At 41.4% G+C, this 114,230-nt stretch overlaps 1 protein-coding gene across 1 annotated transcript; it reads left to right on the top strand.

Annotated features, from left to right (window-relative positions):
* The first annotated feature begins 2,397 nt into the window (after positions 1–2,397).
* On the top strand, positions 2,398–111,534 carry hs3st1l2 (heparan sulfate (glucosamine) 3-O-sulfotransferase 1-like 2). Its single transcript, XM_034170824.1, has 3 exons — positions 2,398–2,512; positions 101,872–102,323; positions 110,396–111,534. The coding sequence occupies exons 2-3, from the start codon at positions 102,069–102,071 to the stop codon at positions 111,059–111,061; spliced, it is 921 nt and encodes a 306-aa protein (XP_034026715.1). The 5' UTR covers positions 2,398–2,512; positions 101,872–102,068; the 3' UTR covers positions 111,062–111,534.
* Positions 111,535–114,230: the final 2,696 nt, after the last annotated feature.

Genomic DNA, 114,230 nt, shown 5'->3' with positions numbered 1-114,230 from the left:
ACCGTATAACCAGCATGTTCCCTAATTGATCTGACAGCGGGGAAAATCACTTGTTGCAGCAGCAACAGTCTTACGATAATAAAAATATTTACTTTAAAGAAAGGTGACTAAAATAAATTGCAATGTTTACTGGTGAGTGCATAAAAATTGGTGTGAACAGATTATGTGAAAAAACAATATAAGGGAGGATGTGTATAAGTATGTATAGATATGGTAAAATTATTGCACAGTATAAATTGCAATGATGTGCATGTAATAAAGCAGAAAAGATGCAGTATATGTAGTTAATAGTGCAAAAACAGCAGGTGGTTATGGTGTTAAAAACATTTTGAGTCTGACTGCAGTTGGAATAAATGTCTTGCGGAGGTGTTCTGTTTTGCACTGAGGGTGCAAAGAGAAATTCAAGTAAACAGACGGCCATGAACTACATTTGGTAGCGACATCAAAGATCACATGGGGGCTTCCCCCATCTTGCCAAAGAGGTGCTAGGAAGCGTGAGCCAACAGCCAATCAGAGTAGAGAAAGGCAGTGTGACATCAGCCGGGTTGCTCGCTCAAATAAAACAAATCAAGATGGCAAAAAAATGCTCTAAAACAGCTAATTTCTGTGTAAATCTAAGATGTTTCTCATATATTTTGTAAAGGTCAGCGAGAAATAAATGCTTATAGATCTAAAAATGCTGTTTTTGAAAGGAGATAACACTTCTGCAGTGATTTACAAGACATCTTACAGATGTTTGCGTGCATGCGCATCAAACAAGATCAAAGGTAATTTCTAAACCTCATGCATGCACACATGCATATCTGGAAAATAAAATTTAAATAAAATCTAAAATATTCAAGTATCATATGTTCTCTTCATTAAAATGAGCTGTAATTTTACAACACATTTAAAAAAAGAGTGGCTATACGCCCAACCGTTGGGTCAATAAAATAAATACACGAGCATATACGCCCAACCACAACAGACCAATGATCACGCTTGTAAGCTCACTTCCGGTTTCAACGCGGGAGGGAAAAAAGGCAGATATTTCTCACCGGGTGCGGGAGTTCGCAGCCCGTTGAGGAGCTGTGATCTAAAGTGGTTCTGTTTGGCTCATCACACCCAGGGAACTGTGTCAAACTAACACCATCTTACAGCCAACAAGCAGCATTTTGTTCAGAAACTGTTTCGTCGTTGTTAACAGGCTTCCGTTCAAAATGCTTATGAAGTTTGTCTGTTTTCATCCATTGCGGTGTTTTCACAGTAATCAAAGATGGCACCATTAAATGTGTCAAACATATGCCGCAATAGAGCCTTAAAAAGTGGTGTAAAAAACGTAGTTTAGATGCACAAAACGTGTCAAATACACGATCATGGTTGGGCGAATAAGATAAGACATTATATTTATTTGCCCAACGGTTGGGCGTATAGCCTTTGCCTTAAAAAATTAACCGACACTGTAATACTTGGATATAAGTAGAAACAAAATTTTGTCAGTTTTGTGAAATTTGAAAGAAAAAATTATTTGTCCCTGAAATTATATGTAAAGTTCTGGGTCTTTTAGTGAAGCTTAGGGCTAGTGGTTGGCGATCACCTTTGTATTTCTTCTGTTTTTCTGTGTTGCTTAATGCCGACAAATTACACTGTATTTGTCTTTCTGATGCTTGATTCTGCTTTTTTCTTTTCTCTCTGTTAGAGGTGTGGCTCCATCCAGACATGGGTGTCGTATCTGTTCCAGAAACCATCCTGTTCACTAGCAACATTTGATGTATGTTCGTTTTGTGAATTGTTTTGTAATTTATGTCTGTAGCATGGGCCAAGCAGAGGGTCACTCCTTTGAGTCTGGTCTGCTTGAGGTTTCTTCCTCAGAGGGAGTTTTTCCTTACCACTGTTGCTCTGGGGGTTGGTAAGGTTAGACCTTACTTGTGTGGAGTGCCTTGAGGCAACCTTGTTGTGATTTGACGCTATATAAATGAAAAGAAATTGAAATTGAACATCTGAATTTCTGTCCCGCACTCTTTGTCAAACAAATAAACCCTGTAATACAAACATTAAAATGTGTTACTGATGCATCATAACGGTTGGTTGAGTCTTTGTTAATTTTTGTGCCAGCGATAATATGTAACTTATTTGTGATTCAAATGGCTCACATCAGCAAACAGCACGGGGATGATGATAACAGAGTAGTTTAGGAGAGACTAAAACACTTTGCACGGTATTCCTTCAAGTTGTTCACATGAAAGAAATTGAGCAAATGTGAGAGAAATTAAAAGGTCAGGAAGGAGAAAAGGCAGCGAGAAAGGAAGGCAGGGAGTGGTGTTTCCCTCAGGCAGCGAGGTGTGTGTGTGTATGTGTGTGTGTGCGTGAACTAATCTCTCTCCCTCTCTCACACACATTCTCTCTGTTTCTCCTCTTGTCACACACTTGCAGTAGCTCGCTCACTGAGATCGCAGCACAAAGCTGACGAGAGCGAAGACGAAAGGGAGGAAAGACCAAAAAAAGAAGAAAACATCTAGACAGCATCAGTCAGGTAAGAGCATTTCTCTTTTCTCCGCTCTGATCACTTTTCTTCATCAGCCTGATAGTAAATCACTGCACACATCTTCTTGCCGTGTCAGGGGTTTTATTGCAAGTTGATAATTAGTGGTGACCACACCGGAGACTCCACGTGTCCGGAGACTCTTCAGTGTTTTACACAGCATCCTTAGAGTTTCTTTGTCGGATCCGTTATATCAGGAGTGATGCTTCAATGTGAGCGACGCTACCCGAACCTGTGTGAAAAAGAGGGGCTTTTTGTTCTTTTTCTGTGCGTGTTTGTGCAAGAATGTCATAGAAGTGATAACTTTTATCTGAACAGGTGTTGTCCTGCAGGGTATCATCATCCAGCTGCAGCACAAGCTCATCGGGACATGTAAATACATGATCACTCATCCATGGAGGCAGCGGGGACCATTTTATATTTTACTGGCTCCGTCTCTTGTGTGTGCACTAAGTTTTGTTTTTTTTTAAAAATTAAATACTAGAACTCCTTATTTTGCACTTTGAAAACTTAAACATTTGTGGCTCTTGTACACTTCAGACAACAGGTAAGAGATTTTCAAATCTCTCGCTTCAAAAAGGGATCTGCCAGATTTGCACCAGTAACAATTCATTAAAAAAACAAACAGTTGCACGAACAAGTAGCTTGCCTTTTTGTATCCTGATTTTTTCGTCTTTCCATGACTACAGGCTGTTGAGTCATTCCTCCGAGTATAGTGCATCAAAAATTGTATACACATAAATCTGTGTCTGACCTGAACAGATAAGTCATCAATCAATCAATCAATTTTATTATATAGCGCCAAATCACAACAAACAGTTGCCCCAAGGCGCTTTATATTGTAAGGCAAGGCCATACAATAATTATGTAAAACCCCAACGGTCAAAACGACCCCCTGTGAGCAAGCACTTGGCTACAGTGGGAAGGAAAAACTCCCTTTTAACAGGAAGAAACCTCCAGCAGAACCAGGCTCAGGGAGGGGCAGTCTTCTGCTGGGACTGGTTGGGGCTGAGGGAGAGAACCAGGAAAAAGACATGCTGTGGAGGGGAGCAGAGATCGATCACTAATGATTAAATGCAGAGTGGTGCATACAGAGCAAAAAGAGAAAAAAAGTGCATCATGGGAACCCCCCAGCAGTCTACGTCTATAGCAGCATAACTAAGGGATGGTTCAGGGTCACCTGATCCAGCCCTAACTATAAGCTTTAGCAAAAAGGAAAGTTTTAAGCCTAATCTTAAAAGTAGAGAGGGTGTCTGTCTCCCTGATCTGAATTGGGAGCTGGTTCCACAGGAGAGGAGCCTGAAAGCTGAAGGCTCTGCCTCCCATTCTACTCTTACAAACCCTAGGAACTACAAGTAAGCCTGCAGTCTGAGAGCGAAGCGCTCTATTGGGGTGATATGGTACTACGAGGTCCCTAAGATAAGATGGGACCTGATTATTCAAAACCTTATAAGTAAGAAGAATTTTAAAAGTCATGCAACCACTACCAAGTATGCCAAGGCCTTTTAGTAGAAATACCTTAAAACTCTTACAAAAGTTCTGCACTTGAGTTATTAAAAAACAAACAAAAAACACTTGTTCTGCTGGCTTTTTGTTTCACTTTTCTTTATTATTTCTACACTCCATTTTGGGGTTGCAAGTCAGCCTGTTAACTGCTACTTCTTGGAGAAACACATGGGTCATCTTATTTCACTCACTTTCACTTCATTCTGTTAATTTTTTTTTATTGTGACTTCATCTATTCATTGCAACTTCCTAGTCCTCAAAGCAATTTAGTTAATTATTCATTTTGATGAATAGTGATGGTTCCATTAATTCTTTTTTAAATGCATTTTTCTGATCCTTGAAGCAGCACATTTTGTGCAGCATTCATTGCAATTTCCTGCTCATCAAATAATTTTATTTGAATTTATTGCAAATTCCTGCTCTTTGAATCAGTGCATTCTTTGTTCAATGCAACGTCCTGCTCCTTCAAGCAGTGCATTTGTGCAGCGTTCACTGCAATTTCCTGCTCCTCAAAGGAATTTATTTAATTATTCATTGTGACTTATTGCTCTTCATGATGGCTTTTTAAATTCTTTGTTAAATCCAATTTCCTGCCCCTTGAAGCAGTGCATTTTGTGCAGCCTTCATTGCAATTTCCTGTTCAAAGAAATTTATTTAAATTCATTGCACATCCCTGCTGTTTGAATCAGTGCTTTTAGTTCATTATTCATGGAAATGTCCTAGTACTTGGAACAGTATATTTAACTCGTTCTTAATTATGACTTCCTGTTTCTCAAAGGAATTTGTTTTGGTTATCACTGATTGCAACGTCTTGCTCTCCAAAGCACTTAATTTGCAATAGATCATTATTCAGTTTGTCATCTTGGTGTTTCAAGTGTTTTATTTAGTTCATAGTTAAGTGCAACTTCCTGCTTCACACAAGAGTTAATTTAGTTTGATGCTTATTGCAACTTCCTCATCTTGGTTCTGTTTTTCAGCCTTTCTATTTCCATAAAGAGCTTCCACAACTCTGTTGTGTTGTTGCTGTATCAGAGTGTAATTCAGACCTTTTAAACCAATTTATGGAATATTTCAAAACAACTCTAAAATGTAGCTTGTTTCCTGGCTCCATCCTTGTCTGTGATGTCATCTTAAAATTTTAATGTTTACTGTAGAGTATGTAGCTGAGTGGGATAATAAGTTGGCCATCCAATAACAAGACCTGGGTTCGATTCCCAGTCCAGTCACCTGTCTGTGTGTTTTGTCTGAGACAGATTCATCTGCTTCACGCTACAGAATCTGAGGATAAGCACCAACCTGCTTCAGAGCCGATATAGAATGTAGTCCTACTTCTGTTCCAGATCAGAAACAACCTTGATTAGATTTTGAGTTATGTTGCCAACAAACTGCATCACTACTCATGACATTTTCAGTGTATACAGTGAAAAAGAAAAGCTTTAGAGCATGTGAAGACGTGACTGGTGAAGGCTGTTAAAATGTTTGAAAAAGACACAACAAATCCAGGAGCAGGTCCAGACCAGGGACATGTTCCAAAGTAACTGACATGTTTTGTGTCTTTGACCTTCACTGTTTCAGCAGAGGAGGAGAGAAACAGAGACAGAGAGCAACGTAATGAATGGAGTCATTGTCTGCTCCGTGTTTGTGGGTGTGTTGAATTCAGGGAGGCTTGGGTGGGGGGCATTTTTCCTGCTATCCAAAGCACACAGTGTTCACACGTAATCACGCCAGAGGTTAATGCTACACCAAGATGTTGTTAACCTCATAAATGAGGAGATTATGTCAGTATCACTTTGAGACTCTGATCTGTTCTTGTTAATGAATGTTGCTCTGAAATCGTTACAGTGAGGTCCATAAGGGTTTTTTAATGCTGCCTCTGTACACCACCACAATGGGATTGAAATTAAACACTTTAGATGTGCTTGTTGTGTAGACATTCAGCTTTAATTGAAGAAAATAACAAAAATATCACATAAACCATTTAGGACTTGGAGCCAACTGTATACAGCGTATCCAAAAAGTATTCACAGCACTTCACTTTTTCCACATTTTGTTATGTTATACCCTTATTCAAAAATGGGTGAAATTTATTTTTTCCCTTAACATTCTACACACAATACCCCATAATGATAATGTGAAAGACGTTTTTTGAGATCTTTGCAAATTTATTAAAAAAAACTAAGAATTCACGTGTAAGTAAGTATTCACAGCCTTTGCCATGAAGCTCAAAATTGCTTCATTTTATGTGCATCCTGTTTCCACTGATCATCATTGCGATGTTTCTACAGCTTAATTGGAGTCCACTTGCGGTAAATCCAGTCGATTGGACATGATTTTAAAAGGCACACATCTGTCTACATATAAGGTCACACAGTTGATGTGTGCATGTCAGAGTACAAACCAAGCATGAAGTCAAAGGAACTGTCGACCTCTGAGACAGGATTGTCTCGAGGCACAAATCTGGGGAAGGGTACAGAAACATTTCTGCTGCTTTGAAGGTCCCAATGAGCAAAGAGTCTTCCATCATCCATAAATGAAAGAAGTTCAGATCCACCAGGACTGTTCCTAGAGCTGACCACCTGTCCAAACTGAGTGATCGAGGGAGTAGGACATTAGTGAGGAAGGTGATCAAGAACCGGATGGTCACTCTGTCAGAGCTCCAGCATTCCTCTGTGGACAGAAGAGAACCTTCCAGAAGGACAACCATCTCTGCAGCAATCCATCAATCAGGCCTGTATGGTAGAGTGACCAGATGGCAGCCACTCCTTAGTAAAAGGCACCTGGAGTTTGCCAAAAGGCACCTGAAGGACTCTTTGGCGTGAATGCTAGGCATCATGTTTGGAGGAAACCAGGCACCATCCCTACAGTGAAGCATGGTGGTAGCAGCTTCATGCTGTGAGGATGTTTTTGAGTGGCAGGAACTGGGAGACTAGTCAGGACTAAGGGAAAGATTAATGCAGCAATGTACAGAGACATCCTGGATACAAAGAGGAACGGGCAAAACTGCCCAAAGATAGGTGCGCCAAGCTTGTGTTATCATATTCAAGAAGACTTGAGGCTGTAATTGTTGCCAAAGGTGCATCAACAAATATATAAATATGCAAAAAAAAATCTAAAATACTAATTTCATGTTGTCATTATGGGGTGTTGTGAGTAGAATTTTGTGGGAAAAAATGAATTTCATCCATTGTGGAATAAGGCTGTAACATAAATGTGGAAAATGAAGTGCTGTGAATACTTTCCGGATGCTCTGTACGTCGTCCATTCATTTTCAGAGCCTATAAGTAATTGGACAACATAAATATAACAGTTATTCTGAATACAAATCATCACTCTTACAACCAAATGGCTACATGAACATTTCTTAGTTACAGAATACGTCATCTCCTCTCATCTCATCTCCTCAACAGCTTATCCGGGATTGGGTCGTGGGGGACACAGAATATGCCATTTTTTAAATTTATGGTAAATGGACTGCATTTACAGTGAGGCAAATATTTGATACACTGTTGATTTTGCAAGTTTTCCCACCTACAAAGAATGTTGAGGTCTGTAATTTTTATCGTAGGTACACTTCAACTGTGAGAGACGAATCTAAAAAAAAAAGAAAATTCAGAAAATCACATTGTATAATTTTTAAATAATTAATTTGCATTTTATTGCATGAAATAAGTATTTAATCACCTACCAGCCAGCAAGAATTATGGCTCTCACAGAGCTGTTAGTTTTTCTTTAAGAAGCCCTCGTTTTCTGCACTCTTTACCTGTATTAATTGCACCTGTTTGAACTCGTTACCTGTATAAAAGACACCTGTTCACACAAACAACTAATCACACTCCATCCTATCCAACATGGCCAAGACCAAAGAGCTGTCTAAGGATATCAGGGGCAAAAATGTAGACCTGCACAAGGCTGCGATGGGCTACAGGACAACAGGCAAGCAGCTTGGTGAGAAGACAACTGTTGTTGTAATTATTACAAAGTGTAAAAGAGACAAGATGACTAGTCTGTCAGTCTTCCTCGTCTGGGGCCACATGCAAGATTTTGCCTTGCGATAATGTGAGACTCTTATCGGGCGATATAAAAAATATCGCCGTTAATCTATCCTCAAAGTTGGGCTGGGAGCTGGGTCAATAGGTAAGCAAACTATGATGACTTTCACATTGATATTTTAGCATGGATGTATACCTAACCGAATTGCGAAGTAGGGGGCGTGAATGAGTTTTCAAACCTGTGAATTACCCAGACTACCACATCAAACGCACACGTGCTAACATGGATGCAGCCATGAAGCCGCCGGGTTTGCTTCAGGGAAAATTCATTTTTACGAAGCTTCCCAGTGGAGACATGGACAAGACTAAAGTTGTTTGCACCTTATGCAACGCGGAATTAGTTTACTGTAGGAGTTCTACCAGTCTCACGTACCACCTAAACGCAAAGCACCCCTTTGCTAATGCTGACGATGCTGGGTCAAGCACTGATGTAGCGCCGGGGAAGAGTCGCCGCCAAACTACTTTGTTTGAGTGCAACCGAGGCAAGCCCGTCAGCGCAGCTCTATCAGACAAGCTAACCAATCTTCTCGCTCAGTGGATTGCCACTAGCTGCCGGCCCATTAGCATGGTTGAGGATGATGGGCTTGAGCTTGTTCTTCAGGTGGCCACGGGTGACCCATCTTACAAACTACCTGCGAGGCGAACTATTGTTAGGAGAATACATGACCAGTACGCCGCAGAGAAAGCCGCATAGGACGAGAAGATGGTAGTGGCGAGGTGTGTAGCATTGACCGGGGACCATTGGACATCTGTCAACAACGATAACTACCTCGGCGTTACTGTGCACCTCATCGATGCTAGCTGGGAACTTCACTCCTTCGCTTTAGGTACGCTACTTTGTCATTTTTAATTACATAATTAAAAATTACTAGGGGCTTTCACAGTGGCGTATTCGTAGAGCTGCTCATTGCAGTGTTGTTTCATTTAAATACGGCCGAAATACAGGCGTACTCAGCCTTTAACAGTGTTCGTTCATACTTGTAGCTGCGTGTGTTCGCGTTTTAATATGTGCACACAGTCGCGTGTGCCATGCTGCACCAGTTTCAGTGCTATTTTTTGCCTCTGTGGAAGTGCGCTCTGTTCTCTACTGCATGGTGTGGTGCAGCTCAAAAACAGAGTCATTTAACATTATTATTATTATTTTATGCAGCGAGTGCACGTTTATGTTAGAGTCACAGCTCTTTTCAGCTTTGATCAAACTGATCGATCAGGGCGTTTGAGTGCACTGACATGCAGCGAGTGCGCGTGTATTTTAAAGAGCCACACCTCTGAGAGAGAGAGAGAGAGAGAGAGAGACTTTATGAAACGATGCAACACAGTGAAACAGTCCTCATATATAATGAGTCCAGTATGATAAAGTGAAGCAACGATCTTGCAGTATTTATAGCTCCAGAAGAACAACAGGGAGATGTGAAATGATGTACAGTACCGTGTTGAAGCGTGGGCGGGCTCACAATAACGGACAGTAGCACTGCGCTGCATGGACTCGCGTGAAGGCTCCATGCTGTGCTGTACACCGAAGAAAATTAAACAGGTTTAATTTCTTCCATCCTACGCGCGTAGCCCTCAACATACTGCTACGTATTGAGAAAAAACTCCTCGTGAAGTGGGCTGAGAGCTGCTCATTATAGCGTAGACGATACGCTGTAATGAGCAGCTCTACGAATACGCCACTGTGAAAACCCCTTAAGCCTATAATTGCCACGACATCACGAATTATGAACACGTTATGTTCGCTTCTTGATGATTGCTATTTGTTTACTACTAGTAATTAACTTATTCTGATCTACTTTGTCTGTCCGTTAGGTGTGATGAAAACAGAGGAACGTCACTTTGCAGAAGCGTGTGCTAGGCAGTTTCTCGAGGTCGCTAATCAGTGGGGAATAGCTGAAAAAAATCTACACTATTGGAACAGACAGCGCTCCTAATATGGTGGCCGCGGGGAGGATACTGCCATTCGAGCATCTGCCGTGTGTTGCCCATGTTGTACAGAGAGCGGTTGTAATGTCACTTCGAGAAGGGGGTTTTGATGGTGCACCTTCCAAGTGTCGTAAAATGGTGGGACATTTCAAACACAGTCCGGCCAACGCAGACGAGCTGAAAGTCCACCAAGCCTCCCTTGGGCACGTTCAGGAGCCACTCGTGCAAGATGTTCCAACACGGTGGAATTCCACCCTCGAGATGATCAGGCGCGTGAGGCGCAACAGAGACGCACTGCACACAACGCTATCTCAACAGCAGCACCATCTGGCCTCCCAAACAAGTGCTGAATATGAGAAGTTGGCGAAGCTAGAGAAACTGCTGGAGCCGTGCAGGTATGGTCTACAAAGATAGCATGTTCATGAATTGTCATAAAAGTTTTTTTTTTAATTTTTTTATGTCACTTTGTATTTAAGAAACACATGCCCTTAAATATCATCTGATTAAAAGAACTTTAAAATGGTCTAATTTGTGTTAAATGAACCAGTCATTCATTATTTATTGCTCTCTATCTCTCTGTGTGTGTGTTTGTCTGTGTGTAGGTACATCACTGAGCTCCTTGGTGGGGATAAGTATGTATCCTGCTCTGTGGTTCTACCCGCCCTGTGCCACCTTCAGCACGAGATGAAGATCTCAGATGATGATCCAGCCTATATTGTGCGATTCAAGGCTGACTTCACCAAGGACCTCAGTCAGCGGAGGGAGAATTTAAACCTGGAGTGGCTTAAGGTATGGCAGACTGACCAGAAGATAACTGCATTGTTTGACCATTAGACTGTTAAGCCAGTAGATCAATCAATGAATAGATGAATAACTCATGAAGAAATATGGAGGTTGGATTTGGAAAGTGAAATTTTCATCAATCAATAATTTTTATTTTTTATTTTTATTTTTTATTCATCAAAGGTGGCGACTGCTCTCGATACACGGTTTAAGGACCTCAAGTGCTTGGCCAAAGCAGACAGGGAGGCAGTGTGGGCAAAGCTACGCGAGTTGGTGACGGGAGAAGAATCTGCTGTGCAGCCACTCAGGGAGGAGAACCCTGCGCCACCTAAAAAGAAACCAGCCCTGCTAGTGATGGACTCAGACTCCGAATCAGATGAAGAAACACCAGCAGACAATACTATGGAGAGGTACAAGGTAGAGCCCAGTGCCAGTCTAGATCAGTGTCCACTGAAGTGGTGGTCGGAGCACACTGCTGTCTATGGTAAGATGGCCCACATTGCCCGTAAATACTTGGGGACTCCTGCCACAACTGTCCCATGCGAGAGCCTTTTTTCTTTAGCAGGCCATATTGTGCAGAAGAGGAGATCTAGTTTGTCACCAGAAAATGTGAACAAGCTGGTCTGCCTAAGTGACTGGTGGAAGAAGGAAAAGTAGCTCTTGGACTGATTAACACAAAGCTACTGATGTAAACAGTTCATCAAGCCCTCTTACTAAATGTAGGCTTACAGTTCAAATTTCATGGTTAGCTAAATAAACAGGTTATCAAGCCCTCTTACTAAATGTAGGCTTACAGTTCAAATTTCATGGTTAGCTAAATAAACAGGTTATCAACCCCTCTTAATGTATGTAAGCTTACAATTATAAATTCATGTTAAACTGAATATGCAGGGTATCACGCCCACTTAATGTATGTCGGCTTACAGTTCAAATTTTCATGTTTAACTGAATAAACCATTTAACACAAGTACATTTATTTAACATGTTTTTTTCTTTACCAAGTATCAAAGTAGAACAGCTTTCTCAAGCAGTCAGTGATGCATTTTGGAAACAGGAGATGAGCCCCTGGTCTAATGCGCCCTCTGTATTAAGAAACCCGATCTCAAAGACTTACTTTTAGTCATTACTTAGGTAGCACGCATATTCTGAATGAGCCATTTTAATCTAGATTAATTTCAAGATTTCAGTGAGATTAATCTAGATTAAAAAAATTAATCTATGCCCACCACTAATATATATATATTCAAGTCCCTACTTCACCAGACTGTGAATTCCTCAAATTATATTGGCTACTGGTTCTATTGGACTATTATTGGATTAACCATGGAATTGATCAGCTGGTCTCTGAACGCTATTGACACCATCTTTTCTACAAGAAGGTCAGGACCGGGGGATCCTACCTGCCCAGATGGAACGTATCCGGCGGACTATCTTCTCGACTCCTGGGGTTCTTGGTGTATTGCATGCTTGGTGCCTTTCTCCATTGAGGACATTGAGGATTTATTCATATTTGGTCTTATGATAGCAGGGCTGGTACTTTCTGGCTTATGTGCTGCCCTGATCTATCGGAAAATTGACAAGACGGCGGCATCAAGAACCACGGCCCCTCACTTGTCCATCATGATTAACGAGGTGGGCAAGGCATTGCATTCTCAGACTGCGATGACTCTTGAACTCAGATGCAAATTGGATGACATCTCGGAGCAGAGGCGTGCCTTGCAGATGAAGTTGAAGATTTCGGAGGCCGGGGAATATTCTTAATTCATAATTAGGAATATTCTTAATTCATAATTGGGATTTCGTTTGTTCAAGTGTAACTGTAAAATGTGTTTTTCACTGCTCAAACCACAACACGGCAGGCTTATCAAGCCTGAAGGACAAATTGCCTGACTGTTTGCCTCCAGAATGTCTTCTGGCCTTGGTGATTATTTGGCTCCTTTCTTTCTTATCTCAACCCACAAAGACAATAAACTGTTTTTCATAGGACTGAAGCATGCTCCATTCCCTCTCCGCACCCCCCTCCTACCCCCCCATCACACACACCCCACTCCGGCTTCAGCTCACGTCACCTCCCTTCCCTTCTGCGGGGGCGGCGCCATTTTAGCTGCTGCTTGTCCCTGTTCTCCCCCCAAGCTGATGGCGGTGCAACTCAGGGTTGCTGCACGACCTTCACCCACTTGCCTCAATTTGGATAACGGACTTCTTCAAATTTAGTGCACATAAACAATGTCAAATGTGTATGTGCTGTTCTTAATTCTGATGTGTGCCATTATTACGGTAAACAAGTAATAATTGTGGACTAATTGCTGTCTGAGGTAACTGGAGTGTAAACATAATTTCTCCACTGTGGGATCAATAAAGACTACTTCCTGTGGCAGGATCAGACAGAGAAGACACAGACCCATGTGACCTTCTCCATGCTCTAAGATTGGCTGTGAAAGAAAGATCATCTACAACAGGGGTGGAAGCAAGAGGTGACACTCTGTAGTTTCAGGAAGTGGTTGAAGGAAGTCTCTGACATTCCATCACTGACCTGTAAATAGAAACATCAAACATCATACTCTCACTCGCGCCACTTTCTTATGGCAAACCAACAGTGGATGCTCTCATTTTGGCCGAACAGTGATGTACAGTTTCTGTATATTCTGTGTTACGCGCCCACGGCCGATGTGCTTGATGAATTCCTGTGCGATGACATCAGGAGTATATTTGGTACAAGAACTTGTGTATCTTGTGTTTTTACGCCTAAATGATTGTAAGTCAATACTCTCACTCATCCAGCAGCATCTTCTCAAGTCGGCAAATTCAGCACTGGGTCAGGGGAAAGTAGTCCGGTGAGCTATCCCACAATGTCAAAATAGCAGAGATATCACTCCAATGAGAGTGCCACGCTGAGCAGGGTGTAGAAACATGGCAAAAGGTAGTCTTGGACACCCAGGTGTGTCCATCAACCTCAGGGGGTAAATAGATGAGAAACCCGGGGCCTCATTTCTAACCATTGAGCATGCACAAAATGAGACCTACACGAGGCGCATGATGCTTTAAACACACATTGTGATTCCCATATATATATATATATATATATATATATATATATATATATATATATATATATATATATATATATATATATATATATATATATATACACACACACACACACACACAGAGTGAGGAAAATAAGTATTTGAACACCCTGCGATTTTGCAAGTTCTCCCACATAGAAATCATGAAGGAGTCTGAAATTTTCATCTTAGGTGCATATCCACTGTGAGAGATACAATCTAAAAAAAAAAAAAATCTGTCAATCACAATGTATGATTTTTAAATAATTTATTTGTATGTTACTGCTGCAAATAAGTATTTGAACACCTACCAACCAGCAAGAATTCTGGCTCACACAGACCTGTTAATTTTTCTTTAAGAAGCCCTCTTATTCTGCACTCTTTACCTGTATTAATTGCACCTGTTTGAACTTGTTACCTGTATAAAAGACACCTGTTCACACAAACAATTAATCACACTCCAACCTGTCCACCATGGCCAAGACCAAAGAGCTGTCTAAGGACACCAGGGACAAAACTGTAGACCTGCACAAGGCTGGGATGGACTACAGGACAACAGGCAAGCAGCTTGGTAGAAAAGAACTGTTATAATTATTTATTAGAAAGTGGAAGAAACACAAGATGACTGTCAATCTCCCTCGGTCTGGGATTCCATGCAAGGTCTCACTTTGTGGGGTAAGCATGATTTGAGAAAGCTCAGAACTACACAGGAGGACCTGGTCAGTGACCTGAAGGGAGCTGGGACCACAGTCACAAAGATTACATTAGTAACACATGATGTCATGATTTAAAATCCTGCAGGGCAGCAAGGTCCCCCTGCTCAAGCCAGCACATGCCAGGCCCATTTGAAATTCACCAGTGACCATCTGGATGATCCAGAGGAGGCATGGGAGAAGGTCATGTGGTCAGATGAGACCAGAATAGAGCTTTTTGGAATCAACTCCACTTACCATGTTTAGAGGATGAGAACAACCCCAAGAAAACCATCCCAACTGTGAAGCATAGGGGTGGAAACATCATACTCTGGGGGTGCTCTTCTGCAAAGGGAACAGGACGACTGCACCGTATTGAAGGGAGGATGGATGGGGTCATGTATTGCGAGATTTTGGCAAACAGCCTCCTTCCCTCAGTAAGAGCATTGAAGATAGGTCATGGCTGGGTCTTCCAGCATGACAATGACCCCAAAGACACAGCCAGGGCAACTAAGGAGGGGCTCTGTAAGAAGCATGTCAAGGTCCTGGAGTGGCCTGGCCAGTCTCCAGACCTGAACTCAATAGAAAATCTTTGGAGGGAGCTGAAACTCCAAACCTGAAAGATTTGGAGAAGATCTGTATGGAGGAGTGGACCAAAATCACTGCTGCAGTGTGTGCAAACCTGGTGAAAAACTACAGGAAACGTTTGTCCTCTGTAATTGCAAACAAAGGCTACTGTACCAAATATTAACATTGATTTTCCAAAGGTGTTCAAATACTTATTTGCAGCAGTAACATACAAATAAATTATTAAAAAAAATCATATATTGTGATTTCCGAAATTTTTTTTTAGATTATGTCTCTCACAGTGGACATGCACCTAAGATGAAAATTTCAGACCCCTCCATGATTTCTAAGTGGGAGAACTTGCAAAATTGCAGGGTGTTCAAATACTTATTTTCCTCACTGTTGTCAGGTTCCTGGTTTTATGGGTTGGGTTTGTGTTCTCTGTCTCTTGTTCTGTCTCTGTTCTATCCTTCTGCTTGGGTTTTCTCTGTCCTGTTGTTTCTTGCCTTTCTCTCCTGGCTCTTGGTGGTGGGTGTCTCCCTCTGTCTGGCCACACCCCGGTTCTGGGAGTTTCTCCACACACCTGTTCTGAGTTTGCAGTTAATCACCTGGGTGCTTTATAAGACTCACAGTTTGTCTCTGTCCTTCGCCAGATCAATGTGCCTTGTGCCTCTTTCTAGCTCAGTTCCTTGTGTTTTTTGCCTTGATTGCTTCATCGTGTTTTTTGACTACCTGCCTGTGTACCTCGAACACGCCTAAGCCTGATGATTTTGTTACTGTTGCTTCTTTTGGACTGCTTATCTGTGTACCGACCCCTGCTACCGAACCAAGTAAATGCTTTTACTCCACTGAGCTGTGTACTCGCGTCCTGCATTTGTGTCCAGCCTGCTTCACCAGCCAACTCTGATAACTATATATATATATATATATATATATATATATATATATATGTATAGTCAGCTATCGGAGCTGCGTCAGTCACAGTCAGTCAGAGCTGCGTGTCATCAGAGCGAGCTGCAAAAAGTTTGTACCTGAGTTTTCAGAGGTGGTGTTTGTAGTTGCCATCTGCCACACCGGTGTTTGCCAACCCGGACAGTGGGAATACCACCTCAACCGGCAACTTAGCCCCGCGACTGGACAGCAACAACGTCCGAGGCCCGCCCAACGTGGTGAATTCACTGAGGCCGCGCGCTGCGTCATTAAAGCCGCGCGTCACGAGTGCCGCTTCCCCGAGGCCTCGTGCAGCCACCGCGGATCCATCAGCGCGGAAACACCGAGCGGAGGGGAGCCCAGTGAACAGGAGGTCAGCTCTGTGGAAAAACAGGTTGCTGATTTCCTCCTATCTAAAGGTATAGAAATGGATTTAAATAACATTGAAGCGTGCCACCCTCTGCCCCGGAGAAATGACGGTGATAAACGAACCGTCATCATGAGATTCATCAACAGAAAACACAAAACAGCACTGTTAAAACAAGGAAGAAAACTGAAAGGGACAAACATATTCATCAATGAACATCTCACCAAACGGAATGCCGACATCGCCAGGAAAGCACGCTTCCTAAAGAAACAGGGAAAAATCCAGCACACATGGACTTCAAACTGTAAAATATTCATCAAACTGAACGGATCACCAGAACAAGCAAAAGTCATGGCAATAAGGAACATCGAGGAGCTGGACAAATATGAACAATAGGTATGAGGACTCAAACACATCACAGCACCATGATGCAGACTGGAGCAACCCACTCATCCACATCATCTACACCCGGAGACAAGAGAGACATAATGACTAAGGATAATGATCCGTTTATTTCTGCCCAGGAGCTCTGTCTAGATACATTTAATTATAATAACTCTGCTAACCACCCCTTCGAATCTGAAAATGATCCTGATACCTTTTTCAGTGAGAATATTGTGAGACAGTGCAAATGTTTTACAGAAGAACAATTCAACAATTATAAAATCAATGATGAAAATTTTTCAATTATACATTTCAACAGCAGAAGTCTTTCTCGTAATCTGTCCACTATTAATGATTGTTTGAAAACATCCAAAAAACGTTTTTCAGTTATTGCAATTTCAGAAACATGGTTAAATGAGGATAATAAAGATCTGGTATATCTTGATGGTTATGAATTGTTCCTGGTTAATAGGCAGATGAGAAGGGGCGGAGGCGTTGCATTGTTTGTAAGGTCAGATTATAACTGTAAACTCATTAACAACATGTCATTTACAGTGGACAACATCATGGAATGTGTTATCATAGAAATGACATCTATAAACTCCAAAAACATAGTTGTTAGTTGCATTTACAGAGCTCCTGGGACAAATATTGACACCTTTGAAGACATTATCTTAGGAATGTACAACAAAATCAACAGAAATAAGCATTTATTTGTCTGGAGATTTCAATATAGATTTTTTAAACCCTCACAATCATCCACAAATTACCTCATTTATAAACACCTTGTACTGTTTAGGACTGTTTCCAACCATCATTCATCCTAGCAGAATAACTATGGACTCAACAACTCTCATTGACAATATTTTAACTAACGTTATATCCGGTAATCTTAGTGGGGGACTACTGGTCAGTGATATCAGTGATCACTTGCCAGTTTTCTCAGTCTTTGAATTGGAGGGTTGTTGTAAGTATCGAAGCAATATCAAATTCATGAGTAGGAAAGTAACACCTGAAACAATTGATAATTTAAGGGAGGATTTATCAAGTCAGAATTGGTCAGATGTTTTTGTTGATGATGTTGACAGGTCATATGATGCTTTCATTTCCATTTTTTCCAGTTTGTATAATAAACACTGTCCATTTGTTGACAAAATATATAGAAATCAATATAGCAACAAACCATGGATAACTAAGGGACTTCAGAGGGCATGTAAAAAGAAAAACGTACTATATAAACAATTCATAAAACTACGAACTAAGGAAGCTGAAAGTAAGTATAAAACATATAAGAATAAGTTAATCAATATCATGAGACTCAGTAAAAAAACATATTATAATGAGTTACTTGTCAAAAATAGAAATAACATCAAAAACACATGGAACATATTAAATGAAATAGTAAAAAAGAATAGAGTAACTAGAGATTATCCTTCATTTTTTCAGAGTAACAACTACATCACGATTGATAACGACGAGTCTATTGCTGAACACTTTAATGAATACTTCGTTAATGTGGGTAAAAATCTTGCCAGTAAGATTGACTCATCAACTAATAACTTCTGGGTAAATAATTCAACGTTTAACAAATCTGTTTCAATGTTCATTGGTGGTACTCATGAAAGGGAAATACTTGATCTGGTTCATGGTTCAAAAAGTAAGAAATCGACTGATTTTAATAATGTGGATATGGCTTTATTAAAAAAAGTTATTGATTGTATAGTAAAACCGTTCAATTATATTTGCAATATGTCACTAAGTACTGGTAAATTTCCTTCTCAAATGAAAATAGCCAAAGTAATTCCTCTGTTTAAAACTGGTGACAAACACACATTTTCTAATTATAGACCTATATCACTCCTGCCACAATTTTCCAAAATTTTGGAAAAAATATTTGCTAAAAGATTAAATGATTATTTACTGAAGCATAACATCATTTGTGAAGAACAATATGGATTCAGAAGGTCTCGAACTACATCACATGCTTTGATGGACTTTGTGGAAAGTATAGCAACTGCAATTGATAATAAACAATACACAATAGGTGTTTTTTTTGATTTACAGAAAGCGTTTGACACAATTAACCATGGAATACTATTAAGTAAACTGCAGAAATATGGAATCAGAGGTCTGGCATATGAATGGATAGCTAGTTATTTACAAGGCATATTTCAGTATGTTCAATTCAATAATACAAATTCTGAACTCAGGGATGTCACATGTGGGGTGCCGCAGGGCTCAGTGCTGGGTCCTTTGTTGTTTATAATCTATATAAATGATATAAGTTGGGTGTCGAGTTCACTGAGATGTGTCCTTTTTGCGGATGATACAACTGTGTTCTGTAGCGGTGAAAATCTTGAACAGCTTCTGGACATAGTGGAGAAAGAACTGGAAAAATTTAAAGTTTGGTTTGACGCTAATAAGTTGTCACTCAACCTTGGGAAAACTAAATGTATTTTATTTGGAAATAAACAGGCACCCAAATGTAAAAATATAACTATAAACAATAAGGAAATTGAGTTAGTAATGTTATGTGTCGGACGCAGCTCGGAGAACCGACCAGCGTTTGAAGGACCCAGTATGAAATAAGCAGAGCACGGTACAAAGGCTAACTGAATTTAATACATAACAGTGATGTGATACAAAACAACAAAAGAATGTGCGGTCTGGCGTGGTGGTGATACGGTGCGCTCCCAGCAGCGCTAACGGTCCGGAGCCAGAAGCCGTTCGGACCCAAGGACCCTGCCGACACCCCCCAGGTGGCCGCAACAAACCGAGTCTGTGAAAGAAGGAACCATTATGTGAGTCCACACTCTACACACAGAGAGACCACTCAAAGGTGTACATAAACAGCAAACACTTCCTGGCTTAATTACTAATCAACTTCCCAACCTGCAGGCATGGAACATCCAGTTCACAAAACTCCACTGCAGTGGAAGCCGATACATGACTAACGTACAGCTCAATATAATAAGGTGTGAGGGACACCACATTTACTGACTGTATAAACATTAGTCACAAAATCTAACGTACCTCAGGAAGTGTGCTGACGAGCATGAGACCTCACCCCCTCCTCTTTCACAGACCGTGCATCAAACCCTGGGCGTTCTCTGCATCCACTGATGATGAGATGGCTCCCGAGACGACGATCTCACCCGTCTGGTCACAAGGTCGAGTCTCTGGCAAATACACACTGTATACTCCAGTCTTAAATGCCACCATGTTCCAATCCATATAGATGCACCACAGCTGTGAGTCCTGACGAGCCGCAGGTGATCAGGGTGAGGTCCTGATAACCTCAGCAACACAGCCACTCAGTCCCAAATGCAAGCCACCTGGAAGGAAAAACAAAAGACAGAAACAAAAAGGCAGCCAGGCCCCCCAGCCATACAACAAGTAACAGAGAATAAATTTTTAGGTGTTATAATTGATAATAAACTTAGCTGGAAACCACATATAAATTATGTGAAATCAAAATTGTCAAAAACTATAGCCATTTTGTATAAAGCCAAAGACCTACTGCCGCAAGAAGGGTTACTTACTTTATATCATTCTCTGATGGTACCATATATGACATATTGTGTTGAGTCATGGGGAAACACTTACAAATCAAATACCAATCCAATATTCCTTTTGCAAAAACGAGCCATACGAATCATCTGCAATAAACAATATCGTGAACCAACTCATTCTCTATTTGTGTCTTTAAATTTATTAAAATTCATTGATTTGGTCGATTACATTACAATTCAAACTTTATTTCGAGCGAAAAACCAAGCCTTACCGAGACATGTCCAGAGTCTGTTCCGATTGAGGGAATCCAGATATAGTTTAAGAGGTTGTGCAATTTTTATGAAACCACCAGTAAGAACAAATGTAAAGGGTTTTTGTGTGTCTGTGGTTGGGGTGAGGAAATGGAACAAATGTTCAACAGAGGTTAGAATGAGTAGTACCTTAGTGAGATTTAAGAAACTACTCAAAAAGAACATTATGTCTAAGTATCATAAAGAAGCAAATATAATTTGATTTATATGGAATGTTCAATTTATAAGTGGGACTTATTGTATATTTGAATGTGTGTGTATGTATATGCGTATGTAGATATATAGATATGGGTAGGTGTATATGTATATGTATATAAGTGACTGTGTATATGTATGTATATATTTATGTTTGTAAAGTATATACGTATGTATATAGGTATATGTGGCACAGCCCAAGCAGAGGGTCACCCCCAAGAGCCTGGTCTGCTTGAGGTTTCTTCCCTATAGGGAGTTTTTCCTCACCACAGTTGCCTAGTGCTTGCTCTGGGGGTTGGTAAGGTTAGTCCTTACTGGCGTAAAGTGCCTTGATTCGACTTTCTTATGATCTGGTACTATATAAATATAATTATAAGTGAATAGTATATTGATGTGTATGTCTGTGTGTCGACATGTAGTAGTGAATTTATATTTATGTAAATATGACTGATTAGAATTGTTGGACTTGTACTAGCAGGGGTGGGCGCTAATAAGCTTTGCTTCAGCCCACACCCTTTCGGACTCACTAGTTTTGTCTGTGTTTGTTTGTGGAATTGTTCATTTTTTTCTATTTGAATATTTTGTGTGCCGAATTAAAAAAAACTTTGTCAATATATATATATATACACACACAGTTGGGACGTTGTGTAAAGTGTAAATAAAAACAGAATACAATGATTTGCAAATCCTCTTCAACCTATATTCAATTGAATACACCACAAAGACATATTTAATGTTCAAACTGATAGACTTTGTTGGTTTTGTGCAAATATTTGCTCATTTTGAAATGGATGCCTGCAACACATTTCAAAAAAGCTGGGACAGGGCAACAAAAGACTGGAAAAGTTGATGAATGCTCAAAGAACACCTAATTGGAAACAGGTGAGTGTCATGATTCAGTATAAAAGGAGCATCCCCAAAAAGCTCAGCCGTTCACAAGCAAAGATGGGGTGAGGATCACCACTTTGTGAACAACTGCGTGAAAAAATAGTCCACCAGTTTAAGAACAATGTTTCTCAAGGTTCAGTCACAAGGAATTTAGGGATTCCATCATCTACAGTCCATAATAAGAAGATTCAAAGAATCTGGAGAACTTTCTACACACAAGCGTCAAGCCCGAAAACCAACATTGAATGCCCATGACCTTCGACCCCTCAGGCGGCGCTGCATTAAAAACCAACATCGTTGTGTAAAGGATCTTACCGCGTGGGCTCAGGAACACCTCAGAAAACCATTGTCAGCGAACACAGTTCGTCACTACATCTACAAGTGCAAGTTAAAACTCTACCATGCAAAGCGAAAACCATACATCAACAGCGTCCAGAAACGCCGCCACCTTCTCTGGGCCTGAGCTCATTTGAAATGGACAGACGCAAAGTGGAAAAGTGTGCTGTGGTCTGATGAGTCCACCATCAATGCTGAAAGGTACATCCAGGTTTTGGCACAACACATGCTGCCATCCAAGCAATGTCTTTTTCAGGGACGTCCCTGCTTATTTCAGCAAGACAATGCCAAGCCAGATTCTGCACGTGTTACAACAGCGTGGCTTCATAGTAAAAGAGTGCGGGTACTAACTACACTGGCCTGCCTGCAGTCCAGACCTGTCACCCATTGTAAATGTGTGGCGTATTATGAAGTGCGAAATATGACAACAGAGATCCCGGACTGTTGAACAACTGAAGTCGTACATCAAGCAAAAATGGGAAAGAATTCCACCTACAAAGCTCCAACAATTAATGTCCTCAGTTTCCAAACGCTTATTGAGTGTTGTTAGAAGGAAAGGTGATGTAACACAGTGGTAAACATACCACTGTCCCAACTTTTTTGAAATGTGTTGCAGGTATCCATTTCAAAATGAGCAAATTTGCACAAAAACACAATAAAGTTTATTAGTTTGAACATTAAATGTCTTGTCATTGTGGTGTATTGAAATGAATATGTTGAGGATTTGCAAAGCATTGTATTGTTTTTATTTGCGTTTTACCCAACATCCCAACTTCATTGGAATTGGGGTTTTATATATATATATATATATATATATCCAGGACGTCGTGAGAGAACAGAGAAGTTTCAGAAGAAGTCGGTTTCAGCATTTTATCCGGATATTCCACTGTTAAAGGAGATTTTTTTAATGAAAGACGTGCGGGCGGATTACAGCGTCGGCTCGCAGCCGCCGCGACGCTCCGTCACAGGAAAAACACCTCTGTTGGAAGCCTTGAGGACAAGTTGGAACATCTCCAGCTGATAAACAATTTCTCATATACTCACTCCATTGAAAGCCATCAAAAGCCAACTGGATTTTAACAAATGGTTATCAACACGGAGGTGTTTTTCCTGTGCCGCCGCGCCTCGTCGGCTGCGTCCCGACGCGCGGACCCGTCCGCACGTCTTTCATTAAAAAAATCTCCTTTAACAGTGGAATATCCGGATAAAATGCTGAAACCGACTTCTTCTGAAACGTCTCTGTTCTCTCACGACGTCCTGGATCAATAGAGCCTGAAATGTGGAGGTTTTAAGCTTGAAACAGGCTGATGACGCTGCCTGAGAGCGCTGCACGACGTCTCGCACCGTGAAAAGTCCTTAAAGCGACAGAATCACCTCAAAATCTCTCATCAGCTGTTAAAATTTTCACTGAAAACCAGCTTAATTTTTCGAACCATGTCCACTTCGATGTGTCTCACAGGTTTAGAAAAAATTTTGATCAAACAAAGCGCCAGTCTCTCAGCAACTTCTCAGACAAAGGAATTCCGACGAGGGGCTGGACGACTCCTCCCACAAGGAGTGCTCACAGGCGAATGACGTCACCGACAGGCGTGGGAAAACTCACGCATGCGCACGAGGGTTCAAGCATGTCTGATGTAAAAACATATGAATGAAATCCATATAGTTTTTGAAAAAAATAAAAAGGACCTATACTTTACGGACAGCCCTCGTATATCAAGAACCTAGCTGGCAAACTGTGCATATCTGTACACGAACTGTGACCCATGCAGGTGAATATTTTAGTAATGGTGAAGTGAAGCCGCATAGAAAAATGTGAGTGGCAGCACTGCACAGTTGTCCTCAAAAGTTTACATACCCTGGCAGAATTGTTTTTTTTGTTGGCCATTTTTCAGAGATAATTGTCACTTGCTGCAATTATTGTTTTTTTTTGCTCTACCATTGCTGTAATCATGCTTAAGTACTTTGATTTATGTTGTTTGTTTTCCTGCTCTTCCTCTCTGTTGCCATAAATACATTTCAGGCTTCATGTGTGCTTGAATATTCATGAGGTGTTTTTGCATTGATCATTTGTGATTGAATGTGGGCATGTTGAGGGTGCGGTATGAAGCAGATCCATGTGTACACAGTTCCAGCTTTATTTTTTCTGCAGCTTTAAACACACAGCCACTTTGACACTGTGATCCAACTTTTAACTTTGTGTTTGTCCATTATTGACTGCAAAATCACTCCTTTGCGAGCTGGCGTTTTGCGTAAATGCTTGTCTTGGGTGCCAGTCAGCGTACACTGATCCATTAACAAGATTAACAAGATGTTATATCTATCATAAATATACTTTTACCAAGCTATTAAAACATTACAAATAGTTACCTTTAAAGCTGTTTCAAAATACGTTCCTCATGGAGCAGGAGAGACAGAAAAAAGTCCAGATGAAACAGTCTTCTTTAATTCCAGAACTAATTTGACGTGTTTTTAAGATCCAAACTGACAGAAAATTATTAATCCGCTACAAAATTATTATTTTATATACAGCGTCCGGCACACAAAGCAGGTGGAATTATGTGCGCAAGAGGGCTGAGCCTCTCCAAAAATAGCCTCTCGGGTCCTCGTAGCTGCCAGGCGCTCGAATAATGGGCTTTTAGCAGCTTCGTCCTCACCACACACATGCCTCTATAATCCTCATTAGTAGTCGTAGTACCTCGTACACAAACTGCCCCTCGCTGTTGTTGCTAAATTTTGAACATTTTGAAATTAGCACCACGCTCAGAGATGAGCCTTGTTAACCGAAGATAATGCCTTTAAGAGCCTCTCAGAGCCACCATTCTCCCACGATATTTGAAGAAACCCTCTCGTAGCAAAGAAAACATGCTGCATGGCTCATTATTCATCCTTCATTATTTGGTGGGACCAGGGCTTTACTGACTTTAACAGATGGGAAACACTTGGATCGCCTGGAGATTCCATATCGCAGATCCCTTATTCATTAAGGAGTGGATTACTTGGAACAATGAGGAATTAAATGGGGGGGAAACCACCAGTCCTTCTGCCTGCAGCAAAGACCAGACTCATCGGCCATATCCTAAAGGCACCTTGCACTTGCACAAATTTGATCCCCACACTGGTATTTTGCGTCGCAGACTCATTATAAACTGTTGTAAACTGCACGTGAACTGTGTGCGGATTCGTGCCAGTGCGCAAAGAAAATTTTGAAAGGTTCAAAACTTCTGGCACACATTAATTTCGTGAACTAGTTTTGAACATTGCGCAACCTATTCGAAAACACTGGGTGTCAATGCATGTCATCTATAATAATCTATTAACATAATTTTACCGATACATGATGTAACTCATTAGATGGAATGAAAATGCAACTGTTTCACCAGTCCTTTACAGTATATAATTATAAATAATTGACATTATAATATAACATATAACATTATAACATTACAATATAACATTATAACATTCTAATAATTACCTTTGAGACAATATTCTAAATGCATTCCCACCGCACGAGGCAACCTGCAGCTGTAGATAATTTCTCTGTTTCTGGGAGCGATGAGAGAATGGTTTCATCATCCAAGTTCTGAGAACATATGCATCATCGCCTACAAAATGATTTTTTTTTATATAGCGTGATGTCAAGCAGGACAAAGCGTGGCGTCAGGCATGACAAAGCGTGGCGTCAGGCGGGACAAAGGGAGACGCATTGGCATAACAAATTGTGTGGCAGTGCAGGGATCAAATTTGTGCAAGTGTCAAGGTGCCTTAACACCCCTGTCGCACCTTGACGATTTAGCCAGTGTATGTCGAGCATATTAAAAATGTTGGCATACGCTGGTGTACGTCTAATAAGTTATGGGTATGTTTTGTATAAGTTAAGAGCATGTTGAAAGACACTGATATACGTCATAATACGGCGAGTATGTCGAAAAATTTTGGTCATGCACAATATTTTTGACGCATGCCAGCGTATGTTGCATACAACCCACATACACGGACCATAAGTTGCAGGTAAGTTATGCAATTTGTGACAAACATTTCTTGTAAGTTACTCATAAGTCGAAATACATCCATTAATGATGTTCATTGATTGAAATTGACTGAAATCTGCAGTCCTCATGCAAACAATTCAGACTGTTTCAGATATTAAAACCATTCACACAAGGAGTAAATATAAAGTCTTAATCTGACCTGTTCATTTCAGTCGACTTATAAAGCGTCCTAATTTTGGAAAAAGACATCTGAAAATACTTTAGTTCCTTGTTGTGGCTGAAGAAATGTAGAGTTTTTAAAGAAGCCCCTCTGTGTTTTGTGCGTTTCTCAGCCTGAACCAGAGAATGCCGGCACTTTGTACCACAACAGCCCAGTCTCACGTTTTTTTCATCCTCCCATCACGAAATGAGTCAAATTTTTGTGACAGGGTTTTTTTAATTCACTATTACTAACCCTATTCCTACCCCCAACCTTAACCTTAACCATAACGTAATCCTACTTCTTCCCCCCACCCTATCCATAGCCACCCCGACCCCCCCCCCCCCCCCCGCGCTTCACTTTTAATTTCGTGCAGCCATCACCAAATGAATTAGAATGAATTCGTGCTGCTGTGACGAAAATGAGGCACTTTTCGTTACAATATCACAAACCAATAGATTAATGTATATTTCGTGCTGCTGAATCACGACTTGCCGTGAGACCAGGTTGGCCACAACAAGAAAATTAACTTATTTTAAAAGTTGAAAAAGTCACAGTGCGTCATTCAGTCACGTTAGCATTTACCACAAACATCAGGCTGATCAATGCACTGTTGAATTGTCTGTTACTCATGCACATTCTGCTGTGCTCGAGCAATTTGAGCCCATTTCTTTTGCATCCCTTGGTGAAGTTGTGAAACACATAAAACCTACAAGTTGTCCTTTAGATGTTGTTCCAGCTAAGGTGCTGAAGGAAGTTTTTAATACTGTTAATACTGTTATTAATGCTTAGATTAGGGTCTGTTCCAGCTGCTTTTAAACATGCTGTGGTTCAACCCCTTCTTAAAATCCTCACCTGGACTCGTCAGTTTTATCCAATTTTAGACCTGTGTCTCATCTGCCATTTTTGTCTAAGGTTTTAGAAAAGGTTGTCTTTATACAGTTACAGTCATTTTTAGAAAACAATCACATTTTTGAAAAATTCCAATCTGGATTTAGATCACGACACAGCACTGAGTCGGCACTTTTAAGTGCACAATGACATCACTTTATAGTGGATGCAGGGAATCCTGCTGTGCTGGTTCTGTTGGACCTCACAACAGCTTTTAATACTGTGGATCACACAGTACTTGTTTCCCAGTTAGAACATTTTATTGGCATTCAGAATGCTGCGCTTAAGTGGTTTAGAACATACATATTTGGCTGAAAGGTGTTTTTCTGTTATGATTGATGACCTCTCCTCATCAACTGCTCCTCTGTGTTGTGGAGTGCCACAGGGTTCTATTCTCGAGCCTATTCTGTTTTCTTTCTATACATTCTGCCATTGGGGTCAATTATAGCTCAGCACAACATGTCCTTTCATTGCTATGTGGATGATCTGCAAATCTATCTGCCTATGAGGACTAATGGGAATGATGCATTGTCATCATTATTTAATTGTATTCATGATGTGAAGCAGTGGCTGTCCCAAAACCTCCTCTACCTGAATGATGGTAAAACTGAGACCATTGTGGTTTATCATTCTGGCATACTGAATGCAGTTACACCAAACTTTGGTGTTCTGGCTAATTATGTAAAACCAACTGTCAAGAATTTGGAAGTGATACTGGACGGCTGTTTGAGGTTTGATCAACTGATAAACTCTGTTGTCAAAGCAAGTTTTTTCCAGCTTCATCTTTTGGCTAAAGTAAAGCAGTTCCTCAGTAGACGTGATCATGAGATGGCCATTCATGCTTTCATCAGCTCTAGACTTGATTATTGTAATGAACTTTATTCTGGCATTAATCAGTCTTCTCTTGCATGTCTCCAATTGGTGTAGAATTCTGCTGCTTGTTTTCTAGCAAACACTTTTAGACGTGAGCATATATATATATATATATATATATATATATATATATATACGAGGTCTATTAGAAAAGTATCCGACCTTATTATTTTTTTCAAAAACTATATGGATTTGAATCACGTGTGATTGCGTCAGACAAGCTTGAACCCTCGTGCGCATGTGTGAGTTTTTCCATGCCTGTCGGTTGCGTCATTCGCCTGTGAGCAGGCTTTCAGTGAGGAGTGGTCCACCCCCTCGGCGGATTTTCATTGTCAGGAAATGGCGGAATGATTTGGGCTTTTTTTCCATCAGAACTTTTTCAGAAACTGTTAGAGACTGGCAGCTGGAAACCATTAGAAAAATTTATCTGGCTTTCGGTGAAAATGTTACAGGCTTGGTAGAGAATAAGGAGTGTTAGTGTCGCTTTAAGGACGCCCCCAGCGGCTGTGGGGTGCCCCGTGCTCCGAAGCCGCCATCGACAGGCTGAACGACCATTTAATTTCTAAACGGATGGCTGTCTGGATCCGTGACCATCGTGTGCCATTTCTCTGGTTATCACAAGAGCTGGACATCAACCATTTTCCGGCAGATTTCACTTTTAACAAGAGATTTTGTCATGGAAAACCGAGCGGAGGTTTCGCGCGTCACGATGGATTCGCTACTGGAGCGAGACAAAACCACCTCTGTTTTGGTCTCACAGGACGGCTTTGAGATGGCGTTCAGACAGCTGTCGGTGGTTTTTCCATCGAGTGATTATCTGAGAAAATGTGGATGTGCCTGGACATGCCAGAACATGTCCCGTGAGGCTTGATCACGGCATTGCTTTGCGCCATGTCTCAATGTGCTGAAAAAGTGCTGATGTCCATGTCTTTTCACAATTCCTGTGCTAGTCAGACGACGTCCCGGATAAAACACAGCATCCAGTTTGGAAATGAATGGCACATTCCACTGTTACAGGACTTTGTGGCATGGAAAGAGGCTTCGCGCGTCACGACAGGCGTGGAAAAACTCACGCATGCGCACGAGGGTTCAAGCTTGTCTGACGCAATCACACGTGATTCAAATCCATATGGTTTTTGAAAAAAATAATAAGGTCGGATACTTTTCTAATAGACCTCGTATATTTATATATATATATATACACACGAGGGTAGGCTGAAAAGTTCTAAGGCTGACTATGATACAGTTGTCGAATTGAACAAATTCAAGGTTATTTTTCTACATAGTCTCCCTGTAACTCCACACACTTCTTCCAGCGGTGCTTGAGTGCTTCGATTCCCTTGGCATAGAAGCTTTCATCTTGAGAGTCAAAGTAGTCCTCAACGGCAGCCATCACCTCATCATTGCTCCGATAGTGCTTCCCAGCCAAGTTTTTTTTTCAGGTTTGGGAACAGGTGAAAGTCCGACGGTGCCAAGTCAGGGGAGTATGGTGGGTGATCTACCAGTTCGAATCCACACTCATGGATAGTGGCCATGGCCACTGTTGACTTGTGAGCTGGGGCATTTTCTTGATGGAACAGCACCCCTTTCATCAGCTTTCCTGGTCGCTTCTTTTTGATAGCCTCACGTAACTATCTCAGTAGGTTAGAATAGTACTGTCCATTTATGGTTTGTCCCTTTTCAAGATAGTCCACAAACACAATGCCCTTGGCATCCCAGAAAACTGAAACCATGACCTTCCCCGCAGATGAAACGACCTTGGCTTTCTTTGGAGGTGGTGACCTTGGGTGTTTCCACGACATTGATTGTTTTTTTTGTCTCTGGTTCAAAGTGGTGAACCCAACACTCATCCTGGGTAAGAAAACGTTCCATGTAATTGGCTGGATCCTCTTCAAATTGCGCCAAGTTTGCCTTCGACATGACTAGCCTGGTGCGTTTCTGATCAGGCATCAGAAGATGTGGCACCCACCGAGCTGACACCTTTGACATTCCAAGTTCTTCATGCAGAATGTGTTCAATTCTCTCACGGGATATTCCCACAGCATCTGCTAGCTGATTAATCGTCGATCATCTGTCGTCCATCACCATTTCATGAACAAGGTCAATGTTTTTCTGGGTTGTGGCTGTTGCAGGCCGCCCAGACCTTGGGTCATCTTCAAGGCTCTCTCTGCCCCTCTTAAATTCAGTTGCCCACTTCTGCACTGTAGATATGGAGGGAGCTTCATCCCCTAATGTAGCAACCATATCCACATGAATGTCCTTGGGCTTTAACCCCTTCTTATGCAGGTACTTAATCACATCGCGATGCCAGATTTTGTCTATTTTTGCCGTTTCCCTCTACCACGAACTTTCAAACTTGGCTATGAACCACAAACTACCTCACAACCTGGAAGAAAAAAATCCAGTTAGTCATCAGAAGAGTTGAACTTAATGCATGCCAAGTTTTATTGAAATGGCATTTCTCCTTCTTGGTGAGCCTTAGAACTTTTCAGCCTACAAATTCACATGATTCGCAACATTTGCAACAGATTCGTGACATAATTCGCAATGGCGAACAGCATAGTGTCCAAATTACTAACATAGTGTAGGACAATATTCGTGACTGTGCGTACTGGTTCATGATGATTTGCCAGCAATTCGTGCCATTAATTGTAATGCATGGTAACAGGTCGCAACAGTTCGTGACATCGTGCGATGCCTCTGCCACGAATCATCAACTTCAATTCAAATTTGTGATCCTCGGTCATGAATTCGGATTTGTGGCATTCATGACTTGTTGTCTTTGTGTAAACTCAGCATAAACATGAAGTGTAAATGGTTACTATGTTACTTCAGGCACTGTACCAAATCTGTGTGTGGATCTTGTGCTTGATTTTAGATAATTTACTTCTTCACTTTAAAGCAAATTAATCCCATTGTAGAGAAGCAGTTATTTCTTTTTTGCCAAAGTATCTGGACCACAGCCTTAGAGGTCATAACATCATTCCAAATGCTTCTCACTCATCTCAGAGTATGTTCAAGGTCATATTATGAAAGAACACTGTTACAAACTTCTGAACGTCGACTGAAATGGCTTCTGTGAAAAAGGTGTAGATGCTGGATATGCGGGAAACCTTTGGCTATCTCTCTCTCTGCCACAAGTCAGTACTGAAAACCTGCTTGGAGGTGATGCACTAGGGGTTAATAAGGGTCATCCTTGGATGCTGAAGGATCTGGATATTGTCACATTTACTGGTATGCCTCCTCAGTAGTTATTGTGGCAATAGCTATACTGCTCCAAACCTGATAATGTTAGATCTCAGAAGTGAAGCAATCTAGGTCCTAATTAGGGATTTATCAGGAGCTACGAACATGAATTTCCATGTAGAGCACTTACGATGAGAAAGGCATTGCCGGTAAAACTTCTGTCAAATTGTGATGCAGATCCATAGCAGATCCACTGTGGTGATGCTGAGTGATTGGGGTTAGTTTGGGGGCAGCTAACATGCCTTCTTAATATTACATGAAGTACAGAAATGGGTTAGGCATGCAAACATGTGCTGCTGCTTCACAGTACTGCATCCACAATATTACACAATGCTGGCAGACTGAGTGCAACCCTTCCTGATTTTGTGAAAGAAACCCTCTATCTAATACAGTCATGGGTTTTTTGGGCATCCCTTTGGTCTGGGTCCTCAGTGATGAGGTGTCGGTGTAGGAGATCATGTGTGACAAAGTGTGCGAGATAGCTGCAGTGTTATATGTCTCCTCTGGTAGTCATTGTATCAGTACTGAAGAGCTCTCTAGAGAGACCTCATACCAAAGACATCCAGTCATCATAGAGTAAGATTAGAAACAGTTCCTATGAAATCTGAGATTGTGCTGTCTTTGGCTTCAAGTTTTTTAAAGGTGAATTGGAGAGTTTGTTTCAGCTATCAAGATACACTGCTAGACATCTTTGGGAAAGTTTGTGTTTGACTGGAGACCTTGACCAACTGTCAGTTTAGACCAAGAATCACTGGACTAGTTTGTTCTTGTTGCATGGATATTGAGTCAGTGGTTCTAGAAAGGGCCAATATTGTCCAAGTTTTTATTGTAATGTTAGACTCCAACAGGTGATTTCATGATTAATGAAATCACCTTCCCACTGTAGCCAAGTGCTTGCTCACAGGGGGTCGTTTTGACCGTTGGGGTTTTACATAATTATTGTATGGCCTTGCCTTACAATATAAAGCGCCTTGGGGCAACTGTTTGTTGTGATTTGGCGCTATATAAAAAAATTGATTGATTGATTGATTGATTGATTGATTAATGCAACTTCAAGTACAGGGGAGGAGTTCATCACATCACCTGCTGATGTGTTGGAAAAAAAATGTAAGTCTGCATCCTCAAAACTGTTTCATTACGTCATATCTGGGAGCATGCCCTGGGGCCGTGCATCCCCCCATATGCACCACACTACAGAACTGCCTTTTATCCTGGATGTCAATGTAACCATCTACCACTTCCAAGTAAAATGTGGGCATCCCTTTGGCTTTCTCCAGCTGCTGGGGTTCTCATCGCAGGGGAACCTGTGAGCTGGATCATGCCCAGAGAAATGTGGGATTGCTGCAGAGATGGTTGTCCTTCTGAAAGGTTCTCCTCTCTCCACAGAGGAATGCTGGAGGTCTGACAGAGTGACCATCCGGTTCATGGTCACCTCTCTGACTCAGGCCCTTTGCCCCTGATCGCTCAGTTTAGACATGCAGCCAGCTCCAGGAAGAGTCCTGGTGAATCTGAACTTCTTTCATTTACAGATGATGGAGTCCACTGCGTTCTTTGGGACCTTCAAAGCAGCATAAATATTTCTGTACTCTTCCCCAGATTTGTGCCTTGAGACAATCCTGTCTCAGAGTTCTACAGATAATTTGTTTGACATCATGCTTGGTTTGTGCTCTGACATGTGCTGTCAACTGTGGGACCTTATATGTAGGCAGGTGTGTGCCTTTAAAAATCAAGTCCAATCAACTGAATTTACCCCAGGTGGACTTGAATTAAGCTATAAAAACATCTCAAGGATAATCAGGGGAAACAGGATGCATCTGAGCTCCATGTTGAGCTTCATCTCAAAGACTGTGAATACTTATGTACATGTGAATACTTAGTTTGTTTGTTTTTTAATAATTTTGCAAAAATCTGAAAAAAAAACTTGGGCAGCACGGTGGCTTAGTGGTTAACACTGTTGCCTCACAGCATGGGATTGATTCTCACCTGTGACTTTTCTGTGTGAAGTTCGCATGTTCTCCCCATATTTGCGTAGGTTTTTTCCGGGTGCTCCAGCTTTCTCCCACATCCAAAAACATGCAGGTTAGGTGGATTGGAAACTTTAAATTGTCCGTAGGTTTGCATGCGGGTGTGAATGTGTTTGTCTGTCTCTATGTGGGTCTGCGGCAGATTGGTGTCCTGCCCAGGGTATACCCCGCCTCACACCCTATGACTGCTGGGATAGGCTCCAGCCCCATGTGATGCTTAATTGGAGTAAGCAGTTGAAGATGAGTGAGTGAGTGAAAAAAAAAACTTTTTTCATGTTGTCATTATGGGGTATTGCGTGTAGAATTTTGAGGAGAAAAAAATTAATTTCATCCATTTGGGAATAAGGCTGTAACATTGCCTTAAACTGGTCTTGCATGTGTATGTACAAAGGATTATAATTATTAGTTCATTTATACTTTTAGCATAAGGCTGTAACATAACAAAATGTGGAAAAACTGAAGTGTTGTGGATACTTTCCAGGTGCACTGTAAATCTAACTAGTTATGAACTAAATTAATATATGCAGCATAGTTTAATCTATTTGACAAATCCTTGTTCTCATGAATCTAAAGAGCAAACACACTGAGGCCATACACCGAGGACAGCCAGCAGACTTTTCAAATTTGCTCGGAGGTGAATTTGTCTGTTAAACACAAAAAGGAAGTGAGACAGACTGAGTCACAGTCAGGAACAGGGCAGGACAAATTGATGAATAGTTGATAGAAATTTAGTGAGGCACTGTACAAGAGTAATTTGGACAAAGGCCATTTTTATTTAGTTATTGACTGAGTGATTGATTATTGTCTTAGGAAATTAGGAGTTAAATAGATGGGTTAAATAGAGAATAACATGGGAGCATGAGGGTGACACTGATAAAGACGCCAAATTTAAGATCAGGCACTTGATGAGCATGCATATACAGCAATTTTTCAGTGCGCGTCAGAGGACGTATGCACTCCGCTCATAAAAAAAGACCATACATTATTCAGAGCTGCTCCTCCAGCTAATGCCCCTTAATGTACCCAAACATCCGTAATGTACTTTGCTGCCGAGGTGGCACAAACCCCCACAGATTCACTTTTGTACTTTGTTTGAGACCAGTCGGTGACATTATGTATTTCTTCACCGTGAACCATCAAAACTGCAGTGTGTGTCAGTATGATGCCAATTCACACTTTAAATTTACACGTAAATGATTGTTTTGTGATGGTGTTTTTTTTCTTTTTTCATTTAATTTCTGTTAGACCTCAGTGCTGCTTTTGATACTGTTGACCATAAAATTTTATTACAGAGATTAGAGCATGCCATAGGTATTAAAGGCACTGCGCTGCGGTGGTTTGAATCATATTTGTCTAATAGATTACAATTTGTTCATGTAAATGGGGAATCTTCTTCACAGACTAAAGTTAATTATGGAGTTCCACAAGGTTCTGTGCTAGGACCAATTTTATTCACTTTATACATGCTTCCCTTAGGCAGTATTATTAGACGGTATTGCTTAAATTTTCATTGTTACGCAGATGATACCCAGCTTTATCTATCCATGAAGCCAGAGGACACACACTAATTAGCTAAACTGCAGGATTGTCTTACAGACATAAAGACATGGATGACCTCTAATTTCCTGCTTTTAAACTCAGATAAAACTGAAGTTATTGTACTTGGCCCCACAAATCTTAGAAACATGGTGTCTAACCAGATCCTTACTCTGGATGGCATTACCCTGACCTCTAGTAATACTGTGAGAAATCTTGGAGTCATTTTTGATCAGGATATGTCATTCAAAGCGCATATTAAACAAATATGTAGGACTGCTTTTTTGCATTTACGCAATATCTCTAAAATCAGAAAGGTCTTGTCTCAGAGTGATGCTGAAAAACTAATTCATGCATTTATTTCCTCTAGGCTGGACTATTGTAATTCATTATTATCAGGTTGTCCTAAAAGTTCCCTAAAAAGCCTTCAGTTAATTCAAAATGCTGCAGCTAGAGTACTGACGGGGACTAGAAGGAGAGAGCATATCTCACCCATATTGGCCTCTCTTCATTGGCTTCCTGTTAATTCTAGAATAGAATTTAAAATTCTTCTTCTTACTTATAAGGTTTTGAATAATCAGGTCCCATCTTATCTTAGGGACCTCGTAGTACCATATCACCCCAATAGAGCGCTTCGCTCTCAGACTGCAGGCTTACTTGTAGTTCCTAGGGTTTGTAAGAGTAGAATGGAAGGCAGAGCCTTCAGCTTTCAGGCTCCTCTCCTGTGGAACCAGCTCCCAATTCAGATCAGGGAGACAGACACCCTCTCTACTTTTAAGATTAGGCTTAAAACTTTCCTTTTTGCTAAAGCTTATAGTTAGGGCTGGATCAGGTGACCCTGAACCATCCCTTAGTTATGCTGCTATAGACGTAGACTGCTGGGGGGTTCCCATGATGCACTGTTTCTTTCTCTTTTTGCTCTGTATGCACCACTCTGTATTTAATCATTAGTGATCGATCTCTGCTCCCCTCCACAGCATGTCTTTTTCCTGGTTCTCTCCCTCAGGCCCAACCAGTCCCAGCAGAAGACTGCCCCTCCCTGAGCCTGGTTCTGCTGGAGGTTTCTTCCTGTTAAAAGGGAGTTTTTCCTTCCCACTGTAGCCAAGTGCTTGCTCACAGGGGGTCGTTTTGACCGTTGGGGTTTTACATAATTATTGTATGGCCTTGCCTTACAATATAAAGCGCCTTGGGGCAACTGTTTGTTGTGATTTGGCGTTATATAAAAAAAATTGATTGATTGATTGATTGATTTCATTCACAGCATAACATTAAACAGACTTTATAAAGAACTTCAAGTTAGCACGGATTTGACAGTTTCAGTGCAGCTCTGTAGCAAGATCTGAGTCCAACTGAAAATGGAGGGGCTACAGTGCATCAAGAAAGTATTCACAGCGCTCCACTTTTTCCACATTTTGTTACGTTACAGCCTTATTCCAAAATGGAGTGAATTCATTTTTTGCCTCAAAACTCTACTCACAACACCCCATAATGACAACATGAAAATGTTTTTTTTTTAATTTTTGCAAATTTATAAAAAAAAAAAAAAAAAAACTAAGAAATCACTCGTACCTAAGTATTCACACCCTTTGCTCAATACTTGGTTGATGCACCTTTGGCAGCAATTACAGTCTTAAGTCTTCTTGAATATGATGCCACAAACTTGGTGCACCTATTTTTGGGCAGTTTTGTCCATTCCTCTTTGCAGCACCTCTCAAACTCCATCAGGTTGGATGTTGAGTGCCGGTGCATAGACATTTTCAGATCTCTCCAGAGATGTTCAATGGGATTCAAGTCTGGACTCTAGCTGAGCCACTCAAGGACATTCACACAGTTGCCACTGAACTCTCCACAGAGGAATGCTGGAGCTCTGACAGAATGACCATCGGGTTTTTGGTCACCCTGACTGAGGTCCTTCTCCCTCGATCACTCAGTTTAGATGGGCAGCCAGCTCGAGGAAGAGTCCTGGTGGATTTGAACATCTTCCATTTATGGATTATCAAGGCCACTGTGCACATTGGGACGTTCATAGCAGCAGAAATGTTTCTGCACCATTTCCTAGATTTGTGCCTCCAGACAATCCTGACTCAGAGGTCTACAGACAATTCCTTTGACTTCATGCTTGGTTTGTGCTCTGACATGCACTGTCAACTATGGGACCTTACATGTAGACAGGTGTGTGGGAAAAGTGAAGCACTGTGAATACTTTCTGGATGCACCGTATATGTGGCCCTGTAATAGACTGGCATCCTGCCCAGGGTGTATCCCGCCTCTTGCCCTGTGACTGCTGGGATAGACCCCTGTGACCCTTAATTGGATTAAGTGGTTATAGAAAATGAATGAATGAAAGAACTAATAGTAAGCATATAAGCAAGTGTATATTAGAAAACAAAATAGGACTCCTATTTTGTTAATACAATATTTTTGTTAAACTCCTTGAATTAAAGCCAGATGTGTACAGTGTAAACTCATCTTGACTCTCATTTCAACTCCATTGCAGTGATGTATAGAGAGAAAATTTGTCACTATCCAACTATTTATGTACCTGACTGTACACCAGTGAGGATCAATTAAATCAGTCTCCCATGTATCGACCTCATGTGTATGGTTAAAAAAAAGCCACTAAAGCCACTGCATCCTGATGTTGACCCCATCCTAAAATTAATAAATAGATAAATGATTAAATAACCTCCAGACAGAGGTATGGTGCTGTGGGTGTGTTGTGTGACCTTGATGGATTTCAGACAACAAGCTGGGTGCTGGCTGGTGGTATGTGAGTTCAGGAATGGCTTTCATTAATTAGCCATTACAGATGAGGCCTTTTTTCTTCAGAACAAGTGATACTGTACTGAGGCCCCATTATACATTGCTTATGATGTCTTCCTTTTAATTATAGCTGTAAAAAGATCAGATAGTTTAACCAAATACAAGGACATTTTGTGCATCAGCCATTTTGAAAAGCAGTTAGGTTAAGATCAGATAGTTACAAGGACATTTTGGATGTGCGTTATCCATTTTGTGTTATGCATCATGGAACACTCTTACACTATCATGTGTTTTGTTGGATTTTTATTGGGATTCCATCACCATAAAAAGGTGGGCTTGGTCTTAGTTCATTCAGGAGGTTACAATTGCCATCTTGTTGAGAACAAGCTGTTATATAAACGTTGTGAACATGATATCCGGGATGCTGTACCCGTCCCTGGGCTACTCCAGTGTTAAGGGGTTGAAAAACTGCAGCATCCAAATCATGAAGTGACTTGTTTTACTGTGAAGATGCTTGTAGCATGATTGTGAGGGCAGTTCAACCGTTTATTGAACCGTAATACAGACTCAAACCTCCAACAATGAAGTCCAAATTATGAGAGAATGTTCACATGCAAACATTACCTCTCCTCATTCTTTGTTCAAATGATTTTCATGCAAATGTTCAAAGAACATTCAAAGAATGTTCAGTTTCCGGGTGGTTTTGGACTTCCATAAAAAAAAGACTTTGTGTAGTTCCTCAGTCCAGCCAAAATCACATCATCTTTTCATCTGAAGAGTTCTTCATGCATCCAGATGGCTTACAGTGGAGTGGATTTTGTGTGTGTGTATGTGTGTTACAAGAATTAGCAGCGCCAGTTAGCTCAAACAAATCATTGGGTCGGCGCTTGTCGTGCGTGTGCTACCAAAAAAGACTCATCTTCAGTGCAGCGAAAAAAAAAATCACATCACAAATTAGTCCAGCTTTTCATTCCAACTTCCTGCAAACAGCATCCAGACAGTGCAGTGGATTTGTTTTGTGTGTGAGTGTGTGTGCACACGTGCAGAGTGCAATGGTATCAAACGTATGGAACCAAATTTACACTCTAAATGGAACCAAGCTACACTCTAAATGCAATGCAACACAAATGGGATGAATTAATCCATGTCATGTGACATACAAAGCACCAATCAAATGACAAGGAGCCACTCAGTCGTTATATACAGTAGTGTTCAGAATAATAGTAGTGCTATGTGACTAAAAAGATTAATCCAGGTTTTGAGTATATTTCTTATTGTTACATGGGAACAAGATACCAGTAGATTCAGTAGATTCTCACAAATCCAACAAGACCAAGCATTCATGATATGCACAATCTTAAGGCTATGAAATTGGGCTAATAGTAAAAAAGTAGAAAAGGGGGTGTTCACAATAATAGTAGTGTGGCATTCAGTCAGTGAGTTCGTCAATTTTGTGGAACAAACAGGTGTGAATCAGGTGTTCCCTATTTAAGGATGAAGCCAGCATCTGTTGAACATACTTTTCTCTTTGAAGGCCTGAGGAAAATGGGACGTTCAAGACATTGTTCAGAAGAACAGCGTAATTTGATTAAAAAGTTGATTGGAGAGGGGAAAACTTATATGCAGGTGCAAAAAATTATAGGCTGTTCATCTACAATGATCTCCAATGCTTTAAAATGGACAAAAAAAAAAAAAAAAAACAGACGCGTGGAAGAAAATGGAAAACAACCATCAAAATAGATAGAAGAATAACCAGAATGGCAAAGGCTCACCCACTGATCAGCTCCAGGATGATCAAAGACAGTCTGGAGTTACCTGTAAGTGCTGTGACAGTTAGAAGACGCCTGTGTGAAGCTAATTTATTTGCAAGAATCCCCCGCAAAGTCCCTCTGTTAAATAAAGGACATGTGCAGAAGAGGTTACAATTTGCCAAAGAACCCATCAACTGGCCTAAAGAGAAATGGAGGAATATTTTGTGGACTGATGAGAGTAAAATTGTTATTTTTGAGTCCAAGGGCCGCACAGTTTGTGAGACGACCCCCAAACTCTGAATTCAAGCCACATTTCACAGTGAAGACAGTGAAGCATGGTGGTGCAAGCATCATGATATGGGCATGTTTCTCCTACTGTGGTGTTGGGCCTATATATCGCATACCAGGTATCATGGATCAGTTTGGATATGTCAAAATACTTGAAGAGGTCATGTTGCCTTATGCTGAAGAGGACATGCCCTTGAAATGGGTGTTTCAGCAAGACAATGACCCCAAGCACACTACTAGTAAACAAGCAAAATCTTGGTTCCAAACCAACAAAAGTAATGCCTTGCAGATATGAAGAAATCATGAAAAACCGTGGTTATACAACGAAATACTAGTTTAGTGATTCACAGGATTGCTAAAAAAGCAGGTTGAACATAATAGTTTTGAGTTTGTAGCGTCAACAGCAGATGGTACTATTATTGTGAACACACCCTTTTCTACTTTTTTTACTAATAGCCCAATTTCATAGCCTTAAGAGTGTGCATATCATGAATGCTTGGTCTTGTTGGATTTGTGAGAATCTATTGAATCTACTGGTACCTTGTTTCCCATGTAACAATAAGAAATATACTCAAAACCTGGATTAATCTTTTTAGTCACATAGCACTACTATTATTCTGAACACTACTGTAACAGCGAATATAGCTTCTTCTCCCCTCCCCATAATGTTTACACTAGAATTGACTACTTTCTTATATCAGATGCATTAGTGAATAACTCTGTTGACTCAAGTATAGGTAACATAGTAATCTCAGATCATGCTCCAGTTTTTCTTTACCTTAAGAATATTTCACAGACCCCTAAAAGTCGCAGATGGCACTTGAATGTGTCCTTACTTTGGGACACAGCATTCATGAAAATAATTAAGGACGAAATACAATTTTTTTTTAAACAGTCAAATAATCCAGACGACACTTTATTGGCTGTCTGGTGGGATACAATGAAAGCATATTTGGATAATTTCCTATGCTTCTTTTAAGAAGAAAAAAGCAAATGAAAATATTATAGCACTGGAGACTGAATTAGGAATTCTTGAGGCCTTGCACTCACACACTAAAGATAAGTCTATGTTAATTAAAATTATTACGGGTAAAATACAAGTCAAACAAACTGTATAACAAACCAGATCTATTAGGAAATGGGTGAAAAATCAGGCTGACTTTTAGCATACTGTCTCAAACAGTTAAACAGCATGAACAATATCCCAGGTATCCTACAATCAGAGGACAATTTTAACCTAATCTAGGCAGATAAATGATGGATTCAGAGCTTTCTATAATAACCTTTATTCTTCGCAGGGTAACCTTGATGAACAAAAATTTGAGACATTTTTTACTCATTTGAATTTGCTACAACTTTCAGTTGATCGAGAGGTTTTGGAGGCTCCAATAAAAGTAGAGATGGACTACCGGTAGACTGTGTTGAGCTCCCTATTGCTTGAAGTTTATAATGACACCTTAAATGTGGACTCACCACCTCAATCTATGCACTCCGCACATAACATTTATTCATAAAACAGGAAAAGATGTTTTGGATGCTCGTGGTTATCGACCTCTCTCTCTGCTCAACTGTGATCAAAAAAATTCTGTCAAAGGTCAAAGCGGGTCGATTGAGAACAGTAACAGCAAAAATAATTAATGTGGATCAGTCTGGTTTTATCCCAAATTGTTATGGATCTGATAATATTAGATGGTTGGTTATCCTACAACACCATGTATATGATTCTATACATCCCACAATTGCTTTATCACTGGATGCTGCTAAAGCCTTTGATTATGTTGAATGGGGATATCTGTTTAAAACATTAGAAAAATTTGGCTTTGGTGGTAATTTTATTAGTTGGATAAGGACCTTATATAATACACCCTCTACCTGCAGATTGACAAATGGTGTTACAGTGAGGAAAATAAGCATTTGAACACCATGTGATTTTGCAAGTTCTTCCACTTAGAAATCATGGAGGGGTCTGAAATTTTCATCTTAGGTGCATGTCCACTGTGAGAGACATAATCTAAAAAAAAATAAAAAAATAAAAAATCCAGAAATCACAATGTATGATTTTTTTTTAAATAATTTATTTGTATGTTACTGCTGCATATAAGTATTTGAACACCTGTGAAAATCAATGTTAATATTTGGTACAGTAGCCTTTGGTTGCAATGACAGAGGTCAAATGTTGCCTGTAGTTTTTCCACCAGGTTTGCACACACTGCAGCAGGGATTTTGGTCCACTCATCCATACAGATCTTCTCCAAATCTTTCAGGTTTGGAGTTTGAGCTCCCTCCTAAGATTTTCTATTGAGTTCAGGTCTGGAGACTGGCCAGGCCACTCCAGGACCTTGAAATGCTTCTTATGGAGCCCCTCCTTAGTTGCCCTGGCTGTCTGTTTGGGGTCATTGTCATGCTGGAAGACCCAGCCATGACCCATCTTCAATGCTTTTACTGAGGGAAGGAGGTTGTTTGCCAAAATCTCGCAATGCATGACCCCATCCATCCTCCCTTCAATACGGTGCAGTCGTCCTGTCTCCTTTGCAGAAGAGCACCCCCAGAGTATGATGTTTCCACCCCCATGTTTCACGGTTGGGATGGTTTTCTTGGGGTTGTTCTCATCCTCTAAATATGGTAAGTGGAGTTGATTCCAAAAAGCTCTATTCTGGTATCATCTGACCACATGACCTTCTCCCATGCCTCCTCTGGATCATCCAGATGGTCACTGGTGAACTTCAAACGGGCATGGACATGTGCTGGCTTGAGCAGGAGGACATTGCTGCCCTGCAGGATTTTAAACCATGACAGCATTATGTGTTACTAATGTAATCTTTGTGACTGTGGTCCCAGCTCCCTTCAGGTCATTGACCAGGTCCTCCTGTGTAGTTCTGAGCTTTCTCAGAATCATCCTTACCCCACAAAGTGAGATCTTGCATGGAATCCCAGACCGAGGGAGATTGACAGTCAGCTTGTGTTTCTTCCACTTTCTAATAAATAATCATAACAGTTGTTGTCTTCTACCAAGCTGCTTGCCTGTTGTCCTGTAGTCCATCCCAGCCTTGTGCAGGTCTACAGTTTTGTCCCTGGTGTCCTTAAACAGCTCTTTGGTCTTGGCTGTGGTGGACAGGTTGGAGTGTGATTGATTGAGTGTGTGAACAGGTGTCTTTTATACAGGTAACAAGTTCAAACAGGTGCAATTAATACAGGTAAAGAGTGCAGAATAAGAGGGCTTCTTAAAGAAAAATTAACAGGTCTGTGTGAGCCAGAATTCTTGGTGGTTGGTAGGGGTTCAAATACTTATTTGCAGCAGTAACATACAAATAAATTATTTAAAAAATCATACATTGTGATTTCCGTTTTTTTTTTTTTTTTTTAAGATTATGTCTCACAGTGGACATGCACCTAAGATGAAAATTTCAGACCCCTCCATGATTTCTAAGTGGGAGAACTTGCAAAACCACAGGGTGTTCAAATACTTATTTTCCTCACTGTATATCAGACCTGTTTCAGTTGCAGAGATCTGCAAGACAAGGTTGCCTAAAAAGCCCTGGATTGTTTGTGATTGCCATAAAACCTTTAGCACAAAAATTGAGAAACAATACCGAAATTCGTGGGCTCACTGTTGGCAGTAGCCATCATAAGCTTCTATTATATGCAGATGATATGTTAGTACTTCTAACACAGTCTGAAAAGTCTATTCCAGCCTTATTAGATTGCATAGATGAGTTTACATTGTAGTCAGGATATTGTGTTAATTGGGATAAATCTGGGGCACTGCCCATCTCAGGACATTACCCGTCTACTTTGTTTAACCAGTGGAAATTCCGTTGGTCCTCGAATGGGCTCAAATACTTAGGTATACAAATCACCTCTGATTATACCAATATGATTAAAGTGAACATCAGGCCAGCACTGGAAAAAATAAAAATAGACTTTGGTAGATGGTCCAGAATATACCGTATTTTCCGGACTATAAGTCGCACCGGAGTATAAGTCGCACCAGCCACTTTATCCATTATAAAGAAAAATAAACCATAGATAAGTCGCACTGGAGTATAAGTCGCATGGACATACAGGTATGTTAACTTAACATGAAAGTTCAGATGATAATATTATGATATTATGATGATAATATCTGCACATTGTTCGAGCACCCATGTGCGGACTCGCTCCTCTAGGTTTTAGCCCGCGATTAGCTTTTTTTGTTTTTTTCATGGTGGTTAGAGTAACCTCCGCTTTCCTCCAGTCCCTCACAAGTTTCTCACTCACTCCAAACTCTCTCTCTGCTGCTCGATTACTGTTTTCGGATGCATATTTCACCAGTCGCAACTTGTAATATGCAGAGTATGCTTTTCTTTTTGGTGGCATTTTTTTCTGGCCTTCTCCATTGTCTTATCAGTAATGTTGAAATTTTAATTTTTCTATGGTAGTCAGAAGTCGCAGGAACAGTCACACAAGCCTTGAGCGCCCTCTCGTGAGCTGCATTTTACCTATGGATATGTTTGCATTTTGCGGACCACATTGCGAGCCGAACCATGCAGCACCTACCTGCGCAGCTCATGACCTCTCTGTGGTGTTGAAGCCAGCTCCTTCCAAATGCAGATGCTAATCCTCCGCCGTTGCTCACCCAGTGCTCCCACACAGCTCTGAGCATCAACTCTGCTCACACTGATATTCAAGGGTTGAAGCTGTTTTGTTAGCCCTCCCGGAATAAGCACCGTGTTCGTCTGCTTCACACGCTGTTTCACAATCATTGTCTGGGTGAAGTGAGGAATACGCGTCCAATGTTCTGTTCTCTGATTGGTTATCGCGACCAGCGTGAACTATAGGACGGCTGCCATACTACAGTGCCCATGATGCATTGCATTTCCGGCCATTTTAAAACATAGAGCGACTCTGTCACGTAAAATTGTTTTATTACGGTAAATTAATTGAGAATCTACCGGTATATTTTTCATTTATAAGTCGCTCTGGAGTATAGGTCGCACCCCCTGCCAAAACATGTAAAAAAAAGTGCGACTTATAGTCCGGAAAATACGGTACTATGGGGCAAAGTTAACTGTATTAAGATGATGACTGCACCTGTGCTTTATTATTTAATGTTTAATATCCCTTTACATATTCAAGATTCTTATTTCAAAGAACTGGATGTTTTAATTCGAAACTTTCTGTGGGGCAGTTTACCACTTCACTTGAGTCTTATGAAACTTCAAACAAGTACGGTGGTTCTCTGCCTAACTTTAAATGGTATTACTGGGCAATGAATGTGAAACAGCTGGGATCATGGTTACCTAACACACCAGACAAACCCATTTGGCTTCAAATAGAGACAGAGGCAAACAAGCAGTATCTCTCTTTGGCTGAAGTTGTTTGGTCTCAATCATAAACTTAACGAACCCATAATTGCGACTGGAAAATCAATATGGTGCAAATTACACAGGGCAGGCCGCTGGGACTTTATTAAGTCCCCTTTGGCACCTGTGTGAAATAATAAAAGAATTTTAATTGGAGGGTCAACAGTGTACTGGTCACAGTGGTGTAATGCTGGCATCTCCCATGTATGTCACTTATTTGATAACACCAAGCAATTTCTAAGCTTTGATCAGATTATTGATAAATACACTGTAAGTCCACCATACTGTCAGGGCAAACCCACCATTTTCAAGTTAAATAGTCAGATGTCCACTTCTGTTCACTTTCCACCCATTTCAATACTGTTCACTCCCTTTTCATGCTTTTGTTTTCTTCTTCATTATGTAACCCAGAAAAAAAAAACACAGCTGCAGACCCAAATGATATTTGGGCTCACTGGCCCATGATGATATTGACCAGACACAGCTAGCTGCCCCCATCTGTCAGCTCGCCCTCATTCCAGACGCCCAATGAACAACTCATCGCAAAACAGGTCGATGATGTCTGTTACCCTGGAGAACCAAAATCTCACCATTGCCCAAATGTCCTTTCCATAAAACAATCCTCTGCCCAACAAGTGCCCCTCACTGACAGTCAGATTAAATCAGACAGACCAGACTCCTCTCACTGTCACACCAAGCTGTCAAGGTGATGCTTTTTGTGAAGTACCTCACACGTGGTGTTTGTGTGCATGAGGTCACATAAACATGGATGCTGACAGCAGTTTGCAAGAATGTCAGTTTAATTGGTGTTGTTATTGGTATTATTATTATTATTATTATGTGTGTTGAAAGTTGTAAGCTAATCCACATATCACATTAATAAGGACCGATACTAATGCCTCAGAGAGCAAGGCAGAGACCAGGTACTAGCCTGGTACATCTACTTTGACTTCTATTTAATTTCAGACAACATGAACCCAAGATAATTCATGTTTTGTGTGGTCAACATAATTGCATTTGTGAAAATACCCGCATTCCTGCATTTCCGGCAGGAAGTTGAGACGAGAGCAATTTAAGGACTAGTAATGAGGTAATGAAATTAAATAATGATAATATTTCAAATGATGTCAATAGGTGATTGTAATCATGAGTTGGTACAAAAAACAGTGTCCATTAAAGGCTGAGTCTTTGAGTAGCAAAGATGGGCAGAGGATAACCAGGTTGTTAACAAATACATAAGGAAAGTTATTGAATGGTTTGAAAACAATGTTTCTCAAAGAAAGACTGGAAGGGATTTGCCTATTTCTCCATCTACAGTGCATAATATTCAAGTAATCAAGGAATTTCAGTGCGTAAAGGGAAAGGTTTAACAGTTAAACCAGAAAACATGGTTTGGACCCAAAATGCAGGGAGTCAGGGTGAAGAAGCAAAATAACAGTTTTATTGTGTGAACAAAAATGAATTGATGAATGTACAAATCTGTGGAAGAAGACACTGTAGTAGAGAGACACTGACTTGACCAGAATGATAATTGGAGTGAGTTCCCGAACCAGATGGTGTCGACAACAGAACCAGGACCAGGCAGCCGCGGTGGAGCTGACATGTGGTAGGAACGCTGAGGACACAAGGGAAAAAGCCGCCAAAACAACAGAGCACATGGAGTCAGAATTGAGCATGAACAGAGTGATAGAGAGAGAATCACTGAGGCCAGGTCTGCAGGCAGAACTGAGTTTCTGGCAGTTGTGGAGAGGCAGGACCAGGGTTTATATAGCACAGGGGTGGGCAGCGAGGGCTGAGACACTGCAGGTTTTCCTTGCAACCAGTCACCTCAACAGGTGGGTTGCTGATGAGCTTCTCCCCTGAGCATAAACACCTGATTGTCAATGAAATCACCTGCTGAGATGATTGGTAGTAAGGAAAACCTGCAGTGTTTCAGCCCTTCATGGCACATGATTGCCCATCCCTGATATAGCAGGTGACGTTGATTGCAAACAGGTGAGAAAAATCAACTCTGTGAGGGAGCCGCCTGGAAACACAGAAGGGGAGGGGGAGCAGAGCAGTCACCAAGGCACAAGGCACAACACAGGGACATGACCCTAAGCCAAACACCAGAGGTGGACACCCCAGCTTCAGTGAGTAAAAATCTTACCATGTATTGCTTCTACCTATGCACCAAAAACAGGTGATTTACATGCCTGAACAGCTGATCTAAACAGAATCAGTTGGTTTATTGGGTGGATAGAACAAATATGTGATAAGGCTTTTATTCACTGAAGCTGAGGTTTTCCACTTCTGGTAAATACCTGTGATCTCTGACCTCTACAGCGGCACTGTATCAAGAACTGCCATTCATCAGTAGCTGATATAACCATATGGGAAAGGGATTGCTTTGAAAAACCTTTGACAAGCACTACAGTGGCATTACATTCATAAATCTCACTTAAAACTTTGCTGTGCAAAAAAAGAAGCTTTATGTTGACATTGTCCAGAAATGGTGTTGACTGCTCTGGGCTTGGAAACATCTAGGTTGGACCATCACACAGAGAAACTGTGTTTTGTGGCCAGATGAATCAGTATTCCAGGTCTGCTTTTGGGAGAAATGGGTGCCATGTGCTCTAGACTGTTATCAGTAACAAGTCCAGGAGTCAGGGTCTGTTATAGTATGGGATTGGCAAAGGTAATTTATAGTTCTGTCACGGCAGCATTAATGCACAAAAGTAGTCTGAGATTTTAGAACAACATATGCTGCCTTCAAGATGACATAGTTTCCAGGGACATTCATGCAAGACAATGCAAAACCACATTCTGCACGTGGAAAAGGCCTAGCTGCAAAAGTAGAGGGGAGCTCCTGGACTGGCCCGTCTGCAGTCCTGACCTCTCCCCAAGAGAGAATGTGTGGAGAATTTTGAAATGAAAAATGCAGCAACGAATACCCAGTACTATTGCACACCTTAAGCCGTGTTTGCAGGAGAAATGGGATAAAATAACACCTGAAATGCTTCGTTGTTTTGTATCCTCAATGCCGAAATGTATTTTAAGTGTTGTGAAAAGGAGCAGCATCATTAAAGTGATAAATGCTTTAGCATCACAACTTTTTTGGAATATGTTGCAGGCCTGAAAAGCAGGAATGGATAAATGTTAGCAAATGAAATGAATTTGATCAGTGAAAACATGAAATATCTTGGGTTCATACGATCTGCAATGAGTCAAAGTAAAAGTAAAAATAACAGCATTGTGCATGTTCCATAAAGTCCCAAGTTTTTCTAATTTGGGGTTTGCAGGAACTTTCTTATAGTTGACCCAAATATTCAGATGTACCGGGCTAAAGAGGGGCAGGAACTGAGGACAGGCCTGTTATTAGAGGAAGGGTTGTGTGTGACAATGAGAAATCAAGGTTTGAGTGAGCTGCTGGGCTGCACGGAGTTTCTTTTTTCTTTCGCTCTCTCTTTTTTTTTTTTAAAGAAATTCGAAATGAAAAATCAGCAGGGGTTTGATGGATGAAAGATCTCTGGACCCAAGAGATGAGTAAGTAAGTAAGTGAGCAGACGCAAAAAACAAGAGTCAAAGAGAAAGAGAGCGAGAGGCAAAGAGAAAACGACAAAACTGGATGAGCAGCAGATTTCGTCAAGTGTTAAAGAACTATACTGCCCATGTCTGTAAAATGAATCTCTTTTGTCAGTTCTTTAAACCAGTACATGAATAGATAATCTGGAAATAAATTGAGACAAGATGCTCAGCTCTTTTAAGTGCACTTAGAACCAAAGGGTTGTCATGGTGGCACTTCTGATGAACCCTGTGCCCCCCCCCCCCCCCCCCCCCCCCACACACACACACAGTGCACTAAGACTGATATAAGTTAATTTCAAAGCTTCAGAAATGTAGGAAATGTCACCCCACTAAACTACTGCAAAAGTAAATCCAAAATATTTTAAATGTTTGAAGTTAATTGTCAGTTCAGTTTAATTATACTGTGTCAAATCCAACCCAATCTCACAGATTGTTGTGATTCAGCAGCACAAAATATACATTAATCCACTGGTTTGTCATATTGTCATGAAAGTGCAAAATTTTCAGGAGGATGAAAAAAACGTGAGACTGGGCTGGTCAAATCACAACACAAGTCAACCCAAGAGGCTTAATGTGAGTAAGGTCAACCCTTGACCAACCACTGCATTAGCACACTGGCAACAGAGGAAGAAAACTCCTTCAGGTGTTTCTGATTATAGGAAGAAACTTCAAGCAGACCAGGCTCAATGGGGTTGAGGGTTAGGGTGTTTTGTTGATCATTGTTTAGTTGTGTGCACTTTGTTTTTCTATCTTGTAAATATGTAGTATAAAATCACACGCATTGCATATGTATGTAGGTATGTGTGTATGTAGGTATGTGTATATATGTATGTATCTACACTAGAGATGTTTATGATGACGGGACTTGAGTTTGTGTTGTGTTAAATGTGTTTGTAGCATGGCCCAAGCAGAGGTCACCCCTTAGAGTCTGGTTTGCTTGAGGTTTCTTCCTCAATACATTGGAGGGACTTTTTCCTTACCACTGTTGCCTGTGTGCTTGCTCATGGAGGTTGGTAATGAAATACCAACATACAAACAATGTATATGTATGTTTGTATGTATATAAGGGGTGGGCCTTTATAAGCCTTGCTTCTGCCCACCCCCTTTTGGTCACACATGTCACTGTGGAAGTGTCTTGTGTATCACTTTTTTGTTACTGTTGAGTTTGTGTGCCAAATAAATTCATTCATTCATTCATTCAATCATTCATTCACCATCTGTTTTGGCCATACAAATAACAAATAAAGGACAAGAACAAATTGTCACACATCAAACACAGCTAAGTTATGATCAATACCAGAATAGTCATAGAAACATTTTCCAGAATTCACCCATATGATGCTTCCATAAGTCCTCAACATGCTCCAGATGTCCAGAGTTCTTCTGTTGATCTCACATTTTCCAGTCCTGGGGCCTGTACTACGAAGCGGGGTTACTGGCTTATCAAGGTAACTTCGGAAGTAAGTTGATGACGTGTGGAGTAACTTCCCGGTTAACCCGTACTACGAAAGGTGGATAGGTTTTGATTGAGGTATGCTGCCATGGCAATTTATGCTGTGTGCCAAACCTGCTCCGAGCAGGTTATGTTCTCAGTTAGCTTGAGGTTTTCGCTTATAAGTACCGTCCATCCACCTTCAATCACTCCGAAGACAATGCCGGCCTACCTGGATGATCCGTTTGATATTGGGGCACAAATTGTGAGGGGCTCTCTTCATAGGGCAAAATTGTAAAGACCGCCAGAATCCGCTGACATACCCGGACAGTATTCTCTCTGAAAGATATAGATTCTCAGCCGAGGGAATTTGTTATCTTTGTCAGCTGATCAGGCCAGAAGTCTGTAACATTCATCGTACACTGTAAAAAAGACTGTTGTTTTTACAGGAAAACACTGGCAGCTGTGGTTACCAGGGAATTTCTGTAAAAAATACAGCAGTTAAATGTACAAAAAAGAGAGAGCTCTTGTTTGTAGATTTAACAGTTCTTTTAATGTGAGTCAGCCGTGGTTCATTCACTGTAAATCCATATACATATTATGTCTGTAATGTTATCTACTGTGCTGCTGTATGTTTTACAAGAATTCCCTGGTAACCACAGCTGCCAGCGTTTTCCTGTACAAAAAAGTCATTTTTTACAGTGTAGCAATGCCCCGACGATCGAGCAGATAATGTGCCTTGTGCCTATTTTGCCAGTGGACAATTTATGTATTCCATCGGTGAGCTGAACATCTGAACAAGAATACTGTATGTCGTATGATTCGCAAGGTAGTACTTGCTCTATCTAAACTGTTGGTTGTATTTGTCGTTTTCCCTGGCCATTTATCCGCAATGCAAATCAAAGAAGGGTTTTATGCAACTGCGGGTAATTACTAATATCAAAATAGGTCTAATGCATGTCCATTATTAAGGCGAAGTGGGGCTTATCAAGCTATGAATATAAACCTACCGTTCTGAAGGATGTTTTTATATTTAATCTTCACCTGCTGCCAGGTGCGTTTGTCACTGCTATTGCATCTGAAATATTGACAAGGTTAGGAATACCAATCATACAGTCAAGGTAGCCTATTTAGGAAACATTAAATTAACCTAACATTTATTTGCCATAACCATATGGGAAAGGGATTGCTTTGAAAAACCTTTGACAAGCACTACAGTGGCATTACATTCATAAATCTCACTTAAAACTTTGCTGTGCAAAAAAAGAAGCTTTATGTTGACATTGTCCAGAAATGGTGTTGACTGCTCTGGGCTTGGAAACATCTAGGTTGGACCATCACACATTTATGTATTCCATCGGTGATGCTGAACATCTGAGCAAGAATACTGTATGTCGTATGATTCACAAGGTAGTACTTGCTCTATCTAAACTGTTGGATGTATTTGTCATTTTCCCTGGCCATTTATCCGCAGTGCAAATCAAAGAAGGGTTTTATGCAACTGCGGGTAATTACTAATATGAAAATAGGTCTAATGCATGTCCATTATTAAGGTGAAGTGGGGCTTATCAAGCTATGAATATAAACCTACCGTTCTGAAGGATGTTTTTATATTTAATCATTTATTAATAGGCCTATGCCCACTTCGGAATCGTGTTGCATCTGGGCGTAATTAATGAAAGGAGGTCATTTTTTTACACATATTAGACATTCCACAGGTTAATCATCTGTAACAGATTTGGAGAACAATTGAATTGTACGTACGCATTTACCCGATCAGCAATACGTTGCCAAGAAGCCTGTCTTGCTTTATTGGCAGACGATGTGTTCGATTTCCCCCTTAACATTAATTTAAATTCCTCGTAGCTCCGCATAATAATCGTGCATCCTTCTTCGGTAAAGTAAGGTGACCGTGCCATTATTGAAAAATGGTGACGTGTGCTGTAACCTGCCCCTTTTATGTGAATGCGCACAAATTCCAATTAGGTTAACACAGGTTCAACAAATCAACATCTTATTCAGCGTCGTAGTACCGATTAACACCACTTCAGGAAACCAGGTTTTGTCAACCCCGGTTTAGGAGGTTGACCCTGGGTTACATCTGAGTAAGTTAACCCCGCTTCGTAGTACAGGCCCCTGGATGGATCTCACAGGATCAGATGGATTGACAGGATTCATGAAGCTCCAAAATGTACGCTTACAGAATAAGAAAATTCAAGTTGGTTGACCTTTTAAATATAAACATCCTCTGCTGTTTACCCAAGAAACCATGTTTGGGTATTAGTAGGACCACTACCAATCCAGAGAGAGCATAACTTTGTGTTCCAAAACAATGAAATTTAAACTGAAGAAACCAATAGAAGGAGTTGTGAAAATCATGAACAACATGAAAAAGATTTAATGATGGTACTCCTTTGTTGTTTGTTTTTGTTTTTTACTGAGCCAGTGTTGGATAATTGTTTTCCTTCTGTGAAAGTATTCACAGCGCTTCACTTTTTCCACATTTTGTTATGTTACAGCATTATTCTAAAATGGAGTAAATTCATTTTTCCCCTTAGAATTCTGACAACATGAAAAAGTTTTCTTTTTCTTTATTTTTGTTTTTATTTTATTATTTTTGCAAGTTTATTAAAAATAAAAAAACTAAAAAATCACGTGTGTATATATATATGTATATATTCACACCCTTTGCTAAATACTTTGTTGATGCACTTTTGGCAGCAATTACAGTCTCACGTCTTCTTGAATATGATGCCACAAACTTGGTGCACCTACCTTTGGGCAGTTTTGCTCATTCCTCTTTGCAGCACCTCTCAAGCTCCATCAGGTTGGATGTGGAGCGTCGGTGCACAGACATTTTCAGATCTCTCCAGATTCAGGTCTGGGCTCTGGCTGGGCCACTCAAGGACATTCACAGAGTTCAGAACAGAGATCAATCACTAATGATTAAATGCAGAGTGGTGCATACAGAGCGAAAAGAGAAAGAAACATTCAGTGCATCATGGGAACCCCCCAGCAGTCTAAGTCTATAGCAGCATAACTAAGGGATGTTTCAGGGTCACCTGTTCCAACCCTAACTATAAGCTTTAGCAAAAAGGAAAGTTTTAAGCCTAATCTTAAAAGTAGAGAGGGTGTCTGTCTCCCTGATCCGAATTGGGAGCTGGTTCCACAGGAGAGGAGCCTGAAAGCTGAAGGCTCTGCCTCCCATTCTACTCTTACAAACCTTAGGAACTACAAGTATGTTGTGAAAGTGTAGGTACACGGACCCACAACAGGGGGCGCAATGAACGGACAATGGAGAAAGGTGAATAACAAATTTTACTGTTGTGAAACGAGCACAACCAATACAACAATCAGTAATGTGGGGTTTAGCCAAAATCTGCTGGTGGCGTGTGGGCAGGCTCGAAGGTAGGAGACGTCCGTCCTAGTCGAACCGGAACCACCCAGATCTCCTCTGCCACCGAACCCCAGAAGTACTGGAACCGCCAAGTCCCGAATTCCCAGGTGGCCACTGCCTCCGCTCGTCGGATCCGGTACTGCTGGCGGGAGAGAGCACAAACACACAGGTGTGGATGCGACAGCACCCAGTAAACGGAGAGGGGAGAAGCCGCCTCCACCTCTTGTCACAATTAAGCAGGAAGGTGAGTACTTATCCAAGCGATTGGCTTTCGGTAGTCAGCTGTCCTGGAAGGTTTAACAAGTTTTATCAGATTATACAGTATATGCTTGCAGAGAAGGTTACCTCGATCTCAAGGCGATATCTCGGCACTGAGGTGGAGACGCCGTCCTGCTGATATACCTCCGTGCTGAGTGGAACAGCTGTGTCCATTAATGGGGGACAGCTGTCACCCTGGCTGCTCCCGTAAGGCGGCAGCGCCCTCTGGTGCCTGGAGCCCGCACTCCAGGCAGGGCGCCCTCTTGTGGTGGTGGGCCAGCAGTACCTCCTCTTCAGTGGCCCACACAACAAAGTAAGCCTGTAGTCTGAGAGCGAAGCGCTCTATTGGGGTAATATGGTACTATGAGGTCCGTAAGATAAGATGGGACCTGATTATTCAAAACCTTACAAGTAAGAAGAAGAATTTTAAATTCTATTCTAGAATTAACAGAAAGCCAATGAAGACAGGCCAATATGGGTGAGATATGCTCTCTCCTTCTTGTCCCTGTCAGTACTCTAGCTGCAGCATTTTGAATTAACTGAAGACTTTTCAGGGAACTTTTAGGACAACCTGATAATGAATTACAATAGTCCAGCCTAGAGGAAATAAATGCATGAATTGGTTTTTCAGCATCACTCTGAGAGAAGACCTTTCTAATTTTAGAGATATTGCGCAAATGCAAAAAAGCAGTCCTACATATTTGTTTAATATGCGCATTGAATGACATATCCTGATCAAAAATGACTCCAAGATTTCTCACAGTATTACTAGAGGTCAGGGTAATGCCATCCAGAGTAAGGATCTGGTTAGACACCATGTTTCTAACATTTGTGGGTCCAAGTACAATAACTTCAGTTTTATCTGAGTTTAAAAAGAGGAAATTAGAGGTCATCCATGTCTTCATGTCTGTAAGACAATCCTGCAGTTTAGCTAATTCGTGTGTGTCCTCTGGCTTCATGGATAGATAAAGCTGGGTATCATCTGCGTAACAATGAAAATTTAAGCAATGCTGTCTAATAATACTGCCTAAGGGAAGCATGTATAAAGTGAATAAAATTGGTCCTAGCACAGAACCTTGTGGAACTCCATAATTAACCTTAGTCTGTGAATAAGATTCCCCATTTACATGAACAAATTGTAATCTATTAGATAAATACGATTCAAACCACCGCAGCGCAGTGCCTTTAATACCTATGGTATGCGCTAATCTCTGTAATAAAATTTTATGGTCAACAGTATCAAAAGCAGCACTGAGGTCTAACAGAACAAGCACAGAGATGAGTCCACTGTCTGAGGCCATAAGAAGATCATTTGTAACCTTCACTAATGCTGTTTCTGTACTATGATGAATTCTGAAACTCTTCAAATAGACCATTCCTCTGCAGATGATCAGTTAGCTGTTTTACAACTACCCTTTCAAGAATGTTTGAGAGAAAAGGAAGGTTGGAGATTGGCCTATAATTAGCTAAGATAGCTGGGTCAAGTGATGGCTTTTTAAGTAATGGTTTAATTACTGCCACCTTAAAAGCCTGTGGTACATAGCCAACTAATAAAGATAGATTGATCATATTTAAGATCGTAGCATTAATTAAGGATAGGGCTTCCTTGAGCAGCCTGTAGGAATGGTGTCTAATAGACATGTTGATGGTTTGGAGGAAGTAACTAATGAAAATAACTCAGACAGAACAATCGGAGAGAAAGAGTCTAACCAAATACCGGCATCACTGAAAGCAGCCAAAGATAACGATATGTCTTTGGGATGGTTATGAGTAATTTTTTCTCTAATAGTTAAAATTTTATTAGCAAAGAAAGTCATGAAGTCATTACTAGTTAAAGTTAAATAGTTAAAAAGTTAAAAGTTTAATAGACCACATTTAACTGTTTTAGTCTGTGGTGCAGTTGAAGGTGCTATATTATTTTTTCTTTTTGAATTTTTATGCTTAAATAGATTTTTGCTGGTTATTGGTGGTCTGGGAGCAGGCACCGTCTCTACGGGGATGGGGTGATGAGGGGATGGCGGTGGGAGAGAAGCTGCAGAGAGGTGTGTAAGACTACAATTCTGCTTCCTGGTCCCAACCCTGGATAGTCACGGTTTGGAGGATTTAAGAAAATTGGCCAGATTTCTAGAAATGAGAGCTGCTCCATCCAAAGTGGGATGGATGCCGTCTCTCCTAACAAGACCAGGTTTTCCCCAGAAGCTTTGCCAATTATCTATGAAGCCCACCTCATTTTTTGGACACCACTCAGACAGCCAGCAATTCAAGGAGAACATGCGGGATTGCGGCTAAACATGTCACTCCCGGTCCGATTGGGGAGGGGCCCAGAGAAAACTACAGAGTCTGACATTGTTTTTGCAAAGTTACACACCGATTAATTAATTTTAGTTAATTTTAGTGACCTCCGATTGGTGTAACCGAGTGTCATTACTGCCGACGTGAATTACAATCTTACCGAATTTACGCTTAGCCTTAGCCAGCAGTTTCAAATTTCCTTCAATGTCGCCTGCTCTGGCCCCCGGAAGATGATAGACTATGGTTGCTGGTGTCGCTAACTTCACATTTCTCAAAACAGAGTTGCCAATAACCAGAGTTTGTTCCTCGGCGGGTGTGTCGCCAAGTGGGGAAAAACGGTTAGAGATGTGAACGGGTTGGCGGTGTACACGGGCTTCTGTTTAGGACTACGCTTCCTCCTCACAGTCACCCAGTCGGCCTGCTTTCCCGGCTGCTCAGGATCTGCTGGAGGGGAACTAACGGCGGCTAAGCTACCTTGGTCCGCACCGACTACAGGGGCCTTATTACAAGTACCATTACTGCTAAAGGAGGCCGAGGAATAACTAAACATTTCACACTCAGAGCAGAAAAGTGCGGGAGAGACAGGAGAAGCCGCCATGCTAAACCGGCTAAGAGCTAGTAGCTGCACTAAGCTAGCGGATTCCTAAAAACACACAAAGTGAATAATGTGTAAATAATTTAGAGGTGATTCAGCAGAGGGAGTGCTTTAGTTAAGGCACGTGAAGATTACACTGTGAAACAAATCGTTATCTAGTTAATTAGATCAATCTAACTGCACAGATTAAACAGCTAACAGATACAGAAAAACACCGCTGTGCTCCGGAACAGGAAGTGATACTGCAGTGAGAGCCAGCCACCAGTAGAGGCAGAGACAAGGTCTCAGCCAACTGATGACAGTAGTAAATCATTCACCACTTTAGTGATAGCTGTTTCAGTTGAATGACTTGCTCCAAAAGCAGACTGAAGTGGCTTAAAAAGTTTGTTAGTTGACAACTAATTCTCAAGTTGATTTAAGACCACTTTCTCAAACACCTCTGACAAGATAGCAAGGTTTGATACTGATCTATAGCTTGTCAAGGAGTCAGCATCCAAACTTGACTTCTTTAACAAGGAATTAACCACTGCAGTTTTAAAAGAGGCTGAGAAACTCCTGAAGAAGGTGATGAGTGTAGATTGTTCAATATATAAGGCCCTAATGTTGACCATAATGTTGACTCTCATAGTCTGAGAGTCCTTCATGTGCCTTTTGTCCAACTCCAGGTGGGCTGCAGAGATGATTGTCCTTCTGGAACATTCTCCTCCCTCTACAAAGGAATGCTGGAGCTCTGACAGAGTGACCATTGGGTTCGTGGTCACCTCCAGGACTAAGGCCCTTCTCCCCTGATCACTCAGTTTAGATGGGCAGCCAGCTGTAGGAAGAGACCTGGTGGATCTGAACTTCTTCCATTTACAGATGATGGAGGCCACTGTGCTCATTGGGACCTTCAAAGCAGCAGAAATGTTTCTGTACCCTTCCCCAGATTTGTGCCTTGAGACAATCCTGTCTCAGAGGACTACAGACAATCCCTTTGACTTCATGCTTAGTTTGTCCTCTGACATGCACTGTCAACTATGAGAACTTATATGTAGACGTGTGTGTCTTTCCAAATCATGTCCAATCAACTGAATTTACCCCAGGTGGACTCCAGTTAAATCAAATCAAATCAATTTTATTTATATAGCGCCAAATCACAACAAACAGTTGCCCCAAGGCGCTTTATATTGTAAGGCAAGGCCATATAATAATTACGGAAAAACCCCAACGGTCAAAATGACCCCCAGTGAACAAGCACTTGGCGACAGTGGGAAGGAAAAACTCCCTTTTAACAGGAAGAAACCTCCAGCAGAACCAGGCTCAGGGAGGGGCAGTCCTCTGCTGGGACTGGTTGGGGCTGAGGGAGAGAACCAGGAAAAATACATGCTGTGGAGGGGAGCAGAGATCAATCAGAGTGGTGCATACAGAGCAAAAAGAGAAAGAAACCCACCAGCAGTCTAAGTCTATAGCAGCATAACTAAGGGATGGTTCAGGGTCACCTGATCCAGCCCTAACTATAAGCTTTAGCAAAAAGGAAAGTTTTAAGCCTAATCTTAAAAGTAGAGAGGGTGTCTGTCTCCCTGATCCGAATTGGGAGCTGGTTCCAGAGGAGAGGAGCCTGAAAGCTGAAGGCTCTGCCTCCCATTCTACTCTTACAAACCCTAGGAACTACAAGTAAGCCTGCAGTCTGAGAGCGAAGCGCTCTATTGGGGTGATATGGTACTATGAGGTCCATAAGATAAGATGGGACCTGATTATTCAAAACCTTATAAGTAAGAAGAAGAATTTTAAATTCTATTCTAGAATTAACAGGAGGCCAATGAAGAGAGGCCAATATGGGTGAGATATGCTCTCCTTATCCCTGTCAGTATTCTACCTGCAGCATTTTGAATTAACTGAAGGCTTTTCAGGGAACTTTTAGGACAACCTGATAATAATGAATTACAATAGTCCAGCCTAGAGGTTAAGCTGTAGAAACATTTCAGGGATGATCAGTGGAAACAGGATGCACCTGAGCTCAATTTTGAGCTTCATGGCATCATATTCAAGAAGACTTGAGGCTGTAATTGCTGCCAAAGGTGCATCAACACAGTTTTGAGCAAAGGCTGTGAATACTTTCGTAGATGTGATTTCTTTGTTGGGGGTTTTCTTTTTTAAATACATTTGCAAAAAAAAAAAAAAAAAACTTTTCATGGCATTATGGGGTATTATTGTGTGTAGAATTTGAAGAAAAAAAAATAATTTTATACCATTTTGGAATAAAGCTGTAACATAACAAAATGTGAAAAAAGTGAAGCGCTGCGAATACTTTCCAGACGCACCGTAAAGTTCAGGTCCTGGTGCTACCTGTGTTATTATATCATCAGACTTGGACACTAACCATTGACCTAAGGAGATGATTGGATGTCTTTGGTACTAGGTCTAGGAAGATCCTTGGGTACTGCTGGAAAGAATTCGTGTGAAAATAAATGACTGCTTCGGGAGCCTCCGAGGGCAGAGGTGGTTGCCCACTGCATTTGCTTACAGTGCTAAACGTTCTTGGTTCAAATAGTCAAACAGATGTCATATGATGAAGTCATACATAGTCAAAAACACCGGTCATATGTATATTTACTTACTTGTATGTTTATGTCACGGTGTGTAGAGCAAGCAGGGTATATGTCAACCCTCTGATGAGCATCGTGTTAATTTGGAACATGTTGGAGAAGTTTGTTTTCACTTAAAGGGATAAGAGCATCATCATCTTCAACCGCTTATCCGAGTTCATGTCGCGGGGGAAACAACTCCAGCAGGGGACCCCAGACTTCCCTTTCCCATCCCACATTGACCACCTCTGACTGGCGGATCCCGAGGCATTCCCAGGCCAGTGTGGAGTTATAATCTCTCCACCTAGTCCTGGGTCTTCCCTGGGGTCTCCTCCCAGATGGGCGTGCTTGGAACACCTCCCTTGGGAGGTGCCCAGGAGGCATCCTTACCAGATGCCCGAACCACCTTAGCTGGCTCCTTTCAACACGAAGGAGCTGTGGCGACCCCAAATAAAATGGGAGCAGCCCAAAAGACAACAACAACTGTATCTTGTGCGACATGTCGCATATTTTTTCTATAATCACAAAATTTCAAGTGTACGAGGTCTGTCAATAAAGTAATGGTCCTTTTTATTTTTTTCCAAAACTATATGGATTTCATTCATATATTTTTACGTCAGACATGCTTGAACCCTCGTGCGCATGCAGATTTCACTTTTAACAAGAGATTTTGTCATGGAAAGCCGCGCGGAGGCTTCGCGCGTAAAGACCGATTCGCTTTGGAAGCGAGACAAAGGAACACCTCCGTTTCGGCATGTCAGAGAACAAGTTTGGACATGTCTATCTCGGCTTTCAATGCTTACCAGTCAAGTAAGTATCAGTGAAATTGTGGAGAGCTGGACATGTCCTCTGACACGCCGAAACAGAGGTGTTCCTTTGTCTCGCTTCCAAAGCGAATCGGTCTTTACGCGCGAAGCCTCCGTGCGGCTTTCCATGACAAAATCTCTTGTTAAAAGTGAAATCTGCCGGAAAATGGCTGATGTCCAGCTCTTGTGATAACCAGAGAAAGAGCACACGACAGTCTTGTATCCACAGAGCCATCTGTTTAGAAATGGTCTGGTGGCTTGTGCCGCGTTGTCGCAGCTCGGAGCGCGGCGCGCCGACCGTCCTTAAAGGGGTCCTTAAAGCTGTAGTAACAGACCTTATTCTCTGTGAAGCCCGTAAAATTTTCACCGAAAGCCAGATACATTTTTCGAATGGGTTCCAGGTGCCAGTCTCTAACAGCTTCTGAAAAAATTCTGATGGAAAAAAAGTCCTTTTCATTCAGCCATTTCCAGACAATGAAAATCCGATGAAGGGGTGGGACCACTCCTTCCCAAGGTGTGCTCACAGGCGAATGACGTCACCGACAGGCGTGGAAAAACTCACGCATGCGCACGAGGGTTCAAGCATGTCTGACGTAAAAACATATGAATGAAATCCATATAGTTTTTGAAAAAAATAAAAAGGACCGTTACTTTATTGACAGACCTCGTATGAAATCACCGTTCAAATGTTCGCTGTTCCCCATCGTTTCTGTGCTGTAACAGAGGAACACACGAAGATCTGGAAGCTTGACTAGTTCTCATCTTTCACAGATGGATTCATGCGCTCACAGACCCCCCTCTGAGTGTTAGCCACTTCTTCAGGCTGGTGGTGTGATCAAGATGGAAAATATCAGCATTGTTACATTCCCTTTGTTATTTAGAAAGCTAGTCATCTCCATGGCTGTGGTGCAATCAGAAAGCTCATCCGCACACCAAATATACACAGAGAAACAGAAAATGTGTCTGAGGAGGAAGGTGAGGCCCAGAAGAGGCAAAGGAAGGGCAAAGAGGCCAGAATGTGAGGATGCATGAAGGAGACATGGATGTCGAGGGAGAGTTTTATCTGAGTCTTACAGACATGGTGATATGATGAGGGACTTGGCAGTCCAAAGCAGTTCACCGTGCCACCCCCCAACCAAAACCTATTTTCCTCACAGCCTCGCACACACACACACACACACACACACACACACACACACACACACCAAGTGCTCCTCAGCCCCATCTCGCCTCCTCATCGCGCTGTCTCCTCCCTCCCTGTCACCCTCCATCTCATTGTACAGGATAATCCTTCCCCCACCCCCAAATACCATCGCTCAGTGAAAAGACGTTTCCACTAGCAGACACTGCATTCAAAGGACAACGGCACAAACTTAATAAGATACGGAGGACAATATCTGTCTTTCACAGTTAATTATGTTCATCTCCCCAGACTTTCCCCTCCATCTTTTCCAGCCCGGCTACTTGTGTTTGTCAATATGGAGAATTCACGCGTCATTGGCGACCCCGGCATTGTTGTCATTTGTGCTGCTTCTCCACCGTCCCTGCTGATAAAGAAGCTGGTGGAACGACGAGGACTTGAAATGAGTAATGTGAGCCTCATTGAACAGAGCCGAGGCTAAACAAGAGCTCATTATGGTGCTTATATATATATATATATATATGCTGGTTCCCGTGGTGCCACTGACATTAACCGTTTTGTTTGTTTTGTCTCATGGACACAAAAAAGGCCAAAAATAGATGGTGGTGTCTCCTAAAACCCAGTTTAATGTTCTTCAGAGACCTGAGGAATGCCTTCAAATAGCCATTTTATTTTTGAAGACATCATTAAGAATAAATATGTCAAGATACTGCAATAAAAATGCATAGGGCAGTGCAGTCTCATTTGAGGGTAAAATATGACGTATATAACGGAATTTCTTGACTTCTGGGGACAGAAACATGGCACTTTCTCTGAGATTTTGGGCAAATTACACGCAAACAAAGTGAAAATACAAAGAAAAAGTGATGATGCGGTGGGAAAGTAGACATGTTGTGGTTTGTTTATGACCGGAGCTCAAACGTGTCGAGACGGTTTTGTAGGCGAGAGAACGTAGCTACTCTGGTTAGCTGTGTAGGCTAACACTTACCGACATGACCTCTCACATTTGCCTCGTCTTCTCTTCTCCACTGGGAATCAACAAAACCTGCACTTTTCGTGACTGCTTCGGTGATTTGCAGCCAAAACCAAAACAGTACACCATTTATCCGTGTGAAGTTATGCTGTGTATATATTGCGCAACGGGAACAGCTGTCCCCATAAGTGGTCAAATCCTGCGATATCATGCAGTGGTTCAAACGAGACTGTGATGCCCTATTACTATTTAAAAATAAAACAAACAAAAAACTAGGAAGTTAAAAAAATCATTCCTAACGCGCACATGGAGCCGTTTCAAAATTCCTGAATCCAAACCTGCCTAATTCCCAGTTCGACAACCACAAAACTTCATTGACTGTGAATATTTGAGGGAGGAAAGGTGCACTTATGTTTTATTTATGAGCTGCTAAGAGGCTGCTGCAGGCCGTGCCCATTATCGCGGTGCCAGGTGTTGTTAGCGGATCCACATAAACATAGGCGGATTCAGTCAGAGAGAACAAAAGGTGAGGGTGACGGAGCACAAGGAAAGGTGAAGAGGAGGAGAGGAGGGAACAAAGGTTGTGAATTAAGGTGGAACGGAAGCAGAATGTGCGACCTGACAGCAGGGGAATATTCGAGGCTGCAGGGAGTCACAAGGGACTCATGCAACCACTTAACACCAGGCATCGGCGTGCGCGCACACACAAACTCCAGACTCCCCAATGTCTTTGTCTCTTTGTCTCAGCTGCTCACATACACAGCACTGATTAACAGCAGCGTGCACTTTGTTGCATCAAAATGATGACCACAGGTGCTGCAGATGTGAACTTATCAGTGCTCAAAGCCAGGAAGAACTCAGGAGTCCGGGTTCCTACAAAGGAAGTCTTGTAAGAAAAGAATGCTCAAAGAGTGGCTCCCTGCTGTAGGTTCAGCTTTTCTTATCTTTCCTGAGTAACACTGTTATCTACTCCCGTGTTCCAGTCTAACAGCAACATGAAGTCACGTTTTGTTAGAACTTTGTTGCGTCATATAATGCACCAACGCAGAAGCAAAGATCACTGCATTGTCTGCAAAGCCAAGGTCAGTGAACCTTTCTTCACTTACAAAATTGCACCCAAGTCATTGGATTTCTTGACCGGTCCAACACCCAGTCCACACAAGCCCTGAGGATGATAGCTTCCAAAACACATCCATGGACAGACACCAGAATTCATATGGAAGAAGTCTGAGAAAGGCCATGTCTGCAGAGCTCTTGCAGTCCCTATACAGGGCCCTCCAAAAGTATTGGGCCATATTGTAATTTGTTTATGGCATTTCAAATACAAAAAGTAAATCAGGCTTCTCAATATAAAAAAAATTCTAAAATTATCTTCCTTAAACTCAAACTCGAAGCAAATCTCTACAACCTGACATAAATTAATTAAAAATATAAAAGCCAAGATGATGGGTTGTATAAGTAATGGGTCCCTTTGATAAAAACACCTGTAAATAATCAGATTTTTTGCCAGTTTTCTTCAGACAAGTCAGGGGATGGACACATGAACATTTCCAAGTCACTAAATATGTCTTGGACTTTATTTACATCAGTTAACAAGAAATACAAACATTATGGCACTCTATGGTAAATCTGTGTGGAGTAGACAGTTGTCAAAAACTGAGTGACTGTGCAAGAAGGAGAAGAGTGAGGAAAGACACCCAGACAACCCAGAAGAAGTTATAGGCTTATGTGGCTGTGATTGGAGAAATTGTGCACAGTGCATGTTTTGCATTTTGCATCACCAGTTATACAGCTTCATGATGAAGTGGAGCAGAGAAGGATTTTATTAAAAAGAAGACCTGAAAGTTCAGCTACAATTTGCCAGAAGGTACATCTGAGATGCAAGCCAAGATCTGATGTTTTGGTGAAAGAAAATTTTGACCCTTGCAAGCAGGAGCGTGGAAAAGAGGAGAATAAGTAGAAGGATTCTAGGGATCCATGATTGACAGGGGCCCAGAGAAGCCCCTAATAAAATTATAAAACTGACAAAATAATATGACCGTTATAAACTTACAATCACACATATATTTTATTTACAATGTATTGGTAACACTACATTTATTTGTTTTGGAAACATTTCTCAATGTCCACCCCAATCTGTATTTTTGTTAAATGGTTCAGTCCACCTGCTCGTTCAGTCTGCTGCAGAGCATGACTTTTCACAGAGACAGCAAGTGCATGATCATGAGAGGCAGGACAGCTCAGAGAGCAAAAGAAAAAAAAAATTAAATAAAAAAGCTTAGACAGGAGAAAGATGTGAAGAGTTGATCACCCAGTTCTTTCATAGGCAAAGTGAGTCTGTGGTAGAAACTTGTGGAATGTTAGCCTGTTGTCTGTTCCTAACTTGTCCATAACAGCTACCTTACTTTAATTCCCATGTTAGCTCATATTTCTGAAGAAAGCTGCAGTTCACTATTGTTTTAGTTAAATAATCAATGCAAGCAAACATTTAGCAAGCTGGTCTCAGAAACTGACTCATGTTCTGCACAGACACGTTGCTCAGGAGCAACAGTGCTTCCCCTACCAAGTAACTGTCAAATCATGTTTTCTTTTCACAATATGGGAATGATAGTCAAAACCAGCCAGCTAACGGCCAGCTATGGGAGAACCCAGTAAAATTTGTTTTCATGGGGCCCAAAATCCGTGGCTGCACCCCTGCTTGCAAGTCCGTTACTCTGCACAAAATTCAAGTCTGAGGGCATGCACTGGTGCCTGCTGTCACTACATCCACCACATTATGAGACTGACCAATTGTCAGCATCCAGGCAGACAATTGGTCAGTCTCCATCTCTCAAAAAGTAGCCATTTGCAGCAGCCAGGTGAAACATGAGTGTCCTCTTGGCCTTCTCCAGCTGCTGGGACCCTCAACAGTGAACCACTTGTGTACTAGACTATGGCTGGAGAAATGTGCCACATGGCCAAAATGCCAGAGGTGATGTTCCCTCACAGTGCAAGTGATACTCTTCATCTGAGTCTCCCCAAGTAAGTTTAATACAAAATTATTCCAGCTATAGCCAACAATCCTCCAAAAAGGCCTTATGCAAAAGGTTTCCAGTCATCATCCTTGAAGTCTCACAGCCATGCAGTAAGGGCCCCTCCAGCCATAACATGATTTAAGCTGTCTAGTGCACAAAGCAGAAATTGCATGCCATTCATGAAAAATCAGAGCTGCCTCCAACGCCTCGTACACACTCTCATGGCAGGTGTCGGCCAAATGCCGGGTGACACAAACATCCAACACCGCTCGCGGGACAGTTAGAAAATGTGTGGACATTCACGCTGTTAGCACGAAAACAGTGAGCAGACAATCACTTTCGAGCTGGATGTGAAATTTGTCTAAGTGCCCCCACTAGTGTGGCGTTGCAAAAAGCAACACACAGGTCGCGTGCATGTGTATCACACGTGTGCGCGTGTGTCGCAACCCCTCGAACACATGTGGCTTAACCATCGCTAGTGTGTCATGCACACCTGGGCAACTGTGCGTCCCTCACAACAGCAGGTGGAATGTTTCGTGGTTCCCGATTTCTTGTTTGGTTCGCGGATTTTCTTTTGGTCTTTCGTGTTATGTGTGAAGGGGCCCTAAGACAAGACACCATGACACTAAAGACTTGTGATTCTCTTGCGAAGATTACAGCATCACCAAACACCTGTTGACCCTATGACTCCATCAGCGCAGAGAGCAGGTGAAAGTGATCATCCTTTTCACAGAGGCCTTTCTTACATTCAGCTGGAATCCAGGTAAAACGTGGACATCCCGTTTCCAGTCAGTGATGCCCTCAGCAATGAGGCACCTGGTGTAGAATAAACTGTAACAATTGACATGCACGGATGAAACCTCCAGTATTTGTCATTCTTAAAATAAATTTGACATATGTTGTGACTTTGTGTTCATCAGTGAAGTCATCAGATTCACGTCAGCAAACACACCACACACTCCTGTTTCCTAAAGTCCCCGTTGTGAACTAGAAATGGCAAAGGTTGCAACACTGATGACGACAATGTCACCATGCAAGAGGACAAACCAGAAAGCCGGGGGTGCAGTCACATTCCCCAAAGGTGCAATTAGCACTCTGCTAGATGAACAAGGCCAGACAGAATTGCTCTTTGAATCAGAACATTGTTACACTAATTAAAACCTCAGTCACATCAGGATAGCTTCAGCACACTAACAACGGTAAAAATGATCTGGAAAAGTGCAAGATACAGATTATAAGTAATGATTTGGTTAACTATTCCAGTTTATGTTGAGTTACAGTAATTAAAGGTGATATTACATTTGAAGCATTTATGTAAGAATTATTTAACATGTTAAAATTATTTTGTGACAAAATGAGCACTTGTATAGAAACACAGATTTGAAATGATTGAATTTTGTTCTATTTTCTTAGCATGTTTTACAGCATTTATTAGATATTTTCTGGTTTGAAGCAACAGTGCTAACTAAAGCTGCCCTGACACTTGCATGACTTACATCCGCACACTTGCACGCACCTGGTCGTGACGATCCCACCCGCTGTGTTCCCAGCTGGATACCGTGCTTTGTTCCACTGGACGCTGCACTTAAGTGTGCTGGATGCTGCGTATATAAATAATTATTACGTAGCAGCTTATTCATTTTCTCTGAGTTGGCTGTTGAAATTCCAGAATCACAGAGGACCGTTTCATCTGCAGCTTCTCTCTCTCTCTCTCTCTCTCTCTCTCTCTCTCATGTGCTTAATGAGTTGGAGAATGTATTTGTAACTGTCTAAAAGGTAATTATTTGTAATATTTATATTGTAATAGCTTGGAAAAACAGTTGCATGTTCTTTCCTTCTTATAAGCAGATGTAAAAGTATGTTCATGATAGATTGTTCAAATCAGCTGCGCTGCGATGCACTGACGCACTCACACAGTGTTTTTGAATTTTTTGTTCAATGTTCACATGAAGTTCACGTAATTAATGCGTGACAGAGATTTTGAACATTCCAAAGTTTCCTTTGTGCACTTGCAAAAAGCTGCACACAGTTTACAATGATTTACAATGGTTTGCGACGGGTTGACTCTCCTCCATTGCAGAGTGCATGCACGTGCGCAGATCAAAGTCATGCAAGTGTCAAGGCACCTTAAGCCTCCACACCTCCCATTAGTATAGCAATGAAAAGCAATTCCAAAACTTAGTAATATGTGACCAAGAGGTGTGATATATGGAGAGAAAATAGCAGAAGCCCAAATACAGACCCCTGCAGTACCCAATATATTAGTGGAACAAGATTTGAAGTACAACCCCAATTCCAATGTAGTCGGGACGTTGTGTAAAATGTAAAAAAAAACAAAACAAAATACGATTTGCAAATCCTCTTCAACCTATATTCAATTGAATACACCACAAAGACAAGATCGTATTTAATGTTCAAACTGATAAACTTTGTTGCTTTTGTGCAAATATTTGCTCATTTTGAAATAGATGCCTGCAACACATTTCAAAAAGTTGGGATGGGGCAACAAAAGACTGGGAAAGTCGATGAATGCTCAAAGAACACCTAATTGGAAACAGGTGAGTGTCATTATTGGATATAAAAGGAGCATCCTCAAAGGCTCAGCCATTCACAAGCAAAGATGGGGTGAGGATCACCACTTTGTGAACAACTGCATGAAAAAATAGTCCAACAGTTTAAGAACAATGTCTCTCAATGTTTAATTGCAAGGAATTTAAGGATTCTGTCATCTACAGTCCATAATATTAATTGAATGAATAGAAGATTCAGAGAATCTGGAGAACTTTCTACACGTAAGCGGCGAGGCCGAAAACCAACATTGAATGTACCTGACCTTTGATCTCTCAGGCGGCACTGCATTAAAAACCAACATCATTGGGTTACTGCATGGGCTCAGGAACACTTCAGAAAACCATTGTCAGTTAACACAGTTTGTCGCTACATCTACAAGTGCAAGTTAAAACTTTACCATGCAAAGCGAAAGCCATACATCAGCAACATCCAGAAACGCCGCCACCTTCTCTGGGCCCGAGCTCATTTGAAATGGACAGACGCAAAGTGGAAATTTTAAATTGTTTTTGGTAATCATGGATGTTGTGTCCTCTGGACAAAAGAGGAAAAAGACCATCCAGATTGTTACCAGTTCAAAAGCCAGCATCTGTGATGGTATGGGTGTGCGTTAGTGCCCATGGCATGGGCAACTTACACATCTATAATGCCACCAACAATTCTGAAAGGTCCATCCAGGTTTTGGAGCAACACATGCTGGCATACAAGCAACATCTTTTTCAGGATGTCCCTGCTTATTTCAGCAAGACAATGCCAAGCCACATTCTGCACGTGCTACAACAGCGTGGCTTCGTAGTAAAAGAGTGCGGGTACTAGACTGGCCTGCATGCAGTCCAGACCTGTCGCCCATTGAAAATGTGTTGCGCATTATGAAGCGCAAAATATGACAATGGAGACCCCGGACTGTTGAACAACTGAAGTCGTACATCAAGCAAGAATGGTAAGAATTCCACCTACAAAGCTTCAACAGTTAGTGTCCTCAGTTCCCAAACGCTTATTGAGTGTTGTTAGAAGCAAAAGTGATATACACTCAACAAAAATATAAACGCAACACTTTTGGTTTTGCTCCCATTTTGTATGAGATGAACTCAAAGATCTAAAACTTTTTTCACATACACAATATCACCATTTCCCTCAAATATTGTTCACAAACCAGTCTAAATCTGTGATAGCACTTCTCCTTTGCTGAGATAATCCATCCCACCTCACAGGTGTGCCATATCAAGATGCTGATTAGACACCATGATTAGTGCACAGGTGTGCCTTAGACTGCCCACAATAAAAGGCCACTCTGAAAGGTGCAGTTTTGTTTTATTGGGGGGGTGGATACCAGTCAGTATCTGGTGTGACCACCATTTGCCTCATGCAGTGCAACACATCTCCTTCGCATAGAGTTGATCAGGTTGTCAATTGTGGCCTCTGGAATGTTGGTCCACTCCTCTTCAATGGCTGTGCGAAGTTGCTGGATATTGGCAGGAAATGGTACACACTGTCGTATATGCCGGTCCAGAGCATCCCAAATATGCTCAATGGGTGACATGTCCGGTGAGTATGCCGGCCATGCAAGAACTGGGACATTTTCAGCTTCCAAGAATTGTGTACAGATCCTTGCAACATGGGGCCGTGCATTATCCTGCTGCAACATGAGGTGATGTTCTTGGATGTATGGCACAACAATGGGCCTCAGGATCTCATCACGGTATCTCTGTGCATTCAAAATGCCATCAATAAAATGCACCTGTGTTCTTCGTCCATAACAGATGCCTGCCCATACCATAACCCCACCGGCCACCATGGGACACTCGATCCACAACATTGACATCAGAAAACAGCTCACCCACACGACGCCACACATGCTGTCTGCCATCTGCACTGGACAGTGTGAACCAGGATTCATCCGTGAAGAGAACACCTCTCCAACGTGCCAAACACCAGCGAATGTGAACATTTGCCCACTCAAGTCGGTTACGATGATGAACTGGAGTCAGGTCGAGACCCCGATGAGGACGACGAGCATGCAGATGAGCTTCCCTGAGACGGTTTCTGACAGTTTGTGCAGAAATTCTTTGGTTATGCAAACCGATTGTTTCAGCAGCTGTCTGAGTGGCTGGTCTCAGACGATCTTGGAGGTGAACATGCTGGATGTGGAGGTCCTGGGCTGGTGTGGTTACACGTGGTCTGCGGTTGTGAGGCTGGTTGGATGTACTGCCAAATTCTCTGAAACGCCTTTGGAGACGGCTTATGGTAGAGAAATGAACATTCAATACACAAGCAACAGCTCTGGTTGACATTCCTGCTGTCAACATGCCAATTGCACGCTCCCTCAAATCTTGCGACATCTGTGGCATTGTGCTGTGTGATAAAACTGCACCTTTCAGAGTGGCCTTTTATTGTGGGCAGTCTAAGGCACACCTGTGCACTAATCATGGTGTCTAATCAGCATCTTGATATGGCACACCTGTGAGGTGGGATGGATTATCTCAGCAAAGGAGAAGTGCTCACTATCACAGATTTAGACTGGTTTGTGAACAATATTTGAGGGAAATGGTGATATTGTGTATGTGGAAAAAGTTTTAGATCTTTGAGTTCATCTCATACAAAATGGGAGCAAAACCAAAAGTGTTACGTTTATATTTTTGTTGAGTGTAAAATAGTGGTAAACATACCACTGTCCCAGCTTTTTTGAAACGTGTTGCAGGAATCCATTTAAAAATGAGCAAATATTTGCACAAAAACAATGTTTATCAGTTTAAACATTAAATATCTTGTCTTTGTGGTGTATTCAGTTGAATATAAGTTGAAGAGGATTTGCAAATCATTGTATTCTATTTTTATTTACATTTTACACAACGTTTCAACTTCATTGGAATTGGCGTTGTATGTTTTTATATCTCACAAACATGATGTGATTGCCAGGGTGGTGTCTGGAGAAACCGAGAGGGAGCCTCAGCCCCTATAAAAGGCTGGATGTTCCTCTGGCAGAGCAGTTGGTGTCGGGATGAGTACCGTTCTTTTTCTAAAGACCACGCAGTCTTTTTCCTGGAAAACCCACACACACTTTACTGTTAAACACAACAGCCAGGCTCTTGTGAAACAGAAGTCATTTATAGCTTCACAGTTGTGCAAAATTAAAGGAAAAGTAAAAAAAAATTAAAAAAAACTTTCCGAGCATCACCACCACCAATCACTGCAAACCAAGCAAATGCAGCGCTCTTGCATTCTCAAATCCAAAATACGGAGCTGCTTTTACGCAGTGTTTCTCCGCGAACATTTCAAATAAGATAAATAATAAAGTTTTCCCCTTATGTGTGTGTGTACTCCAGTGTATGTGTGTGTGCATCAGCGTGTGCGTGTTTGGTGTCCAAAGTACAGATGGTTTGCACACTCCACAGTCTGCTCTTCCTCAGCAGGGGCGCAGATTCAACCTGTCCTTTTTTTTTTTTGGCTTTTAAACTTGTTTTATGTCAAACACAGCACTTGTTGCTGCAGGGCTGAAAGGTGCTGCACTTTAGCCTTGAATGGCTTGTGTTGCTGCGTATGATCCACGTCAAGTCACTTATGATCCATGTAGCCCCATGTAACATGACGTTGGTGCAAGTTTAGGCATGGGTTTGGTCCAATCCTACAGCCTTCCCACACTTGTCTCTTTAACGTGCGGGTTTTCAATTCACAGCATCCATTCAAGATGTCAGATTTTTTAAACGCAGCCCATAAAAAGACACTCCTGCACAGGCCGCCAGTGTGCTGTGTGCATTCGCACATCAGGCTGCAGTTCACCTGTGTTTCAGAGTTATTAAATGCAGCAGTTCTGCATGTGCACCCAGCTCTGTGACCAAAAAAAAAAGACACCACAATGAGGTGGCCACTTTAATTATATACACCTGCAATAGTGTGGATCACTTAAAACAACAACAACAACAAAAAAACACTGATCCACAAACACAAAACCCATCCATAACTAGACCAGCTAGAACTGAACCATGTGTTCCTGGACAGTTGCCTCTGCGCTTCTTCTCATAGGCTTCATTTGTTCCGCGGCTTTAATTTTAACTTTCTTTCATTGGAAAGAAACACACTGTGGCTTTGAATGAATTTACACAAGGATATAAGTGACTTTTTTAACAGTCTTTTCAGTCTTCATGAATTTCATATAGTTGAATTGTTCTGAGTTAATGCATAATTTGGTTTACAGTTAAAAGGACAATCATTCCAGGTCCTACTTCCATGCCATATTCTGCTATTTCAACATTATCATTGACAGTTCAAATGAAAGGTTGAATCTAGGATGATTTATCTATGCACTTCTTTTAAGTTTTTTTTTCTTCTAGGAGATGCTGAAAATGTATCATTAGATACAAAATTAATTTGGTTTCTGGGGCCCCATGGGCCCTAAAGCCCTGCTCCTGGGCTGAACCCCCCCCCCCCCCCTGCAAATTTTCCTTGGATTTCACAAATTTCATTTCACGGCCCTGGTAAAAGCTCAGGGATACACAAACTTTTTCACAACTGCAGAAACAGGTTTAACCTACACTCAACAAAAATATAAACGCAACATTTTTGGTTTTGCTCCCATTTTGTATGAGATGAACTCAAAGATCTAAAACTTTTTCCACATACACAATATCACCATTTCCCTCAAATATTGTTCACAAACCAGTCTAAATCTGTGATAGTGAGCACTTCTCCTTTGCTGAGATAATCCATCCCACCTCACAGGTGTGCCATACCAAGATGCTGATTAGACACCATGATTAGTGCACAGGTGTGCCTTACACTGCCCACAATAAAAGGCCACTCTGAAAGGTGCAGTTTTATCACACAGCACAATGCCACAGATGTCGCAAGATTTGAGGGAGCATGTAATTGGCATGCTGACAGCAGGAATGTCAACCAGAGCTGTTGCTCGTGTATTGAATGTTCATTTCTCTACCATAAGCCGTCTCCAAAGGTGTTTCAGAGAATTTGGCAGTACATCCAACCAGCCTCACAACCGCAGACCACGTGTAACCACACCAGCCCAGGACCTCCACATCCAGCATGTTCACCTCCAAGATCATCTGAGACCAGCCACTCGGACAGCTGCTGAAACAATCGGTTTGCATAACCAAAGAATTTCTGCACAAACTGTCAGAAACCGTCTCAGGGAAGCTCATCTGCATGGTCGTCGTCCTCATCGGGGTCTCGACCTGAGTCCAGTTCGTCGTCGTAACCGACTTGAGTGGGCAAATGCTCACATTCGCTAGCGTTTGGCACGTTGGAGAGGTGTTCTCTTCACGGATGAATCCCAGTTCACACTGTTCAGGGCAGATGGCAGACAGCGTGTGTGGCGTCGTGTGGGTGAGTGGTTTTCTGAAGTCATTGTTGTGGATCGAGTGGCCCATGGTGACGGTGGGGTTATGGTATGGGCAGGCGTCTGTTATGGACGAAGAACACAGGTGCATTTTATTGATGGCATTTTGAATGCACAGAGATACCGTGACGAGATCCTGAGGCCCATTGTTGTGCCATACATCCAAGAACATCACCTCATGTTGCAGCAGGATAATGCACGGCCCCATGTTGCAAGGATCTGTACACAATTCTTGGAAGCTGAAAATGTCCCAGTTCTTGCATGGCCGGCATACTCACCGGACATGTCACCCATTGAGCATGTTTGGGATGCTCTGGACCGGCGTGTACCAGTTCCTGCCAATATCCAGCAACTTCGCACAGCCATTGAAGAGGAGTTGACCAACATTCCACAGGCCACAATTGACAACCTGATCAACTCTATGCGAAGGAGATGTGTTGCACTGCATGAGGCAAATTGTGGTCACACCAGATACTGACTGGTATCCCCCCCAATAAAACAAAACTGCACCTTTCAGAGTGGCCTTTTATTGTGGACAGTCTAAGGCACATCTGTGCACTAATCATGGCGTCTAATCAGCATCTTGATATGGCACACCTGTGAGGTGGGATGGATTATCTCAGCAAAGGAGAAGTGTTCACTATCACAGATTTAGACTGGTTTGTGAACAATATTTGAGGGAAATGGTGATATTGTGTATGTGGAAAAGGTTTTAGATCTTTGAGTTCATCTCATACAAAATGGGAGCAAAACCAAAAGTGTTGTGTTTATATTTTTGTTGAGTGTATTTTTGTTGAGGTTTCAAAAACATGCATGACTAAGTGCATAAGTATAAAATGTTTGTTCCGTACCACCATTTTAGACACATCAAAAATGGAAGTCCTTTAAAATGAACTGTGATCTCCTCTTTCATGCTGAAGTGCAAGATGAACTCTGCAGGCACTCCATCTGCAAAACCTAACTGATTTTTAACAGGGATGTGGTTAGCTGTATGTAACTATGAAAAACAACAACTTTTCTGAAGGTAAACCACTGAACCTCTGTACCCTTCAACTGTCACATATGTGCAAATGTTTGTGGGAAGCAGAGACACAGCACTCTGTCATCAGTGTGAGCTTTGACCTGTGTTTGACCTGCATTGAGGAGTATTGTGTTATTGTTCACCGTCTTTGAAATTTCCACTGTGGTAACTTTACAGGGTGAAAGAAAGCATGCACCACTTGTTAACATTTGACTGGCTTTTATATCTAAATCTGCATGATCCAACACATTACATACAGACGTAGGAGTACAACCCATGCGACATGGCAGAGAGCTTCCAGGAAACAAAACAGGAGAGGTCTCACATGACAGCACAATGTCTTTGTGTTGGGTTTGCACCCTGTTTTTAAAGAAATGAGAGGCACAAACACTGAAAAGAAACCAGTCAGAGAGAGACAAATATATATTTTTTGCTCTGCGCAGAGGAGGAGAACAATGAAGCAGCTTGTAAGTGCTCAGCTACAAAGCTCTCCTAAAATCTCCTCCTCTGGCCCAGCCTTTTATTTAGTTCAACATGAGAAAAAACAAACAAGGACAGTCGGGAGAGGTTACACATGAGTCATGTCTGCAAGAGGGTGATAGCAAAGCGAGGTAACAGCTGAAACCTTCCATTCCTGCAACATGAGCCTTGTGGCTCGTCAAAGCAGGATAAGGCAAAATGAAAAATAGTTTGCTCAATCATGAAGAATGCAGACAACAAGTCTTTCTTTCTAAAACCTCCTCTTCTCACAAAGAGGAAAAATAATAAGCATAAACTATAAGAAAATAAATAATAATAATATACGCATAAACTAAAGAAAATAAATGATAATAAGAGCATGAACTATATAAAATCCTTGACATAATCCTCCCTGTTTATCGTTTATTTACATAAGTTTGTCATGTCCAAAACATACTTCAATAGAAAATTTGTCCACTTTAACTACTTGTCTTATTACATTTTCAGCTAAAGCTTCATAGGCTAAGTGTGTGTTAACTCATCACGTCAACAGTTCAAGCTTGAACTTGAGTTGTGAGCTTTTCAATATCATCATAATTCTCAACACAGTCATTATAGTTTTCTCCACTATGGTCTGACTGTTTCAATGCTTGATATTTTGGCATAGTTTGTTGGAAAGCCAGATTACACTGTACAAATGTATTTGACACCATTTTGCCAACCATTGTTTTGATACAAGGGATCACACAACACATGCAAAGTCCAATCAGAATTAGGACTATAATAACTGGTGTCACCATTTTCAATAGTAACTGCCACCATGGTCCTGAAGTCAACCAGGACCAGGGATTCCACCGGTTCACGGCTAGGGTGTCTTTATGCATTGCATCACAAAGTTTATTCAGCTCTTCCAATGCGTCCTGCACATCCACTGAATGAATGGAGTCTGGGATGAAAGTACAGCATGTTGTGTTCTGCAGAACACAAACTCCTCCCTGTGAACCAGTAAGCAAGTCTAAAACCATGCGATTTTGCATCACCATGGTACGTAAAGCATCTATTTCAGTGTTTTGAGCTGCTAGTATTTTCTCAGTTACATTCATGAACAGACCCAATCGATAATTCAGAGTTTCAATCATTAATGAATTTTTTACCACTCCTATCCAGGGGAACAGTGAATGTGCTATTTTATCTCCTACAGACCACAATTTTTGGTCCTTTGGTACATCCGAGCCCCACATGTGATCATGTGGTAACACATCTGGGTATATCGATCTCCTCCGTCTGGTGCTGCCATTCTTCTCTGTGGAGGTCCTTGGCACTACCACATATGTATGGTCAGTCACCTGGGTAGGTGCACACACACCACCCCAATTTGGTGGGAGACTCATGTACAGTCTGGAACCACAAAGCCAATAGATGTCATCATACACCGGAGTACCATTTACAGGTGGTAGCAAAAACTTACTAACATAAGCACATGATTCATCCGTTCCCCATGGACAGGAGCCTGTATAATTACATCCCCGTCCAATGTGATGGAGATAAGTACCATCCACATATTATGTTTTGGTTAGGCTTAAATTATTTGATAAAACATACGTTTGGGTACACAGACGTTTCTTAATTTTACCTACAGTTTTATTCCCTGTCCCGTAAAAGCAAATCGGGAATGGCCGTTGTGATGACAATTTAACACGTGATGATATTTTTGCATTTCCCTTCAGTCTAGTCAATGGAGCAGCACTTGGGCACGCTTGTACATCTTCTGTTGAAGTCCCTATCATAAAAGTGGTTGCACTGAGACAAGTGGTATTACGTCTTATCAGATTTGCTGAGAACTGTTGCCCCCGAAATACAGTTTGATTATGCATCCGTATGATAAGACATTCTGTCACCCTAGCAGGGTACGGTTTAGCCGTCAGAGCTGGGTGTGTTGAGGATATAGGCATTTCGAACAAACATAACAATTAGTAACATGTAATTCCATAGCCAATAAATGAACATATCTGTACCACATATTAGTATGGTATATATGAGGGTGTCCATCTGTCTCATTCACATTATGAATAAACCTCTTCTGACGTTGCTTGTGTTGTTCTCTGGCTCGGTCCACAGTGAGCTGCAATTCTTGGGTCAACCACCAGGCCAGGAATCCGAGGAGTACAAAACACACTAAGATCACAACGCATCCGGCTGCCCTACCAACAGTCCGGCAGCGGCGGCGCTGAGCACGCCGCTCCGGGGTCTGCTGTAGTTCAGTCATGATTGCTAGGATACAGTGTTGTTAACCAACCTCACCTAATAGTGCAAGGATCTCCCTGCTTCACTGGCGTTGAGACAATCTATTGCTAATTAAATAGACTCCCTTTGTAGCCAGACTTCCCCTTACACTGTGGAGGCAGCCAACACACGCTGTATCTTACAGTGACTTAGATGTATCCACGTTGATCTCTCCGCTATCTTTACTGCAGTTGGTGTTGTTAACAGCACTTGGTATGGACCTTCCCAACGAGGACTGGACCAGTTCTTCCTCTTAATCACTCTGATGAACACCCAGTCTCCTGGCTGGACTACTGGAAGGCCGTCCTGTGGAAGATCAAAATTATTCGGCAGTAAATGTGTTTAAGTTATCTCTTTCTGTGTTAATGTCTTTTTCATAAAATCTGCTAATGTTTGTTCCTCATCTGCTGTTTTAGTATCCATGTCAAAAATTGGTAGACGATATGGTCGTCCATAAAGTATCTCAAATGGTGTTAAACCTGATGGTGTTGGTGTTATTCTCATATACAATTTTACTAGTTCCAAACATTCAAATCAGGTTCGTTTTGTCTCTTCCATACATTTCCTTAGTCTTATTTTTATTGTGCCATTTGTCCTTTCCACTAATCCTGCACTTTGTGGGTGGTAAGCACAATGATGTTTTAACTTAATTTTCATGTGTTCTGCTACTCTTTGTACAACTTCATTTACAAAATGTGTTCCATTATCACTGTACAATGTCTCTGGTATTCCATAATACGGAATAATTGTCTTACACAATGCTTTTGCTACTGTTAAAGCATCTGATCTGCTTTTTGTGATGGAACAATTTCTACCCATTTTGAAAAGGCATCAATTAATACTAGACAGTACTGATAAGGTCCACATCGATTTAGTTCAATAAAGTCCATATGAACAATTTGAAAAGGATACTGTGGTTTTGGGAATTGCCCTCTCCGGGGTCTTATACTTCCCTGTGGGTTGTGTTTCAATCAGGTAACACAGGCTTTACAAAAATTTTTTGAGTATAAATTAAATCCATAGGTAGTAAAGTATTGGTCTACCATATATACCATCCCCCCTGTTGACACATGCGTTAACCCATGCGTCGCAATTGCAGCTGCTTTGAATAAGCTTTTGGGTAGGATGGGTTTGTTATGTACACAATAAAGTCCTTTGGGGTTGCCCCATTTTTCAACCACAAATGTCATTCCTGCGCTGGTGCCTGTTTTTGCATATCCAATAAAAGGTCAGAATCTATTAATGGTTCATTGTCTGTCTGAGCTGTGTAAATAGAAGAAGTACCATATCGACCAGCTGCTGCTTCTTTCGCTATTTTGTCTGCGAGACAGTTTCCTCTGGAGACAAAATCTGTACCTCTGGTGTGGGCTGCGCATTTACATAATGCCAGGTGTTATGGTAATGTCACTGCTTCTAGCAAATTTGTGAGTAAGCCTGCATGTGTCACTGGTTTCCCTGTAGAGGTTATCATACCTCTTTGTTGCCATTGTTTTGCAAAGAACCAAATTGTTGAAAATGCATATTGACTATCTGTATAGACTGTCAGTTTCTGTCCTTTAGCCAAGATACAAGCTCTGGTTAATGCAATGAGTTCTGCAGCTTGGGCTGATTTAAAATGATCAATCTGTTTTGCTTCAATAACAGTATTTGGTAATTGAACAACAGCATAGCCTGTTAATGTCTGTCCTTTCTGATCTTTGAAACATGAGCCATCCACAAAGTAATGTAGTCCATCTGTAAATGGTTCGTCTGTTAAGTCTGGTCGAGGTAATTGTTGTTTCTGTGTGTCTGCCAAACAATTGTGCGGTTCACCATCTGTCTCAGTAGGTAGGAGCGTGGCGGGATTCAAGGTGTTGCATCTTTCAATGGTAAGACTGCACACATGAATCCCTGTTTTGTGTCCACCATGAGAGTGAATGGCTTGGCATAATTGGGCAGAGATAATACTGTGGAACTCACAAGTTCTTGTTTAAGAGCTGTAAACTGTTCTTCAGCTTCTTTATTCCACTGTATTTTGTCACTCATAGCCATTGGTATAGAGTGTATTAAATCCTGCAATTTCTGCACCTTCTCTGCATAACATGGAATCCAGGCTCTGCAATAATTACAGATACCTAAAAAAGTCATCATTTCCTTTTTCTGCTTCAGGTTTTAATGGATATTGTTTGATCCATGGTCTCCAATCAGATCGTGGCTTAATTTTGACTGGCGGAATATTTTTCAACAGTCCTACATCTGTGGGTGCATTCACCCAGAGATGAGGAGGCAGTTTGGCCAATAAAGTCTCATCTTCCTGTGTCAACAACACAGATGTTGTTAAATTTCAATCGTCCAGATCTACTTCATGTATCACCAGTGTTGTCCAAGCACTTACAAACGTATTTCCGATACAAGCCTGTGGATGGACTGAAATCTCACACCGACATTGCATCTGCTTCATGCCAATCAGTTGCTTCCTCAGCTATTTTAGCAATTCCTCCAAGGTCCTTCCAGGACTGAGTGTCTGCCCTTGTCAGTGAAATATGTGGCACAGCCTCAGGTTTTCCTCTGTACCATTTGTCTGCACTTTGGGTCAGCACTATATTACACACAGAGGTGGTTTTTCTGTCTGTGTATAGGTGTGCTACTGTCTGTAATTCTGATGAAACTTTCAGAAATCCTGCTCCATACCTTTCATCCTTTCGTGGAGTGAATAGCATAGTTATGTGTAGATCTTTTGGTGACATCATTACTACGTGTTCTCTGTTTTCACAGGTCATCAGACCTTCCTCCAATAATTGTTCAGTTTGTCTCAACTCCGACAGATCCAAAGAGTACTGCCAGGCCTGGGCCAAATTTGTATATACAGTAGCGGGCTGCCTCACAGCTCTCATACCACCTACTGTTGGCGTGACTCCTATAGATAAGGCAGTCATCAAATCTCGTCCCAGTAAATTTACTGGACAATGGGGCGAATAAACCACAGAGACACAAGCAGTTTGGTTCGTTTCAGGATCTTCAAAATTGACAAACTTCAATATTTTCTCTGAATTCACCTGTCCATTTGCAGATTTTACACAAACGACTTATTTTGCAAATTTAGTTCCGGGAGGTCTGTCTGTTATCACTGTCCTACATGCTCCTGTGTCACAGAGAAAATCCATGTCCTGTCCATTTACCTTTAGAGTCACCCCAGGTCTTTCTTTCAGGAGTGGTAATGACCATGCTCCATGAATATCCACTGTGATTGTTATCTGTTTTTCTGGTAACTCATCAATGTTGTCACTTATTGGTGTGTTTATTGTTACGTCCAGTATCTTAATCATATCATCTGAGTCAGTGGTCTCATTGTGCTTTCTAATCCATGCACTAATTTCTGGCTTCAAACCATTCAGGAGGGCTTGTTTCAGCTGATTTTGATACGCTCCCGCTTGATCATCATTATGCGGTATACCGCTGTTTGCACGGAAAAAACTGTCCCTAAACGCTGATTATAATCATCCACATCCTCATCTGCCTTTTGTTTACACGCATTTATTTTACCATAGTCCCCTGATAAAATGGGATATCAAGCTGTCCGTGCTTCAGTCACTCACAGTCTCATTCTTTTATTAAGGAATACTCAGTCAAACAATACCACACATACAGTCCGACACTGTCACACACACACACACTCCCACAACCGCTCCAACTCTCACACACATACAAAATAAATTACAGATTACATCAATGATTGCAATTACAGACAAGCCCTCATCTAAAGAAAAAAAAAAATAAATAAAAAAAATAAAAATAATACATAAATAACACAACAAAATCCTTACAGCAAAACAACAAAAACAAAATTTTCTCTCATTCATACCACAAACACACTTAGTTTCACTTTTGAAATAATCAATTAATTCGCGTCTCTCTAACTGCTTCTCCTGAAATTTATTCTTACTCCTCCTGTATTTCTCAGCCGGATGGGGACTCTAACCCCTCCGCCACCTGTGCCGGCAGGACCGGAGACTCTAACTCCCTCCCCCGCACTTTATTCTGGATGGGGACTCTAACCCCTCCTCAACATATTTTCCTCACAGGCAGGCAGTAATTACGTTAATTTGTTGCGTCCCTCATTTGGTTCGGAGGCGTCGTCAATCTACTGCGGCGAGCGGAGGTGGACGTCTATAGTCACCGGCCCGACGGAGAATTCACTCCTCAGGACTTTCCTTCGATCCCTCTAGTGGAATCGGCCGTGCACGGTCTGCGGCGTGTCTTCCTCCGTTCGCTCGAGAAGATCTGTCGACGCCCCACGTTGGGCGCCAAGAAAAAACTGTTGGGTTTGCACCCTGTTTTTAAAGAAATGAGAGGCACAAACACTGAAAAGAAACCAGTCAGAGAGAGACAAATATATATTTTTTGCTCTGCGCAGAGGAGGAGAACAATGAAGCAGCTTGTAAGTGCTCAGCTACAAAGCTCTCCTAAAATCTCCTCCTCTGGCCCAGCCTTTTATTTAGTTCAACATGAGAAAAAACAAACAAGGACAGTCGGGAGAGGTTACACATGAGTCATGTCTGCAAGAGGGTGATAGCAAAGCGAGGTAACAGCTGAAACCTTCCATTCCTGCAACATGAGCCTTGTGGCTCGTCAAAGCAGGATAAAGCAAAATGAAAAATAGTTTGCTCAATCATGAAGAATGCAGACAACAAGTCTTTCTTTCTAAAACCTCCTCTTCTCACAAAGAGGAAAAATAAGCATAAACTATAAGAAAATAAATAATAATAATATAAGCATAAACTAAAGAAAATAAATGATAATAAGAGCATGAACTATATAAAATCCTTGACACTTTGTCAGGGTTGAAATGAACTGGAAGACTTTCAGAGTGGAGGAGCACTTTAACTTCCTTAAAAGCTCCTGATCCCACTTCCACTTTGGGTCATTATGAAGCAATTCGTACAGTGGGGCCAAGACCTTTGAGAGGTCAGGCAAAACTTGTCATAATAGTTGACCATCCCTAGAAAAGAACATAGTTCCTGGAGAGACTTTGGGCCTCCTTAATGGCCCTGACTTTGCCTTCCCCTGGACACAGTCCCTCAGCTGTGATTTTGTGCCCCAGGTAAGTCACACTAGGAGCAATGAACGCACGCTTCCTCCATTTCAGTCACTGTCCTGCCTCTGAAAGCCTCTTGAGCAGCTATTTCAGGTTAGCCAGATGCTCCACCTCTGTGGTCCCCGTGACCAAAATGTCATCCAGGTACACTGCCACCCGTGGAATCCCCTGCAACAAAGTGCCCAGTGTTCTTTGAAAATGGCAGGACTTGATGCCACTCCAAAAACCAAACTGTTGTATCTGACAAGGCCCTTGTGAGTGTTGATTGTGACAAACTCACTTGAATCCTTATCTAGGAGCAATTGTTGGTAGCCATATGTCTTGTCAAGTATTGTGAACAGGTCCTCCAGCCTTGGCAGTGGTTACTCTGCTAGCTTAGAGACCTGGTTTACTGTCAATTTATAAATCACCACAAATCTTTGCCGTCTTGTCCTCCTTTTGCACAGGGACAGTGGGAGCTGCCTGGAGAACTGGACTGGCTCAATGATGCCCAGTTGTTACAGACGCTCTAGCTCCACCTCGACCATGCTTTTCATGGCATTCAGCACGGGTCTGGGCTTGAAAAACTGTGGCGTAGCCTCAGGGTCAACATGCAGCTTCATGTAACCCCTTTAAGTGTACCCAAGTCATCTCTAAAAACATCACTGTACTTCTGCAGAATGACTTCAGATTAATTAGTCATAGTAGCATACTTTATGTCGTACAAGCCCAAAAGACTAGGTCCACAACCTTTAGCAACCACCAGCCGCCCTCTTGTCACGTGTATTCTTTTGGTGGTTGGCTCTCACTGCGGTATTGTATCACTTCCTGTTCCGGAGCACAGCGGTGTTTTGCTGTATCTGTTAGCTGTTTAATCTGCGTAGTTATATTGATCTAGATAACTATATAACGATTTGTTTCACAGTGTAATCTTCTCATGCCTTAACTAAAGCACTCCCTCTCCTGAATCACCTCTAAATTATTTACACATTATTCACTTTGTGTGTTTTTAGGAATCCGCTAGCTTGGCGCAGCTACTAGCTCTTAGCCGGTTTAGCATGGCGGCTTCTCCTGTCTCTCCCGCACTTCTCTGCTCTGGGTGTGAAATGTTTAGTTATTCCTCGGCAGTAACGGTACTTGTAATAAGTGTAGCTTATTCGTAGCTTTGGAGGCCAGGCTGGGCGAATTGGAGACTCGGCTCCACACCTTGGAAAATCCTACAGCTAGCCAGGCCCCTGTAGTTGGTGCGGACCAAGGTAGCTTAGCCGCTGTTAGCTGCCCCCCAGCAGATCCTGAGCCGCCGGGAAAGCAGGCCGGCTGGGTGACTGTGAGGAGGAAGCGTAGTCCTAAACAGAAGCCCCCTGTACACCACCAACCCGTTCACATCTCTAACCGTTTTCCCCCACTCGGCGACACACCCGCCGAGGAACAAACTCTGGTTATTGGCGACTCTGTTTTGAGAAATGTGAAGTTAGCGACACCAGCAACCATAGTCAGTTGTCTTCTGGGGGCCAGAGCAGGCGACATTGAATGAAACTTGAAACTGCTGGCTAAGTCTAAGCGTAAATTCGGTAAGATTGTAATTCACGTCGGCAGTAATGACACCCGATTACACCAATCGGAGGTCACTAAAATTAACATTGAATCAGTGTGTAACTTTGCAAAAACAATGTCGGACTCTGTAGTTTTCTCTGGGCCCCTCCCCAATCGGACCGGGAGTGAAATGTTTAGCTGCATGTTCTCCTTGAATTGCTGGCTGTCTGAGTGGTGTCCATAAAATGAGGTGGGCTTCATAGATAATTGGCAAAGCTTCTGGGGAAAACCTGGTCTTGTTAGGAGAGACAGCATCCATCCCACTTTGGATGGAGCAGCTCTCATTTCTAGAAATCTGGCCAATTTTATTAAACCCTCCAAACCGTGACAACCCAGGGTTGGGACCAGGAAGCAGAGTTGTAGTCTTACACACCTCTCTGCAGCTTCTCTCCCCCTGCCATCCCCCAATACCCCATCCCCGTAGAGACGGTGCCTGCTGCCAGACCACCAACATCCAGTAAAAATCTATTTAAGTATAAAAATTCAAAAATAAAAAATAATATAGCACCTTCAACTGCACCACAGACTAAAACAGTTAAATGTGGTCTATTAAACATTAGGTCTCTCTCTTCTAAGTCCCTGTTAGTAAATTATATAATAATTGATCAACATATTGATTTATTCTGCCTTACAGAAACCTGGTTACAGCAGGATGAATATGTTAGTTTAAATGAGTCAACAACCCCGAGTCACACTAACTGTCAGAATGCTCGTAGCACCGGCCAAGGGGGAGGATTAGCAGCAATCTTCCACTCCAGCTTATTAATTAATCAAAAACCCAGACAGAGCTTTAATTCATTTGAAAGCTTGACTCTTAGTCTTGTCCATCCAAATTGGAAGTCTCAAAAACCAGTTTTATTTGTTGTTATCGATCGTCCACCTGGTCGTTACTGTGAGTTTCTCTGTGAATTTTCAGACCTTTTGTCTGACTTAGTGCTTAGCTCAGATAAGATAATTATAGTGGGCGATTTTAACATCCACATAGATGCTGAGAATGACAGCCTCAACACTGCATTTAATCTATTATTAGACTCAATTGGCTTTGCTCAAAATGTAAATGAGTCCACCCACCACTTTAATTATACTTTAGATCTTGTTTTGACTTGTGGTATGGAAATTAAAGACTTAACAGTATTCCCTGAAAACCCCCTTCTGTCTGATCATTTCTTAATAACATTTACATTTACTTTAATGGACTACCCAGCAGTGGGGAATAAGTTTCATTACAGTAGAAGTCTTTCAGAAAGTGCTGTAACTAGGTTTAAGGATATGATTCCTTCTTTGTTATGTTCTCCAATGCCATATACCAACACAGTGCAGAGTATCTACCTAAACTCTGTGAGTGAGATAGATTATCTCATAAATAGTTTTACATCCTCATTGAGCACAACTTTGGATGCTGTAAAAAGAGAGCCTTAAATCAGAAGTGCCTGACTCCGTGGTATAACTCACAAACTCGCAGCTTAAAGCAGATAACCCGTAAGTTGGAGAGGAAATGGCGTCTCACTCATTTAGAAGATCTTCACTTAGCCTGGAAAAAGAGTCTGTTGCTCTATAAAAAAGCCCTCCGTAAAGCTAGGACATCTTACTACTCATCACTAGTTGAAGAAAATAATAACAACCCCAGGTTTCTTTTCAGCACTGTAGCCAGGCTGACAAAGAGTCAGAGCTCTGTTGAGCCGAGTATTCCTTTAACTTTAACTAGTAATGACTTCATGACTTTCTTTGCTAATAAAATTTTAACTATTAGAGAAAAAATTACTCATAGCCATCCCAAAGACATATCTTTATGTTCGACTGCATTCAGTAATGCTGGTATTTGGTTAGACTCTTTCTCTCCGATTGTTCTGTCTGAGTTATTTTCATTAGTCACTTCCTCCAAACCATCAACATGTCTATTAGACCCCATGCCTACCAGGCTGCTCAAGGAAGCCCTATCATTAATTAATGCTTCGATCTTAAATATGATCAATCTATCTTTATTAGTTGGCTATGTACCACAGGCTTTTAAGGTGGCAGTAATTAAACCATTACTTAAAAAGCCATCACTTGACCCAGCTATCTTAGCTAATTATAGGCCAATCTCCAACCTTCCTTTTCTCTCACAAATTCTTGAAAGGGTAGTTGTAAAACAGCTAACTGATCATCTGCAGAGGAGTGGTCTATTTGAAGAGTTTCACTCAGGTTTCAGAATTCATCATAGTACAGAAACAGCATTAGTGAAGGTTACAAATGATCTTCTTATGGCCTCAGACAGTGGATTCATCTCTGTGCTTGTTCTGTTAGACCTTAATGCTGCTTTTGATACTGTTGACCATAAAATTTTATTACAGAGATTAGAGCATGCCATAGGTATTAAAGGCACTGCGCTGCGGTGGTTTGAATCATATTTGTCTAATACAGATTAGATTACAATTTGTTCATGTAAATGGGGAATCTTCTTCACAGACTAAAGTTAATTATGGAGTTCCACAAGGTTCTGTGCTAGGACCAATTTTATTCACTTTATACATGCTTCCCTTAGGCAGTATTATTAGACGGTATTGCTTAAATTTTCATTGTTACGCAGATGATACCCAGCTTTATCTATCCATGAAGCCAGAGGACACACACTAATTAGCTAAACTGCAGGATTGTCTTACAGACATAAAGACATGGATGACCTCTAATTTCCTGCTTTTAAACTCAGATAAAACTGAAGTTATTGTACTTGGCCCCACAAATCTTAGAAACATGGTGTCTAAGCAGATCCTTACTCTGGATGGCATTACCCTGACCTCTAGTAATACTGTGAGAAATCTTGGAGTCATTTTTGATCAGAATATGTCCTTCATTGCGCATATTAAGCAAATATGTAGGACTGCTTTTTTGCATTTGCGCAATATCTCTAAAATTAGAAAGGTCTTGTCTCACAGTGATGCTGAAAAACTAATTCATGCATTTATTTCCTCTAGGCTGGACTATTGTAATTCATTATTATCAGGTTGTCCTAAAAGTTCCCTGAAAAGCCTTCAGTTAATTCAAAATGCTGCAGCTAGAGTACTGACGGGGACTAGAAGGAGAGAGCATATTTCACCTATATTGGCCTCTCTTCATTGGCTTCCTGTTAATTCTAGAATAGAATTTAAAATTCTTCTTCTTACTTATAAGGTTTTGAATAATCAGGTCCCAGCTTCGCTCTCAGACTGCAGGCTTACTTGTCGTTCCTAGGGTTTTTAAGAGTAGAATGGGAGGCAGAGCCTTCAGCTTTCAGGCTCCTCTCCTGTGGAACCAGCTCCCAATTCGGATCAGGGAGACAGACACCCTCTCTACTTTTAAGATTAGGCTTAAAACTTTCCTTTTTGCTAAAGCTTATAGTTAGGGCTGGATCAGGTAACCCTGAACCATCCCTTAGTTATGCTGCTATAGACTTAGACTGCTGGGGGGTTTCCCATGATGCACTGAGTGTTTCTTTCTCTTTTTGCTCTGTATGCACCACTCTGCATTTAATCATTAGTGATTGATCTCTGCTCTCTTCCACAGCATGTCTTTTTCCTGATTCTCTCCCCTCAGCCCCAACCAGGCTCAGGGAGGGGCAGAAGACTGCCCCTCCCTGAGCCTGGTTCTGCTGGAGGTTTCTTCCTGTTAAAAGGGAGTTTTTCCTTCCCACTGTCGCCAAGTGCTTGCTCATAGGGGGTCGTTTTGACCGTTGGGGTTTTTCTGTAATTATTGTATGGCTTTTGCCTTACAATATAAAGCGCCTTGGGGCAACTGTTGTTGTGATTTTGCGCTATATACATAAAATTGATTTGATTTGTAAATTCATTCTAAAAAAGTCATATAATCTTGTCCTGTTTGAACAGCACAATGTTTATTTTCCAGAGAAAAAAAATTCTTACCATATTTCTTGAAGGCACAAGATGCAGTGAGGTTTTCCCGTTTCTTTTATCTGTGTTCTTGATGACAAACTTCAAGGCCCCTTCATACATAGTGCGAATTTGGTCGAAGTGCACACGAAGTGTGCATGAAGCAGGAATCGTATGCAAAACGTAGAAATTCGTAGCTCTCCAACACCTTGTACATCTGTTGCTGCCACTGTTTGCGCACACCAGTGGCTGAAAGACAGAGTGTGCGCTGTGCGAACACATCGAACCTCTCACAGCAGGTGTCGGCCAAATTCCAGCTGGCACACACAAACATCTAACAGCACTCGCTTGGCACTTAGAAAATGTGTGGCCATTCATGCTATTAACACGACAACAGTCAGCAGACTATCACTGTCAAGCTGGATGTGAAATTTGTCTAAGTACCCCACAAGTGTGGCTTTGCAAACAGACACAGTGACAAGTTGGTGTGTGCACTGAACTGATAGCGGCTGTGGAGATCTCTGGTTCTGCACGTCACGGCTGGGGAACACGTACTATGTTTGGACGGACAGGAACTAACAACTGTCCACTGTGATGCGCGTGTGTTTGCTTGCTGTCATCACGTGGACATACATAAAAACATATATCGCTGTTGCAATGGGTTGCAGCGAACGAGCGCACGCATCGCGCACACATTGACAGGCTATCCCAGGTGAAACAGACTGTCAGATCATAACACGCAATGGGTGATCTGAATGTCACGCCACCCACGTGAGCTCTGTTCCACATGACGCAGTGTCTGTCCTGCGGTGCGCCGTCCACAAGACATGCGTGTCGGGCAGGACATGTGTGCGGGGCCGGCTGGACAGCAGATGTGGACATGATAAGAGAGCACTGCTTCATTCATGTCATTTCATGATTGTACATCTGTGACCATGGGTCACCTACAGAGGAACAGACAGATCATACTTGTATTGTCCGCTTGATAAGGAGTCAATAAAATGCGGTGTTTTTATATGGTGTGTGGTTTTATTTTATTTTTTTAATATGTCCATGTCCTTCTTGATCTCAGGCATTTTACCCGCACCCTTTACAGGACAATGATGGTAGCTCAGAGGTAAAATTTATGATTGGCAATCAGAGCTTTTGGATAGTGCTGGTTCGAATCCGGTGGGTGGCATGTATTTTTTTTTCACAGGAGCTGCACGCACTGTGTTTCCAAGTGCATGAACCGTCATAGCGGCATTGTGCATGCCTGCCCATCGGCTCAATGTTTTCATGGTTTGCTCATACGAGCTGTTCCGCCGTGAGTCGCCCTGCGTTGTACTTATTCATACTATGTGTGAAGGGGCCCTAACAGAAAAATGAGTGATTGAGGCACTTTTGATTGAGATATAATGCAAAATGTGCACCAAATGGGCTTTTCAATATTAAATTCAAATGTCCACAAAACCCACAATACGGATCAGATCCAGATCAAACTTTGTCAGGTAATAGTGAGTGAGTGAGTGAGTGAGTGCCAGTCGACACCTTACTTTCAAATATTAGAGTGATTGGGGCACGTTTGATAAAGACATAATGTAAAATACATATTAAATGAGGTTTTCAATGACCACAAAATCTGTAATCCAGATCAGATCCCGATCAATCTTTGTAAGTCAAAAGAAATTCAACCTTTTTTGACACAGTTATGAATTTTTGAAAATTCGTACAGTGTGAAAGGATAGAGATTTTTCCAATATTTTTCCTGACTTTGACATTTGACCTATGACCTTGAAAATTTAATCAGTTCTTGCCTATCAGGATATGAATCCCCTGTAATAATTTCATAATGATATATGAAAAATTGTGGGTTCCAGGCTGTTCACAAACAAACAGAGGAGAAAACATAACCTCCTCCCAACTTCATTGGCAGATGTAATAATGTGGTAAATTATGTAAATCTGTCTGGAGTAAGCAGTTCTCAAAATGTGAGTGACCATGCAAGGAGAGTAGTGAGGGAAGCCACCAAGACACTTATGACAACTCTGAAGGAGTTGTAGGATTTTGAGGCTGTGATTAGAGAAATTGTGCATAGTGTAACTTTTGTCTGGTGCATCATCAATTAAACGAGTGCAGCGGCGCGCAGCAGCACAAAGGCCCATGGTACACTGTGTCACAAACAGGAAGTGCCAAATTTTGAGTCCACAGTGAAACAGGAAATGCCAAATGTTGAGCACTTCCTTGATCAACACTTCCTGGATTGACAATAGAGCAGATCTAGTGGGAATTCTTTGGCAGTTTGACACTCAAACAGGAAGTGCCAAATTTTTAGCCCAGAGTGAAACAGGAAATGTTAAATGTTGAACACTTCCTGGAGCTACAGCAGAGGATATTTGCTGGATTTTTTTTCATTATGTTATTTTTGCGTGGCTATGTTTATCCCCTGTAAGGTTTTTGTGTAACTTTTTTGTCTCAATTTTTTTTTAAGAAAATTAAAAAAAAAAAAGGAGAAAGAGGAGATCTCGCATGAGTAGAGATCTCACAATAATTCAGTGCACAGTCCACACTAAAACAGGAAATACTAAATGTTGAGTTGATGTTGAATCCGGCATTAACACTAAAGTGGGAGGCAGCGTGCATCATGACAGCACATGAGGTCAGTCAGTGATTATTTAGTGTGTAAACTGCATGAAGGTTTTTACCCATGCTAATGCTGCCCAGAAGCATTTACTAAAAATAAAGTCTGAAGGATGTAAATGAGATGGCGAGGACTTTGCCAGGCATGTGAGATGCAAATAAAGAAAAATGCTTAAAATGACTTAAAACCTGAAGTTTTTTTGGCCATGCTAATGCTCCCCAGAAGCATTTGCTCAAAGAAAAAAGTCTGAAGGACCTAAATAACATGGTGAGATGCTGAAGAATTTTGCTCGTTCGTGTCCGCCACATATACATATTAGAGCTTCATGGTTTGAGTGGAACACAGATAGGTTTTCTTCAAAAGAAGGCAAGAAATTTCAGCTACTTTTTACCAGAAGACACATAGGAGACTCCAGCCTAGATGTGATGTTTTCTTGAATGACAAAACCTCCTCCGTGATACTCCACCATTGAAGCTGAGGGGTGATGCAACAAACTAGTCTCCTACTGACACAGTCACTTAAATTTTGAGGACTGCCTACTTCAGACAGATTTGCCATATAGTACCATATAGGGGAAACTGGGGAACGGTGAATCACAGGGTGCCATATTTTTATGCATAAAGACATCCCACTTATAAATTTGTGTTTTGTTTTTGGATACATTAAGGGTAAAACTAAGTGGCAAGTGAAGACAGTTTTTTCCTACCAAAAGTAAATTTTGTCGATGTCAGTGTCTTTATATTTATTTCTCACAACATAGGAAAGGTGGCCCAAAAATTGTTATTAGTTAGAAGACTACCCCGTCCAACTGATGAGTATGTGTTATGTCTTCTCCAGACTATTAGCTATTTGATAACATGACTCATGTGTGTCACATAATACCCGGGACACAGTGAATCAGTCTAGATATCAGGCTCGATAGGCAGGATGGGCTGGATGCAAATGCACGACGCTGGAACACAGTTTAGAGGAGACGAAAAGTTTACTTGGTGAACAAGCTGGGGTCGGTACACAAAAAGGCAGTCCAAACAAAGCAACAGGATCAGAAACATAAAGCGAGTAAGCGTGGTCTGAGTACACAGGCAGGAAGTCAAAAAACCGATGAGGCAACAAAACAAGGCTAGAGTACAAGAACAAGGCTGGAAGCGAAGGCACAACAATCTGGCGAAGGACAGAGACAAACTGTGAGGCTTATAATGCACCCAGGTGATTAATAGCAAACTCAGAACAGGTGTGTGGAGAAAGTCCCAGAACCGGGGTGTGGCCAGACAGAGACACCCACCAAAGAACCAGGAGAGAAAGGCAAGAAACAACCAGAGAGCGAAAACCCAAGCAGAAAGATAGAGCAGAGACAGGGCAAGAGATAGATGGAACACCAACAACCACCCAGAAAACCAAGAACTTGACACTAGAAAGTGATCTAACCGCCAGTATCAAGTGGATGACAAATATTACTTGTTGAAGCTTTTACATTTATTTTTCCATGAATTATTTCTATAATTTGTGTATATCAACAACTGTTTTCACATTTAAACAGAAATTATGACAATTGTATTTATAATAGTTTCTAAGGGACTTATATCACTATATAAGATGCTCACACATTACATAGCTGGTTTACTGGATTATAGTTTGTATATGCATCAGCATATATGTAATAATTTTGAAAGAAGTCTTTATAATCATGTGTCTTTTCATTATATTCTAAGTTGATTCACTGTGCCCCGTGAATTCGTGTCCGGGGCACACAGTGAATCAAAAATTTTTAAATGGATTTTAAACACCTGTAAATTACACTTGGGGAGAAATAAATAACAGCCTTATAAACAATAACTTTCTGTATTAAATCCACAGAATGACCTAGAATGACCTAAACAAAACACCATTTCTGATCCACTGTGCCCCGGCTTCCCCTATAGATTGATGTAAATGAAGTCCACGACATATTCAGGGTGACTTAAAAGTGCTCATGTATCCATTCCCTGACTTGTCTAAAAACTGGCACAAAAAGTGATGATTTATTAATTCTATTTAAAGATAACTTACACACACCATTGTTTTTGCTTTTATGTTTTTATTTAATTTATGTCCTATAGTAGAGATTAGGTTTTTTTTTTTTTTTTTAACCAGAGGTGGAAATCCCCAGCTTCAGTGAGTTAAAGTCCCACCACCTATTTATTTGTTCCATCCACCTAATAAACTGGCTGATTGTATTCTGTTGTCCAGCTCTTCGGGCAGGTAGATGAGCTCATCAGTGAAATCACCTGTCTTAGATGCACAGACAGAAGCAATACATGGGCAGACTTTTACTCGGAAGCTGGGTTTTTCACCTCTACTTTTCACTGTGTGTTTAAAGGGCACCTGTTTAGAATTTCTATATAAAGAAATAAATAATACATTTATATAAAGATGCCTGATTTATTTTCCAACATTTGATGTAATACAAAAAAAGCTGACCACAGCCTACGTATACTATATGTCAGCGCTCAGATTTGACTCCTGTACTGTAAAGAAATTGTTCATCTTGAATCAGATGGTGTCATTGATCCTTTGGGAGACTAAACCTCACAACAGCATTAATTTTAAATGTGCCTCTCTCTCTTTGCTCGAGATGCAGATTAATGTTTTAATATTTTTGGGCATTAATTATATATACTGCCCTAAACTTGCATAGAATAACCTTGTTAAAAATGGCTTCATCGAGAGCAGTGTGGAGCCTTAGTGCAGGATCATGAAACGTTCCGGCCAGCGTGTGCGTGTTGAGCATTTGCTGGAGCTCCGCTAGATGAAAAGAAATGCTCTGAGAGTGCATTTTTATAATCTGAGTGATGCTGACAGTGCATGGACTGCTGAAAGGCAATTTTAGATTCTAATTCCACCAAGTATAGTTGTTCCAAATACACATTTTCACCTGCTTTCCCATCGTGTATTTTCTGTCGTTGAGGAACAGCTGCAGAAATGTAGATTATTTATTTTGCACACCCATGCAGGATTTTTTTTTTTTAAAACATGAAGCCCCCTTCACAAAAAAGAAAGGTAAAAAAAAACTGACTTCCCTGACTTTCATGTGTTCTTTTAAAGACTTTAGGAGGGTGAAAATTGGACAACAGATTTCACTGTAATGACCAAAAAACATATACAGTGCATCCACAAAGTATTCACAGCACTTCACTGTTTCCACATTTTGTTATGTTACAGCCTTATACCAACATGGAGTAAATTCATTTTTCCCCCCTCAAAATTGTACTCACAACACCCCATAATGACAACATCCATCCATCCATCGTCTACCGCTTAGTCCATTTAAGGGTCGCGGGGGGTTGGAGCCTATCCCAGCAGCCATAGAGCACAAGGCGGGGTACACCCAGGACAGGACGCCAGTCTGTCGCAGGGCCACAAACAAACAAACACAGACACACCCACACACACACCTACGGACAATTTAAAGATTCCAATCCACCTAACCCGCATGTCTTTGGATGTGGGAGGAAACCGGAGCACCTGGAGGAAACCCACGCAAACACGGGGAGAACATGCAAACTCCACACAGAAAGGCCACGGGAATTGAACCCACAACTTTCTCACTGTGAGGCAACAGTGCTAACCACTAAGCCACCGTGCTGCCCCCATAATGACAACATGATTTTTTTATTTTATTTTTGCAAATTTATTAAAAACTAGAAGCGCTCAGAGAGTGCAAACCTCCGCCAAGGCCATGGGGTCACTGACGCCATAACATCTACACGCCGTGGAATCATTGAACCTAAAAAAGTCTAACAATGATGTTTGCTCAGTAGTAAAAAAAAGTTTCATCTGCTGTGACTGGATAGCATGTATCCTTAGCGCTTGGCATCACAGTTTATTGCAATTTGCACCTTTCCCAGAAGCTACTGTCATCTGAGCACTGATATTGATATTGCATGTGCTTATAGACAAAAACAAATAAGAGAAAATTCAGTTTATTATTCAACTAAACTGCAAATATATGAATTTATTAACATTTATGAAACACTTCTCTAAATAAATAACAGTAAATTCTGAAATAGAACTATTTTTTAAGTGTTGCATGTGCTACATAATGAAGTGCACCTAAGCAGAATATATGCGACAGTAAGGTGCTGATATCAGCCTCTGCTTTTTCTGGATCCTAGGCGTGATTCATCAACACCTGGGAGTGGGTTTTGCACCTTGTGTACTTTGTTCAGTGATGTGCACTGAACCAGAACTTAACCACTGCTGAGTATACTGCTGACTCATCACTTTACTTTTGCTAAGTGAAGTAATCTGGATAGTGATATTCATTGCCACTAAAATATAATAATGCCAAATGATAGTCCTTCATCTAATAAATTCATTGTGCTCCCCAGCCCTGTATAGTTTGTCATGAGGGATTTCCTCTTTGCAGTGTGTTGTATTTGACAATGTTTACTAACAAGGCCATAGGGTCACTGACCCTAAAGAGATTCCCTCCTTGGCACCGTGATCTATTCAACAATTCAGTGTTACAACCAAAACTATGATACATACACTTTTCTTTCCTTTATATTTGACATCCTTGACCATGAAAACATACCACTAGAACTTGGAATCACTTTTATGTCTTTATTAGTTCAAAAGTTATTGTATAAAAATGATTTTTCGGTAATGGCGGTTTTCTTCTGGATCTAGCTCCGTAACATTTGAAGCTACATCAAATCTGATGACACCTTACTGAATCAGTACAGATTCAGCTACAATTTTGTGTTAGTTGTGCATCTCTAGCTTCATTTGTCACCTCACACTGACACATTTTCTATTTTCCCTATATTTTTGCATATTCTGGATCACCAGATCTGGAATCCGGATCTGATCATCACCAAACTTTGTTGTTTGATAGAACATTTGACTATGTTACACCCTAATTTTTTTCAAGCCTTTCTGCCTTGTTTTTGTGGAGTTAGAAACTAGAATGTCAAAATTCCCCCTATCCCGCAATGGTGAAGAATCCTTTAAAAAATTCCTAGATCCGGATCGTGATCCGGATCACCACTAAAATTTAATCACTTGTTCCTCTTGTCATTTCCAACACTCCACAAAATTTCATCAAAATCCGTTCAAAACTTTTTGAGTTATCCTGCTGACAAACAGACAGACAGACAAACAAACGCGACCGAAAACATAACCTCCTTGGCGGAGGTAATAAAAAACTAAGAAATCATATATACATAAGTATCTCCACCCTTTGCTCAATACTTTGTTGATGCACCTTTGGCAGCAATTACAGCCTCAAGTCTTTTTGAATATGATGCCACAAGCTTGATGGTGCCTGGTTTCCTCCAAATATGTTTAAAACAGCGTGCACTGGCAGGATGTATGGAAACAAATGACAGTTGACTGCTGCACTGAACTGAATACCACAAGATGCTACAGCGCAAATCAATCAATCAATCAACTTTTTTCTTATATAGCGCCAAATCACAACAAACAGTTGCCCCAAGGCGCTCCATATTGTAAGGCAAGGCCATACAATAATTATGAAAAACCCCAACGGTCAAAACGACCCCCTATGAGCAAGCACTTGGCCACAGTGGGAAGGAAAAACTCCCTTTTAACAGGAAGAAACCTCCAGCAGAACCAGGCTCAGGGAGGGGCAGTCTTCTGCTGAGACTGGTTGGGGCTGAGGGAAAAAAAACAGGAAAAAGACATGCCGTGAAGGGGAGCAGAGATCGATCACTAATGATTAAATGCAGAGTGATGCATACGGAGCAAAAAGAGAAAGAAACAGTGCATCATGGGAACCCCCCCACAATCTACGTCTAAAGCAGCATAACCAAGGGATGGTCCAGGGTCACCCGATCCAGCCCTAACTATAAGCCTTAGCGAAAAGGAAAGTTTTAAGCCTAATCTTAAAAGTAGAGAGGGTATCTGTCTCCCTGATCTGAATTGGGAGCTGGTTCCACAGGAGAGGAGCCTGAAAGCTGAAGGCTCTGCCTCCCATTCTACTCTTACAAACCCTAGGAACTACAAGTAAGCCCGCAGTCTGAGAGCGAAGCGCTCTAATGGGGTAATATGGTACTACGAGGTCCCTAAGATAAGATGGGACCTGATTATTCAAAACCTTATAAGTAAGAAGAAGAATTTTAAATTCTATTCTAGAATTAACAGGAAGCCAATGAAGAGAGGCCAACACGGGTGAGATATGCTCTCTCCTGCTAGTCCCCGTCAGTACTCTAGCTGCAGCATTCTGAACCAACTGAAGGCTTTTTAGGGAACTTTTAGGACAACCTGATAATAATGAATTACAATAGTCCAGCCTAGAGGAAATAAATGCATGAATTAGTTTTTCAGCATCACTCTGAGACAAGACCTTTCTGATTTTAGAGATATTTGCGTAAATGCAAAAAGGCAGTCCTACATATTTGTTTAATATGCGCTTTGAATGACATATCCTGATCAAAAATAACTCCAAGATTTCTCACAGTATTACTAGAGATCAGGGAAATGCCATCCAGAGTAACGATCTGGTTAGACACCATGCTTCTAAGATTTGTGGGGCCAAGTACAATAACTTCAGTTTTATCTGAGTTTAAAAGCAGGAAATTAGAGGTCATCCATGTCTTTATGTCTGTAAGACAATCCTGCAGTTTAGCTAATTGGTGTGTATCCTCTGGCTTCATGGATAGATAAAGCTGGGTATCATCTGCGTAACAATGAAAATTTAAGCAATACCGTCTAATAATACTGCCTAAGGGAAGCATGTATAAAGTGAATAAAATTGGTCCTAGCACAGAACCTTGTGGAACTCCATAATTAACTTTAGTCTGTGAAGAAGATTCCCCATTTACATGAACAAACTGTAATCTATTAGACAAATATGATTCAAACCACCGCAGCGCAGTGCCTTTAATACCTATGACATGCTCTAATCTCTGTAATAAAATTTTATGGTCAACAGTATCAAAAGCAGCACTGAGGTCCAACAGAACAAGCACAGAGATAAGTCCACTGTCCGAAGCCATAAGAAGATCATTTGTAACCTTCACTAATGCTGTTTCAGTACTATGATGAATTCTAAAACCTGACTGAAACTCTTCAAATAGACCATTCCTCTGCAGGTGATCAGTTAGCTGTTTTACAACTACCCTCTCAAGAATCTTTGAGAGAAAAGGAAGGTTGGAGATTGGCCTATAATTAGCTAAGATAGCTGGGTCAAGTGATGGCTTTTTAAGTAATGGTTTAATTACTGCCACCTTAAAGGCCTGTGGTACATAACCAACTAACAAAGATAGATTGATCATATTTAAGATTGAAGCATTAAATAATGGTAGGACTTCCTTGAGCAGCCTGGCAGGAATGGGGTCTAATAAACATGTTGATGGTTTGGATGAAGTAACTAATGAAAATAACTCAACAATCGGAGAGAAAGAGTCTAACCAAATACCGGCATCACTGAAAGCAGCCAAAGATAACGATACATCTTTGGGATGGTTATGAGTAATTTTTTCTCTAATAGTCAAAATTTTGTTAGCAAAGAAAGTCATGAAGTCATTACTAGTTAAAGTTAATGGAATACTCAGCTCAATAGAGCTCTGACTCTTTGTCAGCCTGGCTACAGTGCTGAAAAGAAACCTGAGGTTATTCTTATTTTCTTCAATTAGTGATGAGTAGAAAGATGTCCTAGCTTTACGGAGGGCTTTTTTATAGAGCAACAAACTCTTTTTCCAGGCTAAGTGAAGATCTTCTAAATTAGTGAGACGCCATTTCCTCTCCAACTTACGGGTTATCTGCTTTAAGCTACGAGTTTGTGAGTTATACCACGGAGTCAGACACTTCTGATTTAAAGCTCTCTTTTTCAGAGGAGCTACGGCATCCAAAGTTGTCTTCAAAGAGGATGTAAAACTATTGACGAGATACTCTAACTCCCTTACAGAGTTTAGGTAGCTACTCTGCTCTGTGTTGGTATATGACATTAGAGAACATAAAGAAGGAATCATATCCTTAAACCTAGTTACAGCACTTTCTGAAAGACTTCTACTGTAATGAAACTTATTCCCCACTGCAGGGTAGTCCATCAGGGTAAATGTAAATGTTATTAAAAAATGATCAGACAGAAGGGAGTTTTCAGGGAATACTGTTAAGTCTTCTATTTCCATACCATAAGTCAGAACAAGATCTAAGATATGATTAAAGTGGTGGGTGGACTCATTTACTTTTTGAGCAAAGCCGATAGAGTCTAATAATAGATTAAATGCAGTGTTGAGGCTGTCATTCTCAGCATCTGTGTGGATGTTAAAATCGCCCACTATAATTATCTTATCTGAGCTAAGCACTAAGTCAGACAAAAGGTCTGAAAATTCACAGAGAAACTCACAGTAACGACCAGGTGGACGATAGATAATAACAAATAAAACTGGTTTTTGGGACTTCCAATTTGGATGGACAAGACTAAGAGACAAGCTTTCAAATGAATTAAAGCTCTGTCTAGGTTTTTGATTAATTAATAAGCTGGAATGGAAGATTGCTGCTAATCCTCCTCCTCGGCCCGTGCTACGAGCATTCTGACAGTTAGTGTGACTCGGGGGTGTTGACTCATTTAAACTAACATATTCATCCTGCTGTAACCAGGTTTCTGTTAGGCAGAATAAATCAATACGTTGATCAATTATTATATCATTTACCAACAGGGACTTAGAAGAGAGAGACCTAATGTTTAATAGACCACATTTAACTGTTTTAGTCTGTGGTGCAATTGAAGGTGCTATATTATTTTTTCTTTTTGAATTTTTATGCTTAAATAGATTTTTGCTGGCTATTGGTGGTCTGGGAGCAGGCACCGTCTCTACGGGGATGGGGTAATGAGGGGATGGCAGGGGGAGAGAAGCTGCAGAGAGGTGTATAAGACCACAGCTCTGCCTCCTGGTCCCAACGCTGGACAGTCACAGTTTGGAGGAGCCAAGAAAATTGGCCAGATTTCTAGAAATGAGAGCTGCTCCATCTAAAGTGGGATGGATGCCGTTTCTCCTAACAAGACCAGGTTTTCCCCAGAAGCTTTGCCAATTATCAATGAAGCCCACCTCATTTTTTGGACACCACTCAGACAGCCAGCAATTCAAGGAGAACATGCGGCTAAACATGTCACTCCCGGTCTGATTGGGGAGGGGCCCAGAGAAAACAACAGAGTCCGACATTGTTTTTGCAAAGTTACACACCGATTTAATGTTAATTTTAGTGACCTCCGATTGGCGTAACCGAGTGTCATTACTGCCAACGTGAATTACAATCTTACCAAATTTACGCTTAGCCTTAGCCAGCAATTTCAAATGTCCTTCGATGTCGCCTGCTCTGGCCCCCGGAAGACAATTGACAATGGTTGCTGGTGTCGCTAACTTCACATTTCTCAAAACAGAGTCGCCAATAACCAGAGTTTGATCCTCGGCGAGTGTATCGTCGAGTGGGGAAAAACGGTTAGAGATGTGAACGGGTTGACGGTGTACACGGGGCTTCTGTTTAGGGCTACGCTTCCTCCTCACAGTCACCCAGTCAGCCTGCTTTCCCGACTGCCCGGGATCTGCCAGGGGGGAACTAACGGCGGCTAAGCTACCTTGGTCCGCACCGACTACAGGGGCCTGGCTAGCTGTAGAATTTTCCACGGTGCGGAGCCGAGTCTCCAATTCGCCCAGCCTGGCCTCCAAAGCTACGAATAAGCTGCACTTATTACAAGTACCGTTACTGCTAAAGGAGGCCGAGGAATAACTAAACATTTCACACCCAGAGCAGAAAAGTACGGGAGAGACAGGAGAAGCCGCCATGCTAAATCGGCTAAGAGCTAGTAGCTACGCAACCTAGCGGATTCCTAAAAACACACAAAGTGAATAATGTGTAAATAATTTAGAGGTGATTCAGCAGAAGGAGTGCCTTAATTAAGGCACCAAACAGGCCATGAAGCAGCACAGGCAACGCACGACAACAGCGAACGCACGACAACGGTGCTAAAATAAAATAAAAATCGACTAAACACGCTGTGGAGCAGCACAGATAACGCACGACAACAGTGCTAAAAAAAAAAAAATAAAAATAAAAAAAAATAAAAAAATAAAAACGAAAGCGTTAGCAAGCTAGTTAGCTTGCCAACGCTGATGAAAGTTAGCTGATAAAAGTGTTCCGTCGCGATGTTTCGACCGTTAGAGGTCTTCCTTAGGCGTTGGAGCACGGTGAAAAAGTAAAAGAAAAAAGTAAAAAGGTAAAAAAGTAAAAAAGTCTTGAAAAAGACTGTTAATTCAAGTCCAAAGCAGCAGGTAGCAGTCTCTGTGTAAACAGTCCCAACAGAGAGCCAAAATTCTGATGCAATCTCACTCCCAAGTACTGTGCCAAGTAATGTGCCAAGTACTGTATTTTCCAGAAGAGTATAAGTCACAACTTTTTTGTAATCACATCTTTCATTTGAGATTTTTGTCCATTGTTGTAGTGTACTTTTATTATTGACATTTGTTATTTTATTATTGCAGTTTGCTTTTGTTTAGAAGCTTTGATGGCTGGAAAAGACCAATATAAATACAGTAAAACTCTCATATAATGGATTCAGGTGGACCAGGGAATTTTGTCCATTATAATCTGTTATCTGTATAAAATGGACAAAATCCACTATATGTATGTAACGGATTAGTTACAGTCAGTAGGTGCCAAATGATCTACAGGGAATCCCCTGCAGCAGTTGGGCTTATGTATTTGATTAAACGTCTGACCTTGAATAGGGGGCCTGCCTCATTTAATGACCGGGTCAAAACTTTGTCTGAAAAATAAACGCCTGCCTTAAATAAACACCGGGCATTATGTGCATTCAAAATGTTACATTTGGTTGAGTCACTCTTTTTTTCTAAGTCCGCTGTGGAGTGGTACCTTAAAATCCTAAAGCCTGATTTATGCTTCTACAACTCCATAACTCTGTGGCCACACAGTGACGTCGGGTGCACGTGACCCTTTTATAGCTCTTCATCGTGTTGGTGGGTGTCCGCAGGAACAGTGGCTTTTTTCATTTTGTCCCTCAACGAGCTCCACTTCTTTATACAATCATCAACCTCCAAACCAGTGTTACGGTACGTGCAATTTCCCTCCACGAACTGCGAGTCATTTGAGTGTCTTTGTAGCGTTTAGACTCCCTGTTGTAAAGTTGGTCACATTTGTGAACTTGCCAAACGTATTTGATCCATGACTTCAGACTTCAGACAACTTTATTGATCCCAAAAAAGGGCAATTACGTTTACACTCCAATTACCTCAGACAAGATACAGCATTTAATCCACAATTATTACTTGTTTACAGTATTAATGGCACACATCAAAATTAAAGACAACACATATACATTTGACATTGTTTACGTGCACTGAACTTGAAGTAGTCCGTCTTCTGAATTGAGGCAAAGCGGGTGAAGGCCGCAGCAGGAGGGGCCAGCGCCTTCCGGCCTGGGGGTTGAAATGTAATTAGCGTGCACCCTGCAAAAACTTTTAAAATATGACGGGAGAGGAAGGAGTGAAAACGTAAAAGTGACCAATCACAGCCCTTGCGGTCTCCGTCGTTAAAGCAGGTGCGCGTCAGGCTATGAACAGGGTTCACAGCCATGCAGAGGGCTCTGATCTAAAGAGGCTGTCTTTGATTCACCACACCCAGGGATATGTGTGAAACTGAACACCATATTACAGTATTTATTGTTAATAATCGCTGGCCTTGAATAAAGGCATGCCTCGTTTAGGTGCCGGGTCCGAGCACAGTTTGAAATTAAATAAATAAATAAATACCAAGGTCCAGACCTCAAGGATCTCAGTGGTGGGTATGACCATGTACACACTTGCCTGAAAATGTTGGAGTATGACGATGCTTTTGACTAAATGTATTTCTGTGCTGACAGAATTATATATACAGTACAATCCAGAGTTCTTATTTTAACACCAAAATTACTGTGTTGCTGTACCAAATTCGGTATGTAATCTTCTCCTCTTTGTCCTGCTGTACTTATTATTATGTACAATATCTCTTATATCTAAAAGTGTTGTGTTTATATTTTCCAGTGTTTGAGCCATTTTCAAGAGCAAAAGGTACAGTAATACAATAATAGTGGTTTTGCTTTCTTCATAGGTTGTTCAAATGAAGAACTCCATCCAGAGGCCCCCTGCTGACTGATAACAAGCACAACCTTGTGCGTGTGTGGGAGCTCATAAGTGTGTGCACATAACCTCCACCCACTGTGTGTGTGTGTGTGTGTGTGTGTGTGTGTGTGTGTGTGTGTGTGTGTGTGTGTGTGTGTGTGTGTGTGTGTGTGTGTGTGTGGCACCATGCTGTGGACAGTGCTGATAGCACTTGTCGTGCTTCTGCTGCTGCACACTCAGCTGTCTGCGTGCTTAAGGGAATTACGCACCGCGGGTTCCAACTCCCTTGCCTACACGTCTTCATCATCCTCATCTTCCTCCTCCAACGCCACTCAGCAGCGACTGCCTGGTGCCATAATTATTGGTGCGCGAAAAGGAGGAACCAGAGCCCTTCTGGAGATGCTCAACCTGCACCCAGATGTAGAAGTGGCAAAAGCAGAGGTGAAATACCCACTTACTTATTATCACATGGCCGGCGCTCACGGGGGGGATCACTCAATGTTTTATTGCAGTGCTTTAAAAACAAGAAAAGTGAGCATAATAAAGTCAAATCAGAACTGGAACTTTAGGGACCAACCCTTTTTCAGTTTGAATGACACTGCAAAGCTTTCTTTACATTACAAAAATGTATTTTTTATAAAACTGCAGTCAGTTTAAAGCTACAGTGTGCAGGATTTAGTCCCATCTAGTGGTGAGGTTGCAGACTGCACTATGCCTCCCGATTTTGTTTCCATTCACCTTTTCACTCCTTTGGTGACAGGAATTCATGCTTCTTTACCTCCTCTTTTGATGAACAATTTGTCTGATGGTTTATTTCACAAAAAAATTAGGGCCTCGTTGCGTCATACTAAGCTAAGCTGCTATGTTATAGGCACTGCTATATTAAAGGCACTGCACTGCGGTGGTTTGAATCATATTTATCTAATAGATTACAATTTGTTCATGTAAATGGGGAGTCTTCTTCACAGACTAAGGTTAATTATTCCTATTAATTCTAGAATAGATTTTAAAATTCTTCTTCTTACTTATAAGGTTTTGAATAATCAGGTCCCATCTTATCTTAGGGATCTCATAGTACCATATCACCCCAATAGAGCGCTTCACTCTCAGACTGCAGGCTTATTTGTAGTTCCTAGGGTTTGTAAGAGTAGAATGGGAGGCAGAGCCTTCAGCTTTCAGGCTCCTCTCCTGTGGAACCAGCTCCCAATTCAGATCAGGGAGACAGACACCCTCTCTACTTTTAAGATTAGGCTTAAAACTTTCCTTTTTGCTAAAGCTTATAGTTAGGGCTGGATCAGGTGACCCTGAACCATCCCTTAGTTATGCTGCTATAGACTTAGACTGCTGGGGGGTTCCCATGATGCACTGAGTGTTTCTTTCTCTTTTTGCTCTGTATGCACCACTCTGCATTTAATCATTAGTGATTGATCTCTGCTCCACTCCACAGCATGTCTTTTTCCTGATTCTCTCCCCTCAGCCCCAACCAGTCCCAGCAGAAGACTGCCCCTCCCAGAGCCTGGTTCTGCTGGAGGTTTCTTCCTGTTAAAAGGGAGTTTTTCCTTCCCACTGTCACCAAGTGCTTGCTCACAGGGGGTCGTTTTGACCGTTGGAGTTTTTCTGTAATTATTGTGTGGCTTTTGCCTTACAATAAAGCGACTTGGGGCAACTCTTTGTTGTGATTTGGCGTTATATAAATAAAATTGATTTGATTTGATTTATGTGCAGGACGCGAGTAGGCGAGTCTCACTGAGGAAGCTGCATCTGTGATCATGGAGTCAGACAGAACTTGACGATGCTGTTAACAGGAGAGCCGTGACATGGACCACCTTCAGCGTTTATGTTATTGGTTAAGCTGAGCTAAACCGATAGCTAAAATAAGATAAGCTACCGGGAGCTGGCAAGTCTGGTGGAGGAACACTGTTTTTCTGTGGACAAATGACAGTGCCACACAGTGGAACAATAATTCTACATGGCTGTGTGCAAACACAGCAGGAGTGAAATCAAAGACACTGCTTTCATGGAGTCTTATTGAGACATATGTGATGCTTTTTGTATCTTTTTTATGAATACACTGCAGGTTACAAAGAGGCGGAGACAGACATGTGCTGATTGCAAAATATGAGAATTTGACTTGAAAGACAAATTAAAGCCATATTAAAACATATTAAATTCATAGACAAAGAGCAGCCCGGATTCACTGTGTGTACTGGTCCAAGTCTTGAAGTGGATTGTAACTGTACAGGTGGACTGACTTTCCGGCAGCTTCAAGTCGGTGCCTCACATTACGTCATGATTATATGAGCGATGCGACACGCAAGCAGTGCAAGCTCACTCATCGTACAGGGAGTCCCAAACAGGAAGTGTCAAATTTTGAGTCCACAGTGAAACAGGAAATGTCAAATGTTGAACTCTTCCTGTATTGACACTTCCTGAATTAACAGTAGGGGAGATTTTGTGGGATCTCGAGGGAATTCAGTGGCAAGTTGACACGGAAACAGGAGGTACCAAATTTTGAGTCCACGGTGAAACAGGAAATGTCAAATGTTTTACATTTCCTGGAGTTACAACAGAGGATATTAACCTATTTTTCGTTATGTTCTTTTTTGCATTGATATGTTTATCTTCTGTAAGGTTTTTATGTAACGTTTTGTCTTAATTTAAAAAAGAAAAGAAAAAAGAGAAAGATCTTGCGCGAATATAGAAGATCAATCAATCAATCAATTTTTTTATATAGCGCCAAATCACAACAAACAGTTGCCCCAAGGCGCTTTATATTGTAAGGCAAGGCCATACAATAATTATGTAAAACCCCAACGGTCAAAACGACCCCCTGTGAGCAAGCACTTGGCTACAGTGGGAAGGAAAAACTCCCTTTTAACAGGAAGAAACCTCCAGCAGAACCAGGCTCAGGGAGGGGCAGTCTTCTGCTGGGACTGGTTGGGGCTGAGGGAGAGAACCAAGAAAAAGACATGCTGTGGAGGGGAGCAGAGATCGATCACTAATGATTAAATGCAGAGTGGTGCATACAGAGCAAAAAGAGAAAGAAACAGTGCATCATGGGAACCCCCCAGCAGTCTACGTCTATAGCAGCATAACTAAGGGATGGTTCAGGGTCACCTGATCCAGCCCTAACTATAAGCTTTAGCAAAAAGGAAAGTTTTAAGCCTAATCTTAAAAGTAGAGAGGGTGTCTGTCTCCCTGATCTGAATTGGGAGCTGGTTCCACAGGAGAGGAGCCTGAAAGCTGAAGGCTCTGCCTCCCATTCTACTCTTACAAACCCTAGGAACTACAAGTAAGCCTGCAGTCTGAGAGCGAAGCGCTCTATTGGGGTGATATGGTACTACGAGGTCCCTAAGATAAGATGGGACCTGATTATTCAAAACCTTATAAGTAAGAAGAAGAATTTTAAATTCTATTCTAGAATTAACAGGAAGCCAATGAAGAGAGGCCAATATGGGTGAGATATGCTCTCTCCTTCTAGTCCCCGTCAGTACTCTAGCTGCAGCATTTTGAATTAACTGAAGGCTTTTTAGGGAACTTTTAGGACAACCTGATAATAATGAATTACAATAGTCCAGCCTAGAGGAAATAAATGCATGAATTAGTTTTTCAGCATCACTCTGAGACAAGACCTTTCTGATTTTAGAGATATTGCGTAAATGCAAAAAAGCAGTCCTACATATTTGTTTAATATGCGCTTTGAATGACATATCCTGATCAAAAATGACTCCAAGATTTCTCACAGTATTACTAGAGGTCAGGGTAATGCCATCCAGAGTAAGGATCTGGTTAGACACCATGTTTCTAAGATTTGTGGGGCCAAGTACAATAACTTCAGTTTTATCTGAGTTTAAAAGCAGGAAATTAGAGGTCATCCATGTCTTTATGTCTGTAAGACAATCCTGCAGTTTAGCTAATTGGTGTGTGTCCTCTGGCTTCATGGATAGATAAAGCTGGGTATCATCTGCGTAACAATGAAAATTTAAGCAATACCGTCTAATAATACTGCCTAAGGGAAGCATGTATAAAGTAAATAAAATTGGTCCTAGCACAGAACCTTGTGGAACTCCATAATTAACTTTAGTCTGTGAAGAAGATTCCCCATTTACATGAACAAATTGTAATCTATTAGACAAATATGATTCAAACCACCGCAGCGCAGTGCCTTTAATACCTATGGCATGCTCTAATCTCTGTAATAAAATTTTATGGTCAACAGTATCAAAAGCAGCACTGAGGTCTAACAGAACAAGCACAGAGATGAGTCCACTGTCCGAGGCCATAAGAAGATCATTTGTAACCTTCACTAATGCTGTTTCTGTACTATGATGAATTCTAAAACCTGACTGAAACTCTTCAAATAGACCATTCCTCTGCAGATGATCAGTTAGCTGTTTTACAACTACCCTTTCAAGAATTTTTGAGAGAAAAGAAAGGTTGGAGATTGGCCTATAATTAGCTAAGATAGCTGGGTCAAGTGATGGCTTTTTAAGTAATGGTTTAATTACTGCCACCTTAAAAGCCTGTGGTACATAGCCAACTAACAAAGATAGATTGATCATATTTAAGATCGAAGCATTAAATAATGGTAGGGCTTCCTTGAGCAGCCTGGTAGGAATGGGGTCTAATAAACATGTTGATGGTTTGGATGAAGTAACTAATGAGAATAACTCAGACAGAACAATCGGAGAGAAAGAGTCTAACCAAATACCGGCATCACTGAAAGCAGCCAAAGATAACGATACGTCTTTGGGATGGTTATGAGTAATTTTTTCTCTAATAGTTAAAATTTTGTTAGCAAAGAAAGTCATGAAGTCATTACTAGTTAAAGTTAATGGAATACTCAGCTCAATAGAGCTCTGACTCTTTGTCAGCCTGGCTACAGTGCTGAAAAGAAACCTGGGGTTGTTCTTATTTTCTTCAATTAGTGATGAGTAGAAAGATGTCCTAGCTTTACGGAGGGCTTTTTTATAGAGCAACAGACTCTTTTTCCAGGCTAAGTGAAGATCTTCTAAATTAGTGAGACGCCATTTCCTCTCCAACTTACGGGTTATCTGCTTTAAGCTACGAGTTTGTGAGTTATACCACGGAGTCAGACACTTCTGATTTAAAGCTCTCTTTTTCAGAGGAGCTACAGCATCCAAAGTTGTCTTCAATGAGGATGTAAAACTATTGACGAGATACTCTATCTCCCTTACAGAGTTTAGGTAGCTACTCTGCACTGTGTTGGTATATGGCATTAGAGAACATAAAGAAGGAATCATATCCTTAAACCTAGTTACAGCGCTTTCTGAAAGACTTCTAGTGTAATGAAACTTATTCCCCACTGCTGGGTAGTCCATCAGAGTAAATGTAAATGTTATTAAGAAATGATCAGACAGAAGGGAGTTTTCAGGGAATACTGTTAAGTCTTCTATTTCCATACCATAAGTCAGAACAAGATCTAAGATATGATTAAAGTGGTGGGTGGACTCATTTACTTTTTGAGCAAAGCCAATAGAGTCTAATAATAGATTAAATGCAGTGTTGAGGCTGTCATTCTCAGCATCTGTGTGGATGTTAAAATCGCCCACTATAATTATCTTATCTGAGCTAAGCACTAAGTCAGACAAAAGGTCTGAAAATTCACAGAGAAACTCACAGTAACGACCAGGTGGACGATAGATAATAACAAATAAAACTGGTTTTTGGGACTTCCAATTTGGATGGACAAGACTAAGAGACAAGCTTTCAAATGAATTAAAGCTCTGTCTGGGTTTTGGATTAATTAATAAGCTGGAATGGAAGATTGCTGCTAATCCTCCACCCCGGCCCGTGCTACGAGCATTCTGACAGTTAGTGTGACTCGGGGGTGTTGACTCATTTAAACTAACATATTCATCCTGCTGTAACCAGGTTTCTGTTAGGCAGAATAAATCAATATGTTGATCAATTATTATATCATTTACCAACAGGGACTTAGAAGAGAGAGACCTAATGTTTAATAGACCACATTTAACTGTTTTAGTCTGTGGTGCAGTTGAAGGTGCTATATTATTTTTTCTTTTTGAATTTTTATGCTTAAATAGATTTTTGCTGGTTATTGGTAGTCTGGGAGCAGGCACCGTCTCTACGGGGATGGGGTAATGAGGGGATGGCAGGGGGAGAGAAGCTGCAGAGAGGTGTGTAAGACTACAACTCTGCTTCCTGGTCCCAACCCTGGATAGTCACGGTTTGGAGGATTTAAGAAAATTGGCCAGATTTCTAGAAATGAGAGCTGCTCCATCCAAAGTGGGATGGATGCCGTCTCTCCTAACAAGACCAGGTTTTCCCCAGAAGCTTTGCCAATTATCTATGAAGCCCACCTCATTTTTTGGACACCACTCAGACAGCCAGCAATTCAAGGAGAACATGCGGCTAAACATGTCACTCCCGGTCCGATTGGGGAGGGGCCCAGAGAAAACTACAGAGTCCAACATTGTTTTTGCAAAGTTACACACCGATTTAATGTTAATTTTAGTGACCTCCGATTGGCGTAACCGGGTGTCATTACTGCCGACGTGAATTACAATCTTACCAAATTTACGCTTAGCCTTAGCCAGCAGTTTCAAATTTCCTTCAATGTCGCCTGCTCTGGCCCCCGGAAGACAATTGACTATGGTTGCTGGTGTCGCTAACTTCACATTTCTCAAAACAGAGTCGCCAATAACCAGAGTTTGATCCTCGGCGGGTGTGTCGTCGAGTGGGAAAAAACGGTTAGAGATGTGAACGGGTTGGCGGTGTACACGGGGCTTCTGTTTAGGGCTACGCTTCCTCCTCACAGTCACCCAGTCAGCCTGCTTTCCCGGCTGCTCGGGATCTGCCAGGGGGGAACTAACGGCGGCTAAGCTACCTTGGTCCGCACCGACTACAGGGGCCTTGCTAGCTGTAGAATTTTCCACGGTGCGGAGCCGAGTCTCCAATTCGCCCAGCCTGGCCTCCAAAGCTACGAATAAGCTACACTTATTACAAGTACCATTACTGCTAAAGGAGGCCGAGGAATAACTAAACATTTCACACCCAGAGCAGAAAAGTGCGGGAGAGACAGGAGAAGCCGCCATGCTAAATCGGCTAAGAGCTAGTAGCTACACTAAGCTAGCGGATTCCTAAAAACACGCAAAGTGAATAATGTGTAAATAATTTAGAGGTGATTCAGCAGAAGGAGTGCTTTAGTTAAGGCACGTAAAGATTACACTGGGAAACAAATCGTAATCTAGATAACTAGATCAATCTAACTGCGCAGATTAAACAGCTAACAGATACAGAAAAACACCGCTGTGCTCCGGAACAGGAAGTGATACAATACCGCAGTGAGAGCCAACCACCAGAGATCTAGCAGGAATCCAGTGGAAAGTTGACACTGAAACCGGAAATGTCAAATTTTGAGCACTTCCTGGACCAAAAGGAGATTAACCTGTTTTTCATTTTTTTCTGTGATATGTTTAATCTCTGTAAGGCTTTGTGTAACTTTTTGTTTGTCTCAATTAAAAAAAGAAAAGAATTTTAAAAAAGAGAAAGAGGAGAACTCAGGCGAATATAGGAGATCTCGTGGGAATTCATTGGAAAGTCAACTCTGAAACCAGAAATGCCAAATTTTCAATCAACACTGAAACCGGAAATGTCAAATGTTGAACACTTTCTGGATGAACAGTACAGGAGATTAACCTGTTTTTCAGTTTTTGCTGTGTTTAATCTCTGTCATTTTTTGTGTCACTTTTTGTTTCTCTCAGTTTAACAATAAGAAAAGAAAACTTTAAAAATAGAAAGAGGAGATCTCACATGAATTGAGGAAATCTCACGAGAATTCAGTGGAAAGTTGACACTGAAACCGTAAATGTCAAATGTTGAACAATTTGTGGACCAACAGTACAGGAGATTAACAGGTTTTTCAGTTTTTGTTGTGGCATATTTAATCTCTGTAAGAGGTTTGTGTAACATTTTGTTTGTTTCAATTAAAAAAATAAATATAAAATTAAAAAAGACAACAAGGACATCTCGTGTGGCTAGAGCAGATTTACTGAAAATAAAGTTTGAAGGACCTAAATGAGATGGTGAGAACTTTCCAGGCATGTGAGAGGCAAATAAAGAAGAATGCGTAAATTGGTGGGGGGTTAAGATGGCTGTAGTTGGAGGTCTGGTGAGTGAAGCCTCCCAGAAGCTGAAGTGTTTTAGCCATGCTAATGCTCCCCAGAAGCATTTAATGAAAAAAGTCTGAAGGACCTAAATGATGTTGTTCATGTCTGCAGCATTGCCATATTAGATCAATATAGCTGCCAATATATTGTGCATTTTTCAGATGCATTCTGGCTTATTTTACTTTTTTCAGCTTTATCAGTGCCAGCACAAGTTGAAAGAGTTAGAAGTAATGATTTATAATCTGGTATATAATTTTTTATTTATAAGATAGTGTTGACTGGATTACGATATGCCCTTTAAGTAACAACAATAAAAGACCATTTTAATATGAACCTAAACCAATTCTGTCCATCTGCCAGGTGCACTACTTTAATGTGGAGGAGCACTACCGAAGAGGTCTGGCTTGGTACCGAAGTCAAATGCCCTTCACCCTCTCCAGTCAGCTGACAGTGGAGAAGACTCCTGGGTACTTTGCAGCTCCCCAGGTTCCTGCAAGGATCTGGGACATGAACCCTGCCGTGCGCTTGTTACTTATTGTCCGCGACCCAGCTGAGAGACTGGTTTCTGACTACACCCAGGTCCTCCACAACCGCTTGACACGAAACAAGCCCTACCAGCCACTTGAGGAGCTCTTGCTCCATAAGGACCGTATTGACCCTCGTTACAAAGCACTGCAGCGGAGCCTATACCACCAGCATTTGGCTCGTTGGCTGGAGGTCTTTCCCAGGGATCAAATCCACGTGGTTGATGGTGATGCACTCATCCAGGATCCTTTTCTGGAGCTGCAAAAAGCTGAAAAGTTTCTGGACTTGCCGCCCAGGATCAGCCCGAACAACTTCTACTATAACACAACTAAAGGCTTCTACTGCCTCCTGTCTGCTGGCCATGATAAGTGCCTGGATGAGTCTAAAGGCCGGCCACATGCACCGTTGAGTGTCCATGCTTTTAAAAAGCTTTGTCGCTACTTCAGGAAGCCCAACAAGTTGTTCTTTGAAATGGTGGGGAGGTCGTTCTCCTGGTGCTGATCTGATTACAAGCATTTGGACATAAAAATGTCAAATCATTCAGGGACAATGATGGATAAACTGCGGTGTGACTTAATGTGCACAAACAGACAAATGGAAGGATTTTACTTAAAGTAAAAAATTATTGATACCCACTCAGGTATAGATGGCCAACAAAGACCCCCAGACCAAGATAATTGAAGAATTCAAGCTGCTCACGGTCACCACAAACGTTTCCATGACCAAATTTGTGCCTCAGAGGACAAACGTACAGCCGTGCCAAGTCTGAGACGATCAGTACAGAACTAACTGCTTTTTAGTGCTGACTTGTGGAGGATCTGAGCAGACTGAGATCATGTGGAAATCAGTAGATAAATCCTGAACAGGTGGTTGGTTTGATGTCCGGCGAATGAAATGTTGCACTATGGACTCGCATCCTTCTCAAAGTCAATCCAGGTTCAGAGCTGTTAATATGTGAACACAAAACCAAATCCCGACTTTGATTTTTCTTAACCGCTGTGTTTGTCAGTTAGTTGACTCCATTTGTTAATTTTGTTATTGAAACTATAGGAGGACTTTTAGCTATTTAAGTCTTTGCTTTGATACCAGTCACATTATAGACTTGTTTTTTTAGTTATCTTTTCATTCTTAGAACAAATGTAACCACAGCACTGTTTTGTTTGACATCCTTTGAATAAATGTAATCAGTCCTAATGTCCCAGGCATTATACCGGATTCAACTCAACTCCTGATTAAGACCTTAAAAGCACCATTGTGTATAGAACCACTTCAGCTGGCTGTGGGAGGCATATGGTTGCTTTTGATAGATGGAAATGGACAGATTGTCTGCCTGGGTGGCAACCATTAAGGACCCAAATTGGTTATGCAGTGTGACATGTTGCCAGCGCACGCTCCCAGACCTGACCCTACCTTTATCCAAATAAACACATTTGCTTTTATTCAAAGCAATTTGCACTAACACGATGTAAAGAGTGGGAGTTGAGCTTCTTTCACAAGGGTACTGCAATAAACCGACAGGGGGAGCTGGTTGTTTGATCCACTGACGCTTCAGTTAACGGTCAACTCACTCTACAAATCGAGGTACGGTTGACCTGTAAGTCTGTGGGTTTTATTTTTTAATAACCTTTTTGCTTTTAACACTGATATTTTTTTAAATGATGTGTGGCCAAGAGTTGCACCAAACCTGAAGATGATGAGATCTGAGATATTTCAAACAAAATACAGTCAATATTGTGAAGTTCTTTTATTTGTGTATGCTGCAAAATACACACTCACGACAGTATCTTTCAACTGAAAAGGAAAGTGTGCCAAATATGAAACCTCAAACACGTGAAAACGTAGAAGGTAGACAAAAACTGGTTTTACACAGTATGACCTCTCTAATGTCCTATGTAATACAACCTCTTCAGTAATGATCTTAATTGAACAGGAATCTGATCCTTGAAAGTTAAAACCAGGATGAAAAACTTGGATGGTCAGTCCATCCATTTTCTATACTCACCTACTCCAATTAAGGGTCATTGGGGGGGGGGAGTGTTGGGGAGCTGGAGCCTATCCCAGCAGTCATATGGCGTGAGGTGGGGTACACCCTGAATAGGACACCAGTCTGTCGCAGGGTCACATATAGACAAAGAAACACATTCACACCCACACGCACACCTATGGAAAATTTAAAGTTTCAACCTGCATGTCTTCAGATGTGGGAGGAAGCCGGAGCACCTGGAGGGAACTCACGCAAACATGGGGAGAACATGCAAAGTCCATACAGAAAGGCCACAGGTGGGAATTGAACCCACAACCTTCTTGCTGTGAGGCAACAGCTAACCACTAAGTCACCGTGCTGCCAACTTGGAGGATACAAGCCCAAATCAGAAAAAGCTGAGACAATATGGAAATGCATATACAAGTATATATATATATATATATATATATATGTATGCATTGATTCTTACATTTATTTTGACTTCTGGATGAACCCAAGTTATTTAATGTTTTGTGTGGTCAGCTTCACTTCATTTAATATACATCCATTCCTGCAATAAAGACCTGCAACACATTAAAAAAAGTTTGGATGGGCAATTTATTCTAGATATAAGGATTAAATCATCAATTTCACAGCCACTTTTCTGGAGACAAGTCAGAGGATGATAGCTGATGATTGTGATTAAAGTTTTTGTCAGGCCCCAGAGGATTTTTATAATTGAAAATGCGTTCCAGTGTCGTCGACTGAACATTCCCCCCTAAAATTTGGTCTCCCCTGCCTTCACTGCACATGCGTCATTTTGGCACGTCAGCAGCAATTCACAGATTCATTGCCTCATTTCTGCTTAAAACGGGCTTCAGAATGATTTAAGAGGTTTTACGTCATCTGATGCTTAATAATCACATTATTCCCTTTGATCGCTTTGGGTGTAGAGAGTCAGACTCAGAGTCAGTCTCAGACATGCTGCTGTGACGCTCTGATCACTCCCCCGTCTTCTGTTATGAGATAATGCTGAGTTTAAGTGGAAATGATTGTTGTACAAAAGCTTCAGATATATGTTGCTGAGATAGATGATGACTGGAGTGCAATTTTAAGTAGAAATGAGGCAATAATCTGTGACTTGCTGCTGACACTCTGAAATGATGCATGTGCAGTGAAGGTGGAGGGGACCGATTTTTATAGGGGACCGTTCAGTCGCCCTATTGATGTTTCAAATCCCGCAAAACTTTGGAGAGGTCGCCACACTGCAAGATCTCAGTAACATTGATAACTGCATTGAGACAATCTGATAACGCTGCACTTTAACCGCTGCACACGGACAACACCATTAACATCGCAACATAAAACTATTTTTATATTGTGCTTAGAACTTTCATGAATATATTCTCTGGGTTTTTAGACGTTGTTATTGTGTTTGTTTTATGTAAACATGCAAGAATCATAGCCTGTCTCTCCATTCTTTTCAATGGGAGCTGCTGTGAGCTACGCTCGCTTCCTGATCATGTCGTTCTGGGGGAAAGTGAAGTTTGCTCTTTAACGTCTTGATTATTGTTCTTTACAACACTGTTTGGCTTCTTTGTTCCAGACTAATATATATAATATGTCTGAAATTCGGTTTGCGCTTATTAAATTCCATGCAGATTAAACGTAGCAGACATGGATTATTCGTTATAATTGTTTTAGCAA

Source organism: Thalassophryne amazonica, chromosome 5 (assembly GCF_902500255.1).
Source record: "Thalassophryne amazonica chromosome 5, fThaAma1.1, whole genome shotgun sequence".
NCBI lineage: Eukaryota > Metazoa > Chordata > Actinopteri > Batrachoidiformes > Batrachoididae > Thalassophryne > Thalassophryne amazonica.
The sequence above is the reverse complement of the archived record's forward strand: the minus strand, read 5'-3'. Positions and strand labels throughout refer to the sequence as shown.

Coding starts and splice junctions, on each gene's coding strand:
- hs3st1l2 (XM_034170824.1), top strand. CDS start 102,069: ATGCTGTGGACAGTGCTGATAGCACTTGTCGTGCTTCTGCTGCTGCAC. Junction 102,324..110,395: donor TAGAAGTGGCAAAAGCAGAG/GTGAAATACCCA, acceptor TCCATCTGCCAG/GTGCACTACTTTAATGTGGA.